This window comes from Danio rerio, chromosome 3 (genome assembly GCF_049306965.1).
Source record: "Danio rerio strain Tuebingen ecotype United States chromosome 3, GRCz12tu, whole genome shotgun sequence".
Lineage (NCBI taxonomy): Eukaryota > Metazoa > Chordata > Actinopteri > Cypriniformes > Danionidae > Danio > Danio rerio.
In genome coordinates, this window is record NC_133178.1 from 642,417 (window position 1) to 786,595 (window position 144,179).

General features: G+C 39.0%; 9 protein-coding genes across 37 annotated transcripts in view; all 9 read right to left on the reverse strand.

Moving 5' to 3' along the window:
• Positions 1–18,324: 18,324 nt before the first annotated feature.
• Positions 18,325–25,166, reverse strand: LOC101882698 (GTPase IMAP family member 9). Its single transcript, XM_073943784.1, has 3 exons — positions 24,982–25,166; positions 21,607–22,191; positions 18,325–19,794 (listed from the first exon to the last, which is right to left on the reverse strand). The coding sequence occupies exons 1-3, from the start codon at positions 25,010–25,012 to the stop codon at positions 19,751–19,753; spliced, it is 660 nt and encodes a 219-aa protein (XP_073799885.1). The 5' UTR covers positions 25,013–25,166; the 3' UTR covers positions 18,325–19,750.
• Positions 25,167–27,532: 2,366 nt separating this feature from the next.
• LOC562960 (interferon-induced very large GTPase 1) lies at positions 27,533–54,097 on the reverse strand. The gene is made up of 7 exons (XM_021471944.3): positions 53,840–54,097; positions 53,154–53,345; positions 52,813–52,872; positions 48,152–48,730; positions 43,358–43,957; positions 34,768–37,109; positions 27,533–34,403 (listed from the first exon to the last, which is right to left on the reverse strand). Exons 2-7 carry the CDS (start codon positions 53,173–53,175, stop codon positions 29,712–29,714), a joined length of 8,295 nt encoding a protein of 2,764 aa, XP_021327619.2. The 5' UTR covers positions 53,176–53,345; positions 53,840–54,097; the 3' UTR covers positions 27,533–29,711.
• A 1,470-nt stretch (positions 54,098–55,567) lies between these two features.
• On the reverse strand, positions 55,568–60,369 carry LOC101882750 (GTPase IMAP family member 4-like). 2 transcript variants are annotated; one of them, XM_005171530.6, is made up of 3 exons: positions 58,629–60,369; positions 56,769–57,353; positions 55,568–56,327 (listed from the first exon to the last, which is right to left on the reverse strand). In XM_005171530.6, the coding sequence occupies exons 1-3, from the start codon at positions 58,654–58,656 to the stop codon at positions 56,314–56,316; spliced, it is 627 nt and encodes a 208-aa protein (XP_005171587.1). In that variant the 5' UTR covers positions 58,657–60,369; the 3' UTR covers positions 55,568–56,313. The 2 variants fall into 2 exon arrangements, with proteins under 2 accessions (XP_005171587.1, XP_073799890.1); XM_073943789.1 differs by lacking the exon at positions 58,629–60,369 and having other exon boundaries at positions 56,769–57,564.
• Positions 59,814–68,420, reverse strand: trim35-4 (tripartite motif containing 35-4). 3 transcript variants are annotated; one of them, XR_012400668.1, is made up of 7 exons: positions 67,842–68,420; positions 64,455–64,550; positions 64,141–64,371; positions 63,262–63,284; positions 62,991–63,109; positions 60,888–62,288; positions 60,359–60,615 (listed from the first exon to the last, which is right to left on the reverse strand). XR_012400668.1 is itself a non-coding variant. In XM_001345494.10 (6 exons), the coding sequence occupies exons 1-6, from the start codon at positions 68,226–68,228 to the stop codon at positions 61,747–61,749; spliced, it is 1,398 nt and encodes a 465-aa protein (XP_001345530.2). In that variant the 5' UTR covers positions 68,229–68,420; the 3' UTR covers positions 59,814–61,746. The 3 variants fall into 3 exon arrangements, 1 of the variants encoding a protein (XP_001345530.2); XM_001345494.10 differs by having other exon boundaries at positions 59,814–62,288; XR_012400669.1 differs by lacking the exons at positions 60,359–60,615; positions 60,888–62,288 and having other exon boundaries at positions 63,050–63,109; positions 64,075–64,371.
• A 6,227-nt stretch (positions 68,421–74,647) lies between these two features.
• Positions 74,648–76,998, reverse strand: LOC100334508 (uncharacterized). Of its 2 annotated transcripts, XM_003198009.7 has the most exons (6): positions 76,659–76,998; positions 75,965–76,150; positions 75,572–75,886; positions 75,178–75,486; positions 74,961–75,053; positions 74,648–74,826 (listed from the first exon to the last, which is right to left on the reverse strand). In XM_003198009.7, exons 2-6 carry the CDS (start codon positions 76,017–76,019, stop codon positions 74,783–74,785), a joined length of 816 nt encoding a protein of 271 aa, XP_003198057.2. In that variant the 5' UTR covers positions 76,020–76,150; positions 76,659–76,998; the 3' UTR covers positions 74,648–74,782. The 2 variants fall into 2 exon arrangements, with proteins under 2 accessions (XP_003198057.2, XP_073799881.1); XM_073943780.1 differs by lacking the exons at positions 74,961–75,053; positions 76,659–76,998 and having other exon boundaries at positions 75,965–76,102.
• Positions 76,999–86,732: 9,734 nt separating this feature from the next.
• On the reverse strand, positions 86,733–95,251 carry LOC137490262 (uncharacterized). The gene is made up of 4 exons (XM_073943762.1): positions 95,003–95,251; positions 91,904–92,212; positions 91,513–91,818; positions 86,733–87,085 (listed from the first exon to the last, which is right to left on the reverse strand). Exons 1-4 carry the CDS (start codon positions 95,055–95,057, stop codon positions 86,733–86,735), a joined length of 1,023 nt encoding a protein of 340 aa, XP_073799863.1. The 5' UTR covers positions 95,058–95,251.
• A 6,433-nt stretch (positions 95,252–101,684) lies between these two features.
• On the reverse strand, positions 101,685–108,607 carry dicp1.19 (diverse immunoglobulin domain-containing protein 1.19). Of its 6 annotated transcripts, none has more exons than XM_073943741.1 (10): positions 108,432–108,607; positions 107,333–107,650; positions 106,915–107,241; positions 104,130–104,261; positions 103,792–103,878; positions 103,083–103,166; positions 102,745–102,773; positions 102,580–102,648; positions 102,421–102,492; positions 101,685–102,320 (listed from the first exon to the last, which is right to left on the reverse strand). In XM_073943741.1, the coding sequence occupies exons 1-10, from the start codon at positions 108,484–108,486 to the stop codon at positions 102,267–102,269; spliced, it is 1,227 nt and encodes a 408-aa protein (XP_073799842.1). In that variant the 5' UTR covers positions 108,487–108,607; the 3' UTR covers positions 101,685–102,266. The 6 variants fall into 6 exon arrangements, with proteins under 6 accessions (XP_073799842.1, XP_073799841.1, XP_073799844.1 ...); XM_073943740.1 differs by having other exon boundaries at positions 102,745–102,776; XM_073943743.1 differs by lacking the exon at positions 104,130–104,261.
• Positions 108,608–114,065: 5,458 nt separating this feature from the next.
• On the reverse strand, positions 114,066–133,625 carry im:7142016. Of its 11 annotated transcripts, none has more exons than XM_073943759.1 (11): positions 133,383–133,625; positions 127,454–127,771; positions 127,258–127,368; positions 127,045–127,164; positions 126,877–126,933; positions 126,168–126,254; positions 125,976–126,044; positions 125,353–125,436; positions 125,034–125,062; positions 114,881–114,939; positions 114,066–114,677 (listed from the first exon to the last, which is right to left on the reverse strand). In XM_073943759.1, the coding sequence occupies exons 1-11, from the start codon at positions 133,435–133,437 to the stop codon at positions 114,665–114,667; spliced, it is 1,002 nt and encodes a 333-aa protein (XP_073799860.1). In that variant the 5' UTR covers positions 133,438–133,625; the 3' UTR covers positions 114,066–114,664. The 11 variants fall into 11 exon arrangements, 8 of the variants coding, with proteins under 8 accessions (XP_073799860.1, XP_073799859.1, XP_073799862.1 ...); XM_073943758.1 differs by having other exon boundaries at positions 125,353–125,439; XR_012400673.1 differs by lacking the exon at positions 126,877–126,933 and adding an exon at positions 118,478–118,579 and having other exon boundaries at positions 125,353–125,439; positions 127,045–127,362.
• Positions 133,626–135,058: 1,433 nt separating this feature from the next.
• Positions 135,059–144,179, reverse strand: part of LOC110438447 (uncharacterized) — a 23,060-nt gene continuing 13,939 nt past the window's right edge. For 6 of the 10 annotated variants that reach the window (XR_012400670.1, XM_073943751.1, XM_073943752.1 and 3 more), the window contains 5 exons: positions 143,878–143,961; positions 136,632–136,663; positions 136,467–136,535; positions 136,308–136,379; positions 135,059–136,225 (listed from right to left, as the gene is read on the reverse strand). Coding sequence is in view for 8 of the 10 variants with exons in the window: in XM_073943751.1 (XP_073799852.1) it covers positions 136,172–136,225; positions 136,308–136,379; positions 136,467–136,535; positions 136,632–136,663; positions 143,878–143,961 (311 nt within the window). In the remaining 2 variants the exon portion in view is untranslated. Of the gene's footprint in view, positions 136,226–136,307; positions 136,380–136,466; positions 136,536–136,631; positions 136,766–143,835; positions 143,962–144,179 lie in introns of all 10 variants that reach the window. The other 4 variants (XM_073943753.1, XM_073943750.1, XM_073943748.1 and 1 more) reach the window with 2 other exon arrangements.

Here is a 144,179-nt window from a genome sequence, read left to right on the forward strand (position 1 = left end):
CAAAATTTGACGGGCAAATGTTGCATTCTTTTAAACCCGTGTTTCTGATAAATGTTAAACGAATAGTGAAGAACGCACGCATGCGCTTCAACACGGGTCTGAGTCATTCTGCCAAACGACACACACGCACACACATTCGTGCTTAAATCGTTCGTTTGTAATCACAAAAACATACCAAAAACAACAACAACAACAATTGTTTTCTTTACATAAACTACACTGTAAAATATATTAATTAGCCGTTTTCCGTATATTGTTTTGTTTTCCCGTTTATTTATGCTTTTGTACTACACTATTGGATATTGAGCTTTCTTCTAAAATCTTTAAAACTGAAAGTTTGGAATTAAATTGAATTTAAAAGTACTCCATTCCAATTAAAAAGATCAATTCTTCCAGAATATCGCCTCAGTGACAGAACTTCCTGGAAGAAGCGTCGATCCAGTAAAGACTGAACAGACACACTTTCTTGTTTCCACAAAGTCACACTATACGCCACTGGGAATTTTTTGGTCTTTCCAGGTAAAACCAATTCAACCATATGGTAGATAAGTTGGCGGTTCATTCCGCTGTGGAACCCCTGATGAATAAAGGGAATACACCGAACTAATGAATGAATGAATGAATGACAAAAATATGACCAGATAGTGATGAATGGTTGATTTGATCTAACCTGGAAATCCAAGTTGCCGGGAAATCAGATGGAAATCTCCAGTGGCGTATAGCGTGACTTAGTGGAAACAGGAAAGTGTGTCTGTAAAGTCTCTACTTGATCGACGCTTCTTTCAGGAAGTTCTGTCACTGAGGCGATATTCTGAAAGAATTGATCTTTTTTTTGTAATTGGTAAGGAGTATTTTTAATTAAAATTATATACATTCAAATAAATAAATAAATAAATAAATAAAATAATAGTACATTAATTTTCTAATTTGCTGTGGTTGCTCTTTTTACGGCCGAATAACACAGAGGTTTGGCTGAAAAAAACACGATTAACTAATAACTAATTATTGAGCGTGCGAACTAAAATTAACCATAGCTTTAGGATACAAAATAAAACACTAATGTAACCTCAATATACAGCCATAGTTTAACCATGGCACTAAGTAAAATTATGTTATAAAAATGGTAGTCGTGGTAGTTATCAAAACATAATAACTAAATAAATAAATGACTAAATATATAATAAATAAATAACGATTTGTATTGCTTGGGCTGTCAAAAAGGACATTTAGCAGACTCTAAAAAAGGCGTGAGCACCTGAGATGGTTGTAACACGACTTACTTATAACACTTCATGTTTCTACAACCAGGAACTCGTTACAAATCAGTTTGTTCACTTCACAAATGCTCGTATTAGGTTAGCTCTCATTCTTCCGAAAAAAGTACAATGTCAGACTAGACTGAGAAAAGCTCTTATCTGAGCTTAAAAAGACATTTTTTCACCTAATTATCTTTATTAAACCCATCCAGGCTCAATTATGTAAATTGTTGTTGTGACTTTTCCTTTTGTCGCTATTAGTACACGCTCACTGAGGGCCACACATAGAGCAACTTTATTCTCTCCAACACATGTGCATACACAAGCAGGCAATGCTACATGGTTAACTACACACACGCCAGGGGTCGTACCAATACACAAACTGTATAGGGGTAAACCTGGGCTCAATCATTCACAATTTATACTACACGTGTGTTTTTAAAGCATGTATTCGGTGCTAAATTTTTTAGCTTTTAGGTGGGCAAATTCATGTCTACAATACTCCGGGTCATAAAAGCGTTTCCCAAACAACCCCGTAATTCGCCACTGAACTACCATACGACGCATCGTTTGGGAAATGAATGATTTAGTGACGACTTTTTCTCAAAACAATAGCTGTTCTGTCGCAGATCTATCGTTTGAAACACGTTAGTTATAAAATGTCCGTAATGCTCTTAACGAGGCGGAGTAAACAACAACTTTAAAGAAATTAGAGAGAAATTCTATAAAGAAATCCGTATTAAATTATAACTTTTTTGCCATGTATAAATTATTTGCACACGCATGAAAAAAATTCTAATTGGTAAAAAACAAGCATTACTTCTCCAACGGCACAAAATGGAAATGGAAATCCGATTCTAAATCATAAAACCAATTACAATAACTAAAAAATAATAATAATAGATAAATAACAATATTAATAATAATAATATGTAGTGGATTTGAAAAATGCGCTATTGGCTCATATTAAAGGTGACCCATTTACAAGCAGAAATATCCAAAGCGCGTGAAAACAAAAATAATAGGATATGTAAAATGGTTTTAATTTATAGTAGTTTTTTAAATGTATTTGTACTGTATATGAAATATAGGCTACACTTTTTTCTGCGGGGTTTGAGTGTGTTAAATTTGTAAAAATAGAATATCCAAATAAACAATAATACAAAAAGCCTACTTATTAATAACAGCAATAATATTTTCTGAATCCAAACGTAATTATCACAACAATAACTCTAAATAAATGTAGTATTTTCATTATTACATGCATATTATTCAACTGTTAACATGCACCGCGTCAACGTCAGTGACACATGCATCGACACATGCCTGTCGAGTACACGCACGTTATAAGCCCGCCATCCCAAATTTCTCTTTGCTTTAACATTTAAAAAGGATTATAGGCAAGTTACACATGTACTGTCATGCAAGCATGTGTTTTACAACGTGCATTTTAATAAATTCATAAAAGTAGATTATGTAAAAGAACAAATAAAATAAACGGATAAATAAACAGTGTAGAGAGAAACCACCGAGATTGAATAAAACACGGCACTACAGATCAGCATGTTACAAAGATTAATAACGCATGCCAGTCATATCCACCACATGATGTAGGCCTATTGAAGCAACGATTAGCGGACGTATCACTACGAATGAAGTAAATTAATTATTTTAATAATTTAAAATATCATGAAGAAGCAGCGTAATGATTGCCTTAAATATGTTTATTAGCGTCATTAAGCTCCGGCTAATGTCGAAAATGTAAAAAATATAAAAGCACCGGCAATGCCGGCATGTGTTTTCGCTTGGTTTCCGGTCGACAGTTGATTTTGGTTTGTCTAATGCTTTAAGTTTGAGCATTGGATTTTTTTTGAAATTCCTATTTACTTAATCTCGTTTGTCTAAATAATGCTTATTCTTTTGGAACCAAATCACCTGTCTGTTCTCCCTGAATTTGTCGTGGCAGTGTGTGTGCTCTCACTTCTCACTCGCGTTTGTGTGTTTGCTCGCGCGCCTGAAATGATCAAATGCGCTACAATACTTCACAAGTTGAATTTTGAAATGTTATTTTTTTACATCTGCAATTATATTTTAACATGGAAATTTTTATTTAAACTGCAAGTGCAGTGTGAAATCTGTAACCGTGGAGACGGACAATAACTCAAACTCAGTGCAGAAAGTGTAAACATCTAGATTTTAAATCTAACCTATTACCGTCTCAGTCAGTTTGTTTTTTTACCAAAAAAAATAAAAAAGTTTACAAGACTGCACACGCTCGAGAAGAAATGCCCAAAGTCAGATTCACCCGAAAACCTATTAATATAATATATAAAAGCACCACAAGGTGAAGCCCTGCTGAGATGGCCAGACAACCACGGCACATTAATTTCGGTGCATACTAATCTAAAAATCCTACATGTCAAATAAAAAAAGAGGAGGTCCTCAGAAATTAAAAATATAATTTAATCCTATTGAAATTCAGCCGCATTAGTAATGCTTTCAGCATATCTTGACAATCTGCAAATTAAAGTCTCTTGAACAAAGATTTAAAATGAGGTATACTCACCAATGCCAGAGGAAGGAAAAATACCAAGAGTGGGCTAATAATAGTGGTCGAGGAAGACGTCTGTGCCTTTTATAGCTTCTTGAGTGAGTTCTGGAAAATTCTCTGACATCAAAGCAGGAAACCTCAAGATCAGCACTTTTTTTTTAGAGCTGCATCTGCACGATATCGAAAAAAGCTGACCTTGCGACATTTTTAAAATGTTTATTATTATTATTATTATTATTATTATTATTATTATTATTATTATTATTATTATCATCATCATTATTATAAAAGGTTCACTTGGAAAGAATCAATTAATTAAACAAAAAATTTAAAATTACAATAAATCCCAGAGAATGTGGCTGCTGGACAATCCAACACCTTCACACCCACCGCCCGTTCCCAAAGCCGGGACACCTGCAGTCCGACAGTGAGGTCCTAAAGCTCGGACACCTGCAGGCCTACCGCCCGTTACCAAAGCTCGAAAACCTGCAGTCTCACCGCGCGGTCTCGATGCTCGGACACCTGCAGTCTCTACAAAGTGTTCTAAAATCGGAGAAAAATTTCTCATATATAAATGATATAAAATATTAATATAAATATTTCCTAGTGATCGGTTGCAGCTGGAAGGGCATCCGCTGCATAAAACATATGCTGGATAAGTTCGCGGTTAATAAATTCAATAAATCAATAACTGAGACAATAATGCGAAGAATAAGATCATTCTGGTCTTAAGAACGAGTTGTACCGAGCGGTGGTGTCTGTATACTCGGTGCGGTGTTTCGATGTTGCCTTTGTATTTAATAATTTTCCTCGATATTTTAACACTTCATACAATGAAAAATATAACTGTTCCCTTACAGCTGAACAAACAAAAATAGATTCAATTCCAAAAAAACAAACAAACAAACAAACAAAAAAGAACAATAGACCATTTAAGAATTAAAGCTAAATATTAAAAAATAAAAATACAAGACAAACGTTACAGTTTCCTACACGTTTACTAAAGGACTTATTAGATAGAGGGATAGATGAGGTAGGCTACTCTAGATCGAGCAGATTTTTAGTCTTTACGAGCTCACATAGTCCTCTCGCCGAAGACGAAAAAAAAAAAAACAATCCTGCAAATGCTAAAATGACACCATTATGAAAGATAGAGTAGTGTGTTTAGGCTAGAATGAGCATAACTTCCGAATTACAGATTTTACACTCGGCAGCGGCCACTTGTCAGCTCAGCCCACGGCTTGATCTCTAAAAGGCAGGCACTTTTTTTCCAGGGGTTTCAGTACAGCGTAACCGCTACTACGTCATCGGGTGGGCGTGGCCTATTTGTAAATTTGTATAGGTCACGGATCATGCGCAGATTGTGAAAACAGCCGTTTGATTCAGATACGTGTTCGTAATCGCAGGGGTTTCGTGTCAAATGCCTTTTATATGCAGTACAATATAGCTGTCATGATCGCAGGTGTTTCATGTGAAGTGTATGTAATATTAAACAAATTAACTTAAGATAGCCTACCTATCTGATTACATTAATACTGTTATAACTTAAGATACCTGCCCCGATCCCAGGGATTTTGTGTCAAATACTTTATATATCATATACAGTCACATCAGATACCTGTCCTGATCCCTGGGGTTTCATGTATGATCACTTTTATATACAGTAACATCAGATATCCGTCCTGATCCCAGGGGTTTGTATCATCACTTTTATATTATTTAACATCAGATACCTGTCCTGATCCCAGTTGTTTTGTGCATGATGACTTTAAATAAAAATAGAAAATAAATATGAGTTATGTAAATTAACTAAGATCGAGAAAGAAAAATTATCCACGTTTTATTACAGAATAATGTGGTATTTGTTTGTTTAAACATGACTGAATACCATATTTTAAACTACAAAAACACGTTTAATCTTACCACAACCCTTATTATTTGGTTTACCATGGAAGTATAAAAGCCCAGAGACAGTAAAACGGAGTAAAACGAGGTCAGCTGTTTTTCCTAATGAAATCTTTAAAATATAACATTATAAAAACAAAAAATAACCTGTATGATTGTTTTTTTTTCCCCTTCGTTATCCACCGCGGTAGGTTCTTTATCCATAATCATCCTGTTTGAAATGACCGCGCAAATAAAGAACCTGTACTGCGCATGACCCCAACACCGACCAAGCCACGCCCATTTTACGTCGTGGTAATGAAACCCCTGGAATTTAGTGCATGCCATCTCGAAAAACCACCTTTTGAATTGTACACCTATACATTATACATCAAATATGAATATGATCTTTTAATTGATTCATTTTCTAAACCTGAACTAAAATCTGATCTATGTTTTATATGCGATGACTTGTCCGTGGAGCGGGCGGTGATTATAGCGGTGTTCAGGAATCCAATTCTATTTAAATAATAAAAAAAAAACTTTTGATATCAATATTATTATTATTAATATTAGTAATAAAAATAGTAATAATAATAGTAATATTAACAATTCTAATGATGATTTTAATGGATAATTCTAATAATAATAACAGTAATAATAATAATATTATTAATTAATAATTATTATAGAAATAATAGTTGTAGTAGTAGTAGTAGCAATAATAGTAATAATAATAATAATAATTATAGTAATAACTACATGCTGATTTTTGAGTTTCCTGCTTCTTATGTCACGGAACTTTCCAAAACTCACCCATGTTAGAAAACACAGCAGTCCTGCTATTATATCTAGCTCATTGTAGGGAAGACGTCACAAATTCTCTTGTAAAATAAATAAAAAAACTGTCGCCTACAGAATGCAAGTAAAGCCGTCTCATGATCAACCTGCTGTCCTGCACAGGTAATCTCTCACGCTGCATCTGTGCCGTTTCTTTATGGTAAATTGACTAAAGTGTGCTTTATTAGATGTTCAAATAGCTGTACTATGGGTTTGCCACAAGAAAAGATGCGTACGAAAAATTTGGGAACCGCTGTATGCCGGCGACACGCTTTCAGCTTTCGATGGTTTAGTTTTTTTCACATTCATAATAATCGTGCGATGTATGGCATGTCGTCATATGCTGTGTTCACACCAGACGCGGAACGTGCGGATGAGCCGCGTGAACATTTGAGTTTACTCGCTTCGATCGCGCGTTAAACCCCGCTTCATTCGCTCGTCAAATCCGCTTCATTCGCGCGTCAAATCCGCTTCATTCACGCTCAAATTTACTTCAGAACAGACGGGGATTCGCATGATGGGCAGGGCTTCTGTCTGCCCGGTGACTCTAGCTTCGTTGCTAAAGGGCTAACATGGATTTTATGAAGAAAGTAACAGTGTTTATGTGCTTTATGAAGACTGAAAAACAGCGTCGATACGTTTAGGGTCGTGTCTGAGTCCAATAGATTCTTTTGGAGGTGCATCCAGCTCTGTGAGCTCATAAACTCCTCCAGAAACTGGACCTGGATGACGGAGACTTTCAGCGGTGCTTCTGACTGAGCCCAGCCCAGTTTGATGACATGTTGTGGGTGTCGACTGGAGAATTTCCCCCGCGACACTTTCAACAGGTTCTACGTCACAATCACGCCCCCACAAGAGCAAGCTTCTGATTGGTTAACGCGGCGCTAATGTCTGCTGAAGATCAGATTTTCTAAAGCTGGAAATAAACTCGCGCTCGGTGCCGCATCTTGTTCCTCCGCTGACTGCGCGCGCCACTCGCAAAACTGCCGAGGCTTTTATACTCGCCGCGTTCGCCGTTGTGATATTCTTTAAAACGACAGGGGGTGGTCAAAAGAAACCCACCTTAAAATCAGACGGATAAACAGAGAGGTAGGAACTTTCCGGAAGTACGTCATATCATAATGTCGTTCAATATTTTTAAACTAATTATTTGTATTGTTTTTATAAATTATTTTAATGATTATAAGCATTTTTATAACATTTAAGATTTTTTTAATCAAACTTTGATGCATCACTTGCTTTTGTCCAAATCTCTGACAGTTTTAACTTTTAAAGTTTATTACAATATTAATCACAAGAAAACATGAGTTGCTCTACAAATATATTTTTTATTATGGCAGGGACAAAAGCAAAAAATAAAAAGTATAATTACAAAAAAAAAAAACAGATGTATTACAAATACGATCCACAAACATACGTTAGTGTAAAAGCTATGACTGGTGTAAAAACATATTCTGTAATTGTGTACCCGGGTCTCCACTTTTGCTATGATTTCTTTAGGCATAAACAAACTTATCCCTCAGTTTTTTTCCCCCAATTTTTTTAACATAAACTTTCCTCCTTTTCCACTGCTCTTGTTATTTCTAGCCAATAATTATTGGTCATCACTTGCTTTTGTTCATATCTCGGACAGTATGCGTATTACAATTTATTAAAATATTAATGACAACAGTACAGGAGTTGCTCTACAAATAAATGTTTTATTATCACAAAATAAAAGCAAAAACAGCACACTAACTTAAAAATACAGATTATTTTAGATTTAGCTGGCTCCACAATTCAAACAATTCCTACCGTGTTTTTTCATTTGAGCCGCCATTTTAGTACAGGGTAGCGCTCCTTTGAAATTAATGCAGGATCAAGCTGCAGTGGAGGACTGTGGCCATCCAGAGCCAGAGAATTACATATCACACATATCTATAATCGGGAGTTTTCCCGGAGGTCAGTATGCAATTTTACATCACTTTTCTACATTGATGGATCAGTGATCGCTCAGACATTCCTGACAAAAAGCTTGTGTTTGTGTGTACAGAAATGTACTATTCACCCTCCCTGTTAAATTTGATCTAATCATGTCCTGAAACACAGCTCCTCTCCTGCTTTCACTGCTCATACTGACGGGGGGAGCGATTCGTTTGTGAATGAATCTCCGTTATGAACGACTCGTTCACTAGCCGACAATAATACAAGTTTCTGGCAGCGCAGCATCTCGTTGTCATATTTCTTTTGCATTGTTTGCTGATTTTATTCAACAAAACTAGCATAAGCCGAGTGTTTAGTGCGAGTCTACTTTGCCGTATGCTGAATGCAGTAAGAGACTGTATTATCATCAATAACGTTACCTGTTCAGCACAAAAGTTCAGATCATACAAAAACATAAACTAAATATTACCTATGAAATGTTCTGCCTTTGTGCTTTGTTTTCTTGTTACTACACCCATAGACATCGCTAAAGTCCTGCATCTTCACGTAATAACATTGTCTTGTCTAGTGCGGTTGAATGACATTTGTCCTGGGATCACTGTACAAATATGGCGGCGCTATTGACGCATGCTCAGGGTCCCTATGTGATATTTAGTGTATATATCTATGACAAGCAGCAAACCAAGAGCCAACAGGAGCACAGAATCTGATGATGCAATCTGCGCAACAACTTCAAACCACTGCGGGGAAATGTAAAAACAACCCTTTCTGGTTTTATTATTGAGGCACACTGTACTACACTCAGTTCTTTATCTGAAAAACTACACTAAAGTGAGGTATTCTTCTTTGTAAATGTGCGTTCAGAGTTAAATCATCTGTCTTTGTTTTCATTGCCTGTTTACCCAACCTTATTTCAGCACTCTGGATAATTAGGGGCAGTGGTGACCTAATGGGTAGTGAATAAGCTGGACTGTTAATCTAAAGGTTGCAGGTTTGATTCCTGATAGCGGCAGGAATTAAAGATGGATGGACAAAACTTAAGCAAGGCACATAAGCCCTTATGTGTGTGTTTGTTTGTGTGAAAATGTGTGTGCACTTGGATGGATTTAAAGCAATTTTTAAGTATGGGTAAAACCACACTTGACTAAGCCTCTCCTCACTTCACTGACATTGAACATCTTAATATAGCTGGTTGTTGATCGTTGGTTTGACATTACGATTCCAACCCAGGTTCATTCTGAAACTGTAGTCCCATGGACGTCTCTGGAGGCTGCGAAATACGTCCTGGGAGGTCATTTGTTTTTGTGAATCTGCGAGACGCCGCTGTGTGAGCATTTTCTTTTCTCAAATTTCTCTCACGAGAGCCATTCGCGCCTGCGCTGTTTTCGCGTAAACCCACCAGAGGGCACTGTAGACTTACTGAGTGACTGACTGGGCAACTGGCCAATCGACCGACCCACCCTCCTCATTCCCTAAACCCAACCAATTTTATCAATTGACTCGCTCAACGACTTCCCCTAAACCCAATGGACGGTTTACAAAATCAGTTAAAAATTCAGTTATTTCAGTTAAAATTCAGTTATTTGATTTGAACATTCTGAATGACCTTTAATTCAACAACCATTGAGCTGCAAGAAAAATCCCCTACACATTACCAAAAATAACAGAGGTAAATTCCAGATACGTCACTTACAGGAATGTGAATCATCTCTCTTCCGTAAGATCTAGTTGATCGTTTATGAGTGTTACGACTAAAGTTTATTTATATTTGCTGCACATTGTATTTGTTTTTTTCTCGCTTTGTCCCACCTTCTTGTGTTGTATTTTATTATCTTATAGTAAGGGTGTTAAAATCGAAATCGATCAAAATTTATGCTCAATTTTGATTATCGCATACTTACGAATACTATACGAATACTTAGTCATTTTAGCGAACACCTCAGATACTGTTGGCTGGTTCCTGTTGGTTGTGCCTCTTTTTTACCGACGCCATTATAACGACACAGATCACTGCCTATTCACGAGTCCCGCAGAAACAGTGATTGACAGGTGGTAATTATGCGTGTAACTTGCCTTTATTCATTTACTGTATGATTTGTTTATGGGTAAAACAAAGACCATGCAGGTCAGGTAGTGTAAACGGTAGGCTACAAATAATTAACTTGTTATTATTTAATCAATTATTCATAATCGAAAATCGAATCGAACCGTGACTTTAGAATCGAAAATGTAATCGAATCGAGGATTTGGAGGAACGTGACACCCTTACCAATTAAAGTGTAACTATAATTAAAGTGCTGGTAAAGAGCTGCTACCAATCACAGATACAACAGCAACACACACTCACATAGTTTCCTGTTTCCTGTGTTTCTTTCCGTTGTTGGTGTGAGTGACAGAAGGTGGAAAGTGACAATAAAATTAAAGTAATAAAAGAGTCTTATATTCGTCATTACCACAGCCTGAACTATTACAGAGAAAAACCACACATTACCAAAAATTACAATGGTGAATTCCAGATACGTCACTTACAGGAAAGTGGATCATCTCTCTTCCATAGTTGATCGTTTATGAGTGTTACGACTAAAGTTTATTTATTTATTTTTGCTGCACATTGTATGTGTTTATTTCTCGCTTTGTCGCACTTTCTTGTGTTGTCTTTTATTATCTTATAGTAAGGGTGTCACGATTTAGATTTTAAATTGAAATCGATCGAAATGTATGCTCAATTTTGATTATCGAATACTTACGTATACTATACGAATACTTAGTCATTTTAGCGAACACCTCAGATACTGTTGGCTGGTTCCTGTTGGTTGTGCACCTTTTTTACCAACGCCATTATAACGACACAGATCACTCCCACAAGATCTAGTTGATCGTTTATGAGTGTTACGACTAAAGTTTATTTATTTTTGCTGCACATTGTATGTGTTTATTTCTCGCTTTGTCCCACCTTCTTGTGTTGTATTTTATTATCTTATAGTAAGGGTGTCACGATTTCGATTTTAAAAATCGTAATCGATCAAACTTTTTGCTCAATTTTGATTATCGAATACTTACGAATACTTAGTCATTTTAGCGAACACCTCAGATACTGTTGGCTGGTTCCTGTTGGTTGTGCACCTTTTTTTACTGATGCCATTATAAGGACACAGATCACTGCCTATTCACGAGTCCCGCAGAAAAAGTGATTGACAGGTGGTAATTATGCGTGTAACTTGCCTTTATTCATTTACTGTATGATTTGTTTATGGGTAAAACAAAGACCATGCAGGTCAGGTAGTGTAAACGGTAGGCTACAAATAATTAACTTGTTATTATTTAATCAATTATTCATAATCAAAAATCGAATCGAACCGTGACTTTAGAATCGAAAATGTAATCGAATCGAGGATTTGGAGGAACGCGACACCCTTACCAATTAAAGTGTAACTATAATTAAAGTGCTGGTAAAGAGCTGCTACCAATCACAGATACAACAGCAACACACACTCACATAGTTTCCTGTTTCCTGTGTTTCTTTCCGTTGTTGGTGTGAGTGACAGAAGGTGGAAAGTGACAATAAAATTAAAGTAATAAAAGAGTCTTATATTCGTCATTACCACAGCCTGAACTATTACAGAGAAAAACCACACATTACCAAAAATAACAATGGTGAATTCCAGATACGTCACTTACAGGAAAGTGGATCATCTCTCTTCCATAGTTGATCGTTTATGAGTGTTACGACTAAAGTTTATTTATTTATTTTTGCTGCACATTGTATGTGTTTATTTCTCGCTTTGTCCCACCTTCTTGTGTTGTATTTTATTATCTTATAGTAAGGGTGTCACGATTTAGATTTTAAATTGAAATCGATCGAAATGTATGCTCAATTTTGATTATCGAATACTTACGTATACTATACGAATACTTAGTCATTTTAGCGAACACCTCAGATACTGTTGGCTGGTTCCTGTTGGTTGTGCACCTTTTTTACCAACGCCATTATAACGACACAGATCACTCCCACAAGATCTAGTTGATCGTTTATGAGTGTTACGACTAAAGTTTATTTATTTTTGCTGCACATTGTATGTGTTTATTTCTCGCTTTGTCCCACCTTCTTGTGTTGTATTTTATTATCTTATAGTAAGGGTGTCACGATTTCGATTTTAAAAATCGTAATCGATCAAACTTTTTGCTCAATTTTGATTATCGAATACTTACGAATACTTAGTCATTTTAGCGAACACCTCAGATACTGTTGGCTGGTTCCTGTTGGTTGTGCACCTTTTTTTACTGATGCCATTATAAGGACACAGATCACTGCCTATTCACGAGTCCCGCAGAAACAGTGATTGACAGGTGGTAATTATGCGTGTAACTTGCCTTTATTCATTTACTGTATGATTTGTTCATGGGTAAAACAAAGACCATGCAGGTCAGGTAGTGTAAACGGTAGGCTACAAATAATTAACTTGTTATTATTTAATCAATTATTCATAATCAAAAATCGAATCGAACCGTGACTTTAGAATCGAAAATGTAATCGAATCGAGGATTTGGAGGAACGCGACACCCTTACCAATTAAAGTGTAACTATAATTAAAGTGCTGGTAAAGAGCTGCTACCAATCACAGATACAACAGCAACACACACTCACATAGTTTCCTGTTTCCTGTGTTTCTTTCCGTTGTTGGTGTGAGTGACAGAAGGTGGAAAGTGACAATAAAATTAAAGTAATAAAAGAGTCTTATATTCGTCATTACCACAGCCTGAACTATTACAGAGGAAAAACCACACATTACCAAAAATAACAATGGTGAATTCCAGATACGTCACTTACAGGAAAGTGGATCATCTCTCTTCCATAGTTGATCGTTTATGAGTGTTACGACTAAAGTTTATTTATTTATTTTTGCTGCACATTGTATGTGTTTATTTCTCGCTTTGTCCCACCTTCTTGTGTTGTATTTTATTATCTTATAGTAAGGGTGTCACGGTTTAGATTTTAAATCGAAATCGATCAAAATGTATGCTCAATTTTGATTATCGAATACTTACGTATACTATACGAATACTTAGTCATTTTAGCGAACACCTCAGATACTGTTGGCTGGTTCCTGTTGGTTGTGCACCTTTTTTACCAACGCCATTATAACGACACAGATCACTCCCACAAGATCTAGTTGATCGTTTATGAGTGTTACGACTAAAGTTTATTTATTTTTGCTGCACATTGTATGTGTTTATTTCTCGCTTTGTCCCACCTTCTTGTGTTGTATTTTATTATCTTATAGTAAGGGTGTCACGATTTCGATTTTAAAAATCGTAATCGATCAAACTTTTTGCTCAATTTTGATTATCGCATACTTACGAATACTATACGAATACTTAGTCATTTTAGCGAACACCTCAGATACTGTTGGCTGGTTCCTGTTGGTTGTGCACCTTTTTTTACAGACGCCATTATAATGACACAGATCACTGCCTATTCACGAGTCCCGCAGAAACAGTGATTGACAGGTGGTAATTATGCGTGTAACTTGCCTTTATTCATTTACTGTATGATTTGTTTATGGGTAAAACAAAGACCATGCAGGTCAGGTAGTGTAAACGGTAGGCTACAAATAATTAACTTGTTATTATTTAATCAATTATTCATAATCGAAAATCGAATCGAACCGTGACTTTAGAATCGAAAATGTAATCGAATCAAGGATTTGGAGGAACGCGACACCCTTACCAATTAAAGTGTAACTATAATTAAAGTGCTGGTAAAGAGCTGCTACCAATCACAGATACAACAGCAACACACACTCACATAGTTTCCTGTTTCCTGTGTTTCTTTCCGTTGTTGGTGTGAGTGACAGAAGGTGGAAAGTGACAATAAAAGTAGTACAGTAATAAAAGAGTCTTATGTTCGTCATTACCACAGCCTGAACTATTACAGAGAAAAACCACACATTACCAAAAGTAACAATGGTGAATTCCAGATACGTCATTTACAGGAAAGTGAATAATCTCTCTTCCGTAAGATCTAGTTGATCGTTTACGAGTCTTACGACTAAAGTTTATTTATTTTTGCTGCACATTGTATGTTTATTTCTCGTTTTGTCGCACTTTCTTGTGTTGTCTTTTATTATCTTATAGTAAGGGGGTCACGGTTTAGATTTTAAATCGAAATCGATCGAAATTCATGCTTAATTTTGATTATCGAATACTTACGAATACTATACGAATACTTAGTCATTTTAGCGAACACCTCAGATACTGTTGGCTGGTTCCTGTTGGTTGTGCACCTTTTTTACCGATGCCATTATAATGTCACAGATCACTCCCACAAGATCTAGTTGATCATTTATGAGTGTTACGACTAAAGTTTATTTATTTTTGCAGCACATTGTATGTGTTTATTTCTCGCTTTGTCCCACCTTCTTGTGTTGTAGTTTATTATCTTATAGTACGGGTGTCACGTTTTCGATTTAAAATCTTTGCTCAATTTTGATTATCGAATACTTACGAATACTATACGAATACTTAGTCATTTTAGCGAACACCTCAGATACTGTTGGCTGGTTCCTGTTGGTTGTGCACCTTTTTTTACCGACGCCATTATAACGACACAGATCACTGCTTATTCACGAGTCCCGCAGAAACAGTGATTGACAGGTGGTAATTATGTGTGTATCTTGCCTTTATTCATTGACTGTATGATTTGTTTATGGGTAAAACAAAGACCATGCAGGTCAGGTAGTGTAAACGGTAGGCTACAAATAATTAATTCATTATTATTTAATCAATTATTCATAATCGAAAATCGAATCGAACCGTGACTTTAGAATCGAAAATGTAATCGAATCGAGGATTTGGAGGAACGCGACACCCTTACCAATTAAAGTGTAACTATAATTAAAGTGCTGGTAAAGAGCTGCTACCAATCACAGACACAACAGCAACACACACTCACATAGTTTCCTGTTTCCTGTGTTTCTTTCCGTTGTTGGTGTGAGTGACAGAAGGTGGAAAGTGACAATAAAATTAAAGTAATAAAAGAGTCTTATATTCGTCATTACCACAGCCTGAACTATTACAGAGAAAAACCACACATTACCAAAAATAACAATGGTAAATTCCAGATACCGACGCCATTATAATGACACAGATCACTCCCACAAGATCTAGTTGATCGTTTATGTGTGTTACGACTAAAGTTTATTTATTTTTGCTGCACATTGTATGTGTTTTTTTCTCGCTTTGTCCCACCTTCTTGTGTTGTATTTCATTATCTTATAGTAAGGGTGTCACGGTTTCGATTTTAAATCGAAATCGATCAAAATGTATGCTCAATTTCGATTATCGAATACTTACGAATACTATACGAATACTTAGTCATTTTAGTGAACACCTCAGATACTGTTGGCTGGTTCCTGTTGGTTGTGCACCTTTTTTTACTGACGCCATTATAATGACACAGATCACTCCCACAAGATCTAGTTGATCATTTATGAGTGTTATGACTAAAGTTTATTTATATTTGCTGCACATTGTATGTGTTTTTTTTTTTCACTTTGTCGCACCTTCTTGTGTTGTCTTTTATTATCTTATAGGCTCTCATGTTAATGTGGTCCAGGTTCTGATTGGCTGCTGGATGGGGAGAGCTATAAATCGGAACTTCGGCAGAGTTCGAAGAGCTCATTTTTGGTGCAACTTCTGTGTGTGGAGAGCTCCTGTATTTCCCCACCCCTCCAGTCAACGACCAAACTTTAATGTCAAAAATGGCCACATATGCTTGCAACTTTTTGCGAATTTAGGCTTGTAGGCGTGGCCTGCCAATTTATTTAGGTTATTTTCCACTCTGTTTATACTCAGGGTGAAAGGTAAGCTGCCTGTATTTTTTTTCTTTAAAGATTTACAGGTTATTTAGTTTATTTACTCTGCAGACCTTGTGGGCCAGTGGCCACCCTGAAGAGATGCTCATCAAATTGCTACTTTTACCCACAATAAATTCATTTAATTAGTCCCAACTAATTAAGTGTCAGCGTTTGGTTCTCAATCGAAAGAGGATCTTTTTGCATAACGTTTTTTTTTTTGGTTTTCCTTGGGAAATCAATCACCACAACATTTTGTTTATAATGCCCATGTAGTTGGTTCCCCTGGACATGGGGTGTAATAAGAGGCTTGATAGGGATTTTTTTCTGGTACTTTTATGAAACTTCCTTATTTTGACTACCAGGATTGTCATGATAATGAGAAAAAAAGTCTTATAGCTTTTAGACTTATTTCGTCCGTTCGTTTTCTTTTCAGCTTACTCCCTTTATTAATCTGGGGTTGCCACAGCAGAATGAACCGCCAACTTATCAAGCATTTGTTTTTACGCAGCTGATGCCCTTCCAGCCGCAACACATCTCTGGGAAACACTCATACACACTCATTCACACACACACATACACTACTGACAATTTCCGCTATGTAAAAACATGCTGGAGGTTGGTGGTTCATTCTGCTGTGGGGACCCCTGATAAATAAAGGGACTAAGCAGACAAGAAAATAAATAAATGATGAAATTTATTTTTAATAACCGGTCATTTTAAACACTTTGCTCCACTCTCTGCATTACGCTGCCCGACTGCCTGTATGGGTGTCCTGCACCCTTCCTGTTTTAGTTAAAATATAGGGACAGTACATCTAAAAAATGAAGTCTGTCATAATTTGCACATTCCTCACTTGTTTAAAACGTTTATGAGTTTCTGTCTGCTGTTTAACACAAAAGAAGATATTTTGAAGAATGCTGAGCGATGGCGAAGTTTTATTTTGTTCCAGCAGAGACACTACTGAAATAAACCCTAATCTAAAACAGAAACTTTGGCTTGTTATAAAAGAAGAGCACAGAGAAAATGTGCAGGTCTAATAATTCATACATTCTGCTGTACCTTTTTTGTGTATTTGTATTTATCCATTCTTCTGATTGCTGTTAAAGCCCAATGTGTGTTTTATTCATACTTATATATTTTTTCTCTTATTATATTTTTATTTATGTTTTTATACTAAATACAGTTTTTGATGCAATAATTTATAATTGAACTGTTTGATTCAGAGAGGAAGAAAAACATGTAAATAATTTTGTTTTCTGCTGACAGAGTAGAACAACCGATGTCTTACTGATTCCTTATATTTATATTATTTTATTATTTATTTAAGTCTTACTAATATGCATTAATGAGTTACTTAACTAAAACAGAAACTTTAGCGTGGTCATATATGGCACAAAAACCACATTTAAAATGGTGTTATTAGGACAATATATGTAACTGAGGAGGTCCAGTGTATGATGACAATAACGCTAACGTTTCCACTTTATAATCGACAGTGAAGGAAGAGCTCGTGTGTACGCATGTTACTAAAGTGTGTTGTATTATTTCCTAACGGCAATGTGCTCGTTCACAATACAGACAACAGTATGAAAGCCTCAAGTTTCATAATCGGAAACTGAGGAAAGTTAAACACTAAAGCAAACAGCAAAGCGAATGGATTAATGAAGCAGGCTACATTACCAAACCAAACAATCACACGCAGCGCCATCTGAAGCCGGTGTCCTCCGGTCCTGTCTCGGCTGAAACACACTTTCGTTGAAGAATAAACTGTGAATACGAAACATTATTGAAAAGAGAAAAAAAAGAGACACTGTTGTGTTTAATTGCGGAGAAGTCCGTAAGGATGGTAACTTAATGAGCGTCAGGTGCAGCACACCTCCATGCACACAGTACACCCTCAATAGGGCACAGCGGTACACTACAGCGCCCTCTGCTGGCTTTGATATGAGAGAATGCGTGATCAAAATGTAAATTAACTGGTCTTTTTTATCTGATCTATTCTGTCTTGCTTTGCTTTATTAAAAAGCATATGGTTTAATCTTGTAGTGATAACAGGTCAGAAATTGTGGAGTGGATCTTTGGGTTTCCACAATTTAAAGTATTACAGGCCTTAATTTTCTTCATCTTGACACAATATACATTGATAAAAGTGCTGCAGAAATAAAAATGAATTGATTTGTGTTAAAGCTGGAGGTGATGGTGAGCTTGGAGCAACTGAAGTGTGATGTAGGTGAAAAACAGGAATGATATATTGTATATGTGACAATATCAACGGCAAATCTGCTGAAAAATAAGACTAAAGAATGAAATGGGGAGGATTTTAGAAGATGGTCCAGCAGATGACCCTTTGAACCCTATTTCACGAGAAAATCAAACTATTTTATGTATTAAGTGTCTGATGGTTTATTCCAATATATCACCCTCTGAAGGGCACTTCAGAGTGAAGACAAACATGACACAGTGCTCAAAGCGGGCCACTTCAAAGTGTCATTCAGAATATTTCTAGCTGTATCCGAAATCACCACCTACTGCCTACAGTAGTCTACTAATATAGTCCACTTGAAGGAGTGAATAAAGCGAGTGAGTGAACATGAGCACTACTGAGTGCACTGAAGGGATGCAGTTTGTGTTTTACTCTTTGATAAATCCCTCGGATGGAATATATTTCCATCTTCTCGCTCAAATGCTGTGATAGTTATATATTATATATACAATATAATGAACTTGTGCATCCTCATTTCGCTCGCTGATAAACAGCAACTCTCTCTCACACACACACACACACAAACATACCTGTCTCCTCCAATGGGAGCTGTCTTAAACCTTTAAAAGCACACTACAATATGAAACATTTATTATTATAGACTGCTAAAAGTTAGAATAAATAATACTAAAATACAGAAAAAAAGGAAGATTAAAGCAAAGATCATAAAGGACACAGTGCATCCTAATGAGCTTAAACATAACCAAATACAATACACTTATTTAAAATATAGAGTGAAAACAAATGGTAAGTCCATTAGAAATCAGTAAAGAATCTTGATTACAGACACGCACACAAAGCTCCAATAAAAACTCCTTCAACAGGAGTTCCTCCACTGGACAGCTTTATAAGACTGCTCTCTAGTGGATTACTGCAGTAACAGCATCAGCACACTCAAACACAACAGCTGATCAGGTTCACAGCAATAAGACACTGACTAATGTCTGTCCATCATGATGTGTTTGGTCATGACTGAGATAGTGTCTCTCAGTGCTCAGTAAACACAGCAGTGCTTCAGTTCAGCAGTTTTCAGTTTGTATATGTCTCATTGGGGGTTTGTTTACATGATTCCAGCATTTATTCACGCAAGAGTTTGAGCTGAAGGAGGATATCAACCACATTTCTGAAGAGATCTTGTTTTCTCCCAGCAGAGCCGGATCTGATCAGTCTTTTCCTCTTAGGATGAGTCTGGATCTGCAGCCGGAGACTTCAACCCTGAAACTACAACAGAAGCAGCAGATCACAGACATGATGAAGAGTGAACAAACTGGCATGTGTAGACTGTAGAGTTGCAGGTACATTTTACATCTCAAAGATGAACCTCCTGTTATTTTTCAAAACAAGAGCTTTAATCAAACTCTCCTGAATAATAATGCAAAATATATCAATCGTTTAAACTCAACTTCCTCCGCGATCCTGCTGTCAGATGCTTGATAATAGATCGAGAGCCTGTTCAAATAACATTCCCCAGTGAAATGGCCGGCCATTCACAAACAGCAATTACTCAATTCATATGAACATTGGTGAACAGATTAGCTTAATGGATTGTGAATTAAATTTGTTCAATTTATTATTATTATTATTATTACTATTAAAATCTAATCACAGAAATGGCTAATTACTGTACATCAGGTGCCCAAACTCAGTCCTGAAGGGCCGGTGTCCTGCAAAGTTTAGTTCCAGCCCATATCAGACACACCTGGGCTGGCTATTCGAGCTTGTACAAGGCTTTCTAGAAACATCTGTACAGGTGTGTTGAGGCAAGTTGGAGTTAAATCTGCAGGACACCGGCCCTCCAGAACAGTTTGGGCACTCCTGCTGTACTTAGTTATATTTTGTGAACTTGTTTTTATTTGTAAATGTATTGCTTTTAAATTTACATTAAAAATATAAAGAAATTAAGAAGATAAAATATACTTTAAATGAATATATATACAGTTGAAGTCTGAATTATTCGCCCCCGTTTATTTTTTTCCCTAATTTCTGTTTCACGGAGAGCAGATTTCTTTGAACACATTTCTTTTTAATAACACATTTCTAATCATAACAGTGTTATTAACTCATCTCTAATAACTGATTTATTTTCTCTTTTTTCATGATGACAGTAAACAATATTAGACTAGATATTCTTCAAGACACTTCTATACAGCTTAAAGTGACATTTAAAGGCTTCACTAGGGTAATTAGGGTAACTAGGCAGGTTAGGATAATTAGGCAAGTCATTGTATAACGATGGTTTGTTCTGTAGACAGTCGTAAATATATATAGCTGAAAGAGGCTAATAATATTGACCTTAAAATGGTGTTTAAAAAACTAAAAACTTTTTTTATTCTAGCTGAAATAAACTAAATCAGACTTTCTCCAGAAGAACAAAATATTATCAGACATTCTGTGAACATTTCCTCAATCTGAGAAACATCATTTGGGAAATATTTAAAATGAAAAGAAAAGAAATCAAAGGGGGCGAATAATTCTGACTTCAACTGTATATACAATATTTAAACAGTCTACTTTATATGCTAGGGCTCTAAACCTGGAAGTGCTTAGGGCCCCAAATCACTAAGACCGCCCCTGGTTGCACCATGGTGCAGTCGCTATTTACATGAACAACTTTATAAGAGGAAAAACCGAACACTTCACTAGCAAGAAAACAGGTAAAGAGCATCTGCAGAACTCTTCCATTGGGCCTCTTCCTGTCAACTGTGGATAAAGATAGCGCTGGTGGACACACTCCACTGTATAGCCTATTTCATTTTGTAATTTTGTTTCTTAAGCTTAACTCTGTTTACCATCAGCTCTGTTTACTGTTTATTGGCGTTACTCCCATCATTTAGTGACAGCATCAAGAGTTTCACATTATTACATTTAAGCATTTTTGTACATTAATAAAAGATTAATTTTACTTTAAATATTTGCTGTATGTTATTCCAGTTTAATGACGATTAATGCTTTAAAGTAGCCACAGTTCTGGAATGAGTCGCGATTATTTATTATTAATAAACTTGTGCAAAACAGGAATAACACACAACTTACAGTCGACAAAGCTGCTCTTGCTGGCTCTCCTCCTTCTGATAAGTTTTCCTCCATTCTCTACCTCTAATCCCTCAATCTTCTCCAGCAGATGTATTCTCTGCTCCTCTGATCTTCTCTTGTTATTTATACAGTGATATCTTCTTCCACATTCAGTCAGCAGCTGCTGGAGATCCACGTTGACTTTTTGTTGTAGAAGTTGAGAAACTCTGGCCTCATCCTCATCTTCATGAGTGAACAGGATCATGATGTACTTATGAACTTCAGGACCAAACAGATGTTTAATAAACTCCAGCATCTCCTCTTCATTTTCCAGCTTCTTCACTAAAGGCACGACCAGCAGAACTGAACTGAGACCAGCTGAACATGCAGACAGCTGCTGCTCCTGCAGTTTCTCTTTATCCACATCTGGATCCAGCACAACTGGGCAGTCCAGCACATGAACCCGTCTGTCTCTGATCTGTGTTTGACCCTCACTAAGCTCACACTCCTGCCTTATAAACTTATTTTCTCCCAGTATCTTATTCCTTACTGAGCTTTTCCCAGAACCTTTCCTGCCCACCAGGAGAATCCGCACCACTGCATCAGCTGAAATAGAGATAGAGAATAAGATCATCAGACTCTCATCGCTGACTGAGACAAAGAAAAGAGCAGCTCAAGAAACAGAAATTGTCTGAGTGTCATCTCTTATCATTGACATGCATAGTAGGAAATAAATCCTGTGTTTTGCTGACAGATCATTCAGGATGTTGATGCTTCATCATTGTAAACTTTGTAAAAGGTTCATGACTGAATGAGGAGCACTGGTCGCTATAATGTGGACATTTCCACACCCCTAAACATGATGCAGATCTAAACGAAACGTGATTGGTTGGTTAACCTGTCAGTCACAGATCATCGTGGAAGGTCCTTGATAATTCAAAGTGGTCAGGGTTCCCAGACGATACAGATGGTGAACTTGAAGAAACGTATATGAGAGGAGAATGATCTGTGCAGTTTTCTCATTAATATTTTAATATAGTCTACTGCTTTATTCAGCACTGAACTCACTATACATAGAATACCAGGAGAGAAGTGGATATGCTGCAACTGACAAGTAAATATCCAGATTTCTCAGTCTTATAAAACATGCTTCACATGCATCACCCTGATTTACTAACTGTCATTTCATTAGAGCTATTGGATTCTTGCATGTAATATGCTTAACAGCGTTGTAGAGAGATGCATTTATTAATTATGTAAATAATTCATTCATTCATTTTCCTTTCGGCTTAGTCCCTTTATTAATCTGGGGTCACCACAGTGGAATGAACCGCCAACTTATCCAGCATATGTTTAACCCAGCAGATGCTCTTCCAGCTGAAACCCATCTCTGGGAAACATCCATTCACACACACTCATACACTAAGGACAATTCAGCCTACCCACTTCACCTGTACCGCATGTCTTTGGACTGTGGGGGAAACCGGAGCATCCGGAGAACCGGAGAACATGCAAACTCCACACAGAAACGCCAACTGACCCAGCCGAGCCTCAAACCAGCGACCTTCACTACCTACTGCGCCACTGCTTCTCCTAGGTAAATAATATACTGTCGATTTCTCCTAAATCCATTGTTTATGTCACTAATAATAAGCAAGCAACACATGAAACATTTCTCTGCATAAATCAGTAAACACTTTCCTATTATCAGGACTGATCTCTACATCCAGGAGCAACAGCTGTCCATCAAAATCTCACTAGCCAATCAGAAAAAACCGATGTTAAGTCCCGCCCCCACGAGAATTTGTGCAGGACATTGTAAAACACTTAATGTGAAAACACAGAGCACATCTACACATCAACCAGAGGAACCCATATTTCTGACAAACTTTACTTTTATTAAGTTTAACGTTAAATACTTAACACTAACTATTATTAAAGAGCAATCGCCTGAATTCAAAGTTAAGCGTAAAGCGATCTCCCTTATTGTTGTGGGAGAGGCAATAACATGCAGACAAGAGCATTCTTTTAACAGCAGAAAGTTTATCCTAAATAAAATGAGAGTTCATGAACAGCTTTTTAAAATGTGGTTTCCCCCAGTTGTTGTTTAGTTATGTTAAGCCTTTCATTATTATGAATTTTAATAGGGAGAAACACTTAACGTGATATTGTTCACTTTATCTGTGGTACTATATTCTTCTGATAATAGTTAGTGTTCATCACAGGTAAAGTTTGACAGAAATGTGGGTTTCCTTGTTTGGTGTTAAGGAGTGTTAGGCCACGTTAGGCTGTTTCATTATAATGTACGTGTATGTGGAGAATGCATTAAGTGATGTTGTTTGTAAGTGATGTAAGTGATGCATTAAGAGTTTGTTCTTTAGGCAGCAGAAAGTGTTTATCATGAGGATATTTTTATAGGAATGTAGTTGTCTCCAGTTGTGGTTAATTTAAATCACATTAAGCTGTAATAATTGGGTTCATTGGGGATTACATACTTCAAAAGACATTGTTCACTTTATTACATTATATTCAGCTTTTTCCTTACAATAGACTTTAATGAGGGAGAAAACACTTAATGAAAAGCTTAACACTCAATTGTTTACAGTTGTTACTGTTAATTACAACTAAAGTTTGACAGAAATGTGGGTTTCTCGGTTAATGTTTAGGTCATAAAGCCACGACAGGCTTTATGAAGTGCTTTCTCATGTTAAGTGTATTAATATGTCCCAGAATAGTGAATGTAAATGTGCAAAGCGCAGAGAAATTCTCGCAAAAAGCAGATAAAAGCACTGGCAGCGCATTCACAACTGTGTTACTGAAGCTGAAGTGAAGTGAATGCAGTTTATTTGAAGGCAATGTGACTTTTTTGCTATTTAGCTGTTTGCTTTTTATTCTCACTGAGAAGTTGGTTTAATATTAAAAAATTCAGATTTTCTCCTTAATTTTATTTAACAAGGATATCATATTTGCACCAAGGTTCACAGTCAATTAAACAGTGCTGATGTTGTTTTCAAGTCTTTCTTGCATGCAATTTCAGACCCAATATTCACATTAGCAAAAGTTAAATTAACAAATGTGCGCATAAAAACAACTTTACATTAATACATCAATGTTGGTTTCACAGAAAGTGTTTTATTTTGGTTATTTGTCAGTAATCTAATCCTATAGTCAAACATTATGTGTGCTTTTAGTGTCGGCCTGAAACATCATGTCTGTGATTTATTTCCACTTTTAATTTGGTGAAAACACAATTTAAAAAAAAAATGTTTTCATTGAAAAATCAGAGAAGAGGATAAAACAGCAACAGCTCAGAGTATAAATGTCCTCTTAGGAAGAGGAAAAATCACCTTACATGTCTAATAAGAAACATTTGTTCAGACGCAGACAGGTTCTTACCTGTAGATGATGATGAAGCTCCCTCCGCCATCTTTAATGAATGACACTCCTCCAAACACACGGTTTAATACATCAATTTAATGCTTTACACAAAACAAAAAGGGCACATTAAATAAACAAACTGAAGCAGACCCGAAGAGCCGCTGTCCAGTTAAGCTGCTTTCACTTTTGCTTTCTTCTTCTTCGTTTACTGGCCGTTCTCTTCTTAGGAGCATTACCGCCGCCTACTGTATTTATTATACACTTGCGTGATGGTGATCTGTTTTGTCCGTGTAGCTTGATGAAGGAAAAACAACAACCGGGAAGTTTTTTGTTTTGTTTTGCTACCGAGAAATTTCGCCGCTACAGCTAAAACAACAAGAGGCTTGATGACGCAATGAAGGAGAGTGGAATTATGGGAGGTGTAGTTCTCGCAAATTTATAATGCTTGATAAAATGCATCAGTTAGGTACAAACTTGATGTGATTTCATCAACATAACCCGCACAGTTATATACAATTATAAATATAGATGTTACAACCTCTTTGATGTTAGTCTAGGGTGAAAGTAATAACATTTAAGAGGTGTGGTACCTTTACAAGATGATGGGTGAAAACAAAAGACACAATCAACAAAACTGCCAACAAAAGTGATTTAATGTACAAAAAAAATCATAATAATGCCTAAATATATATACACTCAGAAAAATATTTACAATAATAAAGTAACAAATTAAACAAATTATCAAACGAAATTAGGTCAACTCAAGAGTAAGGGGACGCCAGTGAAGCCAAATCAAAGAAATAAATATAACAAAACAATTCTAACTCATAAGCGAAACCCTTACCTCACTAGAACATGAAAAGAAAAAGAAAAGAAAAATCTTCAGCGCCGAGCGCCGTAAACTTACCTATTCTTAACTAAAAACAAAACAAATACATAAGTGGCATTCACTTTCTTACCTGGGGCCTCATGTACGAAGACTTGCGTGGAAATCTTACTAAAACATTGCGTACGCACAAAGCTGTAAATGTGCGTACGCGGAAAAAAATTCAGATGTATGAAACACTGTGTACACCGAATCCCACGCATATTCTTTTGTACATCCGAATGAACGTGAAACTGAGCGCAACATGCACGAGCACAAAACCCCTCCCTGCCTCCTCCCCCGTATGAATATGCTAATGACTATGCTAATGGCAAAACCCAACGAAAAAGCAACGGCAAAAGCAAGCAAGAAGAGAAACTTTGAACAGAATGTGAATTGGAGGTGCTGCTTTCGGAGGTAGACCGGAGAAAAGTGGTGTTATTTGCAAGTTTGTTCTCCGGAATTAACAACAAAAGAAAAAAATAGAGTGGGAGAGTTTAGCTGATACGGTTAACACAGTTGGGTCTGAACATCGCACTGAGTGCATTTACATAAGAAATAGTGTGGTTTATATCTGTAAACTGTTGCAGTATGCTTAACAGTCTCAGTGGCGCAGCTCATAAGACGATTGTGATCATGTTTTGACACGTTCGAGCATGAACTCGGCTCGAATCCAGCGTCTGATGAACTCAAAAGTAGGAATCATTAATAAGTTTGTGCATCATATTTTATTTGCACATTTATTGAATGGAAATGTTTCTGATTCATGCAAATTCATCTTCAGATAGTGTCTTTATAGCAATGTGCGTGCAGTAGATCGCTCAGATTACATTGGGAAAACAGGCGACTGCTGCAAATTGTGCTTTAATGTTTGGCTGGTCAACTGTATGGTATGGAAACCTTATATACCTGCTAGATGAACCCGTCTCATACAGCTGCCATTGCAAGGCTCAGACACTTTGTAGAGAGGAATTTAACACAACTGCCTCTAGGAGTCGCCAATGGAAAAAACAGACACGCACAAAAAATGTGCGTACGCCAGCCAGAAAGCTGCCGTGAAGCTGTGCACATTCCCACGTTCAGTTCATTGTTAAAAAATCCAAACGTGAGCGATTCTGAGCGTAAAACCTGGCGTACGCAAAGTTTTTGTGCGTACGCAGCGTTGATACATGAGGCCCCTGGTGTTTTAAACAATGGATTGACTACGTGTATGTAAGATGGAAGTCGTACGACATCTTCCCTGTCCGCCTTACTCTGAGGACAAAGTCAACTCTCAATGATCTGTTTTAGGTTTGAGCAGGTAAGAGTTGTGCCAAAGTAACAAACAAACAATCAAATATAAATGTACAGAAATCACAATCTCGTTCAAAAATGGGCAGAAAATATACTAAATAATTTTATCCAAACGAAAGTTAAGCAAATTTAACGAATAACAAAATCATGTCGGTAAAAATACACAAAAACGGGATCAAAGGAAAAGCGTGCTGTCATCCGCTCTCCCTGGCGTCCTTATATGTGACAGCGCCACGTCACCCAATGATGAGTGACTAGTCTCCTGACCAATCAGATTCCGCGAAGGCGGACCTAAAGGATATGACAGGTAGAGATGGGGAGAGAGAAAGAGAGGGAGATAGAAAAAGAGAGAGAACGAGACGCAAAAAATCCACCAATATACGACAACCGTTACATAGATTTTTTCAAGTGAAAAGGTTTTCTTTTTATTTAGTTTTTTTTTAATTATTATTGACGTATGAATTTGTTGCACCAAGAGGTTAAAATAGACTTAAATGAAAACCAGCTTTGCAAACTCATCATTTTATTTATGTATTAATGTTTATTCATTCATTTTCTTGTCGGCTTAGTCTCTTTATTAATCCGGGGTCGCCACAGCGGAATGAACCGCCAACTTATCCAGCACATTTTTACACAGCGGATGCCCTTCCAGCTGCAACCCATCTCTGGAAAACATCCACACACACTCATTCACACACACTCATACACTACGGACAATTTAGCCTACCCAATTCACCTGTGCCGCATGTCTTTGAACTGTGGGAGTATGTATTAATGTATTATTATTTAAAAATCATTACCCCCAAAAAATATTTAATATCTTAGAAACAAAAACTTTTAACTTTTTCAATGATCTCATTTAATTATTCTTATTTTTAATAGTGTATTTAATTTTATGACTCATTAAAAATACCACAACTTTTATGGGGTTTAATTACATGTGTTAAGTATATAATAAGTTTCCCAGAACGATTATCAGTTTAATCAGTGTAAATCACAGCCCTTTCAGCTGAATTGAGCGCAGTGATCAACAGAAGATCATGCTGTTTTTATTAAAGACTAAACTGATAAAATAGACAAACTTTGAGCTGGTTTTGTCTCCGTATATAACAGACGACGTATATCAGCTGATCATAATTAATCAAGCAACACAGACTGTAAATAAACACCCGATAGCTGATTTGGATAAATGCAGATCAGCAGGAGCCTAAAACTGCATCTTTAGACATTCAGACATAAACATATGTTTAAAGACATCTTTGTGATGTACGAGTGCTATCAGGGTATAATTGTAAAATGAAAAAAAAAAAAGTTAAATGGACAAATGCAAGCATTATTTGAGAGACTTTTAATAATAATGAAATGATAATGTCCTAATGATCTGGAAAAAAAATAGCCGAACAGCAACAGTTTACAAGCATAAAAAAAACTATAAATGATTATGAAAATAGTGATCATGTGTCATAAATGTCAAGTGCACATATCGGCAGATTTATATGTGGTTTAACACACTTGATCATCTTTTATGTATCAGGTTTTGCTGCTTTTTTAGGTTGGACTCATGCAGTCCAGACCACTCACAGGTCTTATCACACACACGCATGCACGCACGCACGCACACACACACACACACACACACACACACACACACACACACACACACACACACACACACACACACACACTCCAAAAAAAAAAAAATCTGAGCTACAAATTGAGCTAACGATCACATATCAAACACATAATGCATCATAACATTGTCGAGTGAGAAATAAAATCTTGACATCCTCTTATCTCATTTTACATAAAAATGACTAATGACTAAATTAATTCATTAAATGACACATTAAATGATAAACAAACAAATCAAAATGGCATGAATGATGATTATACATGATCATATGATTAACTGAAATGAACAATAAATGAAGCACAAGTGAATATTGAAGATAAAACACAACAGAAGTGAACGGTTGCCCTCCAAGGACTCAACACACACTAGTAAGAGTCCTCAAATAAATCACTAGACAGGTAGCCAACATATAATTAACATGATCAAACAGGTATTAATATTCTGGTGAAAGTCAAGACTGAGAGTTTGAACAATCTTGCTCTCATTATCGCAATAGCATGCTGTTTGATCTAGAATAAGAGACTGCAATCGATATATTGGCTATATTCGAATGTATTTGAGGGAAAAGCTATTTCTAGTGTTGTCCAAACCAAAGTGGACAAACCAATGCACCACAGTAACAAGTGTACAAGCCATGTATTCTTAACGGCTAAAAAAAGACCCAGAATGCACTTTGAGAGTTCACTAGCCAAATTAATTTCTGTGTCTGGCCACAAAATAGCTTCAGCAGTGGAATTGTATTGATGTAAGTTTTAAAATCAAATACTATTTAGCTTAAGTAATGTACTGTATGCATATATGACTGAAATCTAAAGCTTTGTTTTATTACTTATACAGCTGAGTGTGAAATGACTATCACAGGGATCCACTTTATATTGTATCTCTGGGTATTGCTGATGAGAAAGATAATTTATTTCTACTTTATTTATTTTGGAAAAGTTTTAATGTTCTTAATTTTCAATAAATAATTTTGATAATTCTCTCCATAAAGCTTTCATTTAAAATTAAAGTGCATTCTCCATCTAAGCTTTTAATTGCATCTTCTTTTGTACATTTTCGCCAACTTGCTGGAATCTTTCCTTTCCTCTCAAATGTTTTACCATAATATTTCTCCAGATCTCTCTGGAATCTGCACACAAACCACTTCCAGTAGGGCAATTCAGAGAGATCAGGGGTGATGCTCCAGTCTGCAAAAACTCCTCCTGCTGATCTGTAGTCTTTATATAATAATTCAGAGGAGTCAGATTTAAGTGTTACATGTTTACTTGCTACAGCTGATGTGCAGATTTGAATAGCCAAATTTGTTGTTTTCCAGTAACTTATTCCATTTAGTCCATTTACTCGATGGAAATCAACACTGTGGTCTCCATCATGGTCCTCTATGGTGTTTGTGCAGGTGGCTCTACAGAACGGGCACTGAACCCAACAGCACCAACAGAACTGATCAATCAGAAGCTCATCTGGTCTGTCGTTGTAGTCCAGCTTCAACAGAAAGTCATTGATGTGTTTGCTTTTATCAGATGTAATTGCAGGAAGCTCTCGTTTTATCACTTCTTCTAGGAGTTTGCAATCATCAACATCATCATGTTTGACTCCACTGAGGTCTTTTTCAGAGAAGATCAGCTGATCTGAGAGCTGCTCTGAGAAACTCTTCAACCACAAACCAACATCTCCACTGTTAGCTTGAACATGTTCAGTAGATGCATGAGCTGCGTTCAGGATCTTCTGCTGCAGGAGTTCAGTGTTCTCCTTCATCTTGGGTAAAACACTGGCATTGAACTGATCACTGATGAACCGACTGACCTCATCTCTGATGAAATACTTCACGTGATCTTTAGGATGATGAATGTAGTCCATGTATTTGTCAAAGTCCTCCTCTTCTGCCAGAGTCTTCAGGATGTGTTTCTCCAGATTTGATCTGTTTCCCTTCAGTGATTCACAGTTTTTCAAGATCTCATCTGCTAAAACTCTGGCAGTTTCCTTGCAGACGCTCTGCTCAATGGGCTCTTTCAGTTTCTGACAGATGATCTCTCCAAAAATGGCAGCAGAAGTAGCTCCACGACAGTATTTCTGGAAAATACTATAGTATTCCTCTCTCTTCTTCTCCAAATAGAGAAGAGGATCATTGGCTTTTCTGAACAGTTTGTGTTGGTCATTGATCATCTTCTCTGATCTTTTAAATATGGAATAAACCAAATCAATGAAGAATTCATTCCTAAACACATATCTCACAGTTTTTTTCTCATGTTCTGTCACTCTTGTCTTGATGTAGTCTGTGAGTTGTTGAATGCAGCTGATGTTGAAGCCCATCTTTGAAATGTTTAATGCCTGAATCATTGTGTCTGTCTGCTGAGCAACATCTCTGACAAATGATCTTATTTCCTTGTCTCTGAAGTGACTGTAATCAAGCAACCCTTTAGCCATTCTTAAAGCTCCTGTAAACACATTGGATTTCTTAAATTGTATATAATCTGAATAATCTGTCACAGTGAAAATATTCTTGTCCCCCCTCCAGTGATCTACAGGAGCACTTTCACAGATGTCCCCGAGGATCTGTCTCACGTCTCTCATTATGTCAATGTTTTGGATTGGGTTAGTGTCTTTAGTGATTTCCTTCATCGACTGATTCCAGAGCAAATCAAACTCTTTCTTCAGCGTCTCTTCATCAGTTGTGTTGTCTTTGAGTTTCAAGGCCAGCTCTTTGCTCTTTTCATAGAGAGTGTTTTCATGATGTTTCCTCTGATCATCAATCTTCTTCTTCAACTTTCGCTGCTGCAGAATCTCATTTAGTTTCCTCTTTGTTTCCTTCACAATTTTTTCCTGAAGTTCTTTGATTTTGATGTCAAATGATGTTTTCCACTGAATCAGAATGTTTGCATCTGGATCTTTCTCAAAAAACTCTGACATAAGGTTTTCCACTTCTTCGCTAGTCTTCTTCAGTTCTCTCTGTAGATCAGGTTCTTCAACTTCATGGATTGCTTCATTTTCTATTTGGTTGTGCATTTTGTTCTTTATTTCCATCATAGCTCTGCGGAGACTCCAGGACCACTTGCTGTATTCAGTCTCCAGTTTCCTGTAGACTAAAATCTCTGGATCATTTCTGAAGCTGGGGACAAGCTGTTCATTCAGTAGTGCCTCCCAGAGATCTTTAATACTGTCCTTTATATGTGCCAGTTTTGTTCCAACTGACTTTGATGCATGAGACATGATAGTTTTCTTCAGGTCTTGAATATTCTGACAGTAGTTTGGATTTGGTGGGGCCATGGGTGGGTTGCCATCCCAGAGATGAGGAAAATACTTCACATCATTCTCTATATCAAATTTAATGACATCACTGAACCGTTCAGCATAACAGACTTCCTCTTTAGTGATGAGTTTTGTCATCTCATCCAGCGTCTCCTGCAATATTCTTCTTCCCTCCTCATTTTTCTCCTCAGCTGTGACGTCTGAAACATTCTGATGCACAAACACACATCTGGGGTTTAGACTGACCTTCTTCATCCTCAGGAAGGCCTGAACAACAATCTGAAGAATTTCCTGCATCTCAGATGGGTTTTCTCCAAAGATGTTGATCAGGGTCATACTACCAAGCCCAACAACAAATGTGGCCAGTTCATTGTCATGATGTCTTGATTTGCCACCCAGTTCTAGAGCACAGAGACCCTCAGTATCAACAACCAGAATATAGTCAACGTTCATCTGTGTTTTCATCTCGTCTGACACTTTGACCAGCTGCATGAAAGCTCCTCTGGTGCACCTGCCTGCACTGACGGGAAACTGGAGTCCAAACATGGCGTTCAGCATGGTGGATTTCCCAGAGCTCTGAATCCCTAAAACAGACAACACAAAGACTCTGGTCTGGTCTCCCAGTTTCTGGACGAGTTGATCAAGAACAGCAGAGATCCAGAGCAGAGGAACATGAGCAGCATCTCCATCCATCAGCTCCAGTGGAAACCCAGAGATCATCATCTCTGCTGCGAGACTCGGGAGAGAAGAGAAGTGAACCGGCAGATCTTTCTTGTTCTCCTTCACAGATGAACATGATTCATAGATCTGAGCGATCTCCCTCATGATGTGCTCCAGACCAAACACTGCAGCTTCAAATTCAGCTTGTTTTTTAACCTTTTGTTGTTCAGATTGGTCTTCTTTTTCTTGCAGTTTTAGTTTTAGACTAATATCTAAATTGAACTCATCAAGGACAATTCCAAGCCATTTAAGGAAATAGATCTTGTTTGCAGCATCTGAGTTTATTTCTTTAATAAAGATCTTCATAAACTCACTCAAGTCCGCCTTATGCTGTAGTTCACGGATGTTGTCCATTTCTGTTTGTTTCTGACTGATTTCCATTTCTATCTCATGTGTTTGGGGTCGATGAAGCTCTTTGTTCTTCTGACTCCACTGATGCCACAGTTTCCCCTGATGAGGCAGAAATGATTCTTTAATCTCTGTCAGATCTTTCTTCTCCAGTAAACTGATCATCTGCTGTGCTGCTGCTCTTCCTCTCCTGCAGTCTTCATCATCTTCCTCATCCACTCTGATGTCTGAGTGTTTGGACAGATCTTCAAGACTGAAAGTGGAAGATGATTCTGCGAGACAATCCCTTATAGCTCCTCTGAGTTCTTCAGACACATGTGATTGATTCCTGTCCTTCAGGCCAATTTTGAATTTCCCTTTCTTGACCTGGTGTACTGTAGATTTATCCTCGGTAAAGAGGCAAATCAGTGGCTTTGAGTTTCTGTACAGGTTTTGTATCTTTTCAGCATGTTTGTCCAGTCGTGGCAGAAGAACCACATTGACTGAGGTCATTTCAGTGAGGATCTTCCACTGTTTCTCATGATCTCCTGCATCTCCATGTAGATTACAGAAGGCCACACAGTCAGTGAATTGATCCTCATTTGTGTCAGAAGGGCAGAACCAGGCGATCTCCACCACTCCGTCCATCAGGACTCTGGATCTGCTGCTGCCTGGACAGTTCCTGTGGAAGAACGTGTTGTGTTTCTCATTGATCAGACTGTTCATCAGCTGTGACTTTGATAAAGGCACAGAGTCAAACCTGAAGAAGAACACCATTGGAGCCTGTACCTTCCAGATCGGCAGGGTTTGACTGATGGTTTCATTGTTGGTGTTTCTGATCTTCCAGCTCTTGGTGATTTGTCTGAATGTCCAGAGGGGAAACTCAATCTGTTGTGTTTCTGGATCAGGAACAAGCAGAGGCAGAGCGAACTGACACTGGGAGAGTTTAGTGACCATCAGCTGCTTCAGGAAACCATCAGCACAATGAAACACAGCCATCTGAACATCCATTGGGTGGACTCGCTCCTGAATTGCTGGTTCATTAGATAAAGACACTTTGATTATATCACCCTCATCTTCATCTGAGTTTTTAGAAGTTTGTTCTGCGTTATTCTGTTGATTAATCTCTTTAACATGAATGTATCTTGCTCTGTAGTTCATCATCAGGAGTCTTTGCATGAAAGTTTGAATCAGCTCCTCTTCTTTAGTGCAAGACTTGTGAAATTGTAAGGATTGTTTGGTTATCTGTAGAACATCTGCAGCTGTCAGCTTAAGTTTCTCATCAAGATGAAGTCTGTGAAACAGATGATGTTTTCTTGTTCTCACTTCTGCTGTTTCAGTGCATTCCTGTTTTACCTGTTAAAACACAATGAAACAATGACCCAGAACACTTGTTTTATTAATATGAATTGCAATAGTGTGTTTTACTTTGTGTTTTCAATGCAGATTTAAACAACTGTCATGTCTTCTGTTCTTTCTCACATTTTAAATATGAGAAACAGAAATTGCACTGACAAAATGTATAAAAACAGCAGATTTTATGCCAGACCACTAGTTTATTTCAGCAAGACTGTATGCACAAAGGATTTAATTTGATCAGAAAGTTACTGACTTTCTAAAGATGATGCTACACTAGGGCTGAATAAAGTAGTTTCAGATGCTGCTAAAATGTCATCAATGAACATGAATCTGTTTTTTCCAGGTGTTTCTAAACACTGACCTGTGGTGAACCTGTGTCAGAGCTGATTTCCATCTTCTCTTCTTTCTCTTTTTCATATTCCTCTCTCCAAGCCATGTGTTTTCTCTTCAGTTGATCTTCATGCTGTTCTTCAAGGATTTTCAGTGTTTCTTCATGAGTCTTTTGTTGATCTTCTCTCATGTTTCTTTCTTCTTTCAGTCTCTTCTCTAAATCCTCGAGTTGTTCTGCTTTTTCTCTTTCTGTTCTCTCTTTCTCTCTGATTAATTCCTCCATTTCACTCCTGAGTCTCTGAATCTGATCATCTAAAATCTCCTTTTCTCTCTGTCTTCTTTCCTCTTCTTCTTCTTGTCTTTGTTTGTCCTCTTGTGTCTGTTTCTCCCACTGCTCTCGTTCTCTCTTCATCTGCTCACGCGTCTCCCTCTCTCGCTGCTCTTTCTGTTGTATTTGTGTTTTATATTGCTCTTCTCTTTCTGTATATTCATTTCTTCTCTTCCTTTCATGGTCTAAACTATTCATCAGTCTGGCTATTTCTGTGTCATGTTTCATCTGAAGTGTTTCATGATCTGTTTTTATTTTCTGTTTTTCTTTTCTAATTTCCTCTATTTCATGTTTACATTTCTCTATATCTTTCTTTGTCTCTCGTCTATCTTCTTCTTTTTCTCTTATTAGTGTCTTATATTGTTCTTCTCTTTCTCTGTATTCATCTTCTCTTTTCTTCCTCCTATTCATCAGCTTTTCTATTTCTCTATCATGTTCTTTTTTAAGGTCGTCTTTTTCGGTTTTGATTTTCTCTTTTTCTCTCCTCATTTCCTCTGCTTCATGTCTAAAGTCTCTCTCTTTCTCTTTAATTTGTGTTTTGTATTGCTCTTTTTCTATACATTCATCTTCTCTGTTCTTCCTCTCAATCTCTATTCTGTTCATCAGTCTTTCTATTTCTGTCTCGTATTCAGTTTTCATCTTCTCTTTGTCTTTCTTCATGTCCTCTATTTCATGTCTAAATGTCTCTCGTTCTCTCTTCATCTCGTCTCGTGTCTCTCTCTGATGTTTCTCTTGCTCTCGTATTTCTTGTTTCAGTTCTTCTTGTCTCTTTCTCTCTTTGTCTCGATTCAGACTCTCTTCCTCAATTATGGTCTTCAGTCTTCTCTTCTCTTCATCGAGATTCTTCATCAGCTCTTCTCTCTCTCTGTTTAATTCCTCCATCATCCTCTTCATTTTGTTTTCTTCTTCTTTATATGTAGACTGAAGTTTTTCTGTCTCTCTTTCCATTCTCTCTCTCTCTTGTTTCAGTTTCTCAGATCCCTCTTTATTAATCTTTTCCTGGACTTCTCTCTCCATCTCTGTTAATTGTGCTTTGTATTGTTGTTCTCTCACTTTAAACTCTTCTTCTCTTCTCTTACGGTAATCGTCATGATTCTGTCTTTCATTCTCTATGCTATTCTTTAGTAGATCAGTTTCTTTTTCATATTTACACTGAAGCTTCTCTTTGTCTTTCCTCATTTCATCTATTTCATGTCTAAATGTCTCTCGGTCTTTCTTCATCTCCTCTCTCATCTCTCGCTGATGTTTCTCTTGTTCTCTTATTTCTCTCTTCAGTTCTTCTTCTCTCCTCTTTCTATCTTTCTCCTGATTCTGTCGTTCTTCCTCTATCATTCTGTCTTTCTCTTCCTCTAGTTTCTTCATCTCTTCTTCTGTTTCTCTGACTCTGTCCATCAGGATCTTCATCTGTTGTTCTTGTTTTTCTCTCTCCATCTCTCTGAACATCTTGCATGAGTAGAAGCTTCCTCCGTTTGCCTTCACCATGTTGTCTATCTTCTCCAGTAGATCAGACACTTGTGTTCGCTCTTCAGGCTGATTATTGTTGAATACATGAAATCTGTGTCCACAAGCTTCAATCAGGTTCATCAGAGAAGGTCCAGCTTTCTCCAGACACTGATGGATGGTTTTGTTTCCCAGAACGTCTCCTCTGGTGAAGAGCACCATGGTGAACATTAGAGAGTTTTCCCCAAACGTCTCCTGGATGATCTTCACTGATGTTTCCTCCTCTTTAGTGAATCGCCCCAGTGGAATCAGCAGGAGAAACACATGTGGTCCAGGCAGAATCATGGAGATGCAGTGTCTGATTTCTCTCTGGATCTCCTCATTAGTGAGTTCAGTATCAAACAATCCTGGAGTGTCAATCACAGTGATGCTCCTGCCATTGATTTCACTTGTTTCTCTTTGACTCTCTTTAGTCACTGACTCAAAAGATGCTTCTGACTTAAAAGCCGTTCTTCCTAAGATGGTGTTTCCCGTAGCACTTTTTCCAATGCCAGTTTTTCCCAGCAGAACAATCCTCATTTCATCATCTCTGTTTTCTCTTGAACCTGGAATTTAATGGAAAAAAAGAAACTTAGTGACTAGGGATGTAACGGTATCAGAATTTCACAGTACGGTAATACCTCGGTATGAATGTCACGGTACGGTATTTATTGAATCATTTACAGGAAAAACAAAACTTTTGAAAATACTCCAAAAAAGTGCCAAAAGTGCCAATGACATACAAATTAGTCATCTATCTGTAAGCTTTAAAACAGGAACTTCAATTTTAATAACAAAAAAATATTAAACCATGTAAAAAAATAAAGTTTCAATTTAGTATTGTTGAACTCATCACATTCAACATTTAATCACTCACTCACTTAGATAGAGATGGGTTTAAAGGAAAATTATCATATAAATATAATCTGGTAAAAGCTGGTATCTCTGGGCATTTACAATGTCCCCTGCAACAGAAAAAACCCTCTCATTTGGGACTGAGGTTTCTGGGACAGAGATATGACTTGGCCCATGTTGACAGCAGTGGGTAACGTTGTGCATTGTCTTTCCCCCACTTGAGAAGACAAACCATGAGTGAGATAGAGATCTCTTTGCGGTACAAGTCAATGTCTGCATCAATCTGAACAGTGTGCTGTGTTTCTGCAGTCCCCATGACTGATTATTAGTCGTATTCCCCAACTTGCAGGCACGTGCACACATAGGGCTTTTTAGTCTTGGATAGAAAATGCCCTTCCAAATCGATCAAAAGTGCCCCCGCGACGCGACACAACCTCCGTCCAGCCCTTCAGTAGGCGCGCGATAACACCTCTCTTGAGTATGCGCGCTCAACCCCCCCTCGGCGCTTTACAATACGTGCGCGACAACACAGCTGATCAGAACGCGCGCGACAGCACCGCTATTCAGCACGCGCGCGGCGACAACACCCGCTTTAGGTTCGATCATTTCCATCTTTTTTTCATCTCCGCTACTAGCAGCACACTCCATTTCCGCATTACTGGATCTGTAGCGACAACAGACCGCAAAGGATTATGGCCACGCCTGGGCTGATGGGAATTGTAGTTTCAGCTACCTCCCGTTCGCTTCATTCGCCTGAGCAAATTTTCTCAGAAGACCTATAGTTTTACAGAGTCATGCGACTTCGGTAATATCGAAAAAAATTAATATTGCGGTATGACGGTATTTACAATACCGTTACATCCCTATTAGTGACGGAATTGCCCATATGACAAGCTGAAATTGATACTGATATTAGCAGTTTATCCATACAAATAATAGTTTGCAAATAATATGTAATATATTTGAACATTTCCACTCTCAGAAATACCCATACTCTCACTTGGGGAGTGCCTCTTCAGTGGTTTACATTGGCACCTAAAGAACCATACTGCGCTTTGAAGATTAGTACCTAAAAATACAAAATTGTCTGTAAACATCCAACATCCCTTAAAGCCAGTATTTACCAAATTTGGGAATTTTGAACAAATTTATAGATTATGACTCATCTGGCTATAATATAGGGATGGTGTAGTAAAAATGAGGCATGCATCTCCAGGTGCCAGGTCCAGGTGATAGTCTTGGGTCCAATTTAACCTGAAGAAATGATAACACCACACTGGCTGGCAAGTTTGAGGGTCTCTGAATGCATAAGCATTACTTTTTGATAGAGCTTTACCCAGAGTAATGCACTTAACTATTGCTGAAGGTAGGCCAGTTAAGTCTGCTATGTACAATCCAAAAGCAACATATCAAGGTTTTAGAGGTCTGGGCATGGTTGCCCTAACCCTGAAAATGAAGATCCTTTCCCAGGGGAGTTCACCATGGGCTGTAGCAACGAGAACAATTTCTTGAATCACAGTCTGTATGGGCCAGTGCTACACAACCAGTGAGACTTGCTCCTCATCCTCCCAACCTACACATCTGTACAAGGAGGGTAACTTGGGGGATTGCATATCTGACTAAACTTTGGGGTAAGCTAATAAATGTTGGCATATACCCCCTGGTGGTTGATGTACGCTTCTGTTGCTGTGATGTCTGTCCTGACCAACATTTTCCAATGCAAAGATGAGGGAGTGCACCATGTCCATCTCTGTACTCAGTCGTGCAGTATCGTATGAAGCAATCTGAGCAGTGTGGCTCTGGATTCTATATGATCCTGGAGCCTCTAAAAAGGTTTTAGTGGGACCATGTAGCGACTGAAAATGGTTGTGTCAACGAAGAGTTGAGAAATTAAGTATCTATCCTTCAAAATTGCAAACCAATTCTGGGGACAGGCATTTGAGAATGTGTTTCTGCGTTAACATTTGGAATAGCATCCTGTGAAAGGAGCGATTCAAAATGCACAGATCCAGGATTGGATGTAATTCACTGCTCAATTTGGAGATGATTAAGAATTAGCTGAATTAGTTTTTCTAAAGGCTTGTTCACTCAAAACTGAAAATTCTTTCTGTCATTAATTACAAACACTCCCGTAGTTCCAATCTTCAGAACACACATTTAAATATTTTAAAATATATGACACAGCAATTAAATTCTGAAAATTTGTGGGGATAAAGCTATCCTATAGTCCAGAGATCCGGTCACAGCGCGTCCGCGTCAGGTCAGGTGCGCCCGTAAATAAAACGCGCACACGGCGATGGAGACGCACTCAACTCACAAGGGAGAAAAGTGTGTGACATGATACGAGCAGCTTAATTCATTACATGTTTTGGTTAACTAATTCTTTAAACACAACTCTCTTGAGCTCTAAAAGGAAGAAACGCAGAAGAAATGTGCTGTTAAATTAATTTTAGCAGAGACGCAACTGCCAGTCATTTTCACATTAGTTATTCGGGAAGATGTAGCCTAATAAAAATGTTTAAATAAAAATAAATAGTTCACTGCACAGACCCACAGTAGGCTACACTAATATAGCCTAATATTAATAATAATATTATTATTAATTAATAATATTAAAATTAATAAATTAAAAAATTATTATTATTACAATTAAGCTAAAATTGACAAAACGCAGAACCCTTTGAATGTTTGCTTTCATTTTGACATTGCTAAAAAGTGCACTTTTACAGTTGTGTAGAGAAACATCCCATAATGCAACAGCACTCAGAGTATAACACTTAAGAAATGCCTTTTGGGTTTAAAGATGATCGGCCTGCGAAGTCAAGTTTGCAGTGTTATAAATGGAATATATTGCTTAGTGGATTTACCGCGGATCAACCGAGAAACCTTTTACATGCTGCAGGTAGGCTCAATGATAATCTTTTAAAAATATGTAATTTAGGCTATACTGCTATTTGCTCATGCAAAATTAAACAACATAAATATATTGTAAACCTATTTTAAGAGCTAAAATACAGTCAGCATATCAAGTTTGTTTTGACTTGTACTCATGGCCCTAAAATGAAAATAACCTGAAAATAAGTTATTAAAATAGTCTTAATAAATAAATAAAATGACGGGTAGGCCTAGCCTAATGGTTTATGATGGTTTACAAATGACAACCAGACAATATCACGAAAAAACACACTTATGATAGCCTAAGATAAATCTTTATTTTTACATTTAAAATGATGAAAAAAAGTTTTATAGCCTGAGTTGCGTGTTATCCGTGCCAAACATATTTTCACGGTAATAACTGTGAATTTTGGCATCTTTTTTAGGTATTTTTCTGGCTACACTAATGCCTTAAAATGCAACTAATTGTTTTAAATGACATTAGATTGTAACATTTAGCTTTTCCCTAACACTGATGTAGGTTGGATAATAGGCTACGTGAAGCGGGATGACTCGGTTAAGCTGATTTCACTATATTTATTTACCGGTTACACGAATAGTCTGATCGTGGGTCAGCTTGCATGTGTGGGCATAATTTGACGTCTTTACCTAAAACTTTAAACATTCATATGCCTGTTATTTAAAATAAAACAGAAATAAGGAGAATAACATATGATTTAAAGCACTCGTTTGGCACTAAAGCCATGATCCGTCTGCATTAATAAGCAGTATAGTTGCATTAACGTCATTAATAAAATCAGTAAAAGCGAAACTGTGCATATTATTATTACTATTAAAACGTATATTACTGCCTAGGTGAGTAACAAAGTAAAGTAATAATAAATGTGAATAAATAGCCTAAATGAAAGAAACAAGGGAGACCAAAATCAGCCACCAGGTCTAGCGCCCCCATATGGATTTAAAATGCCCCCTCAGTTCTGACATCCTGGCGCCGGGCCTGGGTTGACACAGCCATTAAATAAATGTCCATAAACTTTGGTGGCTGTTTGGTGAACTTGATCATACAGCCGAGTCAGATCATCTGAATGAGCTTGTGAAATAGTCTGGCAGGAAGTCTTGATAAGTGGCCATGACATGCATGCAGAGCTTGATAACTATAGCACTGGAGATTTTACCATTAAAAGATCTGAGAGGGAGCTGCGGACAATCCCACTATGTGGGCGGCACCTTGCAGACATTAGTGGAGCACGATTGACTTCTGCACCTCAAGAGTACCCATTTACCCCCATGTTTACCTTCCATTGAGGGTAACGAGAGATGAAGACTTGAGGCTCTGACAGTGAAAGGTGCCTTACAATCCTTAAGCAGCTTCTCATGCAAAACACACAATTTTTTACTGCCAACAATCCCAGCAAGCTATCAAGAAGGAGATGTGTTCACCTCTAAAAGCATTGTTGCTTGAGTGAGGGCATGAAATACAAGCAAGCACCACCTTCACATGCTGGATCCCCAGACATGTGACACAGAGCTTGTTACCATCCTATGAAGGTAGAATAAACTGCATCTAGTGGCCACTGAGTGGTAAGGAACGGTACGGTTCGGTACGCTTTTATGGCCGTTTCCACTGTCAAAAGGCGTACCGAACCAAACCGTACCGTACCACTTTTTCAGTACTCTTTCAAAAGTTTCCCAAACACAAGAAAGGGTACCAAAAGGCGGAGCTAGACGCGCAGCTGAATGCTATTGGTTTACAGAGATATGTCATTCGCTTGCGCAACAAGTTAGAATGTAAACAAAGGACCTGCCATGTTTGAAATACACAGCGAGAGATTACAGCGGAATTATATATTCATATAATAATGAGCCATGATCGATCCGGGCTCAAACTAACCTTGTCGTTGTCTTAATGAACAGCCACAAAGCCATAGAGTAGAGCAGAATCTACCCTGTGCCTCTTAGTTTTTAACAAGCCAGTCTGAAGAGCGAGCGGTTTCTATTTCTTCCTTGCGCTCGCCGTGCGTCTCTATCTGAAATAACAAACTTCTTGAGCTGATAATAATAACGTGTGCTTGATTATTGACAAGCTTTTGGAAACCCGATCCTGTGAGAAGCTGACAAACGAGAGTGACACATTCAGAAAGAAAAGGACAAACGCGAGTGGAGCGCGGGAGAAAAGGGGAAGGCAAGGAGCACGTTATTTCTTCAGCAAACTGCCGTGTTTTAATTTTTATAATCACCTTTTGGATTAATATGAACTGGGAATGATGGAATGACTCTCTAACAGAGGCTTCATGTGCTGCTGAAGATTACAGACACAGATGAGAGGTTTACTCTGACTGTAGGCTGTACTTTGTGTTGTTTTGAACCTAATTAAGGATGAAATGTCTGCTGTGTGTAGTTCTTCTGTAGTTGGTAACATATCGGGGACTGTAAGGGGCTGTTTGTGTTTGCATTTGTTCATTTATTTATTTATTTAATATAATTATAGACGTTACAGTAGGCTATTTCGCACCGCCATTGATCTGCAGTTATAATCAACTCATGTTCATAGAAAAGTTCGTAATAAACATTTATACACAAGTATTTATGTGCGTAAAGCATCTGTTTTGTGAGAAGTGCTTCTCAAATGATATGTGAATGACCTGTGCAGCTTTATTGTAGACAATTTCTCAAGCGAAAATGACGTCGACTGAAGTTTTGTCATACACCACACCCACCAAAAGGGTTCTTGGTAGTGGAAACGCAAGCCTGATAAAGGTGACCCGTACTGACCCGAACCATACCGTACTGTACCAGTCAGTGTAAATGAGCCATAGATGTGCATGGATGGCACTGTGTTCTTGTCAGAGATGTGGTTTGCATGTGAGAAAAAAACTGAATGATTGACTGCCTCTATAAGACTCTTGCATGGCAGAGGCCTCGCTTTCATACAAACTCAGAGTAATTGTTCTCCTAATCAAAATCCCCATAATGCAACACAACATAACTTGTAGTGGACGACTGAACGAGGGCTATAATTTCCTGGATTAAACCTTCTGACTCAAACATTATTTCAGCTTATTACCTTGTGTTAGCACATGTGTCTCCAGTGAATCTATTTTCTTCTTCATCTCTTCATATTTCACCAGTTTTTTCATCTGTGCCTCCAGGAATGTCTCTGTGGAGTAAACGCCTCCTCTGTTTTCCTCCAGCATCTGCTCAATGTTCTCCATCAATGTGGACACTTGTGTTTCAGGACTGAAGTGATGATGTCTTCCTCCAAAACTCTGAATGACAGCCTGTGTTTCTTCATTGAGTTCTGCTGTCTGATGCTCTGAGTTCTGCATGATGAGGATCATGATGTGTTTGTTGATTCTGGAGCTGAAGATCTTCTGGATCTCCTGCATTTCACCTCTGTCTTCATTATTAAGTGGAGCGTCAGGAATAATGAGGAGGAAAGCATGAACTCCAGGATGACAGCGAGACACACAGCGGAGAGTCTGACGCATCACTTCCTCCTCTGAGAGCCCAGTGTTGAACAGAGCTGGAAGCTCCAGCACATTGATCAGACCACCATGAAGATCCACGTCTGATCTTCTGTGTGTGTGTTGCAGGATCAGCTCTGAGATGGAGGATTTCAGTGAGCCGTCGCTCCCACACACCAACACATTCAGCCTCTCAGACTCTGAAAAAGAAGAAGAATAATGAACATTTCACCTGCTCACTCCTTCTCATCTAAGATGATCAGTTCCTTCAGTCTTCAGTAAAAAAGAAATAAAGGCTTCTGAGGAAATGATGCAGGGATATATTTAATCCAGGGGTTTTCAAAGTCTAAGACAGTGGGCCTCCCTTTTGACACAACTTATCCATTGGCGCCCCCCTCCTCCCAAAGACGCATGCACACACATGCGCGCACACACACACACACACACACACACACACACACACACACACACACACACACACACACACACACACACACAAATTCTGGAGGTTTTCCTGCTACCTCATCATGCTTGGTTTCAAGTTTAGCGGGTCTCATGCTGTCATTAGCCAAAATATTTTGACAAACCACACATAAAGGTCGTGGTTCATCAGCTGGTCCTGTCCACGTAAATCCTAAACTCAAATACTGATCATCATATCGTCGTCTTTTGGGTTTAAGCCCTGAACTTGAAGGCTTTGAATCGGGGGGTCTCAGAAACCGACCCATTGTATTAGCAGCATAGACTGTAAATTAGCAGGCATATACCTGTATTGGCGGGCTTGCCAAACAGAAGCGAATACACAGCTATGGCCTTCTGGGTAAAAAAGGTTTTCTTATATTTGACGTATTATTTTTTTAGCTTTGTTTAATTAAAACGTTTAAATATAATAAAAAATACATATAATTAAACTAAATAATTATATTTTTATTATATAATATTTTTTCCCGCGCCTCCCCTGACATGCTCTGGCGCCCCCCAGGGGAGGCGCGCCTCACACTTTGAAAACCCCTGATTTAATCCATATAGATTGTTTTCATTATACATCATCAGGAGGCCATATTGGAGTAACAGAATGTAAACAATGGCAATGAACCAAACAAAACAACAATTTTCTTGTTTGTTGTTGCTGAAAATAATCAATTATTGTCATGTTTTGGACTGTATTAATTGGCCTCAATGGGAATTTTTTTAGACTCCTAAAGCTGTCAGAGGTTTTAACAAATCAGTATCTATGGTGGATGTCTATGGCAGTTTTGAAGGGCATTAAATGATCCCAGCTGAGGAATAAAGGCACAGGGTGTACTCTCACCTAGACAGTGCTGTGTAGATTATATTATTTGATTTCTGCAGTGCTTTTAACACCCTTCTGCTAGGACACAAACTACAGCAAATGAGAGCTTATACATGCCTGGATTACACATTATCTCACAAATAGACCACAGTTTGTTAGTCTTGTGGACTTCACCTCTCAGACTGTGGCGTACCACAGGGAACTGTTCTCTCCCCATGTACTCTTCATATTATAAACTCAATCAACTTCTGGTACAACTTAGTGGAATGCCGCATGCAGAAGCTTTCTGATGACACAGCTGTTGTGTCATGCATTAAAGATGGACAGAAGGAGGAGTACAGGAATCTGGTGGAGAATTTTGTTGGAATAGTGTAAGACAATCAATCTGCAGTTAAACACAACCAAAACTAATGTAATGGTAGTGGATTTTAGGAGGTCCACAAATGTGGTCAAAACTCATCTTGCACTAGCTCTGGGATCAAGGCATAAATTTCATTTAACAGTAAGGCGGATCAATTTCTCATGAGCAATTTTGGATTGGGACACAAATAATACAATTAAATTGTACTTATAAAGTTATGTCACAGTGAAATCTATGCTTCTAGCATTATTATTGGTTAGGGAAGGGTGTGGGCGGGTCAGTTGGTCAGTCAAAGACAGCAAAGGAGAGCTGGTGAGAAGTTTTTACTCATTGATATTTCTGTTGATTTGACATGCTGCTCATTTACATTAAATAAAGGAATTAAAGACGGAATTTAAATTTATTACACAATAAATACAGTGGGGTCATTTCAGACATAGCACACTGCTCATTTAACAAATGCACTATATGCTAATTGTGGCTGTTAAAGTGAAGTTAACATAGGGCTGGGCAATAATTCAATATTAATATATATCGCGATATAATTTTTGCAATAACGGTGATATGATTTTAAACCCATTTCCGGTATTTCAATATAAATTTAAATATATACTTTATTATATATAAGATACATTGGTTCATCTGTCACTGAATGACTTTCAGTGCTCAGCTGTGAAGAGCGTGATCACTTGCGTGATGACTTATATCACAGACACGCTGCTGCCAGTGCTCAGCAGTTCGCCCTGAATACAGACGTGTATGAACAAGCTTTCACGAGTAAGAATGCAGACGACTTAGTTGATGAGAGGAGCGGGAACACATCAAATCTGTTCTGCCTGATTGAACAGTGGTCGGGAACTAATGGCAAAACCCACCATGCAGCTTTTGGGGCAAAGTACAAGCTGAGCGAAAGCCGAAAGAAGGCATGCGTATGTATGTGAGAGAGACTGTGAATGAGTCCGGGTGAAAAACAGCTAGCAAAGCTGTGTGCAGTGTTGCCAGATGTTGCTGACTGATTCCAGCCCAAAATCAAAAACATGCCGAAATGCAAAAACAATCGCCCAATCAAATTCGAAAACGTCCAATCTGGCAACACTGGCTGATTGCAATGTGTACACGTGCACACACATAAAGGTAGTCACTTTTGTCTAATCAGCTTTCTTACGTTTACAATCACTCTCATTGGTTGGTGATTATTGTTTCGTGCGCAGTGAGCTGCGAAAATAAATAATGACATAGTGGCCTACTAAATAACATATGTATTTTCAAAAATATAAATAGAAAAAATATGGAAAAACTATTTTATGTTAAACCTTTTTAATTTAATTGGGTAATTACATACACAAATATAAATAGACAGATATTTCTTGAAGGACATTCAAGATGAAAAGCAAGCAGAATTATGAATATACTCATCTGTTTGTAAAGGCTAAATACAAAAAAAGTGAACATTAATTTTTAGGATTTTTTTTTATTTAAAAAAAGTAGGTGGTGTTAAAGACTTTGCAAATTCAGTTTGCAGACATTTGTAGGTAGAGTCATCCATTGTGTGCGTTCTTGGAAGTTTTTTCCAGGCTTTTTAATTTTGTCCATATCAATATCTGAATTATATCATATCGACCGAAATTAAGAAATATATCATGATATAAATTTTTGCCATATCGTCCAGCCGTAAGTTAACATTACGCCAAGTCGTCACAAATAAAACAATGAATGGGAAACGGCTATGGCATGTTAGTTGTAGTGCACTATACAACAAGCTATTGTAAACAAGCTAACGTTAACTAGATGAGTATTTAAATTTTTAATATAGCAGACGCACGGAAAATTACATCAGTAATCATCATTTTTGCTGCAAGTAGTTTATGAATGAGTCTGCATCAGCTACATTAAAGAGAATCACTTTATTTACAGTGAATAAAATACCCTACTGACTGAAGTTCAACATTAACTGGAATCTACACACAGGTGAACTGAAAAAGCAGGCAGTGGGCCAAACCACTGTGAGGAAGAGGAGGGGGGACTCAACTGTTTCTAAATGCATTTTTATGTTTGTTTGTTTGTTTTTCTACTTGCATACTTATTTTAAGTATACATACATAGATTTTTTATTATAGAGTATGCGATGGGAAGAAAGCAACCCTTGGATGTGAGGGGACACTTCCCCCCTGGGATTTACACCTGTTACTGGAATGTAAGTTTTTGTGGCCTTGAATTCTTGTCTGGGAGCATTTAGGGTATTTGAAGCTGCACTGAAACTGTAATTTGGAAGTTCAAACCACTGATGATCATAAAAATCCACTGCATGGAGAATAAAACTATGTTTTTCCTTCTTTTTTAATCACAGAATCATAGTAAACTATCCAGAAAATGGTTCTGTATTGCCTTGAAGAGATAGCAGAACATTTGCCTTGACTTTGAATGTAATTTACTCTCACAAATACTTAAGTCTGTGTTTGGTGTGAACCTGGGATAAGTGAACTAATCCTTTAAAGCAGTGTTTCTCAACCATGTTCCTGGAACCACCAGCACTGCAAGTTTTGAACGTCTCCTTTGTCTGTCACACCCATTACAGGTCTCTCAGTCTCTGTTAATGAGCTGATGATCTGAATCAGGTGTGTTTGATTAAGAAGACATGGATAACATGCAGAGATGGTGGTCTTCCTTGAACATGGTTGAGAAACACTGCTTTAAAGAATATTAATTTACTACTAGAAAAGCAAATACAGTCCCACTCACGTGTCTGTGTGTCCTCTGCTGTGAAACACTGTGAAGCTTCACACTGAGCACAAATCAGGTGTCGTCCCTCATTGCTCCGCTCGATGTCCTCAAAGGCCTGCAGAAGATGATCAGCAGAGCTGCTTGTCTGAAGACTGAAGTGTCTGTTGGAGCACTTCTGGATGATCTTCTGCAGGATCTGATTGGGTTCAGTGGGCTCTTGTGTGCTGAGCACCAGGGTGTGTTGAAGAAGGTGCTCAGAGAAAGAGTCCTGCAGCTTCTCCACACGCTCTTGATCTTCTGCTGAACACTGCTGATGTTGGAGGAGCAGAAGCACCACATGAGGTCCTGGATCAGACAGACTCACGCACTCTCTGACCGTCTGTGTGATCTGATCATCTGAGATGTTTGTGTGGAGCAGCTGAGGACTGTTGATGAGCGTCACGTGTCTGTGCTTCAGTCTTCCTCCGACTCTCTCCACAACATCTGGAGGAGCTTCACTGTCAAACGCTGATCGACCCAAGATCAAGTTTCCCACACGGCTGTTTTCTGATGCATTTTTCCCCAGAAGAAGAATCCTCAGAGGAGAATCATCACTCACTGAAACACACACACACAAAGTAGTCTCACTTAAACTCTGCTCAGACTGCAATTTCACACATGATTCGGTCAAGACAAATTTGGGAAATCCTAAAAGAAATGTTGTAACGCTATGCTAAAATCACGAGTCTTTGATTGCTGGTTTGACGTTTATGCCAACAGCTGCTCAATATTCTGAATGATCTGTCATTGGAAATCAATAGGACATACATATGCAGACTTATTCTAGTGATGCATTTCACTTCTACATTAAAATCACTCAGATTGAGATGACTTAAAGTGCAACCCATTAGTTTTCTTTGTTCTATAGAAGCAAATGGCTCTGTTGTGTTTGTAAGTAAAAACACACGTTACGGTTTTAAGTGATTTCTCACTAGGGATGGACAATATACAGGGTGGGCCATTTATATGGATACACCTTAATAAAATGGGAATGGTTGGTGATATTAGCATCCTGTTTGTGGCACATTAGTATATGTGAAGGGGCAAACTTTTCAAGATGGGTGGTGGCCATGGTGGCCATTTTGAAGTCGGCCATCTTGGATCCAACTTTTGTTTTTTTCAATAGGAACAGGGTCATGTCACACGTCAAACATATTGGGGTTTTCACAAAAAAAGCAATAGTGTGCTTGATTTTAACATAACTTTATTCTTTCATGAGTTATTGACAAGTGTCTGACCACTTATAAAATGTGTTTAATGTGCTGCCCATTGTGTTGGATTGTCAATGCAACCCTTTTCTCCCATTCTTCACACACTGATGGCAACACCGCCGGAGAAATGCCAGCACAGGCTACCAGTATGCGTAGTTTCAGGTGCTGCACATCTTGCATCTTCACAGCATAGATAATTGCCTTCAGATGACCCTAAAGATAAGTCAAGATGACCGACTTCAAAATGGCCTCCTCACATATACTCAGGGCCGGCGCATCCATAGAGGCGACCTAGGCAGCCGTCTAGGGCGGCAGAATAGAGAGGGCGGCATCCAGGACACCTCCCTCACCATCCGTGTTCTCAGTTATATCCGTGCCTAGGGTGGCAGACTAGAGCGAGCAGCGTCCGCGACACCTCCCTCATCGCTCTTCACTTTGATTACTGGTCACTTTCGTTTTTCCTTCAGAGTTGAAGGCGGCATGATCATCCTTTGCCTAGAGCATCAGTCCAACTGGCTCCAGCCCTGCATATACTAATATTAACCTTTATTTAACCAGGTAAGTCAATTAAGAACCAGTTCTCATTTATAATGATGACCTGATGTGCCACAAACAGGACGTTAATATCACCATTCATTCCCAATTTATTTAAGGTGTATTCATAGAAATGGCCCACCCTGTGTTATAATTTGCAATGTACAGGTAAAAAATCCTCACGTTTTCAGATACACTTTTAACCAGAAGAACAATCCCCATGAGGCTTATTGACTGATGGCTTAAGCAACCAATCACGTCATGTTTTGTTTTTTACCACATCATGTTTCAAGGTGTGGAAATGTTCTGCATAATCACAGCCAGTTTATGCAATCAGTTATATATTTATATAGTTTTATATATAATTCAATTTAAACAAAATTCTATATTTTTTATAAACTGCTGATAATAGAAAATAATAGAAGGCACAACAAACGTATAACATATTTGTTAATAAATAAAGGTTTAAAAGAGCCTTTCATACAAACATTTAGTAGAAATTGTCAGACAGGTGGCCTTCAAAAATTAATCAGAGAAGAAGTGGGCCCCGAAATGAAAAAGGCTGAGAACCCCTGCATTAACAATTTTCAGTAGGCCAACATGTGTTTAAGATCCTTTTATTATTGTCATATGAAGTATTCTGATTTAGTGAAATACTGGACTTGAGTTTGTCATCTTTAAGTCATAATCATTCAAATTAAAACACATAAAGGCTTGACATATTCCCCTGTGTGTGCAGTGAACTAACAGAGCACACAAGATCCACTTTTTGAAGCAAATTATTGAGATAAATGGACTTTCCCTCAGTACTCTATTATTTGGCACATACCTTTATATACAATTATATGAACATTGCAGCTTTTTTTCTGCTCAAACTTGTTTCCAGACAGGCTAATAAAGACACACTCGACTTCCAGCAATCCTGTTTATTTAAACCCATCAGAGGATGACTGAGGATCTGCTGACGTGTCTCCATTAAAGTGTGGAAATAACACTTTCAGTCACAGATGTGCTCAGCATGAAGTCTGAGGCTGACACTACACAACAAGTGTTAAACGTTTCATTATGACTCAAGCATCTGCAGTTTTAATGCATCAAATCACTAGCAGACAGGGAAGAGGAACGTTTTTGAGGAACACAATTATCACGTTTTTAATGTTCATATATATATATATATATATATATATATATATATATATATATATATATATATATATATATATATACAGGGCTCGAAATTAACTTTTTTACTTGGTAGCACCGGTGCTCCCAACTTCAAAAATTTAGGAGCACCAGAAAAAATTTAGGAGCACCCACCAAAAATGATTGAGCACCGCTGCAAATTGTATTTTAAGGGAGATATTGTATTTTAAAACAACATCAATTAGGACTAACAAAAACCAGAAACAACTATAATTAATGCTGAGATGACATTGATATTTGTGTGCAATAGTTCCAAAATGTGTATGTCTAATAATTCTAGAATATTAATGATGATGAAAATGACAATAATAGTAACAATGAATTCCATTTCTCATCATCATGCTGCCTTGAATGTGCTTGAATGTAAGTTATCTGCTATAAAAAGTCTGTTACTTTCTGAAAAATAAATGTATAGTTTGCATCAAACAAAAATGAAGCATTGCAGTAAGAAATATTTATTTTGTGCTGCTAAACAGCATATATATGCATGTCAGTTTAATAAATAATATTTCAGCTGCAAAACAAACAAAAGATTATAATAAAATATTAAATTCAAGGCTGAAAGCTGCAAAACAGTCATCAGTAACTAAATAAAAAAAAAATATATACATCTCATAAAAGAATAGGCAAAAGAAAGTAAGTAAAGTCTCACTTCTATCACTCTTTAAAAGTTTTGGTTTCAGTTTGTGTCAATTTAAAGGTTCCGTCTGAGCTGATTTTCATTTTTCTGTATTTGTGGAAAAGCAGGCGAGTCAGCTGACCCAATTTATGAGCAGGTTAAGCACCGGCGCAATACCGCTGTTTGTTATGAGACGCAGTTTCAGTGTAAACTTAGTAAAGGCAAGCTTCTTTGGCGATGATACAGTATTAGATTTGACTTTTAGCGGACATTTGCGCTGAACACGCAGTGAATGCAACGCATCGAGATTCGACCACCTTCTCCGAAAAGCACATACTCGATTGATCTCAGCTGGCGGATCAATATTCACCACGTGTCATGATCGCTCTCATCTGCGTCTCAACTTTAGGTGGGGTTTGCACTTAGCAAACCTGTGTGCTTTAAGTTTTTACACTTTAGCCGTTTGCATTTCCCGTGGACATAAAAGCTCCCTCCCTGTCATCTAACAGTGGATAGCCTTGAGTGATTGACAGCTAATATGAACCAATATAGCGGCAGGGAAGAGCGATTCAGCACGTTTTTAAAAAAAAATCAAAACAGGTCGCACTAATGCGCCCAAATATATTATGAGGTCGCATCGATTAATTTTCGGGCGCATATGCGACCAGAATAGTCGCAATTTCAAGCCCTGATATATATATATATATATATATATATATATATATATTTTTTTTTTTTTTTTTTTTTTAGACAACAGTTCTGTCTGATTCTCAAATCTGATTGGCTGATAGCTGTGTGATATTCTGCCAACGCACGCCTCCCACCAGTGCCAATATACAGCCAAATCGCACTGCTACTCGTGTAATATTGTTCATATATATATATATATATATATATATACACACACACACACACACACACACACACATATATATATATATATATATATATATATATATATATATATATATATATATATATAGAGAGAGAGAGAGAGAGAGAGAGAGAGAGAAAGAAAGAGAGAGAGAGAGAGAGAGAGAGAAAGAGAGAGAGAGAGAGAGAGAGAGACTTACTGAATGGTGGCTCTATCTCTTTGCTCTGACTTCTCTTGTGAGCAGAACCACGAATGACGGCTACAAAACATTAAATTGAGCACATGTCAGACAAGATCAGCATTAGAGCAGTTCTACAGAACACAACACATCACATTTATACATCTGCAATTCACTTCTGTGTTTATTTCCAGTCTCACCATTACAAACATGAATATAATGACAGGACATAACTCAGACCAAGAACAGTTGTACAATAATGTATAATTCTTTATTAAAACACCTATCAGACTGGTCATCAGCTTTATCTGCTGTTCACACATGCTGTCTCGAGGAAAGATGTTGGCTGAATAACCTCTCACCTCTGCTTTCTCTGCTGGACATCTTCTGCTCTTCATCAGCTCATCATCATCATCTCTGTTCATGTATAAACTGATAATACTGATCTTCATATTATTATCATATTATTTCGCTGCTCGTGTTGATTTGTTTTGCATTCTCCAGTCTTCAGTTCATCTTCTTCTCTGACTCCTGATGTTCGTCTCTTCATCCTCCTGAGATTACACAGATTTAACTGCATTAATAATATAGATTAGGTTTATTTTATTTTTAATACTCTGTTATTTAAATATTTTGAATACAAGTTAGCTATATCTTATTGTTAATAAATACACAAATGTTTGGGTGTATCTGAGCATTTGTTTTCACTGATTTACCCTTTACTCAGCAGCCTGTGTTGTGATTAAATCAAATGCAGGCTTATTTCAGCAACATAAACACTTTTCATAAAAGGGATTCAAGCAAAGTTAAAAAATTATGGTTGTTTTACCTTCACAGGTGTTTAAAGCAGATTATAACTGCATGTTTGAAAAATAGGAATCAAATCTTACACTTTGTGTTAGTTATGAAAGTGAAACTAGCAGTTTCTGCAGCGTGTACAAATACAACTACACATCAAATATATCTAAAATATTACGTGTTTTTCTACACTCATATTCACATACACATTTACACCGTCCAGTGAATATATTTAAAGTAAACATCATACCTGCACAGTGAAGTTTCTCTTGTCAGTCACGAGAACAGGAAGTACCGTGTGTGCGTCTGCGTGTGGGCGGAGTGTTGTGACGTCACACGACACGCAGAGCCTGTTTTTATATGTGAAATAATTTATTTAGTTGTCTTGCTGATCATAAGTTAATCATACTTTAATATCTCTTCGCTAATTCCTCGTCAGTAAAATAAAATCATCGTCTAGACAGTGTTCAGTGCTGGTTCAGGTTCAGTGTCTCTCACAGCTCCCTCTGCTGGTGTAAATAATCACTGCAGGGTGTGTTCATCTGCAGATAATCAGGCTTTATGTGTATTTGTGGCAGTTTTATACCTGTTATATATATATATATATATATATATATATATATATATATATATATATATATATATATATATATATATATATATATATATATAACTCAATAGTAACTTTCACTAATGTTGGGTATTAAGCTACAGCTGCTGTGTAGGTTTGCAACACACATTTATCAGTGGTCATGTTATTGTCTATGACATAAACAAATTATGAGAGTCACTAAAAATTACATCTCCTTTGATTAATTCATATTTTTGTAGTTGTAGGTTTAAAATATAGTAAACTTTTTTATATCTCCTTTCTCTCTCTCTGGAATGCAAATAAATGTGGAAATTTTAACACTTTTATTTATCTGTTTTAATCATTTTTAATCTGTTGTTTTATCTCTTGTGCCTATTGTATTTCATTATTTTTATCTTCTAGTTTTGGTAAACATTTTGAATTACCTTTGTGTATGAAGTGTGCTGCTTTATAAATAAATTTGCCTCGTCTAGCAGATAGCCTAGATAAATGTTCTCTTTGTGTTTACTTCCTGGGCCGTTTATAACAAAGCTGATATTTAGCTGCACCATTGGTGCTTCATAACATCTAATTGTTACAGAGTGGGTTGTTAGCCCAACACTCAACCCCAATCTGAATAATCAGGACACACACTCATATACCACAGCTAATTTAGCTTTCCCAATTCCCCTATAGCACATGTGTTTGGACTGTGTGGGAAACCGGAGCACCCGGAGGAAACCACTCTAACACAGGGAGAACATGCAAACTCCACACAGAAATGCCAACTGACCCAGCTGAGGCTTGAACCAGCGACTTTCTTGCTGTGATGTGACAGTGCTCCCCACTGCACCACCGTGCTGCTGCTCCTCTTTGTGCTTGCTCATGTAAAATGCACAGCTACAAACATCATACAATAATATGTGTAGTATATTTAAAGGGTCAGTTCACACAAACTATTAACTATTGTCATCATTTGAGTTTCTTTCTCCAGTTGAACATAAAATAAGACATTCTGAAAATTCTGAAAAGAAAAAATCTAAATTATCCAGTTTCCCATAAAGGTTTAAAAGAGAGAGTAAATCATGAGGTAATTTAGATTTTGGGGGAACTGTTCCTTCTAGAGGTATACACTATGCATTGACTTGATTTAAATTGTATTTATTATCAAGTGAAAATCTTGCCGTTGAAAATGAGCCCTCCACATGTTCAAAGAATGTATAATGTTAATAATGTTCATTCCTGTACTTCATAAAAAAGCACTTATAAATAAATGCTTGAAATAAAAGCTGTTGTATCGGTGTGTTGATTAGTTAATAATAAACACTAAGATTTGTCATGATTAACCTTCATTGATCATTCTAAGAGACATCTATCAGTGAGAAAAGTGAAGACAGCAGTGAAATAAATAACAAACCTGTAATACAAAACATATAAAAAACATTGGATGATGCCTTAATTTCAATATAAAAATTAATGAATTAATGATACAGTGAGTTAATTTGAGCCACAGAATACACAAAACACCTGAAACCATGAAATATTGAAAACTGCATTCACACAATACAGACGATTACTGTAATCTACAGTTCAGCTCAGCAGAAAGCAGTGATATATACATGCTGTGAAGATAGTTTAGTGGTTTAACACACACACACACACACACACACACACGCACACGCACACGCACACGTACACACACGCACACATTTCTTTCACTAGTCACCTTTATAACACTGCTCTACAGTGGATTATTCCAGCACCAGCATCATCAGACACTGCTGTAGTGACTATAGCAAACACATACAACAATAAACAAGGCCGTTTATCAATATCCCTCATCATGTTAAAACCCATCCTCCATTTAGCAAACATCAGAGTTCTGCTGCTGATAATGTCTGGCCGTCATCACTCAGTTTGTCATGATAGTTTGTGTTTCTCACTGTTCAGAAAACTACTTCAGCTGACATTTGATGAGCTTCATTGGGGATTGTTTAACACATTTTAAAGAATAGTTTCAGCACATGTTGACCACAGAGTTTGAGCTGAAGGAGGATATCAACCACATTTCTGAAAAGACAGAGTTTTCTCCCAGCAGAACCGGATCTGATCTGTTATTCCTCTCAGGATGAGTCTGGATCTGCAGCCGGAGACTACAATCCTGAAACTACAACAGAAACAGCAGATCACAGACCTGGACTCATGATGAGGAGTGAACAGACTGGCCTATATTGTAGATCTGCAGTACATTTTACATCTCCAAGAAATAAACGTTTGTTTTTTGAAAAATAGTAGAAGCTTTAAATGAACCAGTTTTAATTATAACACAGATGATGCCAGGTTATCTCTGAAAATAAGGTCTGTATGTGTATTTAAGTACATTTTCTTTTTTAAAAATATTAACTTACAGACTCCTCCACTATCACTATTTCTGACTGTCTCCTCCTGAATCATACATTCAGCTTCAATTATTAGATAATAATAGAGTACAAATTTCATCACTTTTGTGTTTACCGCATTAAAAAAAGGTTCAAAAGATCCTGCATATGTGAAGAGTCATATATTTTTTTAATAATAGCTTTGTTTAAAACATTATTGACACACTTACAGTTGACAAAGCTGCCCATGCTGCCTCTCCTCCTCTTGACCAATTTTCCTCTGTTCTCCTTCATCAATCCCTCAATCTTCTGCAGCAGATGTATTCTCTGCTCCTCTGATCTTCTCTTGTTATTTATACAGTGATATTTTGTTCCACATTCAGTCAGCAGCTGCTGAAGATCCACGTTGACTTTTTGTTGTAGAAGTTGAGAAACTCTGGCCTCATCCTCATCTTCATGAGTAACCAGGATCATGATGCACTTCAAAACTTCAGGACCAAACAGATCTTTAATAAACTCCAGCATCTCCTGTTCATTTTCCAGCTTCTTCACTAAAGGCACGACCAGCAGAACTGAACTAAGACCTGCTGAACATGCAGACAGCAGCTGCTCCTGCAGTTTCTCTTTATCCACATCTGGATCCAGCACATCTGGGCAGTCCAGCACATGAACCCGTCTGTGCCCGATCTGTGTTTGACCCTCACTAAGCTCACACTCCTGCTCTGTAAACCTGTTTTCTCCCAGTATGCTGTTTCCAGATGAGCTTCTCCCAGAACCTTTCCTGCCCATCAGGACAATCCGCATCACTGCATCAACTGAAACAGAGATAGAGAATAAGATCATCAGACTCTCATCGCTGACTGAGAAAAACATAGATTTTGTTTCAGATAAGAGTTTTGAAGAATTCTGGATGCATTCTGTGTTCATTCTGTCAGATCATTTAGGATATTGATGCACTGTAATTGTAAACTGTTTAAGACGGTTGTAAAATAATAATGTGCACGGGTTACACACTGCTCTGCTATTGTGTGGACATTTTACACCTCTAAACATGACACAGCAACAAATATACACAGCTGGTTAATTAACCTGTCACCTGATGGCCCCGCCCTAACTGACTGATGGCCTCAACCTAAACGACAGATAGCCCAGCCCTAAAACACTTATAGCCCCACCCTAAATGACTGAAGTTCCACCTTAAAGGACTGATAACTCCGCCCCAAATGGTTGATAGCCCCGCCCTAAATCACTGATAGCCCTACTCTAAAATACTGAAGTTCCATCCTAAAGGACTGATAACTCCACCCCAAATGATCAATAGCCCCACCCAAAATAACTGATAGCTCCGCCCTAATGGAATAACAGCGCTTAGTTCTTATTATGGGCTCTTTTCTAATTGAATAAAAAGCTTATCTACTCATTTATGCACGTATGCTTTTTATGCGCATTTTCAAAGTTGATGTGCATCATGGCGTTTCCATCAACCAAACATTTAAGCAAATATCCCAAAATGAGCATTAAAATAGGTGGATGGAAACGTAGCTTTAGTGATGCACAAACAAAGGCTGTGTTAGACTTGAAGGGACTCATCTTATGCTCTAATCTCTGTAGAGTATCCCATCATACTTTTTACACTATAGTTGACCCGAAAACATGCACAGATTTAAAAGTTCATTGTGTCTTATTTACTTTGATCTTAAAAGTGAAAGTAAAAACACTGGCAGCGCTTTCAGTGAACGTCAAGCTCAAATGAAATCAACAAAGAATGAGGTTATTTGAACATCATCTTACTTCTTTTGCTTTTTTATCTTCAGTGTTTTTCTCATGTGTTAAGTTTTTTTTTAATGTTTTTTGGTTTGTTTTGACATAAATTTGATGGCACATATGTAATCCCATAGCCAGACACATGATCATTTAACACTAAAAGCGAACATGTCTGTGATTTATTTCCATTTCTCACTCTGTGATTAGGATTTAAAACACTATTATAAAATGTTTCACCCCAGCATCAGATGTAGATAACGCAGCTTAAATCAGAATATATACATTTCCTATAAGAAACATTTGTTCAGACACAGACAGTGTCTTACCTGTAAGTGGTGAAGCTCCCTCCGCCATCTTTAATGATAGAGAATCCTCCAAACACACACGGTTTACTGGATAAACTTAATGCTTTACACAAAACAAAAAGAGCAGATTAAATCAACAAATACTGTAGTTGAGAGGAGATTAGATTGGACAAACCCGAAGAGAAGAGTCACTTTCAGTTTAGCTGCTTTCACTTTTGCTTTGTTACAGAACTGGTTAGAGGTAAACAACACTAGGCTTGATGATGCATTGAGGGGAATTACGGGTGATTTGGAGGTGTAGTTCTTACAAATGAGATTATTAATTACATTTATCACCACGCAGACTTTATTTTTGATTTAAAAGTTGTGATTTAATCTACATAAGCTAATTATAAACAATTATGAACATTTGGTACTGTTTCAGGTGAGTCTAGCTTTGCATTTTCAGCTGTCACATTATCTGTGTCTCACTTGACACGTGAATCAGTTTTATCAGGCTGCACTGGACAAACAGTGGGTATGTTCGTAAAAAAATCTGTCATAATTAATTTCTGCCTGTCATGTTATTTGTCTATTTATTTAATGTTACAACTCTAAACATATATTTAATAAGTTTTTTTCAGCACACAGTGATGTTTTTCATTTTCTGGGGTTTAATTGTTTTAAGTATATAATAAGTTTCTCAGATCAGTGATCAGTTTAATCAGTATAAACCACTGCGCACTGCAGAGATCAACAGAAGAGGCTGCTGCTTTTATTAAACATAAAGCTGAGGAAATAGATCAGTCATCAATAGATCTCTGTGTTGTACGTGTGCTATTAGGACATGCTTGTAGAATTATTAAACATTAATAACAACTTATTAAATGGAAAAGTAGCATTACTTTTAAGTTTGCATTTTTTACAAGACTTTTTTTTAATTATTAATAATGAACTGATAAAGTCTTTATGATCGTGAAAAAACCTAACACAGCTTGGCAAGACACAAGTCTACAAGCATAAATAAACTGTTACGAGCAAAATAATGATCATGTGTAAAAGAGTTGAAGAGTTATTTTGTTTTTGGCCTCATAGCTGGAGTTTTCTAATGCTCCAAATCTCTAAATCAGCCCGGACTCTGCCTTTAGGCAGAGATTTACACTGAAATATGAACAGATATGCTTATGAAACAAATAAAACCTATATGAGTTATTATAATGAACACTGTTACAAACACAGACGTCTTTTATTTAACGCTTGAAGCCTCACAGACTCGCTGAAGCATGAAATGAAGGAAAGTGAAGGATTGTTTTCACTTTATATACAGTAAATCTGAAACAGAAATCAGCTGAATGAAAACAAAAGCAACGGAAATCTGACATTTTTGGTCAATGGATCAGTGAGATTAAAGATTAGGGGTAATTAAACAAACGTAGCTTATTAATCATCTTCACCTGAAGCAGAACAGATTCATCAACATCTAGAAAAGTGTCAGTTGTGTATAAAGTGTGCACGTGCAGAAATAGGAGAAAACATGATAAACAGAACAGGGAATGAGTGAAAAATCAAACACCAGACACTGAGAACATCAAGAACAACAGTAACAAAATAATGATAAATATAGTGGAATAATCCTCAGACACTTTCCTCTTCACAGCAGCATCTCAAATTGCTGAATACGTCATTAACGATGATGCTTCAGTATATAATGTGATTTATATAGGCCTGGGAAGATAAATACCTGAATACACCGTGACTCTCTCTAGAAACAATTCTGAGTCTAGTTTTTACCAGCAGATGGCGCTTCAGGCTAGTTTTTTTTTTTTTTTTACCAGTAGACGTGCTCTATACTAGTTTTTAACAGTAGATGGCACTCTAGGCAGGTTTCAAACCAGCAGACGGCACTCTAGGCTAGTTTTAAATAGTTGATGGTGATTTATGCTAGTTGTTTTTACCAGTAGAGGGTGCTATGTGCTAGTTTTTACCAGCAATCAGTGTTGTAGGCTAGTTTTTACCAGCAGACGGTACTCTAGGATTGTTTTACCAGTAGACAGCGCTCTAGGCTAGTTTTACTAGTAGATGGTGCAATATGCTAGTTGTGTTTTCCAGTACATGGTGCTCTAGGCTAGTTTTCACCAGCAGACAGTACTCTAAACAATTTTTTTGACCAGCAGATGGCGATCTAGGCTAGTGTTTACCAGCAGACAGCACTCTTGGATTGTTTTTACCAGCAGATGGTGCTCTAGGCTAGTTTTTACCGGTAGTTTTTACCAGTAGCTAGTTTTTACCAACAGACGGTACTCTAGGGTAGTTTTTTTTTTTTACCAGCAGACAGCGTTTAAGGCTAGTTTTTACAAGCAAATGACGTTTTAAGCTAGTTTTTACCAGCAGATGGTGCTCTAGGCTAGTTATTACCAGCAGATGGCCATCTAGGATTGTTTTTACCAGCAGACGGTGTTCTTGGCTAGTTTTTACCAGCAGACGGTACTCTGGGATCGTTTTTACTAGTAGACGGTGCTCTAGGCTAGTTATTACCAGCAGACGGTGCTCTAGCATAGTTTTTTCCAGCAGACGGTGCTCTAGGATCATTTTACCAGCAGGTGGTAAAAACTAAACTCAGAATATATTTAAGAAAGAATTGCAATGCCTTCAGAACATTTCAGAATCATTTCTCAAATCGCAATAAATCAATATATTATCCCAGCCCTAGTTTCAAACAACACAGATGTGATAATGTTCAGAAAATTCTCCCTCCACTTGATCAAAACCTGTTCTGATGAACAAACTAATAGACATATTTTGAAAAATGCTGGAAACCCAAAAGCTGATGGTCAACATTAACTTCAAGAGGTGAATACCTGCTTTAAAGGCACATCTCACCCAAAAACTGAAAATCTGTCCTCATTTACTCACACTTTACTCATTCCAAACCTTTATGAGTTTCTTTCTTCTGTTGAACACAAAAGAAAATATTCTGAAGAAAGCCAAAAACCTGTAACTATTGCTTCCATAGTCTTTGCTTTTCCTATAGAAGTCAATGGTTTCAGCTTTCTCGAAATATCTTGCTTTGTGTTCAACAGAAGAAAGAAACTTCAGGTTTGGAAGCACTTGAGGGAGAGTAAATACTCAGTAAGCTGTCATTTTTGTGTGTACTGTCTCTTTAAGGAGTAAGTTCTGCATTAGTATTGAGCTGTTGTTGACTATTCGACGGTAAGATCTTGAGATTGAATATGGTGTAACAGCTGAAGAACGGAATGAGTGTGTGTGTGAAGTTGGAGCTGAAGGTGTGTATGTGTGTGTTATTGACCGCATCAGAGAAGCTGATGGTTCCTCCATCATAGTCCAGATCCACACGCACTCGCTCCAGCCGCTGCTTCACCCGGACCCCGAACACGGGCCGCTCGGACACGCTGTACTCATCATAGCACACGCTCCAGACGTCAGCGCTGAAGAAATCCCAGCCCTTCCTCTGGTTGAGCTCTGTGGTGACCCCCAGAGTCCAGTCTGAGCTCTGTCTGACCTCCACTGCCCAGCTGAGAGTGCCCGAGCGGACGCCTTCTGAGGCCAGAACACAGGGGTGGTGGTCGAATCGCTCCGCATTATCAGGGAGAGCCCGTTTGCTCCAGCTCCATCTCACACTGCTCAGGTCAGCAGACACCAGCAGATCTGGATGAGCCGTGTTCGGGTCCAGAACCACAGGAGCTGCAGAGAGCAAACAGCAGATGCTCACATTTACACTTATTCATTAGCAATCAGAATCAGACAAATTTATAATTCTGAGCTACAGCAAAGGCTTGAGGAAAACTTTGCAGTACCAGAATTTATATTTATAGTCGGGTGCAAACAACACACAAAATACATTCATTCATTTTATTTTCGGTCCATTTATTAATCAGAGGTCGCCACAGAGGACTGAACCGCCAACTTATACAGCATGTGTTTTACACAACGGATGCCCTTCCAGCTGCAACCCCACATTAGGAAACAGCCATACACTCCTGCCTTCACAGGGCAGCTGATGGATACCAATAGGCCTAGCGTGCTGCAGTTCGGGCGGTTGCAAAAGTAAAAACTTGATCAATTCTTATGTTTAAAAATGTTGTAATTAATTCTAAGCTATTTTCTAAAAGTTATCTGCATTTTTGCTGTAATTATTAGAGAAAAGCTTTGCAATTTATTCACAGATGGAACAGCGCCTCTGTATTTTGGTTTATGTCTCCCCCTTGTGGACATTAAATGAATCGTCAGAATAAGCTGAGGTTAGATTACATAAATGCAATGATATGATTATTTAATACCGGCTATAATAAGACCCATCTGTATCTGAATAGGCAACACTGTGTTTAAAGGAACTGCTGATCAGAACCAATGATGAACAATGGAAATAGATTAATGAGTACTCACTGTGCTGGACGATGTTCTCCATCTTCCTCCAGACTCTGTGCATCAGGTTCCCCAGGTGTCGAGACTCATTGATCAGAGCTCCAGCAGGGATCTGTGGATCAGGCGGAGAAATCTGGACTCTAGAAGAAGAACATTCAGCATTTAGAAGAGCAGCCGCGCACACACACACACACACACACACACACACACACACACACACACACACACACACACACACACACACACACACACACACACACACACACACACACACACCAGCAAGATCATTTACCTCTCCATCGACACTGTGAACTCCTGCAGAACAAACACAACACAGATCAGCAGGAGCTCAATAAATCAATAACCAATCATTTATCAATCAACTGCTTATTAATCAATCAATCAATCAATCACTTAATCAATCAATCAATTGCTCTTCAATTATAGGTGCCCTACAAAAAATATCTAGGCACAGCAAATAATAAGAGATCAGTGTATGGAAATGGTCACACTGAGAGCCTCAGACAGCACTGTTTCCTCCTCCTCATGTAAATCACACAAGTGTAAAACCCCGATGGACAACAGGCCAATCAGAACACAGCGACTCACAGGCCACACCATCAACATCTGCATGTACTTAAGGTTGTTTATCCTAAAGCAACTCATCATCAGGAGAACACCGGCTCATGTGCTGCACTGGGATCATTAATATGTGTCAGTATGCGTTCAATAAGACACAAGGTTTCTGAATGAGACGACAATGATCATTTCCCTCCATTAGTTATTTTAAGCTTATATTTAACTTGCAATGAGGGACTTTTAATTTTGAAAACGGGATGCTCAGATTGTTTACTATGTGTAATTAATATTATTAATATCCAGGGTCAATCCAAATATGGTCAATTATGGCTCTTTTGATTTTAGCTGTATTTTTACGGAGTAATAAAGAAGCTTATAAAAGCATTTCTGGAGATTTGTTGAACTTACTGAAGCCATAAATCTGCTATGTAGATATCAGAGAATAATTTAACTCATTGAACCTATACAGCGTTTGGCACCTTTAATCAATCAATCACTCAATCAATCAATAATATATTATACTCACCAATATATTACTCATCAACCAATCAATAACTCAATCTATCAATCTCTCCGTAATCAATCTTCAGACCTGTAGAAAGCGTATGCTGCTGCGGCTCATGCTCTCCTCCGTGTCTCTGATGGCGTGTGAGAGATCTGAGATGTGTTTATTGATGTCCTCCAGCTTCTCCTTCATCATCTGCTGCTTCTCCTCCTCTTCCTCCCTCACAGCAGACACTGAAGCTTCTTCTTCATCACGGAGAAACTGATGGAGCTTCTGGAACTGCAGTCTGATCTGACGCTCCGTCTGCTCCGCCTGAGCCTGAACACATTATATGTACAATCATATACATTATATAAACACATTTAAATATATATGCAGCATGTGTGAATACTACTCCTCACCCTGATGTGCTGGAGTGTTTTCTGGAGCTCCTCTTTAGTCTTCTCTCTGTGCTGCAGTTTCTCCTGTAAGATCTTCAGTGCTGCACTCAGCTGATCCTGAAGTCAAGAGGAAGGACAGCTTAAAGGGACAGTTCACCCAAAACATTCTGTCATTTACCCAACATTTACGTGCTACAAAACCTGACTTTCTTTCTCATGTTGAACATGCTGTAAAAGATTTCATTAGGGGAGTGGAGGTCTTTAAAGTTCTCAGTTTGAAGCAGACACGTTTATTGTTACAGCAGATACAGTGAGACAGCTGATCAGGGGTCTGGTGAGCGCATCCCAGCACACAGTTTAAATACTCTTCCTCACATAAATTCATACGTCAGTGCATTTCCACTCGCTTCACCAATAGAATCTCAGCTGTTTTAGGGTCTTCATGTCTATAGCCAATCAAAGGTCCTGTGAAGTGTTGTGAAATCTGTATGTTTCTTCAATAATTCTCAATCTCAAGTGCAACATGAAGAGAGGGCGGGACAAACAGTAGCTCCTCCCCTATTGAAAAGAGCAGCCAATAGCATGTTGTTTTCTCACAGCTCTGCCAGTGAGAGCAGCTGAGCTCAAGCGCATCTATGGTCGCACTTTATTTTGATGGTCTGTTTGTTGAGTTTAAGGTATATATTGCAATTAATTCTCATTAGATTATCAGTAGACTGTTAGGTTGGGGTTAGAGTAAGTGGACATGTATTTGCAAAGTTTCCTATAGTCAGTTAAGTGTCTGTTGAATGAGCAGTATCAGCAGATATTAGGCAGACAGACTACTAATACTTAAATGGACCATCAAAATAAAGTGTCACTGAATCAAATGAAAAGCCAATGAGGAGAAGGAGGCGGGGCATGTCAGACACTAGAGAGCATTTGATTGGTCAGAAGTTTGATGAGAAACTAAAGTATGAGGAGACGACAAAAAATCATTGATGCATTTAGGCGGAAGAGACAAACTGCAGACTACACATGTTTATTATTCATTCATTCATTCATTTTCTTGTCGGCTTAGTCCCTTTATTAATCCGGGGTCACCACAGCATAATGAACCGCCAACTTATCCAGCAAGTTTTTACGCAGCGGATGCCCTTCCAGCCACAACCCATCTCTGGGAAACACACATTCACACACACACTCATACACTACGGACAATTTAGCCTACCCAATTCACCTGTGCCGCATGTGTTTGGACTGTGGGGGAAACCGGAGCACTCGGAGGAAACCCACACGAACACAGGGAGATGTTTATAATAGTTTTATATTTTCTAAATGCACATTTTGTTTTTGGAGACTCTAGTTAATAGATATCCTGAAAACTAACAGACTGAAACTAAAATATAAAAGCCGGGATGTTCATTTAACTTTATGTTTGTCTTGAGGATGTGTGTGATTTTAGTTTTTGAACACAGATTTAATGCTTCCTTTATTGATTTTTCATAAGTAAGTAAATAAGTAAAGGTTTATTTCCCGGACAGTGAGTCACAAAGTGCTTTACAATAAGAGAAAACAAGTAAAAGAACACAAGACGATAAAAGAAAGCATGTCAAAACATATTAAAACTCATTAAAAAAACAAATACAAAAACACTAATACTGTTAATTAAAAGCTTGACCAAAGCTTGCGTCTTTAAATGCTTTTTAAACACAATTTTTCATATGTGTGTGTGTGATTCAATGTATCTTTGACCGCATTGCACACCACCTCTATATTTAGCTGAGGATGAGTGTAATCACATCTTTGATTTAAGACACACTCCTATTGGCTCTTGACATGTGTGTTCAGTATACTTAGGTACTTATGCGTATACTTAGGTGTGTGTGTGTGTGTGTGTGTGTGTGTGTATCTCTCTTTGGCTTAGAATCAGACTTTAAGTCTTGAGTCCTGCATTTCAACAGACAGTTCAAACAAGTAGTCTATGAAAAGGTCAATAATGGATAAAAATATATAGAAAGTCAATATAGAAAATAATTAGAAACTCTTTTATAAAATGTAAAAAAAGACTTGGGGGGGGGGGGGGGGGTTATTTAATATTACACTGTCTTTAATTTTTTAATTCTGCACAATTCTCCAAGCCCCTAGACAATAAGAGGATGTAACAGTTAATCTATTTATTTTGTTGATTAAGTTTTATGTTCATAAGTGTACATTTTCCAACCAAAATACAGTTTTACAGTGTTTTTATAAAGTGTTGCAAGATTACTCCTGTACTATTCAACATAGAGCTAATTACACTGTCCAACTGTGCCCACTTTTCAAACTCTTTGATTCATGGAAAAGTCGAGCTGGTCTATAACTGTAAAAAATATATATTATTATGTTCATTAACTATTTTTGTTTTTTAATTATTATTTTTTTGTACAACCTTTCTCCAAAGTACCAATATAGCAATAAATAATTAAAAGTAGACATTTTAAAAATTACATAGTAAACTACAATATCTAAAAAAAAAAAATACTCAATTGCAGTCATTTGAGTTCAGGCTGGATGATGTGACAAAAATCTCAGATTACATATAAGTCACCTCATATTCTGATAATGGGATATATCACGATGTAATACAATATCTGTAAATTCAATCGCTTAATAGTTTTTAAACATCATACTTTCAAGATTGCAGCTTCCTCACAAGACTCTTATTCATATTTCTGTCTCCATCCCTGTGATGATCTGTAATATTGCGCAAATATAATTATTATTAAAGTATTACCATAAACAATCTATTTGGTGACACCACAGAATAAACAATACAGCATAACTATAACATTTTTATTTTGACTGTATGAGATTTGTAATTGGACACTTTAAAAACCATCTTAGTTTAACAAAATAAAAAATGTCCATGTAATTAAATTAAATGTCTTGCCAGGAATCTATCATGAACTTTACAGTAGGGAATGCTAGGAGATACAGAAAAATAACCAAATAATAGCGTGATGTAGAAGAATAGAAGTGGATAAGTTTAAAGAGATGTAATGTGGATATTGAGAGCTTCAGATAATGTTTTAAAGATCTGTGAGCAATAATTGTTTAAAGATGGATAATGCAGAATATATGGCCAGTAGATTGAAGCAACTTCATTCATTAATTTATTCAATGACAACTTGTGACACGCTCTTTATATTGTTTACCATGGTACTTAATATTGGGTCTGAATCACATTTAAGTAAGACTTGAAAACAACATTAGCTCTATTTATTTGACTCTGAACAATGCTGTAGCTACTTTGCTAGTCACTGGCTACAAATATGATTCCTCTATTTAGAATTTGCACAGAAATCTTGCCTGAAATTAAATGATTGAGGAGGTCAGGATGGTGTTTAATGATTTAATACTTCACCGCAGTAAATTCAGCAGCTTTACCTTGCGGGGTGCAGCAGCTTCAGCGACGGGTCTGAGTGTGTGCTGGTCGTGCTGTTGAGAAGTGAAACACACCACACACACGGGCTGATTATCCTGCAGACAGAAGAGTTTGAGCTTCTCTTGGTGTAAACCGCACATGTCCTCTGGTCTGCTGCGTTTCCTCCGCGTCTCAAACTCCTCGCACAGGTTCTTCAGCGCCAGGTTCACCACCGGCTGAAGATGTCTGCAAGATCTCCTGCACACCGGACACTCCCGAGCCCTCCTGCCGCTCCAGAACTGACGGACACACCGCTGGCAGAAGCTGTGACCGCACGGTAAGATAACGGGGACACGGAAGACTTCATGACACACCGGGCAGATGTAGTCGTATTCCGCTTGCGAAGACATTTAAACCGCGGTTTCACTTTCACTTTAATGACGCTTCTCTCTCTCTTAGTTCTGAACAAACTCGAGAATCAAAGACTTAACAATACTCCTCTAACGCGCGTTTCTTCATGCTGGCGGCTGCATTTGTGTTTGTTTTTGTTTATCAGAGGAGAGAGAGATTATAGCGTCTCTTCCTGCTGATGGTTTGCAAGTGGGCGGAGCTTCTGATCACGTGTTCAAATAGGTCACGTGAAAAATCACGATTTCTTCAACTAATGAAAAAGTAAAACTGATATATCAGAGAATTACATTATTCACTTTTTTATTTTGTATGGAAAAGATTTTATTCACAAACAAAAATTCTCCAGTTCGCAGCCTTCTTTTCCTATATTTTTAATAGAAATTTATGTTTTTATTAAATCTCTTGGACTAGTTAATAATGAGAAAAGTGATAGATTCTTAGTTTTTTATGATAAAAATTTTTGGAAATAGCACAGATACATAAGTCCTCCTTTCCTCTTGCTGTATTTGTGTTATGTATGTATATGTTTAAGCTTATTTATTTATTTTTTCTTTCTTTTCTCTCTTTTATTTCTCTTTTTGTTTAATTTTTAATGTTGTTGTTATTTATCCTGATCTGTTATTATTATTGTGTTTTTTGTGTAAAATTGAATTTTGTATGTTTGTTATTGAAGTCAATAAAAAAAAAAAACATGAAAAAGCTTTTAAAATGGACTTTAAAATGACCAATGATAGCGAACACATATTCAGTCAAAGCATGAAAATAATTAAATATATCCTTAATAATACTCAATTAAGGCCCTTCAGCTCTTTGTTGTTGAGTTCAATTCAGCTTTATTTGTACAGCGCTTTTACAATTGTGTCACAGCAGCTTCTCATAAATGGTCATAGTAACTGTCTGCTGTTATAATCTTAAAGGAAAATATGTCTATACCGTATGTTATTTTTTACTGGAACAATATCTTTAATAACATAAACTGGACTCAAGTATGGTCATTACCTCATTTTTTTTATTACAAATAAGGCCAAAGAAATATAATTTAAATTACTTTATAGAGTTTATCCCACACAATTATTTCTACAAAAATGTAAAATTGATATTGAGTTAGAATGCTGTTTTTGTAAAAGCTTTAATGAAACTATTTCACATTTATTTTGGTCTCGCCAATATACTCGACTTTTTTGGATGAATGTTGAAGCTTTTATTGCTCATAACATCTTAAAAAAATTTCCTTATCTTATAAACATGTGATTTTGGGATTTTATGTTAAGGATCGCTCTTTAAAAGATGCTGATTTTATTATGAATTTATTATTCTGTAAATTTCACATACATAAATCCAAGTTTTCCAAAAGCAAACCTCTCTTCATGGTGTTAGAAAAAGAGATTCAACTGTATATAAAAGTGACTTCCAAGTCTCAAAATAGAAAAGCAATTAAAACAATTAATATGTGCTTTTAATTAATAAAATTAATACATTTTTGCATGATATGTTTGTGTATATGCATTTCCTGTTGAAATAGTGCATTAATAACTCTTGTTATTAACTAAAATTGGAAAATGTGTGTAATATATTTGTATGTAATTTTATTAATATTTTTTTATTATTTTTTTTTATTATTTATTAATATTTTATATTAATTTTTATTAATTATGTACCCTCTACTCTGTTTTTTGTTTTTTCTTTCTCTTCTCCTTTACTTTCTTTTTTTCTCACTTATTTCATTCTTGTTGAGAAATGTAAATTGATTGTATTGTATTGTATAAGAAAATTGTACATGCTGGTTCTTGTTAATTAAAAAAATAAAATAAAATAAACTGTCTGCTGTTATGCTCTAATCTCTGTCTGCATTATTTCTCTACATGAGCATGTGTGTGAGATTCCCTTCAACAGTCAAGTCTGTCGTTTGCTGTGTTTGTGCCTTTATTAAACACCCAAAAAGGCAAGGTTTTTTGTCGTATGTCTATTTTTTATGTTGCAGTTTTTATGGTAGTCATTCAGAAGCTGAGCTGCTGTGTTTAATTCCTTAATTGTGGATAAATAAATACAAAAGCTGAGCCCTTTACTACATCTGACTTTTGCAAAATAATTAGTATTAAGTAGCGCTGTGTAAACATTTATTCTGCTTAATCACATTCAAAATAAACGTGTTTAGACATAACATATATGTGTGTGTGTGTGTGTGTGTGTGTGCTGTGTATATCTATTATGCATGTATAAATACACATGTGCATGCATTCATTTGAAAACAAAAAAAACATGTATATTTATATACAAAATCTATATGTATATGACACAAATAATATACACATTGTAAGAATTGAAATATTGCAAATATTCTGATGTCTTTGACAATTCAAAACATGAGCTGAAAACAGAGACTGGTGACTTCACAACCCACCAGGGAGGAATGCGGGAAAAACCAGTTCCTGCTGCATTTGCATCTGACTATGCTGAGACTCAGCTTCATCCCCCCAACTCACACATATGGCCATTTCAATGTTTGAATGTTTTAGATTAACCAAACTGACTTTAACTATCATGTTTGATATCATTTGAAATGTCTCAGTGCGATTGGTACAATGGTCTCATTCTCTCAGAAATAGACATAATCAGAACAATAAATATATAACTTCAGGCATCTTTTGAACCACTGTGAGGGGTGTGACACTAAGTGTGAATGCCTTTTGTTATACATTCACACCCCCTTCCTTGAGGGAATTCTTGGATTATTTAAGGTAAGGTTTGAGAAAAACTCAGGGCGATTCTGCCTAACCAGATCAGCCCATAACATGGGGTCTGCCCCATGTTATGTATATTTCAAAGTCAGGAATGCATCTTTTTCATCTTGGATTTATCTTTGATAATTGGATGTTTTGTATTGATCATTTATGAATTGACTGATTGAATTGGCATAATACATTTACCTGACTAATAAATTGTAATGTTTGACCATATTTTGCTCACTCTGTAATTATTAATTCAAGTAGATTACGCTGTATCCTTGTTTCCGCACGTCTTGCGTCAGGTCAGTAGACGGACTAAAATCCAGTTGAGATGGAGCATTGGGCACACTAATTGTGTTTTAGCGATCCGGCTGACTCTTGATATGGATTCATGTGTACTTAGGTGGAAAGGGCGATAACTTCCGTCTAGGTCAACAAGGTGTTGCACGACTAACCTAGATTGGGTACCCGACCTTTGTTTGAAGGTAATATTATTCTAAATTAAGTTCATATGGGAAACCATGGGCCTGGTGAAAACCAAAGTTACTATAGAGTCCAGTAGTCGGGTACATTTATATTAATGCCCTAACCTCTAATTAGAAATGATGATTGTCTTAACTCAAAGGTGTACATCTAAGCGGGACTAACTAAAGTATTTTAGAACGAGCGCGCTGGTAGCGGCCATCTAAAGTATTAGTCAATTTACCTCTGTTTAATATTCAAGACTGACCGGAGTGTGACCGTGAGGGACGCCTTCGGCCGAGGCGATTTCTCTGAGCGACATGAGCACCCGAATGAACGGATGTAATAGTTACAAGTGAAGACAAACGGTTCAAACATTTATCTAAATTACATATTGATATAATCTTCTTAATGTTTTATAATTGGAGTCAGATAAAACGAGGATAAATATATTAATATTCTAAACCACCTCATACTAAAATTGGAGTCAGATATGAGTTAAGTTTAATATAAATCAACATTGTGCAATGGAAAGACCGAACATGCAGTGAACCTTCATCCACCATTGGATACCGTCATTGGACCAACTGGGTGGACCTTACAACATCTAACTTTCTTGGTAACAAAATAGTTTTGCTTTCATGTCTGTGACTGTTTCACATTTACATAGCAAATATAAATTATGCAGACAAATATAGTATATCAAAACAAGCTATAATGGCTCCTAGAGCACTTCACAAATGAACTTGAGTTGAACTGAATTGAACAGCCCCCTTATTGACATCAGCATGGAGGAACAGCCAATCACCGCAAGCTTCAGTTCATCATAACATTTAAGTAAGGATTGAAGAAGAGAAGAATGGAGGATAACTGAATACCTGATAACTGAAATCCTCATCACTCATTGGCCAGATGTTACTCAACGTATGTCCTAACTGGTTTTCGATTGGTCAGAATTATTGTGAGGGAAAATGCCAACGGAACTCCAGCAAATAAACAAACCGGCAGATACACAATGTCTTTTTACTATGGCAGGACGACTGCACTGGCTGATTGTATCCCTGCTCATAGTGTACTATATAGTTTGTATACATCACTTTAGACAAGCTGTACAGTTGAAGCATGACTGTGGCTGGCAAACTATGTTGTAATGCATTGCAAACAGTGAAGGTGCATCACACGTGACTTCAGGAGGAGGCGTGAATTCGTTTAGCTTAACTGCGACATGCTCATCTTCAGGAAAAATAACCAGTGATCTGTCAGACAATGTTTCCTCTCTCTCTCTCTCTCTCTCTCTCTCTCTCTCTCTCTCTCTCTCTCTCTGTTTAAAATTGTTGGTAAAGCGCTGTCAACAAATATTGTTCCTCCACACCCCACAAGATGGCACAGCACATCGTATCATGTTCTCACCACAAACAAACCACTGCAGCCAGGGTTCATTAGAAAGCATACCGAGACCACCTCTTCAAGTAGATCTCGGTCTGCTTTTGGTACACACTTGAGTGAGATTGCTGCATTCACACCTGCCCAAACCAACCACACCAATAGGGAAAACCCACTCTAGTGTGATTCATCATCATCATCATCATTTTCTTGTCGGTTTAGTCCCTTTATTAATCCAGGGTCACCACAGCAGAATTAACCGCCAACTTATCCAGCAAGTTTTTATGCAGAGGATGCCCTTCCAGCCTCAACACATCTCTGGGAAACATCCACACACACATTCATACACACACTACAGACAATTTAGCTTACCTGTACTGCATGTGTTTGGACTGTGGGGGAAACCGGAGCACCCGGAGGAAACCCACGCGAAGGCAGGGAGAACGTGCAAACTCCACACAGAAACCCCAACTGAGCCGAGGTTCGAACCAGCGACCCAGCGACCTTCTTGCTGTGAGGCAACAGCACTACCTACTGCGCCACTGCCTCGCGTGATTCAACCCAACTTAATAAGGTGAAAGCACCCTAAGATTATTGTTTTAATCATATTTGTTAAGTGTTATTTATTCATGGAAGTTTATTTCTGTAACCTTATATTTGCTACAACAAAAAACAATTAAAATATTTGAAAAACATCTTAGGCCTAAAGGCTGATTTATACTCATGCGTCGTGCGCACGTGTATGGTCCAGCGGTTGCAGACCCCTTGCCGTGGCTGATGCGCACCTCTCAAAAAATGTAACTACACGTCACAATGAAACATAGTGCAAGTGCTGTGATTGGTCGGCTTGGTAGCTGTGCCGAGTGTGGGGCGGGGCAGAGAGCTGCGAGCCTGATAAAGTAAAGCCGCCTTTCCACTGCACACAACATTTGGACACGACTGTCGGAATACGCCCCCTTGTGGCAGCTGCACAGTGTTTTCAGTGTTGTCGTGCACCACAGGGGAAAAGCTGATTTCACGGTGTCCGAAATAAAGAAGGGCAAAAGCAAGAGGCTTTATTCTCTGTGCGTTTATATGGTTTAATGAAAGAATCAATACTAGAAACTCATAGACCTCTAAATGATTTGAGTGAACGTGGAGACAACATTAAAAGTATATATTTTATTAGTTTTTTACTTACATTTATGAACAGAAAAGTTTTTTTTAATAAAGACTTTTTAGAATAAAAAAAATAACCAAATAAACTCCTATTTCTCATCTCGCGCACACGGACCTGCTTAGACAACACTGGAATACATCACATCCAATCGGCAGGTCGCATAAGGTCTAGTTGCAGGAGTTCAAATATTTCAATGGATCCGCAGCTCAATTCGGATCCGAATTTCCCGTATACAGAGATGATCGGAACTCAACGCAGCTCCCGGACTGCTCTCCATTGGTCTGTCCGGTCTGTCACTTGTTGTTTGTCGTGTTAAGTGGAAAGGAGGCTTGAGTGTTAACAAGTGGTGAGTCCCGTGAAGGAGCTCCAGGTGTTTTGTGTTTACCTTATGATTAAAGTTGTTGCACGTCCGCCGGTTCCTGCCTCTGAATGAGTGAGTTTGAGCTACTTGTACATTAATGTGGCCTTTAGAAGAAAACACCCACAAAGAAACTCGACACAGAGGAACATATAAACCTGTTGCCAGCTAGTGTTTCTGAAGTGTTATTGCAGAGCAACACAAACAGCACACAGAAGTATAAATGCACGACAACATGGAAGGAGTGCGCCGTGGGTCACGCCGATCACTCCACGCAAAAGTATAAACCAGCCTTAAGATGCACACACACACACACACACACACACTTACACAACTGAACAAGAAGGTTGGGAAAGATCTGTCATAATCAGGCAATATTCTCCATGGTTGAAGTGTAGATGAGAAGAGCAGAGGAGTGTGTAGACTGAGCTGAAGCTGCTGCTGGTGTTGTGAAGAGCGCTGGAGTCACTGCTGTTTAATCACACAGAATGTCTCTGCTTCAGCTTTAGCTGTAAAACATCAACATTAGCTCTGATAAATCACACTGGACAACATGACAATCACAGTAGAACTAGTCAACACACAAGACAACTCCAGTATTGCCCACTATAAAGCACAGAAGTGATCAACACACAGATCAGACCTGCTGTAGAAGATCCTGCTGGGTTTGGACTTTGTGGATCTTCACAGTTTGTGTGGTGAACTGGACTCACTGCTGGAGCTCTGATACCTTTAGCTGTAAAGGATGAAGGTTCAGAATTACACTGTAGAACACCATAGACGAACTAGTCAACACACAAGAACACTTGAGTATTTTTTCTAGTATATTTTAGCATTTGATTCACTGATGTGTCTCTGACCTGAATAGTGGACAGTAAACGTGTCTGAGGTCTTCAGTTGATTTCTCTGATAGACTCCACATCTCCACTGTTTATCTTCATCTTCACTGATGAGTGTTGTAGACAGACTGATGATACAGCCTGTAGAAGAGATCTGATATCTGGAGTCTGTGTTCAGATCAACACCAGCCTCATCCACCCAGGACAGATGAAGATCCTCAGATCTGACTAAACGGTTACAGACGTCTGCAGTATATGAGAACAGCTGACAGTAGACTGTCAGAAAGAGTCCCGGTGAAGGTGATGATGATAGTGGTGGAAAGACTGAAACTGAACAGAAGACACAAATCACTAATCATGAGCTGAAACACAGAATCCAGCCCTGATTAAACTGAACACATGAGCAGGAAATTACCAGCAACAACATGCAGATACACAACTGAATCAGGTCTTTGTTTCTGGTCTCCTCTCCACTGTGTGCAGATGTAAAGTCCAGCATCTTCTGTTGTGACTCTACTGATGTTCAGAGAGCAGTCAGAGCCCAGATTCAGTCTCTCTGGGTTTCTCTGCTTTACCCCTAAACTAATCAGCTCAACTGCTGGTGACCGTTTGTAACTGTTAAAGACCCAGTCAGTTCCTGGTCTGCAGTGCTGATCAGTGTTTCTACAGGGCAGATGAACAGTTTCTCCACAACTGCTGAACACATGAGTGTCTCCTGCTACAAACACACCTGAAACACACAACATCAATGTCATTGTTGTAATTTTTTGTGAATCCAGTCTTGTAGATGATGAACAGCAGTGTTTACCTGTGCTGAGTGTCCAGAAGATGAGCAGCAGAAACAGAGGACTCCTATCAGCCATTCTGTGTGTCTGACACTCGTCTTCTGCTTTTTATATATGTTGAGCTCTTGTTTAAACAGCAGCAGCTCTTCCTGTGTTTCTGCATGTTCCTCTTTAGTGATACGTCACAGTTTAATGTGCACTGAACACTGCTGTATTTGAGTGACATGCAGAAACGTTAATCATACTCAAGCTTGTGTTTTTCTAACAGAATCAGGAACGACATTACTCCCATCTAATGTGAATATTTAATCTTTATATTGAGTCTGCATTTATAGGTCGAGACACTAAAGCACACACAGATCCTACAGTAGAGCTGATCCTGCATCAGTTGTGCTGTTTTCAGAGCTGTGATCTCACTCTTCTGGTGTAGATCTGTTGTTGTGCTGACTGTGAGAACTCGCTTCTACAGGCTGTCTTTACAGTAAACCACAGCTCTAACACTTGTTTTGACACATTAGTTTTCCCAGAATAATATCTGAAGGCCTGATAATTCACTATCTGATCTGTATTAGTTATAAGACTGTCCATATTCCAGCAAGAATAAATTAATAACTTGCCTCCTAATTCTGCAATTAACCTGACAGAACATTTCCCCATAATGTTGTTCAACATGTCAGATTTCCTGACCTGAAAGGTTACTGTTGTAATCCTCATTACCTGAAGGAGGGAACGGAGACATTGTTCCAGCGCCACAGTTGCTGAATCACCAGCTGAATGCTAGTGTCTGACAGAGGCTCCTCCAGGTGCTGCTCATATCCTCAGCTGATTATTAAGCAGTCGCACCTGTGAAGAAGCTTCTATGCAAGTTCATGGGTATTCATTGGCCTATTTTCTTAAGCTGCGCTCACACTGCACTATTCTCCCCATAGACTTTCATTCATACACACGCGAATGTGTCAGACCAGAAAAGCAAGCTTATGCTGTAAGTTTCGCAGTTTGATGTGTTTCAGATTATAAGCTTGGTGAACTTTGACCTGTGAAATCGCATGATGTGACTGCATAAAACCAATTGAAGATCAATACATGACCTCTCTGCACAGAAATTTAAAATATGGAGCAATCGTTCGCTTTTTAAAATGTGTAATCATCTCGTTTAATCCCGCCCCTTTTTGCAGAGTCATACGACAGAATTTTGCATGCTCAAGCTGAAGTGTGAGCGAGGCTATAAGCTGCGGTCTCACTAGACTTTTCTCCCCATTGACTTCCATTCATACACACGCGAATGTGTCAGACTGGAAACGCAAGCTCATGTGACAGGTTTCGCAGTTCGCTGTGGTGCAAAGTTCAAGCTTGGTGAACTCTGACCTGCGAAATTGCAACAAGTGACTGCGTAATGCTGTGTTCACACCAGATGCGGAACGTGCAGATAAATCGCGAGATTCCCATGTAAATAGACGCGTGAACATTTAAGTTTACTCGTTTCATTCACGCGTCAATCCCCGGTTCATTTGCGCATCAAATCTGCTTCATTTGCGTGTCAAATTCACTTCAGAACAGACGTGGATTCGTGTGATGGGCAGGGCTTCTGTTTGCCTGGTGACTAGCTTCGTTGCTAAATAGCGAACATGGATTTTATGAAGAAAATAACAGTGTTTATGTGCTTTATGAAGACTGAAAAACAGTGTGTTGATACGTTTAGGACCGTGTCTGAGTCCACAAGATCCTTTCAGATGTGCAGCAGCTCTGTGTGCTCATAAACTCCTCCCAAAACTAGACCTGGATGACGGAGGCTTTCAGCGGTGCTTCTGACTCGCGTTCCACGCGAAACGTGCATTAAGCGCGTCAAATGTGCGAAACGCTCAATTCATGTGTATCGCGCCATTTGCGCAAATCGTGTTATTCTCGCCACACCATTCGCGTGTATCGCTCTGCAGAATGTCTATTCGCGCATTTGCATTGACTTAACATATAAATCACTGTTACGCGTCTGGTGTGAACGCAGCATGAAAACAAAAAAAGATCAAAACAAGAGCTCTCTGACAGAAATCTTAAATATGGACCAATCACTTGCTTTTTAAACGTCTAATCATCTTGTTTAATCCCGCCCCTTTTCACAGCGCCATAAGACAGAATTTCACATGCTCAAACTCTAATGTGACCGCAGCATAATGATGTTCAACATAACGTCTCTGTTCCCTCCTTCAGGGATTGAGGGTTACGGCAGTAGCCAAGACATTTCAGGTGCCATTTTTACAGTCATGCACAGTATGAAGATTGATTACCCCATCATGATTCATCAGTCTTTACTCTTATTCTATATTAAAATAATCTTCATCTGCCAGCAACTGAACCCAGAACAGTTCAATTTAGATAGATGTATGCCTGCTTAAAAACACAAATTACCTGAATATAATGATCCATCAGTTTACCAAATACTACTTTGTTATATAATTTGTAATCAAATGCAATGGGTAGTGTGTAGGCAATGCTCCTCTTTAAAAACAGTAAGTTGTTCATGATAGTATGAAAATGGACTGAGCTATGAACTAGTTCTCAATTGAAATGAACTATGAATGTGAACTATTAATGTTTGATGAGAAGTATGAACGAGCACAACAGTGCAGAGAACAAACCTTTGACAAAACTTGACAGAAAATTAAATATATATATATATATATATAAACTCCCTAACGTTGCTTTACGCCTCTGACAGCAGATGAAGAGCACAGAGAAGAGGCGTTCACACACACTGCAGAAACTGTTGAGTTTAGACCTGTTGGTCGTGTTAGTTTGACCACACTGGTTTAACACACAGTCAGCAGTGGGTGTCAACTATAGACCAGTTTAGGCTGATGGTGTGAATCTTTCTGGCTCAGTTCCTCTTTCTATAAGTTGCAACACTTTGGTTAGCCTCACCACATACCTCACGTCACTTTAAGTTCAGTCATCTGGCCATATAGAGTCATGATCCTGCACTCGGCAGCTCACACACACACACTGCATTTTCACCTTCTGATCACGAGGACACTTACATCATTCATCTTTATATGTGCAGCACTTTTATAATGTAGACTGTGTCAAAGCAGCTCAACACAGATGAAGATCCAGTAAACTGAAGGCTTCAGTCGTCAATGATGTTCAGTTTAGAGGAAGAGAAGCGCTCTCACTCAGTACAATATATATAGCTGTAGATTTAATGTTGTGTATTATTTTCAGTTGTTTGAGACACAGTAATACACGGCTGGATATTTTCCTGAACAGATTCACCATTATTAATGCTCATAAATGCTCATAAAAGTCATTGAGCTGCAGGTATGCTGAGGTTTGCTGAAGGTGTAGTGAGTACATCTTTGTTTAACTATGACGGGTCACGTTCATTGACAAGTAACAATGAGTAATACATTCATCTGAAACAGTCCCTTAAATGTGACTTTGCATGTTCAGTTTCATGCTAGGTCAATCGAACCACACCAGGACATACTGTAGACCAGGGGTGTCCAAACTACGAGGCTTTTTATAAATGTTAATAGAATCTGGCCCGCTAAACAAAAATTAATGTAATTCAATAAATAACCACCGGGTGTCGCTATGACATGCCTTCAATTAGGCAGCAGTTCCTGTTATGAAGTAAAACGAACCGAAAAACTGAAGGAAACAAAATTCATAATCACGTTTTGGTGACACATGGCACAATCAAGAAAAAGGAAAATCTCACTGTTGAGATTGCAGGAAATTTCAGTCACGATGGGGCAAATAATATTTCTTCACAGAGGTCAGTGGAATATGTGTCTGTTTAATTTGCCAGCATTCAATTGCAGTAATGAAGGAATTTAATATTAAAAGACATTATAAAATAAAACATCAGGCCTTCAGCTCTTACACTGGTGCCGAACGAGATCAAAAAGTAAAACATTTAGCAGCTGCTCTATCAGCTCAACGACAGCAGTTTTTTCGTGCTAATAAAGTGCAAGAAAATTCTACTCTGGCTAGTTATCTGTAGGGCCAGACAGAATCTGCAGACGTTTATTGCTATTTCTGTGGAAAAATTTGGTAAAAATCTGCAGATTTCTGTGGAATTATTTTGGGAGTATCATAACTAAAACCTTAGAATATGAAATAAAAAATTATATCTTTTTAACTTTTATTTAATGCTTGAAATCCAATTAGATTCACTTTATTTGGTAAATAAAGCAAGTTTGTCATCTAGTAAAAGACAGAAATTATGACTGTACACACTGCATTGTACATAAATCAGATGAACATTTTCACATTAGTCAATAATATTACTGAAATTAATTAAAAAAAACTGAATAAATTTAGATTTACACACATTTACTCAAGTAAATAAACAGAATTAATGATGGGCAAAAAATCTGCAGAATTCTGCACGCGCAGATTCCATGTGGGCCTAGTTATGAGGTAGCTCAGCTAATCGCACAGCACAAGAAACCCTTCACTGAAGGACAATATATACAGGAGTGTCTGATGAGTGTTGCAACTGTAATTTGGCCAAAAAAGATTCAAGATTATATATATGTATATATATATATATGCGTGTGTTTGTGTGATGTATGTAATATTTGGCCCCGGCCCAAAAAGTTTGGAAACCCCTGCTGTAGACAGTCTAGTGCGGACACCCTAAAGGTCAGACATGATCCTATATGATGGTGGTGAAGGAGAGTCTTTGGATGTAGACCCACACTGTTTTATACTAGTATTCAGCAAATTAACCATCATGAAATGAGGAGCATATATAAAATATCATATTAATATTCATTTATTCAATATTCAATTCAGAATTACATTTAGTAAACACTTTTATCCAAAACAACTTACAATGGGGAGGTTCAGAGATTCAACAAGAAGAGGCGATACTCGAATAGAGTCCGGCTGCAGATTTGCACTTGCACTTTCAGGCTTGCACTCTCGGACAGGCGACCATGCTTCCTCTGCAAGTGCCGTCAATTACAATCGCCACCTTTGTCCTTCAGTATTTAACTTCAGGCTGTCCCTGAGGGGGAAAATCCTTGAGGTAAGGGACTTCATTTAGATTGTTGCAACAAACTTCATATCTGTCACCTTTACTCAAGTGCCTTTTTTCTAAGCATTTCACTGTGATTTCTAGAACATTCGGCTGCAGTTGCTAGAGTTATGTAAACAGATCGTAATGAACCACGAAGGCTTGCATTACAGCAGATCTGCAGTAATGTTACACATCATCTGTGCTGCTTTCTTTCCGAGAGTCAAGACGTTCCCTTATCCAGTCCATCTTGGCATTATGTTTAGAGGACCTATAACACTGGGCTGGCTGGGATCATGTAGAGACTTGTGAAGCTGCACTGAAACTGTTTTGTATGGATGCACTCCTGCGCAGACATGCTAACTTGTCAACACGTATTAGTTTATTTATTAAATAGTTTTATAACATTATTTATCTACAGTCCTGTGAGTCTCTTTACTGAAACATTTGTATTTGGGTGAGAATGCTTGCTGATAAGGACTCTTAATGCTTTAAGAGGACATGGTTACTAAGGACCCAGGGAAAATACTTAACGGCAGCCTTAAGTTGATCTTTTTTCTTTTACCCTCTTGCAAACCAACTTCTTCTAAGGGTACTCTTAGCCTTAAACTGAGGGATTTTTGGTTAAGGACTTAATGCAACCTAGCCCTCCCTGCTGAAAAATCCAGCTTAAACCAACCTAGGCTGGTTGGCTGGTTTTAGCTGGTCAACCAGCCTGGTTTAAGAGGGGTTCTGGCCACTTCCAGGTTGGTTTCCAGCTATTTCCAGCCTGTTCTTAGCTGGTAAGATTGGAAAATGACCAGCAAAAACCATCTAAAATTAGCTTGACCATCCTGGTTTAAGCTGGACATAGCTGGATTTGGCTGGGCTCTCAGCCTGGGTAGGCTGGTCAAGCTGGTTTTAGCTGGTCATCTCCCAGCCTGTCCAGTTAAAACCAGGCTGGAAATGGCCAAAATCCCTCTAAAACCAGGCTGATCAACTTTAAGCTGGACTATTCAGCACTCTCCTGCCACGTCACTTGCATCCACATCTGCATTCTTGTTTGCAATCGTCCTGGGACCTGCAGAATGAAGATTAGTTCCCTAAGTCAATCAAGAATCATTGCTGTAAGTCTATAATGTGTTTCTGTTAGTTGTAATGCTACAACTCCTTGAAATGTTTAAAATAAAACTACAATTAAAATGTGCTTTTAGCCTGGTGTTTTTTTTTTCATAACTGTGGAAGAATACGTTGAGTGTGTATTTAGAGCTGATAGTTTATATAATTAATAAGCGTTGCTGGTATAAATGTTTAAAGTAGCCTGCTTTGATAAATTTACATTAAAGCATTATAACCATATGATCAATACACAAACCGATCTGTCACGGTATACAACTACTTTTAGTTATTTGACAATGTCGGTTTCTTTTGCTTTATTTGTGTTGATTGTAAGTGCCATGACAGGTGCAGGTGTAGTTTGTAAATGATGTCACTTGCATAGGAAGCGTGGAGACCCAAGAGTGCAAGCCTGAAGATGCAAGTGCAACTCTGCAGCCAGTCCCGTCTTCAATACACACATATTAAAGTAAAAATAATCAGGCAAAAGAAACACAATCAGCACAGCAGACACTGGGATTATGCCAAGCTTTTAACATTCACATCAAACTAAATCAACTTATTCTCTGACACACAGTGATACTATGAATGATATAAAGAACAGTAAACAAAGCTAATATATATATATATATATATATATATATATATATATATATATATATATATATATATATATATATATATATATATATATATATAAAGCATGCATAATATCTCTGTAAGCTGCAAATTATTCTCTTTCCACTTCAGCTGCAGAGTTTATTTCCATGAGTTCTGATGTCTAGGCTGAATATCTGCAAATGAAAATAGGAAGAGTTACTGTAATGTATTTATATGCTGCTGCGATGACACACACATATATATATATATATATATATATATATATATATATATATATATATATATATATATATATATATATATATATATATATATATATATATATATGAGTGTGATATCCATCTCTGTCCATCATAGAGTATACTGAAGAGTATTGAATAATCCTCCATTTGACATGATCATACTCACAGTAGAGTCATGGTCCTCTTCTTCTTATATCTGAAACAGATATAAAGAGATTACCAACATGTATGACCAAACATTCAAAGCACACTGACCTGATCTGAACTGCTCAGCTGAGTCACATGGAGAAATACTGCAGTCATTTATAATGTTCTGGACCATACCGTAGTAAAACACTTGATTTTTGATGATTCTGTTGTGGTGATTGTACAGTTGCTATGGTAACACAACAACTCCACTAAATTAAACAAATGACCCAATATTGTAGGGTATGCTCTACTACAAAACAGCACAGTTTACTGTAGTAAAAACTAAAGTACACTACAGTATTTAGTACAGTTATCAGTTTACTATAGTTTGATTTACAGTATGCTGGTACCTTTACTAGCAAAGAGATGTAGATACTCAAATACTAGAGTATGTATATAGTAGGCTGCAATACACTTCACTATAGCATCCCTAGTAGCAAAGAATTCTGGCCCAGATTTGGCATAAAGCTGGCACAGCAGGCATTCATCCGGCACTGGCATACAGCATGTGGGCCAAACTTGGCCCGGGTTTGGCAGAGGTGGCACCGTCTTTAAGGCGGCACACAAGATCTGGGCCAGATGAAAAACGTAGTATTTGGCCCAGAATTAAAATATTTGAAAGTGGGCCATGTGAGTTTGGCCAGTTTTGACCCACATTTAAAATACACTAAACTCATTTTTGAGTAAAGAAAAAAATCTACCAATCAGGTCACTTTGAGAAAAAGCGTGCCCATAGTGTGCCTAAAGCGCATCACTCCATGGGTTTATCAATTTCATTGCAATCGTGACACACCAACCTATCTGGCCCAGTTCAGACCCAGTTATGGGTTATTAACTTGGCTGAGACTTGGCCCACATATGGTCCATGTTTGGCCTTTGTCTGGAAGCCAGATTTGGTCCAGTCATTACCGTAATTCACTGCGGCATGTGGGCCAAGCAAAACCTGATTGTGTGGGCCAGAGCTGGGCCAGAGAAATTTTGCTATGTGGGATGGTTTATTAGAAATGTATAGTAAACACTAGATAGAAGCATAATTATTATATTGCAGCTCTAGAAAACAGATGTTTAGCTTTCAGAAATAAGTGAAATGTCCCGAGAGCGTTTCTGCTGAATATGAGGATCATCTCAAACTGTAGTCTTTAGTTTCAGGCCTTTGCTGACGTCACATTTCTCTGCTATAAGGAGAGTTTGTGTTGTGTAATATTAATAATGCTGAAACTCACCAGCTAATCTGTTGTGAATCAGCCAGACAATAAGAGCAGAAAACAGAAGAGCAAACACAGCGACGACAGCAACAATCACACTCACTGCTGAGAGAAAGAGGAGTTAAACACACACACACACACACACACACATTTACACTGTTACTGACATTTCAGCACACACACATGAGTTCATTTTCCCAGAGCAACATCAACACAATTACTGACAACAAAACAACTGTCAAGTATCTTGGGGTTTTGTTCACGAGTGAGGGAAGGATGGAGCGTGAGATTGGCAAGCGGATTGGTGCAGTGGCAGCAGTAATGTGGTAGATGTACCGGTCTGTTGTGGGGAAGAAGGAGCTGAGCTGAAAGCCAAAGCTCTTGAATTTCTGCTCAATCAACGTTCCTACTCTCACCTATAGTCAAGAGCTTTGGGTCATAACTGAAAGAATAAGATCAAGCGGCTGAAATGAGTTTCCTTCGAAGGGTGGCAGGGCGCACCCTTATAGACAGGGTGAGAAGCTCAGTCACCTGGGAGGAACTTGGAGTAGAAACGCTGCTTCTACCAAATCCAGAGGAGTCAGCTGACATGGCTTGGGCATCTGTTTCAAGGTGTTTCAAGCATGTCATGCCGAGAAAAGGCCTCAGGGAAGACCCAGGACACACTGAAGGGACTATGCCTTTTGGCTGGCCTGGGAATGCTTCAGGATCCCCCCCTGAGGAGCTGGAGGAAGTGTCTGGGGAAAGGGAATGATGGAGTTCTCTCTTAAGACTGCTAACCCCGAGACCCGGTCCCGGAAAAGCAGATAAAAATGACATGACAACAACTGACAAACATGATCAGAGCTCTGAGGATTTATGTTCAGAAACCTTCCTAGCAGGGTGCCGCTCAGGGGGCGGATAGTGGGTGGATCAGTTTGGATGATTCTAAGGGCCCACACGATTTTGGGGACCCTAGAGATACTATAAGGGGCCCATCAGATCCCAGTATTTACCTTTGTCCATCCGCGATACACCCCCAACCACCACAACACTAACCCAACAACCCACCCACCCTTAATCAATGCCGGCAGCTAGCTCTCTGCAACTCTCACATGGTCACCCACTGAAGCTAAGCAGGGCTGCGCCTGATTAGTACCTGGATGGGTGACCACATGGGAAAGCTAGGTTGCTGCCGGAAGTGGTGTTAGAGAGACCAGCAGGGGATGCCCAACCTGTGGTCTGTGTGGGTCAGAATGCCCCAGTATAGTGAAGGGGACTCTATACTGCTCAGTGAGCGCCGCCTTTCAGATGAGATGTTAAACAGAGGTCCTGACTCTCTGTGGTTGTTAAAAATCCCAGGATGTCCTTCAAAAAAAGAGTAGGGGTTAATCCTGGCCACATTTGCCCACTGGCCTCCGTCCATCATAGGCTCCTAACCATCCCCATATCTTAATTGGCTTCATCACTCTGTCTCCTCTCCTGTGGCGCAATATGTCTGCCATAGCATCATCCAGGTGGATGCTGCACACTGGTGGTGGATGAAAAGATTCTCTCCAATGTGTAAAGCGCTTTGAGTGTCCAGAAAAGAGCTATATAATTATTAGGAAATATAATTCTTAATATTTCATTCGAGATACACACCAAATCACCCCACAACACCCTCACAAATCCCCTCCCCTTTACTTTCATTCGATAGAACCCTGTCTGTGATAGGACTGTATTTAAAAACACAGAAAACACTGATGATGAACCTGCTGAATAAGATACTGAAGTGTTTGTGTTGTAAACTGGAGTCACTGCTGTAAAAGATGGAGGTTCCGGTGAATAACACTGTTGAACAACCTGGCTGAACTAGTTACTGAACTCTGTAAATCAGTGATGTGAGATGAACACTGCTCCACCTTTAGTTGTGTCTGCTGCTGGTTCAGTCTGTGGTGTCGGCTCTGCTTTAGCTGTGAGATCTGGAGCTGTAAGAGATGATGGAGATGATCATTCAGCTCAACCACACTCCACTAACTCACACTTTGACCATTTGGGAAAAAAAAGAGGAATAAAGGATGTTTGTCTTACCTGAATAGTGGACAGTAAACGTGTCTGAGGTCTTCAGTTCATTTCTCTGATAGATTCCACATCTCCACTGTTTATTATTATCTTCTCTTACAAGTGTTGTAGACAGCCTGGTGATACACTGTTCAGGGTAGGAGATCACGTCAAATCTGGAGTCTGTGTTCAGAATAACACCAGCCTGATCCAACCAGGACAGACGAAAATCCTTACATGTGGCCAAACTTTCACAGTGAAAATCAAAATATGAGAAGAGCTGACAGTAGAGCGTCAAAGAGAGACCCGGACTAATATCAGATGATGATTGAGAGACTGAAAGTGAACAGAAGACAAAATCACTAATCATGAGCTGAAACACAGAATTCAGCCCTGATTAAACTGAACACATGAGGAGGAAATTACCAGCAACAACATGCAGATAAACATGTGCATCGGGTCCATATTGCTGGTCTTCACTCCACTGTTGGCAGGTGTAACGTCCTGCCATTTCTACCATGACTCTACTGAGGGTCAGAGAGCAGTCAGAGCCCAGATACATACTGACTTTGGTTGCCATTTCTTTTACCCCTAAAACAATAATCTTAGTTGTCTGTGAGTAAGTCTGTCTGAACGTGTACATCCATGTAGTTCCTGCTGGTCTGCATTGCTGATCAGTGTTTCTACAGGGCAGATGAACAGTTTCTCCAGAACTGCTGAACACATGAGTGTCTCCTGCTCCAATCAGACCTGAAACACACAACATTTAGCTATAAATCAATAATGACAGGGTTCTCACACCTTTAACAAGGTCAAATGTAAGCATTTTTCAAGCTCATTCCAGATGCATTTTCGTCATTTCACAAGTGTGTCAAATTACATATGCACAAATTCAACCCTTATCACATTATGGTAGATGCTGTTTATTATAATATAGTACAGTATTCCAAGGAAAGGTTTTAATGGCATGTTTGCCCTGAGCTCAACATGAATTGTTGTTATTTGCTTCCTTGAATATAATTCACTCACATCTTAAATGTGTCTTTAACCCTTGAGTATTGTTCATATTTACTTCTCTTTATGCTTGTGGCTGTAACTACACATTTTGGCTCTTCCCAACAGCGAAAACCAGCAGCAATCAAGAATGCATGATTATGTGCTGTCATGGCTTTGCAAACCAAAAATGTGGTTATAATGGACGTCAATGTGGCAAAACGGCCACCAAGAGTGTAATGTTGAAAACTGTCAAAGCATTTTCCCAAACGTAATTCCATTTGCTGAAACAGAGAAAGTTGAGGCCAAATTAAGACTGATATTTGTTTTTGTTTTAAAAGGAGCAGGTAAAATTAAAAGACAGATCACGCTGCCGATACATGCTGAGACTCCAGTCTCCAATTTTTAGTAAGAATTTTTTTTTTTAAATGAAACGCCAAGTTAAAATTCAATAATTTTTCAGCTCCATATGATAATAAATTACAACACAAAACTTACTAGAACAGAAAACATTAGAAGCGTCCAACCCAGGCTCATTCTGGAAACGTAGACCCGCGGACATTTCTGGAGACCCGAAATACGTCCCAGGAGGTATGTATTTGAGCAGTTTTTGTTTTTCGCGAATCCGCAAGCTGAAGAGGTTTGATAGAGTTAGCTGGGAGCCCAGATAGTAGAGAGTTGCGATAGTCCAGTCTGGAGAGAACAAGAGCTTGAACAAGGAGTTGAGATGCATGTTCAGATCACCTTCCACCTTCTTGGAAGTTTCTAGTATACCTACACATTTCAGTATAGAAGACCATAGGTCGAGGTGGACACCCATGACATGTGGAATCCCAACAAGGCTCGATTCTGGCACCTCTGCTGTTCAACCTTTATATGCTTCCCCTGAGCCAAACAATGAGAAAACCCCAAATCTCCTACCACAGCTCTGCTGATGACACTCTGATCTACCTAGCCTTACTGCCTAAAGACTACAGCCCCATTGACACCCTCTGCCAATCCACTGATGAAATGAACAGTTGGATGTGCCAAAACTTCCTTCAGTTAAACAAAGAGAAAACTGAAGTCCAACATTTTCTACATTTCACATGTGTTCATTTCCACAAAAATAACAACTATGATGACAACAATAGAACAAACATCAATAGATCCATACTTATTTGACTTCACCAAAGACTGTAGAATATACAAGACAGGTCACTCGTATAATCTGTGTTCAATTCGTCAGCCAGAGCGCATTGGCACATCTGAAGAAACACAATAAATGTCCAGCACCTATTAGTCAAACTTTATATTCTCTAATCTGAATGATACCCCGTGGGTTTGTTGGACCCTTAAACAGAGGTCTGTCAGAATTCTGGAAGAAATCATATGTGTGTGTGAGTGAGTGTGTATTGCACCACATTTCACACAGCCACACAACATTCATATCATTTGATAGACCTCCTCATACTGAAGAGCTTTGCTTCAAGATCCAGTGTGAAATAAAAGTTTCATTTCACATATGAATTATTATTAAAGCTTCTTTTGCGAAATAGTCCTGTGTTTTCACCCAACCTCAGTAAACCCACTGCAGCATGACTCTCTATATCGATAATGATCACAATAAGCCTGGTTTCTGGGAAGCTGCAGCAGAGTTATTATGAAATCTTTGCTGTGAGGATGTAACAGTTCTGAAGAAGCATGACACCTTTTAACAAGATCAAAGCAAAGATATAGGTCACACTATAAGTATGTGCCAAAACATTAGAATATCAAGGGGAAGTCCATTTATGTTAATACTGTTTCATTTTTATATTAGTTCACTACACATAAAGTGTTATATTTCCAGCCTTTACTGGTTTCAATTTGAATGATTATGGATAAAAGATAAAACAAATCCAGTATTTCTTTAAAACTAGAAAATCATGACAAAGTTCAGCATTGTCAACTCCCTGTGTCCCAATATAGTCAGCTAATTAATGCAAAATACCTGCAAAAGTTTCCTCAGCCTCAACACTGTCTCAATCTGGCTTGGTAGGTGTCATGATCACCATTGCTGCAGATCGCTAAATGACTACAAATCCGCCATTTATGGACTAAAAGACCCAGGCTGCGTCCAAAACTACATACTTCCATACTATATAGTACGCTAAAATCAGTATGCGAGCCGAGTAGTATGTCCGAAATCATAGAAAACTAAAATAAGTACGCGAGAACTACCCGGATGACTTCCGGCGAGATTCTGGAGTGCGCATCCCATGCATGCTGCGCTATCCCATGATGCCCCGCGAGCGAATTCATGAATAGGAGCAAAGCGACGCAACAGACGCAGGTATGTCACGTGACCATGACAAAATGGCAGATGTAGTACGTCTGAATTCTATTCATACTTTTCACATTCATACTGTATAGAACGTACTTCAGCTAGCTCTCTGCAACTCTCACATGATCGCCCACTGAAGCTAAGCAGGGCTGCGCCTGGTCAGTACCTGGATGGGAGACCACATGGGAAAGCTAGGTTGTTGCAGGAAGTTGTGTTAGTGAGGCCAGCAGGGGGCGCTCAAACTTAGGTCTGTGTGGGTCCAAATGCCCCAGTATAGTGACGGGGACTCTATACTGCTCAGTGAGCGCCGTCTTTCGGATGAGACATTAAACCAAGGTCATTAAAAATCCCAGGATGTCCTTTGAAAAAGAGTAAGGGTTCCACCCCGGCATCCTGGCCAAATCTGCCCACTGGCCTCTGTCCATCATGGCCTCCTAACCCTCCCCATATCATGATTGTCTTCATCACTGTCTCCTCTCCGCCAGTCAGCTGGTGTGTGGTGTGCGGTCTGGTGCAAAATGGCTGCCGTCACGTCATCCAGGTAGATGAGGAGATTCCCCCTATGTGTAAAGTGCTTTGAGTGCCCGGAAAAGGGCTATATAAATGTTAGGAATTATTATTATTATTATTATTATTATTATTATTATTATTATTTTATAACAGCAGAGTAGTATGTTTAAATTCAAATGCAGTACCTACTGAGTAGTAGGCAGTTTTGGACGCAGCCCCAGTCATGCAACACGCAACCGGTTCCTGATCTTGACTGATTGCAAACACACAGCTGCCGCAGCTCCAGTACTGATTACACACACCACACGGCTCACTTTGAGACACTCACTGCTGATTCTTGTTATCTGTTTACTGACATTACGTTCATTTTCCTTGCCTCGCCTTCCATGTTTTGAACCTTTGCTTTGTTTTTTTGTTTGATCATTCCTGTGTGCTGCCTGCCCTCTGACCATTTGCCTGCTTCTTTGACTACGACTCTGGATTGCCCTCATGCATCTGTTTGCCCCTGTGTTGACCATTGCCTGCCTGCCCTGCTGAAAAACCCAGCTTAAACCAGCCTAGGCTGGTTGGCTGGTTTTAGCTGGTTGACCAGCCTGGTTTTAGAGGGGTTTTGGCCATTTCCAGGCTGGTTTCCAGCCATTTCCAGCCTGGTCTTAGCTGGTCAGGCTGGGAAATGACCAGCCAAATCCAGCTAAAACCAGCTTGACCAGCCTGGTTTAAGCTGGATATAGCTTGTTTTGGCTGGACTCCCAGCTTGGCTAGGCTGGTCGAGCTGGTTTTAGCTGGTCATCTCCCAGCCTGACCAGCTAAGACCAGGCTGGAAATGGCTGGAAACCAGCTTGAAAGTGGCCAAAACCCCTCTAAAACCAGCCTGGTTGACCAGCTAAAACCAGCCAACCAGCCTAGGCTGGTTTAAGCTGGATTTTTCAGCAGGGTGACCATTTTAATAAACCTGCATTTGGATCCACACCCTTGTTGTCAGCGTCACATTCCCTGGTTAAGAAGGCTTCAGAATCATGGGGAAGACCGCTGACTTAATGGTTTTGCGGATGACCATTCTTGACCCCCTCCACAAGGAGGAACAGTTTCAATAGGCAATGAAGAAGCTGGTTGCTCACAGAGCGCAGTATCTAAGTATATACACGATGCATTTACAAGTATATGCGTTTACTTTACAATTACAACAATGACACAAGAGTAATGGTTGTACCAGTGGCATTCTATTTAATTCCTTTCATATGGGAATATGACTTTTTCAATAAAAAGATACCATATAACAACTGCAGATTTTATATTACAAAAACAATTCACAGTAGGGCTAGTAATGTTGACTTCAACTGTATATAAAGGGATTTGATGTTTCTCTGACCTGAATGCTGGACAGTGGCTGAGGTCATCAGGTCATTTCCCTGATAGACTCCACATCTCCACTGTTTATCTTCATCTTCACTGATGAGTGTTGTAGACAGACTGATGATACAGCCTGTAGAAGAGATCTGATATCTGGAGTCTCTGTGCAGTTTAACACCAGCCTCATCCAACCAGGACAGATGAAGATCCTTATTTGTGACCAAATATTCACACCTAAACCCAGAATATGAGAAGAGCTGACAGGAGAGAGTCAGAGAGGGACCTGGACGAATATCAGATGAAGATGATGATGAAGACACTGAAACTGAACAGAAGACACAAATCACTGATCATGAGCTGAAACACAGAATTCAGCCCTGATTAAACTGAACACATGAGGAGGAAATTACCATCAAGAACATGCAGATACACATGTGGAACATCTTCATATTTTGGGGCTTCATCCAGGCACATGTAATATCCAGCATCTTCTGTAGTGACTCTGCTGATGATCAGAGAGCAGTCAGAGCTCAGATTCAGTCTCTCATGTTTCTCTGTGCTTTCTACATTTACCCCTAATTTTGTCAGTGTGAATGTCGTTGTCCCTGTTTGGTATGTCCATGTAAGTCTTTTGCATTGCAGATCAACATTTATACAGCGCAGACGAGCAGTTTCTCCAGAACTGCTGAACACATGAATATCTTTTGCTCCAATTACACCTGAAACACACAACATTTAGCTATAAATCAATAATGACAGGGTTCTCACACCTTTAACAAGGTCAAATGTAAGCATTTTTCACAACCCAAGCTCATTCTGAAAATGTAGTCCCGCGGACGTTTCTGGAGACTGCGGAATACGTCCCGGGAGATACGTACTGCTGCATAAATTTTTTTTCAAGCGAACGCTGCGGGGCGGTGTGGCGCTGTTCCCCTTTCGCGCTCGCCGGCTGACCGCTTACCTCCTTGTGGAGGGCTTTCCTGCTGCAATCCGTTTGTCCACTCAGCTCACCGTGTAACGTCGGCAGGCTCGAGACGCGGAGAGGAGGAGTCGACCATGGCGATCGGTTTCGAGTCCGGGGGAGAGCAGTTCCAGCAATCAGGTAAGACAAAAACAGAATCCCAAAAATTAAGTGAACGAGTTTCGTAACAGGGCGAGAACGCGGCGAAATCCGAAAACGCGGTAGAAAAAAAAAAACAGGGCTTTTATTTTTTTGGACGGCTTTTGTAAATCGTTGCTCGGGTTCAGGGAAGCGAGCGGGTGGGCGGGTCAATCGGTAAAATTGGTTGGGTTGAGGGAAAGAGGAGGGCGGTCAGCAGATTGGCCGGTCGCGCAGTCAATCATCCGGTCAGTCGGACAGCGGCCTCTGGTGGGTTGACGCGAGAACAGCGCGGGCTAAAACCACGCTCGCGAGAGACGTTCGAGATAAGAAAAAGCGCACAACGGTGGCCTCTCGCGGATTCGCTAAAACAAAAACTGCAGCCGTACGTACCCGCCGGGACGTATTTCGCGGTCTCCAGAAATGTCCGCGGGACTAAGTTTCCACAATGAGCCCGGGTTGATTTTTCAAGCTCATTCCTGATGTATTTTCAAAGTTTTCTGGCATTTCACAAGTGTGGCAAATTACATATGCACATGTTCAACCTTTATCACATCATGGTAGATGCTGTTTATTATACTATAGTATAGTATTCTAAGAAAAGGTTTGATGAGTGCATGCTGGAGTGACGTCACTGTCGATGTTACACATGCCTCGCTGTGTGTGTTTGGAGAACTGTCGCGTTGATTCGCAATTTACATTTTAATCATAAAATACCTCCTCATTCGCTAAGAATTTGTCTCTCCTACTTAGGGTTAACATACCCTTATACATTTATACAAACAAATCTACTTTAAAACGTTCTGTCTCTCAAGCATCCGCCTGTTGTTTGTAGCTTTAGCCTGCTAGCATCGCTAGTCAGCTAAAGCTAACGACTTCTTTCATTCACTCATTTTCTCACTCACTAACTTTGCTCTTCACCCTGTACAATGTCGCTTGTGTGTCTGTCCTTGAGTGCAGGAGAAGCATCGATGGAAGCATTGGAGCTGGAACTGGAAGCAGAGATTTGCGATCTTGAGATGAAGTGAGCGCGGCTCGCTCATCTGACGTCAGTGTGCGATACAATCATACCACTCTGTCAACCTCAAGCCCACATGCTTCCCTGTCCAAGCCCAACGCACTAAGGACATGGTTCACATAGGCGTTGTTCATGATGGCACCTGCCTGCCACAGTCCCTGGGTGCAGGTGCTTACCAGGTCCCGGGACAGAACGCCTCCTCCTCCCATGTTCAAGATCTCCACGGAGAATGGGGATGAACTTGGGGATGAACGACACCGGGGTGCAGCAGATGGAGATCCTGAAGACGGACTTCAGGAGCCTGATCGAGACGGTTTGACGCACCTCCCTCGCCATGCAGGTTGTCGTTTCTGGACCGCTTCCTACCTACCACCGAGGAATTGAAGGTTCAGTAGACTTTTTGCTCTGAATGAATGTCTATTAACATGGAGTAAAGAGCAGAAATTGCTCTTTGTCAATAACTGGAATCTTTTCTGGGAGCGTCCTAGGCTTTTCTGTGCTGACGGCCTGCACCTCAGTCGAGCTTGAGCTGAACTCTTGTCGGACAACATCTCCAGGAAACTTTGTTCTGTGTGACTATTTAGTGAAAATTCACTACATTCACATTTTAGCCATATAGACTATTGTTTGTCCCACTTAAACATCAGTAATGCATATCTGGCAAATCCTATAGAGACTGTTTCTGTTCCTCGTATTATTAGATCAAGAAATAGACGTACTGTGTGCTCCAGAAAAAAAATTATTTTTAAAATTATTATTAAGAATCAAACCAGAAAAAACTGTAAAAAGTGAAAATATAAATTTGGTAAAGCTCGGTCTCCTAAACATCATTTCACTAGCACCTAAAGCACTTATCATAAATGAATTAATAACAGAAAACAATCTTAATGCACTCTGTCTCACTGAAACCTGGCTCAAACAAAATCTCTATATTAGCTTAAATGAAGCAACTCCTCCAGGATTCTTATATAAACATGAGGCTCGTCAAACTGGTCGTGGTGGTGGAGTTGCATCAATCTTTAGTGATTTCCTTAATGTTAATCAGAGAAACGGACTTATGTTTAGCTCATTTGAAGTATTAGCGCTTAATGTTCAGCTTCCAGATACTATACAAAAACCTATGTTATCTCTCGCTTTAATCACCATTCATTACAGTTCTGACTTAATAACTCTCAATTCTGACTTAATAACAAACAATTCAGACTTAATAACTCAGGAATAATAAAGGATGTGCTGTACACTATCAATAATAAAGGACTTGATCAATACAGATCAAACACTTGCTCTTAATCAATAAAGCAGATTAAAGTCTGTACTAAAGAAAGGCAGTGTGCAGTGTCCAGACTAAGAGTGAATGTAAATGTCCATCAGAGTAAATGCAGCAGTGTTTACCTGTGCTGAGTGTCCAGAAGATGAGCAGCAGAAACAGAGGACTCCTATCAGCCATTCTGTGTGTCTGACACTCGTCTTCTGCTTTATATATATATATATATATATATGTTGAGCTCTTGTTTAAACAGCAGCAGCTCTTCCTGTGCTTCTGCAGCTTCCTCTCAGATCAGCCTCACTCTTTGTCTTCCTGACACTACACCAGTTTATAGTGGACAACTGTGTGTTTCTGTTGATCATTAAAGATGCTCTGAGCGACTTTCACCAAACACTTTTGACCACAGTGTCCCAAAACACACTTCAGCCAATCAGCAGAGAGGGGCGTGTCTAGTGCCTCTAGCATATTGAAGGGGGCGTGGTCTTGTTTGTTTTGGCTCTGTCCAATAGTCAGCATTGTTTGCTGAATAAACTAATCTGCTTGTGTTTCCTTCAGTCGCTCACTTCATCACTGATGTTGATCAGATGTTGCTGATTCTGCTCAGGAGACCGATCACTCTGAGTCTGGCTGAAAATGAACACTGGAGAATCTGCAGAAGCTTTGAGCAGATATAAGATGAGCTTTCTGTCATCTTCACTTGCTCAGGCACATGCAGATGATGATATTTGTGTTGAGTTACATTCAATAATGTGATGCTGTTTCTGTTGCTGAGAAGCTCAAAACACAGCTAAAGGAACAAAAGTGTGTATAAGCATGGAGAAAAACATCAGCAAAGTGGTTTTTCCCCTTTAGACATGAGCAATACGGTATATGTGATCAAGCTGAATGGATATGGCTGTTCATAAGCACTAAACGGGAGAGATTTCTGATGTGAAAAGGAAATAATGGTGAAGAATCAGCTGATAAGAAATGAAAATGGCATCAATAATGTAGTTTGAGAGCAGAAAGCAGACTCCAGATAAAGCTGATGTCTCCTCTATTGATCCAGCAATCAAGTCTTTTGCTCCGGGACTCGTTGATTTGGCGTATTTGTGAAAACTGAAGAGATCATTTGTTCAATTTGATGACACACACACACATACAGTTGTATATTTCAGTCACTTGGCAGTTTCTCGTAAAGAGCAGGGGTGTAACCCCGGTATCCTGGCCAAAGTCCCTCTATCGGCCCCTACGATCATGGCCTGCCAATCATCCCCATACACAGAATTGGCTCTATCACTGTCTCTCCACTCCACCAATAGCTGGTGTGTGGTGAGCGCACTGGCGCCGTTGTCCTGTGGCTGCCGTCACATCATCCAATCATCATCCAGTGGAGAAACCCCCCCTCCCCCCTCCTCATGATTGTGAAGCGCTTTGGTTGTATGGCCAAACACAATAAATGCTTTATATAAATACACATTACATTACATTACTTGGATGAGGGAAAATCAGATATCCCTTCCCTATGGTAACTCTTCAGATTTGTTACCACAAAGAGGAGATCAGCTTTCTGGTACTGGAGAAACCCATTGTCCATATCATCCTGGAATGTCCTGTGTTGTAGTAACAAGTATATGGAGAACTGCATCATACCTGTAAAACCCCCAGTTTCCTTGTCTTTGTCTCTCCCTGTTGCTGTCACCAGCATAGAGAGCCCAGTAGTCCACTCCCTCCAGAAAGTCCCAGCTGAACACTTGATGTCCCAAGATGTATTCAGCAAGCAGGCAGCCACCAAACTACCACCTCATCAGCCATGGGACTGTGCTATTGTCACGGTTGCAAGTTTGTGCGCTTTTCTTGCATGGACAAGCGGGATATTCCCAGCTGCATTGGTTCCGGGTCAGCGCTTACCACTTCCGGTGTCGCAGCCAATGCCGGAAAGTCAGGGACGGAATCCGAAAATCTGCTCTGCTGCAGGCGAGTCTCACGCCGAAGCAGTCTGGTGTCCACACGGATGGCCAAATCCACCAACTCGTCCAGAGTCTTTGGAAGATCTAAGGAATAGATCACATCTTGCAGACGATCAGACAACCCGTGCAGAAACATGTCCCATTACGCCTTCGCGTTCCAGCCGCATTCAGCAGCTAGTGTTCGGAACTCAATCGAGTACTCCGCCACGCTCCGATTCCCCTGGCAGAGTTCAGCGAGGACTAGGGCGGCCTCTCTCCCAGAAGCGGCCCGATCAAAGACCTTCTTAAGTTCTTTGGAGAACAGGTCAAACATAGAGCACCATGGTAGCTTTTGTTCCCAAGCTGTTGTTCCCCACTGAGCCGCCTTGCCCGAAAGGAGGGTGATGACAAACGCCACCTTAGATTGCTCGGAGAATAATAAAGACGGCTGCAGCGAGATGTAAAAGGAACACTTAGACAAGAAGGATTGGCACAAGAGAGGCTTTCCAGAGTAGCTGGTCGGAGGTGGAAGACGCGGCTCAACAGAGCGACCAAAGACCGCAGGCACTGGTGACACTTCCGGGGTCGGTGCAGTCTCGGGGGCCGGTGCAGTATCAGCCTGTGCAGCACCAGTAACCAGTTGTTGGACCTGGGATGTGAGCAATGAAACTTGGCCAACCAGGGCCTGGATCGCCTGCGCCGTGGTGGCCAGGGCCTCATCCTGTCGATCAATCCGAACGTTGCTCTGAGAGACGAATTCAAAGATCTGGGAAACACTCGCTGGATCCATGTAAAGGTCAGTTCGTTCTGTTACGTTTCAAATGAGAGTCAGAGAGGATCCAAATGCAAGTGAACAAAGTTTATTGTATCTGACAATAAAACAAATAGCGCCAGGCTAGAAGGACGCAGAACACAGGGCAGGAACAGAAGGGGGAAACCAGATCCAGATAACTCCTCAGGGCCTGAGCACAGACAGCACAAACATGAGTGATAGTAACGAACTGACACAGACACACAAAAGCGTCGCCCAGATATAGGCACCATGATGAGCCTCAGCTGGCGAACTAATCAGACCAACTGAGTGTCGTCATAACACGTGAGCATAACAAATCCACATGGACAACCAAAACAAAACAAGCCCACCGGATCAAACATACACTCGGGAGAAGCGAACAAACCTGCAACCGTGACAGCTATGCTCATCCAATTTTATAGAAACTGAGGGTAAAATCTTAGAAGAGATTGTGCAAGTTATGAAAGCATCAACCTGCAGTCTTGACACGCTCCCCACATCATTCTTCAAAACGGTGTTTACCTGTTCAGAAATGGATCTTCTAAAAGTGGTAAATGCTTCACTTTGCTCCAGGACTTTCACAACCTCACTTAAAACTGCAGTTGTTGAACCCCTCTTAAAGAAGAACAACCTGGATAACACCCTATTGAGCAATTACAGGCCAATCTCAAATCTGCCTTTCACTGGCAAAATCATTGAAAAAGTTGTTTTTAATCAGGTTAACAAGTTCTTAAACTTCAAGGGATGTTTAGACGATTGTCAATCTGGTTTTTGAGCACATCACAGTACTAAATGACACCCCTTGGGTTTGTTGGACCCATAAACAGAGGTCTGTCAGAATTCTGGAAGAAATCATATGTGTGTGTGAGTGAGTGTGTATTGCAGCACATTTCACACAGCCACACAACATTCATATCATTTGTTAGACCTCCTCATACTGAAGAGCTTCGCTTCAAGATCCAGTGCTGTCGACCAAATAGTTTGCTAAATAAAGTTTCATTTGACATATGCATTAATATTAAAGCTTCTTTTGCAAAATAGTCCTGTGTTTTCACCCAACCTCAGTAAACCCACTGCAGCATGACTCTCTATATCGATAATGATCACAATAAGCCTGGTTTCTGGGAAGCTGCAGCAGAGTTATTATGAAATCTTTGCTGTGAGGATGTAACAGTTCTGAAGAAGCATGGCACCTTTTAACAAGATCAAAGATATAAGTCACACTATAACTGTTATAAAGGATAAAAATCTGCACCTAAAATGTCTACATTTGTTAATATTTTTGTACTGTAATAAGTTTCAAACTTAGTTTAAGGTAAGGTGAAGGCAGAACCCAGCAAATGTTTAAAATATTTTATGAAATTTTATTTCTTGATTTTTTCAGCACATGAGAGTTACAGAAAAATAACGATCATGGCCGAAATAAGAGGATTATGCTGTGTTTGTTTTAATCAGGGTATTATTTTTATTAACCTTTTTTATTTAACCTAATTGTTATTATTAAATTGCTTCCTTGTCCTCCTTTGTAAGTCGCTTTGGATAAAAGCGTCTGCTAAATGACTAAATGTAAATGTAAGTAGGAGGGAGCAATACATTCTCAATACTTTCTAAAAACATTCTGTGTAAAAAAGGAGCCAGTATTTTTAAATTAATCAATAAATATCTGCAGACAACCCATCAGTTCCAGATGATTTATCCTTAAACTGCGGAAGAATCTGTTGGCACACGTCAATACTCTCCTGACGGACACTTTCTATATCCTTCTCAGGAATTCTGTGGATCCTCAGATAGTGTAGGTTTCCAAATGCGCCAGGCGTTGTTCTCATTCAGTGGAATTAACTTCTTCTTTGTGCGCTAGTCAGTAAAATCAACTCTTTCTTTCAGATCTTTAACCTCGCTGCAGATGAAGTCAATAGTTTCCAACACATCAGAGATTTTTTCAGTGCTCTTGCCGACCACTTCCTTCATGTCTCTGATTATCCGGGAGTTTTCAGCTATCAGTGTTTGTAATTCGTCTGATCTATTTGTCTCCAGCTGAAATAATTCAGAGAGTTGCATGGAGACACTTGTCGCATCACTTTTGTCCGTTTTCCTTATTTTGACCACGGGAGAATTGCACGGAGTGTCGGGTAGCGGCGGGATTACTTCCTCCAAGAGCAGAAGCTCAGAATCATCATTATGCTCAACATAATCGTGCATGTTATGCTTCAATCCCCCGACTGCAGAAGCAGAGTCACGTTCTTGCGATTCAAGCGAGTTACAGACCGTGTTGATAGGAGAGCTAGAATTAGCAGCTGTGCTGGACACCGTTTTCCCAGACTTCTTTGCACTTTTTCTCTTTTTAGAACCACCCATTATTGTGATTGAGAGGCTTTAGTTAATAAAAACATTAAACAATTAAAATAATGTTCTCACAATTCAGTAGAATCTCCAAACTAAAGTTTGGGATCGGGAGCCTCTCAAACAAGCGTGTGATCAGAGCACCATGTTGACACGCCTGCGTAGCCGTGCTTAATGTCGAACGCACCTAAAAAAAAACTCTAACCAGCATGCACCGCTTTAAGATGGATTTCGATTGGTCTGCGCAGCGCTGCATGCAGTTGAACACACCCTCAAATAAAGCAGATATAAACCAGAATAAGCCGAATTTGCCGAAAACAGTTCATGAATGAGTGAGATTTAAAACGAGATGTTGTCGGAAACATTTTACTAAAACTCAAATGTGTATTTTAATTTAATGCAAGTGTGACTTTAACTTTACTAAACTCTGCAAAGATGTGCAGATGAATGAGATATATTTGTACATTCAGAATAGACAAACATGTTAAAAATTGCGATTTTGCATTTACTATACTGTATAATATTATTCATAATGATATTTTTCATATGTATATCATATTCAGAATAGTTACATTGTCTCATTTTACATAAATATACTGCATCTATTTGTCACGACCACTAGCGATCGTAACCTTCAGAGAGTGCTGGATCTCACACTCTAACACTATGGACTACAATTCCGCCATTTCTGGACTACAACTTCAAACATGGGCTGTTTCTCAATTCCAAGAATGCAGAGAATGGACTTGCGTTCTTGTGGAGAGCAGTCCTGCCAGGTGTCCTTGGAAGAACGAACTCAGGAGACCGCGAGGGCAGAGAACGTGTCCTTTGAGAATTGAGATGCTGCGATCTTCCTGATGGTCACATGACCTTCACATGATTTAAATGGTAAATTATTTAAACATTACAGCATTCATACAACAATTTATTGTTTTTCTCCTCTTCAAAATATATACTTTGCATAAAAACATTATAAATATACTCTGCACAATATAAATAAAACAGATTTTAATACGAATAACAGCAAAGAAACACCCTTAATGTGTTTATTCCTTTATTAAGATGTTCATGTTAATGTTTACTTTCACCTTTTCATTTAGGGAAACTCCTGAGGTAAATAAGTGATATCTCTGAATAAATCTAGATAAAATGCAGCGCTTCCCACCTCCAGTCGCAATGACTTCTGGGATTTCCAGAGCGAGTTCGCTGCTCAAGTCTGCATCGGTGCGTCCTCGATATCAAGAACACATCCGGGAAGTTTCACGCGTCCTCCGTACTTTCGGTCTTGAGTATTGGAACTGAACTTAGGCAGCTGATGATGACGTTTCACAAGAACACGAGGACGCAAGACCACTGAAGAACGCATATTGATAAACTTCGCCCACACACACCTGCTTCCTCATTTAGACTGACTACACTCGCACCACCTGAGGATTACACACACTATATAAGCAGCACACTCACTCACTCACTCAGATTGCAGAGTCTTGTTCATCTGTACGACACGTTTCCTAGTCTTGTTTTCCTGTGTTTAGACCTTAGCCCTGTTAGCCGTTTGTCCTAGTCTGCCGCCTGTCTTACGACCTCCCGCCTGTTAATTGACTACGATTCTGGACTTCCTCTATACATCTGTTTGCACCTGTGTTGAACATTGCTTGCCTGACCACTGAATAAACCTGCACGTGGATCCTACTTCAGTTGTCTGTGTCACTCCCCGTGTTACACTATTAGTGATCATGAACATTATTTCACTCTTAGTTTCAAATTTTATTTTCACAAAAGCTTAATCTGAAACATTTATACAGACACATAACATCACTGTAGTACTTTTAATTTGATGTGAAAGCTAAAAAGGTTCTTTCTACAATACAAACATGAATATGATGTTAGTAAGAAGACATTAATAATACATTTCTATAAAGCAAACCATTACAAAACTATTAATACAATGAGCTGAACAGAGAGATTAATATTGCAGATTTCCTCAGTGTGTTAGTAATTCTCTGTCAAATAGAAACACAGTTTAGTTTATTGTAAGCTGGTATAAAAGGTGTAAAGATTTTCCAGATTTAGAGCGAGTTGTTTTCACTGAAGACTCAAGAGCTTTAGTTTGAAGCCCAGAACTGCTCCACCTGCTGTGGAAAAAAGTAATACAAAAAGTAATACAAACACAAACAGACAGTGCTGTAATTCTCCCACACTAAAGTCCTGAATCTGCGCATTTGAGGGAAACTTGTGCTCCTGAAATGCTGCAGTGATGCTGCTGTGATTTCTGCCTGTTTGTGTTGATCTTTATTCCTGAAGGCTCTTTTTCTTCTTCTGCACACATTAAGCTCTTCTGCTGACGGCGGCGTAAGTCACTAAGTCATTACCATCATCATCCTGAGAAACAGATTCAGCTCATCATCATCATCATCATCATCATCATCATCATCATCATCATCACACACACACACACACTGATTGTGCTGAATCTACTCACACTGGCTGATTTCTCCGGCTTTTTCCCAGCACAAGTGACCTCAGAATAAGTGACTGAATCCTCCGTCTGCTCCTAAACACAATGCAGAAGAGCAGAATCAAGCTGAATCCACTCAATCCGCCTGAAGATGTGGAGAAATCACTGATTTGGGCCACTCACATGGGCTCTGGCAGCAGGATTAATGGACATGTGGATTGTTTGATAGTGGACTTGATTCTCATCTTTGACCTTTACACAACAAACACTGCATGAGGGACACTTTACTGAGCTTTAAACACACTAAATCAATCAGTCCATCTAAATGACTGGCGTTACTGAACTCACCGCTGATTCACCGCTCACTCTTTGATGAGCTGCTGAGGATTGAGGAGAAAACACTGACTGTTAAAGCTGTTGTGTAAAGGAACGGCAACATTACAAAGTGGTAAATGCTGCACTGATACAACTTTTTTGAAATGTTTTGCAAGAAATAAAATGAATATCCATGCGTTTATTTTTTAATAAAATAATAAATAAATAAATAAATAAATAAAAATAATAATTAATTAATAAAAACCATAAGGAGCACAGTAAAACATGTGCTGTATTATTGTCTGCAATCAAAGTAAATTTGGAAATGACTTCTGTCAAGTGTTTGTAATTGGAGTAAATGTGAGACTCACCAGCTCTTCTTCTGCGCTGGATCAAACACAGAACAGAAGCGATGAAAACAGCCAAAGCAGCAGCAGAAAGCAGAACTGAAAGCACTGAACAACAGAAGCACTCAGTCAGATAAAGAGCATTCAGGACTACAACACACTAACTCAACACTGAACACTGAAGATGATGATGATGATGATGATGATGATGATGATGATGATGATGAACGCAGCATTCAGTAGCAAAGGGGGCCTTATTGGTGGGTTTTTCTGCTTGTGGCCAGCAGATGTCCTCAGTGCAGCATTTATAGTCAACACACACACACACACACACTCTCTCTCTCTCTCTCTCTCTCTCTCTCTCTCTCTCTCTCTCTCTCTCTCTCTCTCTCTCTCTCTCTCTCTCTCTCTCTGTTCATCTCATTCTGAATGTTAAGCAGTATCTACATCTATAGTGTTATATTCTTGCTGTGTATGACTCCTAATGCACATATTTTGGTTAAAAGCAGACAAAACTATTATGGGAGTGACATCATTAATTACATAATCTTCATCATCATCATCATCCTGTATCTGTTACATGATCTGGTTTTGTAGTTGTCAATAATGTTACAGAATCAGGTTATGAGAGTCGTTCATAGTTTAATTAGTAAAAATATTTCTGATATCTCATGAATACTCAATAAATAATAAACTCATAATACAGCACTGGTGTCTGTGAGAGTGTTCAGACCTGCTGATGAAGATCCTGCTGCTTGTGTTGTTGTGTTTGTGTTGTGGTCTGGAGTCACTGCTGCTGCTGCTGCTGTTTGAGCTTCAGCTGTAAAAGATGAACGTTAATATGAATCATAGCAGCAGAACAGTAAGTTAATAACTCATCAACACACACTATAACCTTTAAATATTAGTATATAATAAATAATATAATAATAAGGGGTGGAGGTTTGTGAATATACTGTAGGTCAATCATAGTTTAATCAGTCAGAAACACTCCAGATAACTCTATAATACTCATAATAAAGCATAATAACTCATTATACAGCACTGATGTCTGTCAGACAGTGTTCAGACCTGGTGAAGCAGCTCTGGGGTTTACAGTTTTTGGGTTTGTGTTGTGTTCTGGAGTCACTGCTGCTGCTGCTGTTGTTGTTGTTGTTGTTGTTGTTGTTGTTGTTGTTGTTGTTGTTTTTGTTTTAGCTTCAGCTGTAGAAGAACATCAGTTTAATAACTCATCAACACTCCAATAGTATCTGGATGCAGCCTGTATGATGTAAGCTGAGATAGCATCCCTCAGAGACATAATGTCAGACACAATACACTCAATGGAGTGAGTGACATCACTGTGAGGGGTGGGGTTAGGTGAGCCCATTCACAAGCATTGCATCTCCAACACACACTATAACTCTAGCATTGTGCAGTGATGTGAGATAAACACTGCTCCACCTTCAGTTGTGTCTGCTGCTGTTCAAACACTCAATATAAAATGCAGATTTCAGAGCACTTCACATGTGTTTAACATACACTTAGATAAACTAAACTTAGATAAATGATCCTTCATTAAGATCAGCACTATATCCAGGCCTTCAGTCATTTAACCAGGTTTTACACTATGAGTAAAGAGAAACACACGCTGCCAGTGTTCTTTAGTTAGAGTAAATGTGTAAATGTAAGCTGATATAAACAGAGTGTATATATATTCACAACAACAGCAGCTTCAGTTCACAACTGTAATGTACAATGTCATAAAGTTTAATCTGAATAAATAAATACACGTTTACTTAATATCAAGATCAATATATCAGCTAATATAGAGTATACAGATTCTGTCATTATATTAAATGTGTAGAATATCAGCAGTTATGAACAGACTCAGCGCTGGACAGTCAGTATGTCTGGATGAGCCGGGTCAGTGTGAGAGATGCTCAGACAGCAGAAAGGATTGTCAGTGCTGGATCATCACTACAGGTTATAGTTTGACCTGAACATTTATCAGTATGTGTGTAAATGAGATCTTACAATCAAGAAGCAGCACGACTGACACAGATAACAGAGTTTGAGTGAGGAAAAGGAAGCAGATGAAAACATACAGAGAGTGAGAATGAGAGGATGATCATGTGATGTGTGACGTCACTGTGAGGGTTAGAGTTAGTGTCAGGTGTTCACATTACACGTGTGCATATCTGAGTGTGCATGTGCCAGAGACAGACCCTTCTCTATTGACCCATTTCCACTGAGTGGTATGGTATGGTTTGGCTTGGTACGCTTTTATGGCCATTTCCACTGTCAATAAGCATCCCGAACTGAACCGTACCAATTTTTAGGCACCCTTTCAAAAGGGTACCAAACAAAAGAAAGAGTACCAAAAGGCGGAGCTAGAAGTGCAGCTGAACGCTATTGGTTTACAGAGATATGTCATTCACTCACACAACAACCCAGAATGAAAACAAAAACATGCCATGCTTAAAATACACAGCGAGAGATTACAGCAGAATTATATATACAGTTGAAGTCAGAATTATTAGCCATCCTGAATTATTAGCCATCCTGAATTATTAGCGTCCCTGAATTGTTAGCGTCCCTGAATTGTTAGCGCCCGTTTATTTTTTCCCCAATTTCTGTTTAATGGAGGGCAGATTGTTTCAGCACATTTCTAATCATAACAGTGTTAATAACTCATCTCTAATAACTGATTTATTTTCTCTTTGTCATGATGACAGTAAATAATATTAGACTAGATATTCTTCAAGACACTTCTATACAGATTAAAGTGACATGTAAAGGCTTCACTAGGGTAATTAGGGTAACTAGGCAGGTTAGGGTAATTAGGCAAGTTATTGTATAATGATGGTTTGTTCTGTAGACTATCGGGGAAAAAAATAGCTTAAAGGGGCTACTAATATTGTCCCCAAAATGTTTTTTAAAAACCTAAAAACTGCTTTTATTCTTGCCGAAATTAAACAAAAAAGACTTTCTCCAGAAGAACAAATATTATCAGACATACTGTGAACATTTCCTTGCTCTGTTAAAAATCATTTGGGAAAAATTTAAAAAAAAAAATAAATAAAAGTGGTGAATAACTCTGACTTTAACTGTACATATAATGACAAGCCATGGTCGAGCCGGGCTCAAACACACCTTGTTGTCGTCTTAATGAACAGCCACAAAGCCATGGAATAGAGCAGAATTACCCTGAGCCCCGTAGTTCTTTTACAAGCCAGTCTGAAGCGCGAGCGGTTTGGCTTCCTTATTTGCGCACGCCGCGCGTCTTTATCTGAAATAACAAACTTCTGGAGCTGATGATGATGATAACGTGCGCTTGATTATTGACGTGCTTTTGAAACCCGATCCTGTCAGACACTGACAAACGCGAGAGTGAAGCGCGGGAAAACAAAGAAGAAGCTGGAGCACATTATTACTTCAGCAAACGTGAACAAACCGCCTTGTTTAACATTTATCATCACCTTTTGGACTGATATAATATGAACTCAGAATGAGGGAATGACTCTCTAACAGAGGCTACACGTGCTGCTGAAGAGTAAAGACGCAGATGAGAGGTCTGCTCTAACTGGCCTATATTACCTGTTGTTTTTGAACCTAAATAATGTCTGCTGTGTGTAGATTCACTGGAACTGGTTACATAAAAAAGGGTTCTTGGTAGTGGAAACACAAGCTTGATAAAGGTGACCCGTACCAACCCAAACTGTACCGTACTGTACCAGTCAGTGGAAATGAGCCATAATATTATCCCCCATAACTAATACATTATCATGATGAATTAAGACAATACTTAGAGTGACTCTCCTGTCAGGTTCAGTGATGTTAATGTGAGTGTTAAAGTGTCTGATGATTCTCTGACCTGAATAGTGGACAGTAAACGTGTCTGAGGTCTTCAGTTGATTTCTCTGATAGACTCCACATCTCCACTGTTTATCTTCATCTTCACTGATGAGTGTTGTAGACAGACTGATGATACAGCCTGTAGAAGAGATCTGATATCTGGAGTCTGTGTTCAGATCAACACCAGCCTCATTCACCCAGCACAGATGAAGATCCTCAAATATGAACAAATAATCACAGGAGAATCCAGAATATGAGAACAGCCGACAGGAGAGAGTCAGAGAGAGACCCGGACCAATATCAGATGAAGATGATGATGAAGATGATGATGATGATGATGAAGAGACTGAAAGTGAACAGAAGACACAAATCACTGATCACGAGCTGAAACACAGAATTCAGCCCTGATTAAACTGAACACATGAGGAGGAAATTACCAGCAACAACATGCAGAAACACAACTGAATCAGGTCCTTGTTTCTGGTTTCCTCTCCACTGTTGGCAGATGTAAAGTCCAGCATCTCCTGTTGTGACTCTACTGATAAACAGAGAGCAGTCAGAGCCCAGATTCAGTCTCTCTGAGTTTGTCTTCTTTAACCCTAAAACAACCAGTTCAGCTGTTGTTGTATGTCTGTATCTGTTGTAGGTCCATGTAGTTCCTGATGTTCTGCAGTGTTGATCAGTGTTTCTACAGGGCAGATGAACAGTTTCTCCAGATCTGCTGAACACATGAGTGTCTCCTGCTCCAAACACACCTGAAACACACACCATTTATTGTCATATTTTACTGCATGAAAGCAAATTATAACATTAAATAAAGATGTTATTTAAGCTTTAATTATGTGCAGTAGACATTTCAGTGCTTATCATTTACCCATAAAATGTATATGCTTAAATAAATATACCGTCATATAAGCTGATGTAAATAGTGTAAATATGAACACTGTAAATATTAAACACAGTGATTTAATTCACTTTCTAAATCTCTTTATGAGCAGAACACTGCAGCAGAGTTTAAAGACATTTGTGATGCTGAACCACAAAACCATCATAAAAGTCCAAATTATAAATAAATGTGAATTTTACATCATCTGAAAGCTGAATAATTTTTTCATTCAACTTTCTATTGATCTACACTTTATTTTAAAAACACAACCTTTGCCTGAGAAATGACTAATTAAAATCAGGAACACAATAAATTTAAATGTAAAGAAATGTTAAAAATCTAAAGTTGTCAAAATAAAGTGTTTAGAAATGCAACTTACTCACAAAAAAAAGACTTTAAATATTTACAAAAAAGAATTTAATTTAAAAATCTTTATTGGCATAAAGTTATCTTCCTGAAAAAAATCAAAATCAAAATCACTTTCTAAATGTTGCCTAAACTCTGCCTCTGCATCATAAGACAATGAAGTCCAGAGTCACACACTGACTCACAATCCATTACTGCAAACATCACAGCCTCCTAAAACAGCCAGAATAATGAGCTGAAGTGCTGAGTTTATAATCTTGTAGATGATGAACAGCAGTGTTTACCTGTGCTGAGTGTCCAGAAGATGAGCAGCAGAAACAGAGGACTCCTATCAGCCATTCTGTGTGTCTGACACTCGTCTTCTGCTTTATATATATATATATATATATGTTGAGCTCTTGTTTAAACAGCAGCAGCTCTTCCTGTGCTTCTGCAGCTTCCTCTCAGATCAGCCTCACTCTTTGTCTTCCTGACACTACACCAGTTTATAGTGGACAACTCAACACACTTCAGCCAATCAGCTCAGCAGCAGTGTTTGAGTTCAAGTCCAGGATTAATCTTGACATGAAGAATGCAGAAATCAACTCTTGACTGTTTTGAACTCTTCTGATCGGACTCAACATGTACAGAGACACAAACACAATCATCAGATTCATTTAGAAGAGTTTCAACACTTCATCCACTGTTGGTAAAGATGTGCTTATTTCTGGAGAGATGTTCTCCTCAATATTAATCTCTCTGCCTACTGAAGATAGATCTGTGTGTGTCAGAAAGAGACGGCTAATGAAGCGCACTATTTCCTTCACCCTCAAGTGTTTTCAAACCATCACACGTTTCATTTTTCTGTTGAACACAAAATAAAATATTTAGAAAAATGATAGAAACCTGTAACTACTGACTTGCATAGTAGGAAAAACAAAAGCTACGCAAGTCAAGGGTTTCCGTTTTCCAGCAATCCTCAAAATATCTTCTTTTGTAACAAGCAGAAATCCCAAGATTCCCAAAAGCTCAGAGAGTCTCCCTCATATTTATAAGTGCTCCCTGCTGCTCATGAATGAGATACAGTGTTCTGGAAATGGAAACGACTACAACACCACCCAAACAGAATATCTGTAGCTTAAGATAACACTCCTGCTCACTTCAGCTACTATCAAGAGCGCAGGGCACCTGGACTCATTACACTACTGTGGCTTCTCCAAGCATAATGCTTGAATGTGGAGCACACACTGAGCATCAGAAGCTCTGTCAGTTTTGGGTGCCGGGACCCTCTCAGTGGCGTAGCGGACGGGCCCGCAGGGCACGCACCGCGGGGGGGCCCCGCGTGATTAGGGGGCCCCGCGTCGTCGTGATTTTCAATAAACTGTTGGGAACAACTGTGGTCGGAACCAATGTTCACACGTATGTGTTCTCTGAACACCTCTCAAGCGGTGGACTACTTCATTCTGATTGCTTGCCGCCAATGTTGCCAACTTAGCGACTTTGTCACTAGATTTAGCGACTTTTCAGACCCCCCTAGCGACAAATCTAGCGACTTTTTTGTGTGTTATTGGAGATTTTTTTAGACTGTCATTTGTCCATACTGTACCGTCCCTACTCTTCTCAACGAGCTGCGTGTGATGCCGCCGGCCCCTCCCCCGCCTCACAGCACTGACAGTCGGCCCAGTCAGTCCTCTACAGCAGCCTCTCCCACCTGCAGCCCGAGAGCAGATCACCCCTCTGCGTACCGACGACAAAGGATTTAGCACAGGCAGTGTGAAGGTATTTCCCTTGTACAGTCAAACCGATCTACTTCTCCTTTATTTTAACAATTTATTTGGACCGTTTATTCTTTTCTTGTTCACAATCACAGATATTTTAGTGACAGTTTCTGAACTTGTCTGAGTTTATTTCATATGAGAGATTACTGCACATTCACTAACGTTACACATCTATAATGATATACTGTTTTCAAACAGCAATAAATTTAGTTAAATAAACATGCTTATATAAAGTGTAGTGCAATTATAAATACCCCTTTATTAACCATAGGTTGTTAAACAGAAACGGTAAAACGTGATGACGTCAGTAATATGCAAATTGACGTATGACGTATCCCCCCCCCCCCCCCCCCCCCCCCGCCCCCCTTCATCAAGGGGGCCCCGTCAGCGATCCCTGCAGGGGGGCCTCCGCATTTTGCGCTACGCCACTGGACCCTCTCCTAGGCATCAGTGCATGAAACCCCTCAAACAGACATTTATAGAGCCAAAAACTTACAAATCCACAATACTTTATAGTCTTAATTACAGCTCTAGCTCTGCTTCATCTGGAGATGTGAGTGTTTATTACTGCTCTACTAGTAAGTTTAGCAGAGGAATCTGTCATTTGGATCTGTCGCCTGTCCTGTATGTGCAGTCGGTCAGCACTTGTACAGGGGTTTGGTGCTTTAGATGCATATTTTTCTACACATTAACACAATATCTATATCCTTATGTACCGTAGGCCAGCTAGTAAGTGCTGTGCAGGTAAACCTCACTCCTCTGACCTCTAAAGGTGCTCTAGTGACAGATGCTAGGGAATATGATCTTTAGCCTCCTTGGTAGAGCAACCGACTCCCATACGGAAGGTTGCTGGTTCGATACCAGCTCGGAGTGGGTTGGGTGGTGTAGGACTGGCGGGGTTACACTTACACAGAATATTTCCAGATAGTCAGAATCCACTGTCATAAATTAACCTTAGCCGATGTTAGCTACACTAAAAAATGTTTTATTTTTTTGCTCATTCAAGCTGCTTAATTAAAATGAGCGGAATCAACACAAATCTTGAGATTTCCTTCGGACAACTTAATTTTTTATGTTCAATCCACATAAACTTGTTAAAAGTGTTCAGTTAACTTAATCTGTGTTGGGACAACATGAATGAATTGTGTGGAACCCTGCATTTTTTACAGTGCAGGTGTATTAAAACACTGTAAATTTGCTCAGAAATGACTGAAAATGTCTTTAATCAAGTTTGTTTGATTTTGGAGTTCTGCTGTGTTTTGGTAGTCATGTCAGAGCATTACCTCAATCAGCAGGTCAACATGTGTGTAATGTGACATATATAAACTGGCCTTTCCTAAAGCTGTGATCTCACTCTTGAGGTTTAGCTCTGTTGTTCTGCTGACTGTGGGAACTCAGTTAGTTTGACCACACACTGGTCTAACACACCTTCAGCAGTGAATCATTCTTCCTGTACAGGTCATTTCTCAGGTACTGCAGCAAACTAAACTCCTGCATGTGTTCAATGGTCTTCTCAATGTAAACTCCTGATGCAGGGATTTCTGAGAACGGGGATGAGAAATATTAGCATTCAGCATTAAACTATCTCTGTGTCTCTGAGCTGATCCCGACTGCTAGGGGACCTAAGTAGAGCACTGAGAAGGGGCCGCTGTCAGCGCAATAAAGGCCACCTATGCAAAATCAATTTTAGAATAACATTAGACAGAAATGTGTGTAGTACAGTGATAAACAGTCTCTTTTTTAAATTCTCCTGGCTTTAAAATAGGATTCAATTCCCAGCAATTCTGAAGCCTGCTGTAATGTACCATAGCAGTTCAATTTCCCATCCCACTAATACTGATGGACATGCACATATTTCCCTGTCTCAGTATTAACACACACTAATGTAAACACAAAACAGGATTTGCTGAGAAACTGGGATTAAAGATCTGTTCATCTCTCTGGGATCCAGCTGCACTTCTAGAAGCAGTAAGTGCTGCACTTTGTGTTTTACAGCATTTTAAATATATATTTGATCTGTATAATTCAGAACCACTGGAATCACCACAGCTGTGTTTGGTGGACTTCATGTCATATTTGCCTCAAGTTGAGCAAAAACACATTCAAAAGTGTTCAGAGTTCAGTGTAATGTAAAGGTCACTGCTGAAATACAAAACACTGAAGAGCAAATCCACCAATGCACAGCTCCACAAGTCCCAAACCATACAAGCAAGCCAGTGACAACAGATGAGAAGCAAACTTCACCAACTGACCAAAGTGAAGGAAAAAGCCTCAAGAGAATCCAGACTCAGTTGGGCTTCAGTTCACCTCTGGCCAAACTCCATCACCACCACAGCATCTGCTCAGGATACAGCCTAATCCAGTAATATAGAGATGGAGGATGAGGAGAAACACACTAACATAAGGGCAGATGCCATTCAAATTATAATGTGTTTTTGGGAAGAGCTCCTGGCATTAATGCAGCCTAACATTCATTTAGAGGATTTAGACTTCAACAGTTCTGTGTTTGTGTTTTATGTGTTCGCTAATGCAGAGAGATGTGTCCAAATACTGTCATAATAAAGGCAAAACTGACAGAAATAAATAATTCTGACAGACAGACAGAGAGACGGATGGACAGACAGACAGACAGACAGACAGACAGAGAGACGGATGGACAGAGTCTGGGAACAGCATCAGTTCTGGTGTTTCAGGTCAGTGATCTCACTCTTGAGGTTTACACCTGTTGTTCTGTGACTGTGGGAACTCAGTTAGTTTGACCACACTGGTTTAGCAGACAGATTCATCATGCTTAATTTATCTCTGATATCATCAATCCTCCATGAAAGGAAGTTTATAAACTCATTAAAGTGGTGTTGAGAAACACTTACTGATGCTTTATCTTTAGTCAGATTGTCCTCTGATCACACGAGCCTAAAACTGGGTTTGTTTTCTGATACTGGAGTTTAAATAAGCAGATCTTAAAAGACTTTAAAGCTTTTCTAAAGTCAAGTTTACTTTTTCTACAGGCAAAACAAAGAAATATGTACACACACACTCACACACACACACACACACACACACACACACACACACACACACACACACACACACACACACACACACACACACATCATACATTTATATGTGCCATGGTGTCAGATTTTCCCCTAATCTTTTTGAAATGTTAAAGAGCAACTGTGTCTAATGTGCTAAAAAGGACAGAGTTAATAGTTTCAGTTGCAGTGTCAAGCTCTTCTGGGATATCTGGAACACTGTGGAAATGAGAAAGATCAGGTAGATCACTGACAAAGTAATCTTTAGTGCTAGCGGTAATCGTTCACCATATTTATAAATAGTAGATGGTATTTGTCGACCTATTAATGCATAATAAACAAGAGATTAAACAGAGATCTGAGATGTCATCACTCTGCTGCACAACTTCAGCATGATCAATATTCATACCATGTGATAATATCAGGTCTAAGCTATGATTATGTCGATGAGTAGGCCCTGAGACATGCTGTTTCCCTCCAACAGAGGCTAGTATGTCTAGGAAGAACAGACTTCAAGCATCTTGTTCATTATCTATATGAATATTAAAATCGCCAACAATTAAAACTTTATCTGTGGCCAGAACCATTTCAGATAAGAAATCAGCTAATTCTTCTGTAAAGTCTGCATCGTGCCCTGGAGGCTTATATACAGTTGCCCATATACATTTAGATTGAAATGTTTTGTTGACATTGTACACTGAACATACAACACTATTGCTTCATAGACATTGTATTTGAAGCCAGATCGCTGAGTGACTATAAAACTATTACTATATATTGTACCAACGCCTCCACCATTGCCTTTAAAACACAAGGCTCATGTTTATGTCTCTTATGTGCCTGTTTAAGGCCCTTCGTCATGTAAACTATCTGGATGCAATAATTTACAAGGCCGCTCTGCCTACTCTATGTATGCATGTATGTATGTACTGTATGTATTTATTTATTTATTTATTATTATTTTATTTATTTATTTATTTTTTTATGGAGAGCTTGATAATTTAAAGTTAAGCCCATGAGGTAGACAAATCACAATGGGGTTGTTTTATCTCATAATCCATAGAAGGAGGTTAAACTTCTTAATTTTCACAGTCATTTTTGATTGTATTGACAAAAATAACACAAATTTGAAAACTGTATAGAGTTTATTTTTTTATTTGTATGTATTCATAATTACAGACAGAAAAGGCTTTCTCTTTCAATGTCTTCTGTCAACATGACTGGCAGATGCTTAAAAAAAACAGCTCAATCTCAGTCAAAATTTACCTCAGACATGAGACATTCCTATATAAAGCCTGAAATGAGCACTTTTAAATAAGCAAACTCTTTTTGAAAGCAAACATTGTCTGGCTTAATAATCCGTATGGAAAAACACAATGCAGAATTTTCCATCTAATAATAATAATAATTTTTCAACACTAATAATGAAGACAGACGCCTGAACTCATAAACGCCCACAAATAAACACAGCAGCGCTGGCTAGAAACAAGATTCAATAACACTTAAAATGTTCATTAAACAGGTCATTAAACCTTTATAACTATGACATGACAAATTGGTGGGGGTGGACGGTCATGGGAGGGCTTGGAGCGAACAACGAACCACATAATTTACAATTAACTAAATGAAACCAAGTAAAAAAACAAATGATAGCATACATAAAATCTCTGAAAGCGGCAAACATCTGCACTTCAGTGTTGAGTTTTTCCATAATAGCTCTGACTTCTAGACTGAATATCTGTAAATGAAGATATGAAGAGTTTCTGTCATGTATGTACACACTGCTGTAATGACAGTCAAATATATAAAGATTAATGTGTGTGGAAATGAGCTTTATTCAGACGGTTGGTGAAGTGTGTGATTTGAGGGTAAAGATGTCTAAATCTCCTTCAGTCGGTGGACACTGATGAACAGACAGTGAAGGAGATCAGATCTACTCACTTCATTCTCTTCCACATGTGTTCTGCTGGAGTCTCTGAAAACACCACAGACGTCAGCAGCTAAACAGAACAACACACGAGACACGATATGAGACGTGATCAACAACTTGAGAAACATGCTAATATGATCAAATATGCAAAACATATTAGAAACTTAGTCTTAGCAATGGGCTAACAACAACAACAACAACAACAACATGTTATCAACTTCCAAACAGATGTTGACCACATGCTAAAGCATACTGGAAACATGTTAAATAGTGTTGACAAACTAAAATATGACATAAAACACAGAAGAAACACACTACCAACATGAATCATGCTAACTGTAATGAGGGGTGTATAGACAGAGGTAAAAGTTCCAAGCGCAGCTTTATTTATTTAAAGGATGATCATACAGGTAGGGTTAACACTAGGAGCAAAACAGTAGCAAAAGGGGTAATAAACTAATCAAAACCCAAAGAACAGGCAAGGGTCAGGGCAGACAGCACACACTCAAAATAATCCAACAAAACACAGTCCAATAAAAAAAAAACAAGAACAGCAAGAACAGGAACAAGCTGTGTGTGTGATTAAAGTTGATGAATCTTAGGTGTGAGGTGCTGAGGATTCTGGGTAGATTCTGGGATTCAATGTGTAGTCCAGTTCAGTGTGTCTGGTAGGGACCAGGTGACTCGGTGGCCACCTCCACCCTTCCCCCGTCTTCTCCATACCTGCACTTTAGTTCAGTGAAGATGATGTGCACCAGGTTTCCAAAAGCAGAAGAGGAAAAAAGCACCAGGCCCATACTTTATAACACCAGCCTGTTTAAAATCCTATGCTGACCAGCTGCCCCCCATCTTCACCCTGATCTTCAACAGATCACTGGAGCTGTGTGAAGTGCCCTCCTGCCTCAAACACTCCACCATCATCCCCGTCCCCAAGAAACCCAAACTTACAGGACTAAATGACTACAGATCGGTGGCGCTGACATCCGTGGTCATGAAGTCTTTTGAAAAACTGGTGCTGGCCCACCTGAAGGACATCACTGAACCCTCACTGGACTCTCTTCAGTTTGCCTACAGAGTAAACAGGTCTGTGGATGATGCAGTCAATATGGGACTGCATTATGCTCTGCAACACCTAGACAGACCAGGGACCTATGTGAGGATCTTGTTTGTTGACTTCTGCTCGGCTTTTAACTCGACTGTCAAAAATAAAGCTTTAACAACATACATTATTTTTGCTGTTATTTGCGTTATTTATTTAACACATTTCACGCATGCGCAGTGTGACGAATTAATTAGGGAGCTAGAGGTAAGATGGAGCAATGTAAGTATGATGGGCCTATGGACAGATTCAAATATAAAAAGAAAGCTGATGGTACAGTTGACAAGTTCAAGGTTTTTTGCAAGATTTGTAACAAGGAGTTTTAAATTCACTGGAGCTGTTCAAGCTTGAAGTACCATGTCAACGCCACACATGCGTTTGCTGGGTCGTCAAGTTCAGCAGGTGATTTGCACCAGACCACGCTGAAATTTTGCAGGCCATTATCAAAATCAACCTCAGATAATTTGATCGACACAATAGCAAAATTGATTGCAAAGGACTGTACACCCATTAGCATTGTAGAAGACTCGGGTTTCATGGATGTTTTCCAAGTGGTGTCTCAAGACTCATCCTATAAGCCACCATCAAGGGCCAAAGTTACGATGAAAATCCACGGGCTCTATGAAAGCGAAAAAGAAAAAAGGAAAGAGGTCTTGGCTCAAGTAAATTATATCGCCCTGACAGGAGACCATTGGACATCAGTGAGTAACAACAATTACCTTGGAGTAACTGCACATTACATCAGTGACAAGTGGGAACTGAAGTCTACTGCAGTGACTATATTAAAAACTGAGGAGCGTCATTTTGCGGAGGCTTGTAAAGAACAGTTCCTGTCTGTTGCACGTAAGTGGGACATCGAGGGAAAAACAACAACCATTGGGACTGACAGTGCACGCAACATGGTTGCTGCAATTTGACTTACAGGCTATGAACACATGAACTGTGTCGCTCACATGCTACAGAGATGTGTCACAGTGAGTCTTGCTGACAGCGGCTTTGCGTATGCTTGTCAATGCTTGCAAAGTTTTTGGTCATTTTAACCACAGCCCACAAATGCTGCGAAGCTTCAAGCACAACAAGTCAGCCTGGGAAAGAAGGAAGATTCATTGGTCCAGGATTTTCCAACATGTTGAAATTCGACGCTGGAAATGGTCAAGCGCTTGAGCTGCAATAAAGAGGCTGTCATCGCAGCCCAGGACAATCAGGAGCACAAACTCGTTTTGCCGACCACAGCAGAATGGGATAAACTGCAGAGGCTGAAGACACTTCTAGAGCCATGCAGTTAAATCAGTCTGTAGCCTATCAAATAACTTTATTTAGATTATTTTAATAAAAATATGCATTCATTCATTCATTCATTCATTCATTCATTCATTCATCTTCTGCCACTTTTCTGGGGCCAGGTCGCGGGGGCAGCAGTCTTAGGAGAGAACCCCAGACTTCCCTACCCCCAGACACTTCCTCCAGCTCCTCCGGGGGGATCCAGAGGCGTTCCCAGGCCAGCCGAGAGACATAGTCCCTCCAGTGTGTCCTGGGTCTTCCCCAAGGCCGCCTCCCGGTAGGACATGCCTGGAACACCTCCTTAGGCAAGCGTCCATGAGGCATCCGAAACAGATGCCCGAGCCACCTCAGCTGACTCCTCTCCATGTAGAGGAGCAGCAGCTCTACTCCGAGCTCCTCCCGGGTGTCAGAGCTCCTCATTCTATCCAAAAGAGTGCGCCCTGCAAACCTGTGAAAGAAGACTCATTTTGGCCACTTGTATTCGAGATCTTGTCCTTTGGTGAGAGTAGGAATGTAGATTGACCGGTAAATCGAGAGCTTTGGCTTTCAGCTCAGCTCCTTCTACACCACAACGGACCGGTACATTGACCACATTACAGCTGCCGCTTCACCAATCCGCCTGTCAATCTCCCGCTCCATTCTTCCCTCACTCGTGAACAAAACCCCAAGATACTTAAACTCCTCCACCTGGGGTAAGGACTTTCCTCCAACCTGGAGATGGCAAACCACCTTTTTCTGGTGGAGCACCATGGCCTCAGACTTGGAGGTGCTGATTCTCATCCCAGCCACGTTACACTCAGCAACAAACTGCCTCAGTGCATAATAATAATAATACTAATATGTATATGTTGCTAACCTCTGTTCTAATATTACTCTCTCCCTCTCTGTGTGTGTGTGTGTGTGTGAGAGTGCGTGTTTGTCTCTGTGTGTGTGTAGGTATATAACTGAGCTTCTGGGTGGGGAGGCCTATGTCTCCTGTTCTGTGGTACTATTTTCTCTCTGCCACTTGCATCTCAAGATGGAAGTCTGTGATGAGGACCCTGCATATGTGCTGAGATTTAAGACCAAGTTCAAGGAGGACCTAACATCCCGTCAAGAACAGCTCAACTATACATGGCTCCAGATTGCTACAGTATTGGATCCTCGTTTCAAAGACTTGAAATGCCGGCCAAGACAGACAGGGAAGAGATGTGGACCACACTTGAAGGGATGCTGCAACAACACTCACCCAGAAAGTCTTCACAGGCACATGATGATGGGCCACCCAGGAAGAAAGTCAGCCTTCTGCAAATGGGCTCGGATTCAGAATCAGAAGATGATGAGGTTCAACCTGCCATACACAGGTACAGAGCAGAGCCCACTATTAAATTGGAGGACAGCCCCTTGAGGTGGTGGGCATCTCATTCAGGAGTCCATGAGAAGCTGGTATCACTAGCTGAAAAATTATCTAGCCACTCCTGCAACCACTGTTCCATGTGAACAACTTTTCTCAGTTGCAGGTCACATTGTAAACAAGAAAAGGTCAGCTTTACTTTCGGAAAATGTGAACAAGTTAGTTTGCCTCAGCAACTGGCTGAAAGATGATAAAGCTCAGTAGATTTGAAAGGTGTGCGAACAAAAAGACCAGTTTCAGTGCAACATGTTATAGTTAGGCTTCCTTGAACAACTGGATTAAAGAATGGAGGTAAGATAAAAGGATTGTTCTTTTGGTTTGATTTAAAAGTTTTATTGAAAACATTTATTCCACACAAAAACATAACAGATGACTCAAATTGTGAATGATATAAATGTGGTAGGCCGCTGTTATTATTTGACTACATTTACTACTTTCTGTTCAATTGAATACTGAAAATTGTACGTCCTGGTTAAGAGGAATGCCAAAGAGTAAGCGGTGGGACATTGCAAATACAAATATTATGGTGTGTAGTTTGTTTCAGCTTGATTTAAACCACCATTATTTGGCTGAGTTAATAAACAGACGTGATATGAAAATTATATATCTGTGTCCTATTTTTTATCACTTGGTATGCATAAAAAAATGGTTTGGATTCAGGTGTAGTTGCAAATAGTAATTAATCCTGATTAATCCACTAAAAATCTGATTATTCTGATAAAAAAACTTTAATCATTTGACAGCCCTATTTAGAATGCTTAATTTAAGCAAATTTCATGAACAAGACCCATGCGTGTAAATGAATCTAAAGGGATCCCTTGCTCACCGAGTGCACTGTATTGCCCTCGTTTTGTGTGTGTGTGTGTGTGTGTGTGTGTGTGTGTAGTCCACTTAGAATAAAAAAAAAATAATAATTTTAAATAATAATAATAAAAAAAAATTATTATAATAACAAAAAATAAATAAATAAATAAAATAATAATAAATAAATTAATTAATTCAAAATGAAATTATCAAAATGAATTAATTAATAAAAAATAAAAATAAAAAATTTAATAGCCCTTTAACTTCTGAAAAGATTATTTCCCAACCAGTAAATATTAGCCAGCTATTGGAAAACATTATGCCATCAAGCACAGAAGTCCAATTGTAATACACAAGCGACTCGTGTTGATATACAAGTGTCATATATAAGATCATATAGCAAGTAAGTCAGATGTGAAAACGGCAAAGAATCAAATTCCCACTTGACTGTTATAAATAAAAGTTTAAACTCCACTTCACTATCACTTCACCTGCTCAGTCTTCAAGAGGTACCAGTTTTCCAGGACTACCAGACAAGCCGCACCCCATATCTTCAGCTCTCCATCCATCTGCCATGCCGTGGGGGGACGAACACCCACCCCTACCATCCTTGCACATCGTGTCAACGAAGCTATCAGGCCATGCATTAACAAAAGCGCTTCCATTTACAGTCATCCATGCCCTTATTAAGATGTCTCGTATGGATATCAGCCAAAACAATTTCATGTCTACCATACTTGTATTATGTTGTAAAGATTTGATTTCTAATTCTGTTTGTTTTTCAATTTCAGAGATCACGACTGCCGGCTCCAGAAGCTGACCCCATCCAACCTATTACACTCCCCATCCGTTCCAAATACATTCTCACTCTTCACAAAGGATACATTCCACTCACACGGTCCAAACCTGCCATGTTCACACTAGCCTTTTTGGATTTTGAGAGGTTCTGAACTAACCTTAAACTTAAATCTCTCAATCAACCCCACCATATCTGATCTGATTTCCTTATTGAGCCCCTTCAGTTGGTTTCGGGGGATTTTACCAAGGGCGCGGGTTCACTTCACTATGGCCCCCCCAAATGCTCAAAATGCTCCAAATGCTGCATCTAGCATCCTCTTACACTGCGACACTGAAGCGGCTGTCCAATGCATCATTAAGGGGCGTTCTCATGCCATTAAGGCGCTAAACTTGGACTACAGCCAATAAACAGTTTTGTTCAGTTGCTGAACATGTATCAGGTTACAAAACCAATTGCTGACTCTGTCTCATTTCTCTTACAGAAGTTTTGGCGATTGGCTCCAGAGGCGGATCCCCATCCAACACCAGTCCCACACTATCCAGAAATGATATTGCCCAAAGCCACCCGCTTTATCACACTACGCTAAGGATACCTTTCCACACACACAGTCCGCACCCTTGATGCTATGTACACCCTGGCTTTTTGGCATCCTAAGATGTTCTGAATTAACCATAACATTTAACTTTAACCCCTCCATCCACCCCACCGTATCTGATCTGACTTGACGAAAAAGAAACTCTTTCATTCTTTGTCAAGCAAAGCAAAACAGACCAGATCCGGAGGGGGCATCACATTTACATTTTGACTTATTGCGCTTTCCAACCCCTTTTTAGCCTTTACACTTTAGGAGAACCTAAGAGCCCAACTCTCTTGCTCCCCTCTTTACTGATGACGCTAACCCTCCAGTTACACGTTTTTGTTTCAAAAACACCTAAAAGAAGTACTCCGCCTCAGGATTCCCCCCAAAACTATTCTCCAGCCACTCATTCAGAATTGGGGCAGCCACCACAGCAGCCCACCATGGGTTGTCCCAACGGCAGATTCAGATCCCCGGATGATGGTCTTCCGAAGCTTTTAAATCATACATCTGCCTCAGCCACTACCATCTCAAGCAAGCCCAGCTGACCCTCTCCAGCTGACACCCAACCACCGGAGTTCAAGGGCACGAGCACGACTCTGCCATTTCCTCCTATTTTCTCTCTAAGTATCCTCTTAGCTACCTTTCATATTCTCAAGCTACACTCCACTTCCCCCTCATTCCCTGCCCTCCTCCACTCCAACTCTCTGGAGTTACTCTCAACCTCTACCCCCGCAGGGGTCCTGCCAAGCCCATCCCCAGCCCAACCCTTAGCAGCCACTCGCTAGCAAGAGCCCTCACCGCCCCCTCCTTCCTCTCATTTCTTGCTAGACCCTGCCCCACCCCATAGCTCTGATCCCCGCAGGGATCGCCCTGAGCTTCGACCCCCGCAGGGGTCTCACGGCCCCCCACCCCTTTACCTTTTCCGGCCTCAAGATCCTCAGCCCCTCTTTCTATCTCTCTTCCGGCATTTATTAGCCCCTTCTTTTTCTACTTTCAGTGTTGAGTGATTCCGCTCTCCGTCCCCCCTTTTTCTGATCCCCTTTTCCGATTCCCATCTCTCCCCCCCTGCTTATCTTTTCAGCGCAAGTTCCTCCGATTCTTTTCTCTTTTTCATTTTAGCGACCAGTTCAGTCACAATACTGTCTTTCTTCTAGCGTCGAGTTCCTCCGCTACTCTCTCTCTTTTCCATAGGACATCATTCCCCAGCTCTAACTCCCGCAGGAGTGACTAAAACGAGCTTCGATTCCCGCAGGAATCATGCCACGGCCACCTCTCGCTAGAGTCTTCACCACCCCCCCATTCTCCCAGACTCCAGCAAGAGTATCACCCCCGCAGCTCTAACTCCCGCAGGAGTTACCCTAAGCTTCAACTCCCGCAGGAGTCAATGACTTCCCCTCCCCGGCCACTAGAGGAAAAAAAACAAAAACAAAAAAAAAACTCTTCTAACTTTTCTTCTTTCTGACGTTGAGTTCCTCCGTCCCTCTTTCTATCTCCCTTTCGGCATTTATGCGCCCCTTCTTTATTACAGTGCCGAGTGCTTCTGCTACCTCCCCCCCCCAAACCTTTTACTCCCACTTTTCCCCCTCTCCCCCTCCTTTCACAGCGTTGAGTTCTTTTTTTCTTCTAGTGTTGAGTCATCCACTATCCTTTTCTTCCTTCCGCATAGGCCCTCACTCCCCTATTTCAGACTCCCACGAAGTCCCCCTAGCTTCAACTCCACGGGAGTTCCTACCCCCCCTCTAACTCACACCCCCTTTTCCGCCAGAGTCAACACCGCCCAAAAACCTTTCCCGACTCCCATGGAAACCCCGCCCACCTCGACTCTGGCTCCCGCAGGAGTCCCCCAGAGTCTCGACTACCGCAGGAGTCACTCCCAGCCCCTCCCACGCCACTGTCTAGACTCCCCCGGAGTCGCTTTCAAAACTCTACTCTAGCAAGAGCACCTCTCCTCTATCTCCTTCCACATAGTTATATCCAGCAGCCGGATATAGCATTGTCTTATGCCTCTTAGGGGGTTTCTTCAATACGCGGCTGCTGTCCCGTGCGCAAAAGGCTTTTTTGGGGAGTCATCGAGATCTACCTGAGCTCAAACTCTCCTCTCGCCTTGCAACGGGAGGGAGCCCAGAGCTCGAGGATCTTATAAGCTCAGGGTTCTCTCCCGGGACAGCACGCCAAACTAGCTTTATTATCAATCATCAGCTAAGTGTGAACTCTTGAAGTGAAGTTTATTTATGAACAAATTTCGAGAGGATCACGTGCTTATGATTGTTCACAGCTGTTCCAACTTTAGCTAATGACTGATTATCCTATCAGATGATCCTTAACTTACTATAAATAACCAGACTTTTCTCATCTCAATATCTTCGTCTTGAAGAAACCCCCCCACTCAACCCTACTTTCCATCTTTTCAAACAGGCGTCACGGTGGCCAGAGATTAGCGCTGTTGCCTCACAGAAAGAATGCCCCTGGTTTAATTCCTTTCCAAACCAGATGCAATTTCTGTGCGGAGTTTGCTCGCTCTCCCCGTGGTCGCGTGGGTTTTCCCCTGGTCCTCCGGTTTCCTCCCACAGTTCAAAACCAAGCACTCTAAACAATTAATCCAAATACTTTAGCTAAACTCTGAGTAAACCTTTCAGCATCCATATCGGACACTTAGCAACAACAAGCAAGAGGGGGAGTCATCGAGATCTACCCGTGCTCAAACTCCCCTTTCGTCTTGCAATGGGAGGAAGCCCAGGGCTCGAGGATCTTATAAGCTCAGGGCTCTCTCCCGGGACAGCATGCCAAACAAGCTTTATTATCAATAATCAGCTAATTGTGAACTCTTGAAACAGATCTAAACTGTGTTTCCTACAAAAACACAAAGCTGGTTATGTTTCACAGCTGTCTTATTCCTTTTTTTCGCTCAATATTAGGAGTAATGCTCTGTTTAAGCCTTCGCCATAACGTTAGTAACTTGACATGAGTTATTGATCCGGAAAATACGAGTCTGCGAATCTGTTGCTAACATTGCTGAACTTCATATCTCCATCTGTTTCAAGCCACAAATATTTGAAATTACAAATCAACAGAACAAAACCGAGATATGATCACAAACTGAGCACTTGCGATCAATATACTTTACCCCCAGATGTTTTTTTCAGTCATTTATAAAGAGCACACAAACATGCTGACAGTAATGGGTAACTTACAGTACATTGTTATGGGTCAATAATGCAAATATTCATCACAAATCCATCAGTTTCCCCTTTCTGGCTGCTCTTTCTATGAAAGAACTATGTAAAGGCACTGTCAAGCGTGTTTCCTCGTCAGTTGGTAACGCTATAATTCATTGCACAACAATTAATCTATCAGGCTTTTTGGCTAAAAATAAAGAAATTGTGATTTAATTTGTTATTATTATTACTGTTAATTTTCAATCTCCTGCTGAGCATGAGCTATACTGTTGAATGGTTAGCGTATGAGGCAGCTAGGCTAAGCTAGCTTCAATTTTGATTGATTTATTCTCTAATCGGTTGCCTATTATGTGGTGAATATACCCCTGTAATGCATACTGCAGTCCTTTTTTGCCTGGCTTTCTCGAATATCTCAACTGTTCGCAAAAAATGACTAATTATATCCCTGGCAAAGCTTGACAGGCGTAGCAACAGTAACTAAGGAAGGCGGGGCTTAGCGAAGGGTTCGTTCTGTTGCACTGTAAAAGCCCTGTCACCAAAACAAGTTTCTCGTATGTGTGATCATGCCTGACAATAAAGCTCTGTCTGATTCTGAAACAGGCAGGGTCAACACCAGTAACAAAAGGGGTAATCCACAAACAAAACTCAAAGAACAGGCAAAGGTCAAAACAGGCAGCAAACACTCAAAAATACAACAAAACACTTTCAAAAAGAAGAACAGGCAAGAACAGGAACAAGGGAACACCAGGAATTGTACACTACAGTGAAAGAAGATTGAGCAAAGACATGCTTGAAAGTGAAAATGATCTGCAGCTGTGTGTGGTGCTGAGGATTCTGGGATGTGTAGTCTGGTTCAGTGGCAGATGTGATGTGCAGAGTGCTCTCTAGTGTGTCTGGTGGACACTCAACTTGGTGACTGTGACACTAACAACAGTAATCTTGCTAGCAATATGCTGAAAATATATCTCTGTCCATCATAAGGTGTATTGAAAACTATTTAATAAACCCTTGATCTGATATGATCATACTCACAGAAAAGTCACAGTCCTCTTCTTCATCATCTGAAAAACAGATTTACAGACATTGATGAGGAAACATTAACAACACACTGAAATAAACACAATACACTTCACTATAGCACAGTTCTAAATCATTACATATAATTATTATATTGCAGCTGTAGAAAACAGATGTTTATCTTTCAGTGATAAGTGAAGTGTCTGGAGAGCATTTCTGCTGAATATGAGGATCATCTCAAACTGTAGTCTTTAGTTTCAGGCCTTTGTTGACGTCACATTTCTCTGCTATAAGAGAGTTTGTGTTGTATAATATTAATAATGCTGAAACTCACCAGCTAATCTGTTGTGAATCAGCCTGACAATAAAAGCAGAAAACAGAAGAGCAAACACAGCGACGACAGCAACAATCACACTCACTGCTGAGAGAAAGAGGAGTTAAACACAGCACTGAACACACACTTCAATGTATAAGTGCGCCTGTTTCAGCGATTGTTTTAGAACTTCTGATTCAGCTGCCTATATGGGAGAAATGACTAGGAATAATAAACAGCAGAAAACGGTCAAACTACTCGCTCTACAAACAAGTGTGTTCATGACCATACAGACCAAGCAGAATAAGAAAATAAGAAAATATCAGTTTGCAACATCAAGCAGCCGCTTTTAACATCTAAATATGAATGAAAGTGAATAAGACCAGACGTCTTGAGCCAAAAGATTAAAATGGCTGCAAAGAATAAGGTGAATACTGACATTATCACACACAATGAGTTAATATTTCCAGAGCAACACAATTACTGACCAAAACAACTGTCACACATGATCAGAGCTCTGAGCATTTACATTCACAAATCTTCCTGTTAGTGTCATCCTCAGATCTGCTTTATCATTATTGTTTTGTCATAAGCTGAATTAGAGAGACACAGAAAACACTGATGGAAAATCACTGAAGATGAACCTGCTGATGAAGATTCTGGACTGGTTGTGTTGTGGTCTGGAGTCTCTGCTGCTGTTGTTTGAGCTCCAGCTGTAACAGATGAAGGATAGTTCAGATGAATAACACTGTTGAACATCACAGCTGAACTAGTTATGTCCAGTATTGAACACTGTAATGCAGTGATGTGAGATAAACACTGCTCAGTGTTCAGACCTGGTGAAGCTGCTCTGGGTTTTTCTGTTTCCGGGTTTGTGTTGTGGTCTGGTGTCGCAGCTGTTGTTGTTGTTGTTTTAGATTTAGCTGTGAAAGATGAAGGTGAATATGAATCATACAGTAGCAGAACATCAGTTTAATAATTGATAATTGTGTCTCGATCCTACAAATCCTCCATTCGATTACATTTTCGATTCTAAAGTCACGGTTTGATTCGATTTTCGACTATGAATAATTGATTAATTCATAATGCATTAATTATTTGTAGCCTACCGTTTACACTACCTGACCTGCATGGTCTCTGTTTTACCCATAAACAAATCATACAGTTAATGAATAAAGGCAGGTTACACGCATAATGACCACCTGTCAATCACTTTTTCTGCGGGACTCGTGAATAGGCAGTGATCTGAGGTGTTTGCTAAAATGACCAAGTACAAGTGTAAAAGTAAAAGATTGAAGCGGTCTACTGACCCTCTGACTGCCTGGACCTGCTGTCTCAAGCGCAAGACTGTGTGTGCATCTGTGTCTGTGTGTGAATGTGTGTGTGAATGAGTGTGTGTGGTTATGTGATGTGCGTTTTCAGCAGTAGTAAGGAAGGAGGGCTGCTCAGAAATGCTACACACCACAGTGGATGTGGATCGTTGTCGTTCTAAAATGCCATTTAAAAACTAAGACCTATTAGTGTAAACAGGGCCTGAGTGTGTACTTGTCGCGAGCGGATTTGCAACAGGGGCGGGCAGAGGATCTGCTATAGGATCTGGAGCTGTAAAAGACAATAGAAATGTTTATTCAGCTCAATCACACTCCACTAAACTTTCATGACTTGACCATTTTGGAAAAAGATTTTAAAAGGAATAAAGGATGCATCTCTGACCTGAATAGTGGACAGTAAACGTGTCTGAGGTCTTCAGTTGATTTCTCTGATAGACTCCACATCTCCACTGTTTATCTTCATCTTCACTGATGAGTGTTGTAGACAGACTGATGATACAGCCTGTAGAAGAGATCTGATATCTGGAGTCTGTGTTCAGATCAACACCAGCCTCATTCACCCAGGACAGATGAAGATGCTGAGAACTTAACAAACCATCACAGAAGAATCCAAAATATATGAATAGCCGACAGGAGAGAGTCAGAGAGAGACCCGGACCAATATCAGATGATGATGATGATGATGATGATGATGATGAGACTGAAACTGAACAGAAGACACAAATCACTAATCATGAGCTGAAACACAGAATTCAGCCCTGATTAAACTGAACACATGAGGAGGAAATTACCAGCAACAACATGCAGATACACATGTGAATCAGGTCCTTGTTTCTGGTCTCCTCTCCACTGTTGGCAGATGTAACGTCCAGCATCTTCTGTTGTGACTCTACTGATGGTCAGAGAGCAGTCAGAGCCCAGATTCAGTCTCTCTGAGATTATATGCTTTTCCCCTAAATAAATCAGTTCATCTGCTGCTGCCCGTCTATAACTGCTGTAGATCCAGTCAGTTTCTGATGGTCTGCAGTGCTGAACAGTATTTGTACAGGGCAGATGAACAGTTTCTCCAGATCTGCTGAACACGTGAGTATCTCCTGCTCCAAACACACCTGAAACGCACATTTAGCCATAAATTAATAGCAACAGGAATCTTACACCTTTAACAAATGTCAAATATAAGCATTTTTAAGCTCATTCCAGATGCATTTTCAAAAATTACCAGCACAAGTATGACAAACTAATTTTTTTACATGCAGTTTATTATATTACTTTATAGTGTAGTATTCAAATAATAAATTTGAATGTCATGTTTGCCCCAAGCCCACATGAATTACTGTCATTTGCTTACTTATTTATAATTTGCTCAAACCTTAAATGTGTCTTTAACCCTTGTGTGCCGTTCAGACTGATTCCCCTTTGGTGATGTTGGTGGTTGTTTGCTCCATTGACTTCCATTATAATCACATTAATTGATAGTAAAGGCATGACAGCAGATAACCATTCTGTGTGGAGTTTGCATGTTCTCTTTGTGTTAGTGTGGGTTTCCTCCGGGTGCTTCGGTTTCCCCCACAGTCCAAACACAGTTTCAAAACAATACTCGAGTTACTCGACTACCCGTGGTTCGAGCTTCTAGTTAAAAAGACACAAAGAAATCCTTTTCAATATGTTTTATTAATTCATAGCCGAAGGCTTTGATTTCATAGCTAACATAAATTGTCAAAACATTATACTACTTTATGTTACAGAGTAATATAAAAATAAAAAGCTGCACACAACATTGTCATTTAACATCTGCGTCATAAGCTTGCACTATATGTGAAGCAAACTCATGTTCATCCTGTAATACTTTAAGTTATTAAAGTAACTTTAATATTTTTCAGCCGTAATAAGAACTAAGTGAAACTTAATTGTTAAACCAGTTCGGAAAGATAAAAATAGTTTGTCAACAATACAGCTGACCCGCAAAAAAAATAAAAAAACAAATATCCTAAATTAATAAATAATGCATAAATAAAAAGTTGAAATTGAAAATACTTAAATTAAATATTTATAATTCAAACGAAAAAAGTTTGGCTAATTATTGCATTTTAATTATACATTTAATGTAGGCTATAGAAAGCAAAAGTAGCCCCACCTGAAACCTAAAATGCGTCCTGAAAACTCATATTCATAACGCAGTATTCATAAAACTAATTAAAGATTAATAAAATTATTCTGAGCTAGGCTAATTCTCATTCAATCATTTAATTTCTGCTACGTTGAACAGTTACTAAAATAACAAAATGAACGAATATAAATACTTCAACCGGCCTGAATTACGCAAACGATCATCTGCGCGCAATTAATAGTCTGTCATACAACATTTAAAAAAAAAATAACTCTAATATTAAAGTTTCCAGCAGTGATGACAAGAATGAAAATAATTTTGGTTCAGAAAATAAATAGTTCAACAAGCGACAATAGTCTATACAGCCAAACAGATTAAATAATAAATGAAAAAATTATAAATACATTATTTAAATAAATGGAAAAATATTTGTTAAAATAATAAATAAAAAATGCGCAGACACAGTAAAATAGCAAATGACTGCATGAAATGTTAACATGTTGACATATTGTATGAGAAAATGTATTTAGCCTACTATTTAAAAGTCATAGAAAAAAAAAAACAGCAACGCAACTACGACTAAAAAAGCCCATCTTGCAATTTAATAATTTTATATTTACCCTGTCAAATATATTTTCGACAAAAATAAAGGATAGAATCTTACTTCATCTGGCTTTATACAGAACACAAGTCATCCCCGCTCTTATCCTCTAGTCAGGCTTTGGTCAAGCTCATGGATCGCTGGTTTACATTTAGAAATACAAGCGCATCCACGTGAGAGGGATGCAGGTTGCTCTACAGTGTTGCTGGCCAAAGAAAATGTCTTTCACTTTGTGTGCTGGTGGCAGGGACAGCAAGAAATGATTTCGCTAGCTTGGATAGTATTGGAAACTGATGTTCATTACATTGCTCTGTGTTTCCTATAGGATTTTTTCCAGCTGTGGCGGCAAGCTTTTTTATACAGATCTACTAAACACCTATGGCGTTATTTCAATCTCTTTGCTTGCACGCAAAATTATTAAGATAAAATCATAATATGCAGAGCAGTAGATACTATAAAGCAGTGTTTCTCGTCGCGGGAACATTTTCAGTGGGTCGCGGAGTGTGTGATCAAAAAAACAACAAAAGTTTGATATTTAACTTATTTGCTTATATCGGACTTTTATTTTGAAATGCGCATGCCGAAGCATGCTAATGGGACTTTTATGGCGCTTTTGGCGAAATGCAATGCAAAAACCAGCGCGTTTAAGGTCTGTTTTCTTTAAAAATCAGCTCCACTAGCTGAGTGATATCTGATATAAAGTGTGTCTCAGATTGTACAAGAAGCACTGCATTACATTACATTTCCCCTCGCCATGTCTTTATAATATGAACATTTATTTTACCCCAGAATATTTAATGGAGCTTCTGCGCTAGTCTGCCGATTCTGACGGGCGCGTGCGAGTAAACGGCTTTTTTTGTCTCGTTTTACGCTTGAGCAACTAAATGAATGTATTTTAATGACATTACACGACTCCAATAGCTGAGGGCTTCACAAAAGTGCCGAACATATTCATGTTGAAAACAAGCACATCTTACCGTGTAGCAAAGGCCAAGAAAGCCCAAACAACAGCAGAACTGCAAATAACTGCTGATTATTATTAAATGGTTATGATTATTTTAATAATTTTACTTCAGTTTGCTGGTTTCTGTTCAGTTCAGCCAGATCAGTGTTAATGTTTTACAAACAGTTTAGTTTAGTTAATGATAACTGTACTTTTCCTTACACTAACCACTGTTTACAGTATTTGGTGCTTTTACTCTGTAATATTTCTATAATTTGATACATTTTGTTAAATGACTGCAGTAAAATATAGTTTATTTGTAAGTCTTGGTGATTTTCTCATAATTTATCTGTCACTAGTTGTGTTTGTTAACAATTAAATACAAATTAATTATAATTCCTAAAATCATATTATAATTCCTAAAAATTTGGGTCGCGACTTGATGAGCATGTAAAAATGTGGGTCCCATGGACAAAGCAGTTGAGAACCCCTGCTATAAAGTATACTTATGGAAACTGTTAATCTAACTGAAAGCTGTCGTGTTTGCTGGCCTCACGCATCTCACACCTGTCAGTCAGTCAGCACGTGACCTTTAAGGGTTAAACAAATTACGCACACACAGTAAAGTTTGCACTGTTATTATTCAGGTGCGATTATAACCAGCTATTAAAAAACACGACTGAATGTTCTGAATGGGAAGCTGTAATGTTTTTTGGTGTGGTGCCCGCCACGGAAGAATTAATTTAGCGGAGACCATGTAACATTCAAGAGGATTCCCTGTGGTGTTAATGTTGATAATGTAAATGATCTTGAATTAAATCCTCAGTTGTAGCTGGAAGCTTTAACCTTGGATTGTGATGTTTGTTGGGTACGTTTGTCGTTTTGATGTCATTTATGGTAAATGCACGCTCGAGTAGTCGATTGCTTCTGAGAGCGTCGACTAGTGGTTGAAGTAGTCGATCGGTCAACTAGTCAATGTAAGCCGAGAGAGAGAATTAATTAGTATGTATGTTTCCCAGTACAGGGTTCCGTTCTTTGTACCTCACTTAAATGATTTGGCAGATCCTGGATCTGTTCATCTTGATAACTGATCTCTGGCTAATTTGGTTCTTCAAACGAGTTCGTGAATCAGATCAGAATGTCTGGATGAACTGATCTGAGATCGCTGCGTGTGTTGTGAAGGACAGATCTATCGATCCTCGAAATCATGATCAGCAATGCAGCGATTGGCTGACGGCACAGCAGCGTAATGACATCATCTGATTAATATTCAATTATCCATGTGAGCAAAATTACATCAAATTAGCAGTAAACAGTTTGTTAAATATGACACGCAATAACCTAACACATGTGTTGTGAGCTGCAGGCTTTACTCTTTCATGTGTCAAGTGTATTCATCATGTATTTCAATGCATATCAGTGTATTTAGTTCTACATTTAGAAAATATTTTCTTTATTATAGTAGCTGTTTTTTAATCGGTGTAAAGAAAAACCGATTGTTTACAAAAGCATTTTGATATTGGTAAAGGCGTCTGCAACTTTTGTAAAGCATCAAATCACTGGCATAATAACTATCAAAACATGTTTAATACTGCATAAATGTATTATTGCTTTAAAAAAAGTCACATATTCTGCATTTCTATTATACACAATTTGCACTAAATCGATCTAAAAGTTCATATCAATAAGTTTTCTCTGTGCACCAGCAGGTGGCAGTCTTTGTACTTTCATTTCGAGAGTGCAGATTGCATACGTTTCATTAATATATATAACTTTATTTATTTTATTAATAACTATAACTTTATATATATATATATATATATATATATATATATATATATATATATATATATATAGTTTAAAAAAATATTTACTATTTTCCCAAGTATATATAACTACTACTGTAAGAAAATATCAGAATTCGGTACATACTATCTATATTTGCCTGAACTGAGCCGATCTAATCCTGTTTATATGAATTGAACCTGCTCCCAATCAGGTTTGAGCTAGCAGAACTGTTGCTATGACAACAACTCTCAGATCAGCTTTGAAGAACAAAACGATCCTGGATCATGTCAAATCGTCAATATCCAAATCCAGCTAACTGAGTAATCCACGTACGAAGAACAGACCCCAGGGTTGCAGCTGGAAGGGCATCCGCTGCGTAAAACATATGTTGGATAAGTTGATAAAATACCCCTGTTAAATAAAGGGACTAAGCTGAAGGAAATTAAGGATTGAATTTAAACATTCCATTTGCTGAACACAGAAAATTGTGGCCAAATTATCAAAAAATCAGGCCAGAGTGGATCAAAACCACCCAACAACACAAAGGGTTAAAGCTTAATCTCACATCATAAATTTATATTTATTTTCATCTCAAAGAGTGCAGGTACAAAACAGACAGACAGACAGACCACACTACAGACACATGCACAGAGTCCAGAGTTTACACTTTAAACAGAAGTAAAATTATTTATTTTATTTAACTAGTTACCTATTACCTATTTAGTAGGAAAACATAGTATGACAGCAAATCAATTGAGGTTTTAATCACTTTACCTAAAGAAATGTGAGCACTTCTCAAACCTTTAAGACACTTGATAAAATTTCCAGCATTTTCAATAATTTCCAGCACATCAGAAGCCTGTAATGACTGAAATGATCAAGCATTGGAGAACAGAAATCATCACACTGAATCAGAGGATTCCCCTGTCCTAATGCAGCAGCAGCAGAATGAAGATTCTCCTGCATCAGAGAACTGTTCACACACACACACACACACACACACACACACACACACACACACACACACACACACACACACACACACACACACACACACACCTGACATGAACCTGTTCTGCATTATATTAAGCCACACTGCAGTCAGGAATAATAAAGGATGTGCTGTACACTATCAATAATAAAGGACTTGATCAATACAGATCAAACACTTGCTCTTAATCAATAAAGCAGATTAAAGTCTGTACTAGAGAAAGGCAGTGTGCAGTGTCCAGACTAAGAGTGAATGTAAATGTCCATCAGAGTAAATGCAACAGTGTTTACCTGTGCTGAGTGTCCAGAAGATGAGCAGCAGAAACAGAGGACTCCTATCAGCCATTCTGTGTGTCTGACACTCGTCTTCTGCTTTATATATATATATATATGTTGAGCTCTTGTTTAAACAGCAGCAGCTCTTCCTGTGCTTCTGCAGCTTCCTCTCAGATCAGCCTCACTCTTTGTCTTCCTGACACTACACCAGTTTATAGTGGACAACTGTGTGTTTCTGTTGATCATTAAAGATGCTCTGAGCGACTTTCACCAAACACTTTTGACCACAGTGTCCCAAAACACACTTCAGCCAATCAGCAGAGAGGGGCGTGTCTAGTGACTCTAGCGTATCAAAGGGGGCGTGGTTCTCTCTGCAAATTTCCTCCAAGATATGAGAGGCTGAAAACACTGATTCAAGAGCAGACATGACGATGAGACACTCGATAATAACAAAGGCTCCATTAAGACTCTTCAGCTCTTCTGAGTGTGTTTGAGACTCACTGATAACAACAATTCACCAGCTTTTATTAATAGTCCATTTCACTAAGCAGGTTTTTCTGCCACATTGACTCATTTTATCAGCACAGTTTTACTACAAATACCATGGTAAAACTATGTTTGGTGTTGTAAAAGCACAGTTAATCAGGGGTTAGCACAGCTGAGCATGGTAAACACACATTAACTCTGGTTTAGTGAATATTTAGCCTTAGTTAACAGGTTCAGTGTCTGCATTTGACTCCAGTGACTGCCAGTTGATGAGCATCAAATCAATAATGGAGCTGAAAATACCCTCGACACAGCAGATTTGCTCAACAATAAAGCTATAAATGTCTTTTAAATGCAAACTGAAACTGACAAATAAACAATAAACTATTCTCCATGACTGAAATTCCCTGACTTTCACTGTCTCCAATAGGCCGATAGCTTTAAAAACTCTCTGATATTGCAGAAATTGAGCCGTGAAACCAGAATAAAAGTGCTGTAAATTCACCAGTCCAACAATAAAGCAAGAGTAAAGGCTGAAATGTGTTTATTTCTGCAGGATTGTCTAAATGAGGGAGGAAATGCTGAGTTTGCTGTTTAATCTCAGTCCTCATCGAGACTTCAGCGCGGCTTCACTGACATCTAGCGGTCAGACTGAGAAACACACTCACCACAGCCAGATCTGCACACACACACACACACACACACACACACACACACACACACACACACGCACACACACACACACACACACACACACACACACACACACACACACACACACAGTCATCAACTAAAGCAACAGAACTGACCTGATTGTCCAGTTGAGTTGATCAATAATCCTTCATCAAGACGTCCAGTGAAGAGCCTGAGGAGATTAGTTTACTCAAACACCAATGAAGAATGTGTCCAAAAATCCTCCCAAACATGATCAAAAGCCCCAATATTCCCATTCAAATCCATGACAGAATCGTCCATCAAAAGAGTCTAAGAGAAAGAGTCAAAGATGTCCAGAAACAGCTCACAAACACAGCTAGTGCTCCAGTCCAAACAGTGTTTCCCTCCACAATCACACAGGCCTTCCTCTTTATATGGGGCCTACAGGAAGTGTCAAAATAAAAGTCCCTCAAATAGTCACAACATAATGATCAGAAAGAAAAACACAAAGCGCTGAAATGAAATGAAAGACAATCTAGAGATGTAATGTAGGGTCACTGAAGCACTTTATTGAGGATTTATTTGCTTCACATCAGTGTTTATATCACAAGTCCAGCTTAATAACCAATACACAAACACAAATCACACAACATATTACTATAAACCAATAACCACAACTGAAATCAAGACACAAACCCAAGCTCAATCATTTAACTCATTTAAAGGAGACATTATAAAACACTTCATGTGTCTTAATGTCCCTAAACAAGCAGAGAAACCCACATTTCTGTCACACTTTACCTGTAATTAACAGTAAACACTGTAAAGAGCGAGCCTCAATCCACAGATGAAGTGAACAACACCACATTAAGCTTTAATTAAGCATTATTGGACTCTTAGTTTGACATTTGATTCCCCCAAACATGAAGTCAAATATTGCTCCAGAAGCATCAGATCACTTTAGTACTTTTAATGTGATGTAGAAAGCAAAGTAGGGCTTTATATCTCTGCCTGCACACAAATAAAGCAGATTCAACATGAAGGAATGGAGCTCAAATACAGTCTAGAAACATGGAGATGATGTTGGAGATCATGTGCCAAATGAAAAAGACATTTCTATAAAGCAAGACATGACAAAACTGGGCCTCAAATGAGTTGAAGAGACAAATGAAGATGATGATTGTAAGTTGTAACACAAACAGACAGTGCTGTAATTCTCCCACTGCAGTCTTCTCTTTCCTCCACAAACACAGCCTATTTTCCTGCTCTCTTTCTTTCTTTCTTTCTTTCTTTCTTTCTTTCTTTCTTTCTTTCTTTCTTTCTTTCTTTCTTTCTCTCTTTCTCTCTTTCTCTCTTTCTTTCTCTCTTTCTTTCTTTCTTTCTCTCTTTCTTTCTTTCTTTCTTTCTTTCTTTCTCTCTTTCTATCTTTCTTTCTTTCTTTCTTTCTCTCCTTCAGAACAGCTGCTTTGTCCTCTTTCCAGTGCAGTAATATTCCAGCTGTGTTTGTTCTGCTCTAAATCTCTCCAATTCTCCACACTAAAGTCCTGAATCTGCGCATTTGAGGGAAACTTGTGCTCCTGAAATGCTGCAGTGATGCTGCTGTGATTTCTGCCTGTTTGTGTTGATCTTTATTCCTGAAGGCTCTTTTTCTTCTTCTGCACACATTAAGCTCTTCTGCTGACGGCGGCGTAAGTCACTGAGTCATTACCATCATCATCCTGAGAAACAGATTCAGCTCATCATCATCATCATCATCATCATCACACACACACACACACTGATTGTGCTGAATCTACTCACACTGGCTGATTTCTCCGGCTTTTTCCCAGCACAAGTGACCTCAGAATAAGTGACTGAATCCTCCGTCTGCTCCTAAACACAATGCAGAAGAGCAGAATCAAGCTGAATCCACTCAATCCGCCTGAAGATGTGGAGAAATCACTGATTTGGGCCACTCACATGGGCTCTGGCAGCAGGATTAATGGACATGTGGATTGTTTGATAGTGGACTTGATTCTCATCTTTGACCTTTACACAACAAACACTGCATGAGGGACACTTTACTGAGCTTTAAAAACACTAAATCAATCAGTCCATCTAAATGACTGGCGTTACTGAACTCACCGCTGATTCACCGCTCGCTCTTTGATGAGCTGCTGAGGATTGAGGAGAAAACACTGACTGTTAAAGCACCTTTTACGTGTTGTGAAAAGGAAAGGCCAAGAAAATCAAGAGGAACACAGTAAATGGAGAAGGGTCTGGATGCAGACACGATGCAGTCTTAGACTGGTGCAATCTCAGCCGGACATGCGCAATCAAACAGCACTCAGCCGCACATGCGCACGAGGGCACGCTTTCGCTCTGAGACAAATGCCTCAGGTACCGACACTTGTGCTGTAAGTATATTCCACTCGCGATGTTATTAAATGTGTTGTTTTTAATTATTTGGTGAATGTTATTAAAAACGATCGTGATAAGTGTCTGATATATCCTGCACAGAGGCTCCTCAATGTCATCCGTGTGTTTTGAGATAAAGTGAACATTTTAGCGATCGCTAGCTTGTTGACATTAAATTAATTCATTCATGGGATTAAATAGGTTAAAATTCACAGGAAGACTGCATTAGATAACGTCAGTTCATACATGAGTTAACAAGAATTTACCATGAACAACACATATGTTAAGCCTTAATAACTCTTTACTAATGTTTAATAAACATATCCATCAGTTAAAAAGTTTCTCATTGTTGTGTTACTCTTTACATTAACAGCTTAACATAATTAGCTAATGTTTACTTTCACATAGACTAATGTATTTGTTCTTTGATTAAATGACATGACTAAACAATGAACAACACATTTATTTATTAATACTAAATCATTGTAAACGCAAACTTATACATGTGTTACTTAATGCAGTTAACATGAACATATAATGAACAATAGCTCAGGTTCAACACTTCACAATATTCAACTGGCATGTTATTCATGTTTGTAGACTCTTTTCTAATATGATTGATTACTAGCAAAGCATTACTGTAGTTAAGGGAATTAGGAACCTTATTGTAAAATGTACACTACTTCAACGTGTTACATTTGTAAACTTTATGCTGACTTACCACTAACCCAACATTATAACTGATGTGTTACTAACATCTATGGGTTTATTACAAAGCAGTAATTAATGATTTTACTGTATCTCAAATCAATGAAAACCATTGTTTATTGTTTGGTCATGTTATCTAACCCACAAACAAGTACAGAAATGTATGTGTAAGTAAACATTAACTAAGCTATTAAAAAAAGGATACATTAAAATATCCCTAAGAGTATGTTAATATTAAAAAAAAAGCTTATGTAAATATCATTGGTGACCATCAGTTCATGTTAAATTCATGTAAATATTTATCTAAACAAGTTTTTCATATTTTGGTATCTTAATTCATTTGTTTAGACAATAATGAAAACTATGAATATCTTACTAGCTCTGTTTTGGGGTGTTGATTTGAAAAGTAACAGGGCAGTTTTCAGGTGACCTGCTCTATATAATTTGTTTAGGTGTTACTTAACATTATTTTTTAAATGGATCTTTATAGGAACTGTCATACAACAGTTGTAAAGTAATTTGAATGTTGTTAACAAAATACAATAATAAATACATGGACACAAGAAATATGTGGAATACTAAAATTATATGATTTTTACATCTGTCTCTTCAATTTATCCTCCTCACAGGTGGATCACTCAGTCATAACACATCTGCATTGACTCCTTAGATGTTCACTTCTACATTCATCAGACATTTACTTCTAGATTAATCAGACATCCACATCTACATCAACTGCTGTGTGCTATTGCGACGTCCCGCGACCCACAAACTCACTACTGCCACCTGCTGTGGCACCCTGTGAGCTTCGAGCGGTGATAGTGCGCACTACAGAGTGGTGCGTGTCAGAATGGTTCCCGTGCCGCCATGAGTAATTGTGTAGTGGACCCGGAATGGGTTCACTGCCAGGTGTGGGATGCCCAACACCAGCAAAAAAATTAAAAAATAAAGAGTTCTCAAAAAAATGATGGCCTTATCCCAGAAGTGTAAAAAAGATGGTTTATTTACAAGGATAACGCAAAACAGTCCCGTGCAAATAAATGTACAGTGACCTATTTCCCAAAAGGTATGTACAAAAAAAAAACAAAGTAACAACTCAATAAAACAAAAACAAAATACGATATATACAACACAAAACAATATATCTACAATATATATAAGTGAGAAATCTATGTCTAGATTGGTAAAGGGGATTGCTTACAAGTCTGCCGTCTCATTTTAAAGGCTAGACTCCGCCCCCTTTTTGGAGCATACCATAAACAGGTAAATTCAGGTATATGTCTACATCACACTATTAAACATTTAAATGTGGCATCCCTAAATATAAAAGCACACAGCTACTAATAATATCTGACATACATACATAAAACAACCAACAATCAGAGGTTTAATGACATATAAATCGCTCCGCTACAACGCTGGCTGTACCCTACAAACACAAACAATTGGTACGGTTGGCGCTTCTGTGATTGGTGCTGCCATTCGCTCGCTCGGTTTGGCCGGCACAGCACTGAAGACCAACTTTCCCGGACAAATGACGAAACAAAAACACAAAGACACTAACACAAAGGTGTGTGTAAATGTATGCTTAATGTTAACCTGCGGGAAAATGGAGATATGGAATGGATGACTGGATGCGTGCGAGATGACAGGGCCCTTTGTCACTAGCAGCATACTGAGAGGAAAAGGAGAGGTGAGTAGACATATGTATGTGCGTATGTATGTGCTTGTCTTTGAGCGTCTGTGGGTGTGTGTGAACCAGTGCGGTCGCCAGAGATAAAGGGAAGAAGCCCGGCTACTTCACAGTTATGGAAACATATTAGCATTTATTGAACAGAAGCATTATAAATCCTTATAAATCATTCTTTTTCTTTTTGGCTTAGTCACTTTATTAATCTGGGGTCGCCACAGCGGAATGAACTGCCAACTTATTCAGCATATGTTTTTACACAGGCGATGCCCTTTCAGCTGCAACCCATCACTGGAAAACATCCATACACACTCATTCACACACACACTCATACACTAAGGACAATTTAGTTTACCCATTTCACCTGTACCACATGTGTTTGTACCACACAGAAACACCAACTGACCAAGCCGAGGCTTGAACCAGTGACCTTCTTGCTGTGAGGCGAATGTGCTATCCACTGCACTCTGATTAGAAATCATTATGAATATAATTCTTTATTTGAAAGTTTCAAATATATTTATTGCGTTTTATTTCTGCAAAAAGGAATATAAACAGGTCCTTGATAATCATTTATTAGGTCATACAGTTTATATGTCTGTTTATTTTGCAATAAAGGAATATAGCCTAAATGGGTGTTTCTTCGAGTTCAATGTAATTAATAAAACTAAGTCAACTAAAATATTTTTAGTTGTAGCATGTATTTTCATAAAAGTTTTAAATACTGTAATATAAATGGTATATTACTGTACTACTGAAATGGTAAAGCACTATAACGTGTCTTTATAAATATTTTTTTATGTGGGAGAAATGTGTAGACATGTTTTATTAATAGTGCATTAACAATAACATGTCATGCATTTTGCCAATATAAACACATTTTAGACGTGTGAAGTGATGAAGTTATTAGCACAATATTAGAAATGCCTATCAGCTATTATTTTAAATAAAATCCTGGCCGCGATCCGAATCTTTTCTTTTATAGTAGGAGTTGACAGGCTACCTTGTGACATAATTATGTGTATTGACCTTATTGTAAAATGCGGAAGTGCGTCTGTTTTCGCGATTGTTTTAGAACTTCCAATTCAGTCGCCTATGGGAGAAATGACTAGGAATAATAAACGGCAGAAAACGGTCAAACTACTTGCTCTACAAACAAATGTTTGCATGACTACACAGACCAAGTAGAATAATACAATAAGAAAATATCAAATTGCAACATCAAACAGCGAAATGAGCAGTTTTTAACGTCAAAAAATGAATGGAAGTGGATGAGACCGGAAGTCTCGTACCAAAAAGATTCAAATGGCTGCACCCACTCGTCTGCGGAGAATAAGGTCAATAGATACATAGGTAGTTCTTATGTCTGTCGTACTTTTAGATTGCAAACAGTATTTTGGCGTATTTCCGTCTTTGACCCGCCACAACGTGCGCATGCATGAGAATACACGTGTTCAAATGCGCGTGAGCGGCTGAAGGCTGATTTTTACTTCTGCGTCAAACGCCAGCGTATGCTACGGCGCTGACGCATAGCCCTTCGCCGTGGCCGTCGGCGTCACTGACGTGCACCTCTCAAAAAATGTAACTACACGTTGCAACAACGCGTAGCTTAAGCTCTGTGATTGGTCGGCTTGGTAGCGCTGATGAGTCTGGGCAGGACCGAGAGCCGCGTGAATGACGCGAGCGATTGTTTACAAGTGTGGAGTCCCGTGAAGGAGCTCCTGATGGAAAGTTTTGTTTTGTATTTACCTCATAGTTAAAGTTGTTGCACGTCCACCGGTTCCTTTGAGCTGGAGTTTGAGTCACTTGTACATCCCGGAAGTGTTCAGGAAAAGCAAAACAGCAGAGAAGAAACTCGACACAGAGGAACATTTACACCTCACTGCCAACTAGCGTTTCGGAAGTGTTAATGCAGACCAACAGAGACAGCAGCAGAAGTATAAATGCACAGCCACGCGCGTTGCATGCGCCATGAGTTACGCCGGTCACTTGACGCAGAAGTATAAACCAGGCTTTACTACACGTCGCAACAACGCGTAGCGCAAGGTCTGTGATTGGTCGGCTTGGTAGCGATGACGAGTCTGGGCGGGACCGAGAGCCGCGCAAATGGCGCGAGCTGGACGCGTGCACAATGTAGCGATTGTTTACAAGTGTGGAGTCTCGTGAAGGAGCTCAGGATGGAAAGTTTTGTTTTGTGTTTACCTCATAGTTAAAGTTGTTGCACGTTTGACGGTTCCTGCCTCTAAATGAGCGAGTTTGAGCCACTTGTACATCCTGGAAGTGTTCAGAAAAAACAAAACAGCAGCGAAGAAACTCGACACAGAGGAACATTAGCCGCATTTCCACTATCAGGCCAGTGCGAGCCAGGGCTTATATCGGGCCAGGCAGGGCCAATCGCCTGGGAGGTTGAGCAGTGAGGCCGAAATCATGTCGCGTTTCCACTGTGGGGCTAGTAGCTTGCAGCTCGTCAGCAAACCCCGCCCCCAGAACATCCCCCAAATCGAACGTCACTCAAACCGCCCACTTCAGCGAGAATCATGCAGATAAAGCACACCATCACATCATCACAAAACTATTAAAATAGGACAACAAAAACAAACAAATGACACGTTACTGTACAGCAGTACAACGCATGTCTATACGCACATGCCTGTGTGTTTTCATTCATCATATTCATTTACTCGCCGACCGACTATTGGCATCGAAATCCAGTGGTCTTGCCACCAACAGAGGGACCCGGAGCGCAGGGAGCGCACACATCCATAATATAACACCACATATAGGCTATAAAATTCTCCGTTAATAACTCGATATAAAATGTATTTTATAACATCCTCTAGACAGAATCTGTCCAACATTCATCCCAAATGCTCCGGAGAGAACTGAAACATGAACTTTTCCCTATGGGCTTCATCACACTAAGTTAGTTGATTCCCCTTATTTAAAGATGTTGCTTATTATATCTTAAGTAAAGGAAAGTGTTCAGTGTTTCAGCACATAAGAGCAGCACGTAATAAAATACAGCCTATATTTCGTTGCGCTCAGCAGCTATGCACTAATAAAGCTCTTTATGTATTTTAAATTTCCTGTTTTAATTTTACCACGTCATATAAAAACATACACACTTGTTTGAGGACACAGAACACATTTTGAATTTGCAGTTTTCCCCGATGCGTCTGTACAGTGCTGCGCAGCTGCAGACAGAAAAAAAGGTCGCCTATTTCTGCTTTCACTCACCCCGAAAATGCTCTGTTTGCATGATTTGATTAATTTCATCGTATCCAAATACTTTATAAATAATATTTAAAACATTTTTCGGTGTTTATTTATTTATTTATTTTTTAGAAAATCTTTTTTTCAAAGAGGCTTTTGAAAAATGAAAGTTTAATATAAATTTGAAACAGTTTGATATAGTACCTAATTGTTATAGCTATAGCTTTTGTTAGTTTTATATTGGTTTATTTATTTAATGTGATTTTATTATAGGCCTATCTGATATTTGTAATTCTTTAAATTATTTAAATATAGCTTAGGCTATTTTATCTAGATATGACACTATTGTTTTGATCCTACAAAAGCGGACATGAAATTTGTAAAGTTTAATGTCCTACTGTTGTATTCATATAGTGTATTATCTCCGAAATAAATTAAAACAATAAAAAGAAAAGAAAAAAGCCGCTCGCGGCAACAACAGAGCTATGAATGGAGCGCTCTTTTCCTCACTCTCACACATACACAGACATCTAAACGCGCAAAAACACTTATTAAACTTAACAAAACCTCTTGAAATCCTTTACTGTCTGCCGTGTCTTTAATATGGTGTAAAGATTATTATGCGTTACTGAAACATCAAAGAGATGCAGCAAAGAAAAGTGACTTATTAAAACTATCATTTTATGCAACAACCTTACATTTAAAAGAGAAACATAAGGGCGATCATATGCAAAAAAGACCCCAACCTATAATTTGTTCCAGATGTTTTCTTTCTCTTATTTATTTATTTATTTGTTATGTGTTTGGCGCATGTACTCATGTGCGATCGGAAAACTGTACCCGCCTCTCCTTAAACTCGGCCCCGAAGCCCCGGCTGGCCCTCTTTGGCCCAAGGTATTCGGCGGGCCGAAAAAGGCCGGCCACTGGCCCCAAGAAAGCTCCGCTTTGGCCCGATTAGGCCCCGGAAGTGACATTGGAAACCCCACTGGCCTTGGCTCGCCCTGGCTCGCTCGCTTTAGGCGCGATAGTGGAAATGCGGCTATTTACACCTCACTGCCAACTAGCGTTTCAGAAGTGTTAATGCAGACCAACAGAGACAGCGCGCAGAAGTATAAATCCACAGCTGCGCGCGTTGCATGCATCGTGTTACGCCGGTCACTTAACGCAGAAGTATAAACCAGGCTTGAGATTGCATCGACATAAATGCGCATGCAAGCCCCGAGATTGCATCGGTCTGAGACTGCATCGTGTCTACATACAGACTCTGTTGGGTAAATGTGCTGTTGTATTGTCTGCAGTCAAAGTAAATGTGGAAATCACTTCTTTATTAGTGTTTGTAATTGGAGTAAATGTGAGACTCACCAGCTCTTCTTCTGCGCTGGATCAAACACAGAACAGCAGCGATGAAAACAGCCAAAGCAGCAGCAGAAAGCAGAACTGAAAGCACTGAACAACAGAAGCACTCAGTCAGATAAAGAGCATTCAGGACTACAACACACTAACTCAACACTGAACACTGAAGATGCTGAGGATGATGATGATGATGATGATGATTTGGACTAGACCTGCCTCTGACTCTAAACTTAGGTATTATTCACACTGGGAGGATGAGGAGGATGAGGATGAAGATGATGATGAACGCTGCATTTTGATTGGCTGATCAG

Excerpts from the sequence above, each read along its gene's own strand:
- LOC101882698 (XM_073943784.1), bottom strand. The coding sequence starts at position 25,012 with ATGGCGGAGGGAGCTTCATCATCATCTACAG. Across the intron at positions 22,192-24,981 it reads AGCTTCATCATCATCTACAG|CTGATGCAGTGGTGCGGATT; the intron begins GTAAGAACCTGT and ends TCTCTATTTCAG. Across the intron at positions 19,795-21,606 it reads CAAGAGCAGCTTTGTCGACT|TTTCAGGGTTGAAGTCTCCG; the intron begins GTAAGTTGTGTG and ends CTTCTGTTGTAG.
- LOC562960 (XM_021471944.3), bottom strand. The coding sequence starts at position 53,175 with ATGTCCAGCAGAGAAAGCAGAG. Across the intron at positions 43,958-48,151 it reads AGCAGAGGACACACAGACAC|AGTCTGAGAGGCTGAATGTG; the intron begins GTGAGTGGGACT and ends CTTCTTTTTCAG. Across the intron at positions 37,110-43,357 it reads GACACATGTGCTAACACAAG|GTTCAAGAGAAAACAGAGAT; the intron begins GTAATAAGCTGA and ends ATTAAATTCCAG.
- LOC101882750 (XM_073943789.1), bottom strand. The coding sequence starts at position 57,465 with ATGAACACAGAATGCATCCAGAATTCTTCAAAACTCTTATCTGAAACA.
- trim35-4 (XM_001345494.10), bottom strand. The coding sequence starts at position 68,228 with ATGTCTTCGCAAGCGGAATACGACTACATCTGCCCGGTGTGTCATGAA. Across the intron at positions 63,110-63,261 it reads TTCACAGTGTCGATGGAGAG|AGTCCAGATTTCTCCGCCTG; the intron begins GTAAATGATCTT and ends TTCTTCTTCTAG. Across the intron at positions 62,289-62,990 it reads GGAGAACATCGTCCAGCACA|CTCCTGTGGTTCTGGACCCG; the intron begins GTGAGTACTCAT and ends TGCTCTCTGCAG.
- LOC100334508 (XM_003198009.7), bottom strand. The coding sequence starts at position 76,019 with ATGGCTGATAGGAGTCCTCTGTTTCTGCTGCTCATCTTCTGGACACTC. Across the intron at positions 75,054-75,177 it reads GTTTACTGTCCACTATTCAG|CTAAAGGTATCAGAGCTCCA; the intron begins GTCAGAGACACA and ends CATCCTTTACAG. Across the intron at positions 74,827-74,960 it reads AGCAGGATCTTCTACAGCAG|CTAAAGCTGAAGCAGAGACA; the intron begins GTCTGATCTGTG and ends GATGTTTTACAG.
- LOC137490262 (XM_073943762.1), bottom strand. The coding sequence starts at position 95,057 with ATGGCTGATAGGAGTCCTCTGTTTCTGCTGCTCATCTTCTGGACACTC. Across the intron at positions 92,213-95,002 it reads CTTCTGGACACTCAGCACAG|GTGTAATTGGAGCAAAAGAT; the intron begins GTAAACACTGCT and ends TGTGTGTTTCAG. Across the intron at positions 87,086-91,512 it reads AGCCACTGTCCAGCATTCAG|GTCTGATTGGAGCAGGAGAC; the intron begins GTCAGAGAAACA and ends TGTGTGTTTCAG.
- dicp1.19 (XM_073943740.1), bottom strand. The coding sequence starts at position 108,486 with ATGGCTGATAGGAGTCCTCTGTTTCTGCTGCTCATCTTCTGGACACTC. Across the intron at positions 102,493-102,579 it reads ATCCTGCTGCCAGAGCCCAT|GAGCAGACGGAGGATTCAGT; the intron begins GTGAGTGGCCCA and ends CATTGTGTTTAG. Across the intron at positions 102,321-102,420 it reads AGCCGGAGAAATCAGCCAGT|GATGATGATGGTAATGACTT; the intron begins GTGAGTAGATTC and ends TCTGTTTCTCAG.
- im:7142016 (XM_073943754.1), bottom strand. The coding sequence starts at position 133,437 with ATGGCTGATAGGAGTCCTCTGTTTCTGCTGCTCATCTTCTGGACACTC. Across the intron at positions 127,369-127,453 it reads GTATCTGCATGTTGTTGCTG|TTTCAGTCTCATCATCATCA; the intron begins GTAATTTCCTCC and ends TCTTCTGTTCAG. Across the intron at positions 126,045-126,167 it reads ACCCAGAGCAGCTTCACCAG|CTGGAGCTCAAACAACAGCA; the intron begins GTCTGAACACTG and ends CATCTGTTACAG.